Here is a 114,985-nt window from a genome sequence, read left to right as displayed (position 1 = left end):
TAGTCCATAGAATAGAATAAAATGTAATACAACCAAGAAAATGCCTTCTTTAAAAACTCGTTGGACTTGAACGTAAAGTGAAAAGATTTAGCTTTAAAACACAACCAAGACTATGGTAATTATGACAAACAATATAACCGGTGAAGTTAGTTTTAGGTTGGCTATTCGACAGACATTCGCGGACCAGCCATCAGCGTCAGTTTCCCCTGCTGCTGGCTGTATTACGACGGCGAGATCTTCTCCACGAAACTAGGCTTTCAGTTAGGGACCATCAACAAATGACTTTTCAATTACACAAGAACAATGTTCTTTTGAATAAATCGACAGCTTCCCGATCGTGTGAATATGAAACAAATCCACTCTAGAGCATACATTTGTTGAACACACCTATTTGTATTGCATTTGAATACTTTAAATATTTTATATTCATATTTTGATGGAAAAATGTGCTTATTTCTTCAATAACTTCCAGGTCATGTGACATAATCACTCAAAAGCAGGGCCTGGTCAAATAACTACACTTGCTGCTTAGGACAAACCTATTTTAATTGCATTGTAATACTCTAAATATTTTTATTTTAATAATTTTATGGGGAAATTAGCATATTGCTTCAATAGAGGCCTACATGTATGTTTTGCCAGTTACCCAACTCTTTTGTGGGTTATCCACCGGGTATCCGAGGAAACCCGACCCGGTGCAGGACTCTGCTCTGGGGCTCATCAAAGTTATTTTTTAACAGTACCTGCTTGATGCACCTCAGCCCGGACTGCACGTCGGTCTTCACCCCAGATGACCCTCAACCACTTAAGATGATCTTTGTTATTACTTTTAAACACCGTAAGTGTAACTGAGGACCACTGCTCAGGTGTAACATTAACTTCACTAAAACCATGAGAAATGAAAGACCTGGTGATGAAATCTCTACCCCCTGCTTCTTGCCAGAGGTCTAAAGCTTTATTTTTCTTGCCTTTTTTGAAGCGCACCATTTTTAGATCAAACTATGTGATCTGGTTTCGAAAATGGCTTCTATGTCACATGACAGAGAAGCTGTTAAAACAAAATTCAGTGTGACATTAGGTCACATGAACGTGAAGCCATTGAAAAAATAAACTGAATATTCCATAAAAATATTAATATATAATAGAGGAAGTACTAGAATCCAATATAAAGAGGTGTGTCTATTGTGTACAGACTAGTATTCAATCCAGAAAGTGATTTGAAGACATTCGGTCACATGACAGAGAAGCTATTGAAAAGATAGAGGAAGTACTAGAATCCAATCTAAAGAGCTGTGTAGTATACAATTCAAAAAGTGATTTGAAGACATTCGGTCACATGACAGAGAAGCCATTGAAAAAAGAAACGGAATATTCCATACAAATATTAATATTAAAGGTCCCATGTCATGGCCATTTCTACTGATCATAATTCCATTGTTGAGGTATACTAGAATAGATTTATACTGCACAATTTTCCACACTCACATTGGTTTCTCATACAGCATCTCTGTATAGTATGTGTATTCACTCTCTGTCCTAAACGGCTTGTTGGAGCTCCTGCCCCCCCCCCCCCCCCCCCCCCCCCCCCCTCCCTGTGAGCCCAGTGTGCTCCGATTGGTCAGCTCGGCCACTCTGTTCTGATTAGTTAACCACCAGAGAGGCTCCGCCCATGTCTAACACAGTGCTTTTTCCGGCTCTGAGCGGAACATCAGTTTTACAATGGCGTCGGTACAGCCGTATATGTTATACGCTAACTAACCGAACTGTACCTACAACTGTTGTTATTTAGGTGCACTTGTGGAAACTGCGCCATGATGCCTACCGAAGTGGAAAACGTCTGTTGCAAAGAAATTAGAAAGGTAGCCTAGCTGACAGTTACAACATTATGTAGCCAGCTAGCTGAAAACACCAACAGTAGCACACAACATTATATATACACCATACATACCCCACACCCTGCAGAACCTCCATAACATGTACAGATTCGATTATAGACCTTTGAGGCGTAGAACGGAGGAAGAGTAAGTTATATTTACCTGTAATAAACTACTACTGTGTTTGATGAAAAATCAAATCATGGTTTGCTATATATGTATGATATGTTATAGGAGCAAATAATTCAGGGAAGAAAGGCTACTAAGTATTTCCATCAAACTTTATTTTTAGAAATGTACAAAATGAACATGTGTAAATATACATATATACACTGTATATCATCCATTCCTCCCCTTATAGGCGTTTTTGGCATCTTGCCTATCGCAGCTTTGTAAGCTGGTGCTGGGGCTTTTTAAGACGAGGCATCAGAGTGGTCATCCCGTCATGTGTTGCCACGGCCGATTCAACATGTTGAATCGGCCGTGCGTCGGCCATGAAAAGCCAAATAAGGCGTGTCACGGCCGACGGTGCGGGACACACCAAATTGAGTTTGGGCGACAGGGCACGCTTCGTCGTCCGACTAACGAAAACGGCCGATTTCGGCCTGGTGTGTCAGGGCCTTAAGGCCATCTGCTGACATTGGAGTTGATGTATGGAAACGCTAGCAACTTAGTTAGCCCAGTTAGCACTGTGTCAATGGCTTAGCAGCCCGAAAAACGTTTACCCATTTAAACAGTCGTGTAGATACCTTGTTTGTTTTAAACATCATAAATACACAAACAACAATGAATACTTACAGGTTGTGTACCCGAATCCCCCGCTGGTCCAAACAAAGTAGGAACAGCATCGTCCTTCAGTGTCCTACGCTGTGCATATCCGGCATGAATCGCTGCAATGTTTGCGAAAGCTTTGGTCCGTGAAATGCCGCGCACACAGTACAATACCGGCTCGAACATCTGAAGGAACAGTGTTAACAAGAAATGTCAACCACTGACTTCGTCGTGGTTCTGCCCTCGATAAGGCATACATTGAAGATTTCCCCTCACAAGACAGGAAACAGACCCTCGTTGGCATGACTGGATACAGTTTTGAACTGAACCTGAGCTTCCAACAGTATATATGTTCGGCTGGCAGAGGGTGCGGCCATAGCTCTGGGCGTGGCTACTGGATCCTACGTCACGATACCCAGGAAGAAAACATTGGAAAATGAGAAATCTCGAACGAGGCGTTTTGGGGAGGTCATAACTCTGTGTTAGAGTTTTACTCGCTACAGGGTGTACTTTGAGGGTTTTTGACTCTGCAGACCGTTTACATGCATAAAAACCTTCATAACACACAAGGGGACGGGTAATAACCGCATGAAAAAAAGCATGACATGGGACCTTTAAATAGAGGAAGTACTAGAATCCAATATAAAGAGGTGTGTCAATAGAGTGGTACAGGGATGACGTATTTTTGTAGGCAGAAATAAACTGCGCATGGGTTCCCTCGACAAAAAAGGAATGGGATTTCTCCATAGGATTTTGGAAAATACTTCGAAATAAGGTCTGTGGAAAACAAACCTGTTTGATAAATGCACGTTTTGTTCAGCCGGATAATATCCACATGTCTACCCTACTTTTATAATTTTCTAATCATAAATCTAATCGCCAGAAGCAAAATGCTAACGTTATGCTATAAACGAACTACAGCAGGGTCGCACAACTTCAACATCACGCCAACTTAAAAGTCCCATGTCATGGCCATTTCTACTGATCATAATTCCATTGTTGAGGTATACTAAAATAGATTTATACTGTGCAATTTTCCAAACTCACATTGGTTTCTCATACAGCATCTCTGTAAAGTATGTGTATTCACCGGTATTCACTCTGTCCTAAATGGCTTGTTGGAGCTCCTGCCCCCCCCCCTCCCTGTGAGCCCAGTGTGCTCTGATTGGTCGGGACGTTGAGAGGCTCGTTGCTGCTCGCAGCTGCTGCGAGCTGCTGCGAGGAGCAGACAGGCTTCCGTGTCGGCGATACAGCGAGAACAAGCAAAACTCATCCTGAGCACACAAAAACACTCACAGCCGAAGTAAAAACAATAAGTGTGGCTTGATATTGAGTAAGAAAAAGGTTTATAACGCGGAGAGCATTTCTCCGCGATCCCAACGTAGTAGCCCGAAAAACGTTTACCCATTTAAACAGTCGTGGTAGATACCTTGTTTGTTTTAAACATCATAAATACACAAACAACAATGAATACTTACAGGTTGTGTACCCGAATCTCCCGCTGGTCCAAACAAAGTAGGAACAGCATCATTCTTCAGTGCCCTACGCTGTACATATCCGGCATGAATCGCTAAAAGGTTTGGGAAGCTTTGTTTCGTGAAAGGCTGGCAGAGGGTGTGGCCTCTGGGTATCCCCACGTCAGAGTACCCAGGAAGTAAACAATGGAAAATGAGAAATCTCCAACGAGGCGTTTTGGGGCAGCATAGACTGTGTTAAGGCCCTGACACACCAGGCAGTCACCAGAGAACTCGCCGACACCGACACTGACAGTTCCATCGACGAGTTCTCCTGCGTCTTGGCCATGTGTCGCACTGGAAATCACCGCAAAGACTTCAGCCGAGCACGTACGAACTGCGCATGCGTGAGTGGCAATAACTCTCCTTACCAGCAGGCGGCGGTAGTGTGTATTCGTCATTCAAAATAGGCAACAACCGGAAGACAGAGAAGAAGAACAGACTGATATAAACAAACAAATAGCGTGTGCGTTCCATTTTCACTCTCGTCCATCGAAAACATGTTTTAGAATATAAAAATACATGAATGATGAAATGAGCACATAAAGTGCAGACATACTATAAAATCACATTTAATAGATCTGCATCTGATGATCGCAGTGTTCTGGCGGGTGTGTAGTTTATTGAGTCAGCAATGTAATAATGGCCACTTCTTGCTAAATTTACGATGAGATGAAAAACCGGACTTGACCAAACAAATCACGGAGCTCTCAGCAGAGGACAGCCGGGGACGCTCCCGCTGATATCAGAGATGTCCCTGCTATGTGTGGGAGGTAAGAGAGGACATTTAAGGGCTATGTTTGATGTCTTTTAAGTATCACCTGCTGGGGTTTAGCTGCTGACCTGTGCCTTTTTAAATCGTTTGTTTACGTCCCTCACTTCCATTTCGCTTCTCATTTGCTAGCTGAACAGCTGATCAGAGTGGTTTCTTCGCCCAATAGCTTGTGGCCGTATGTTGGCCGATTCAACATGTTGAATCGGCCATGTGTCGACCGTGAAAGGCACACCAAATTGACTTTGGGCGACAAGGAACGCGTTGTCGCCAGACAATGCAAGACGGCCGAATACGGCCTGGTGTGTCAGGGCCTTTAGAGTTTTACTCGCTACAGGGTGTACTTTGAGGGTTTTTAACTCTGCAGACCGTTTACATGCATAAAAACCTTCATAACACACAAGGGGACGGGTAATAACCGGAAAAGCATGACATGGGACCTTTAAGATGGATTTTCAAAAATACAGATTCAAAATTGTACAAGTTGAAGCGTTTGTTTGAACAGTTTGCAAGAGCACAGGTACTTGCTTTCAAGCAGAACAGGGCAAACAAACTTAGCGGGAGTGTTTACGTGTTCGGCGTAATGACGTACAGCGTCCTCGACAACTTCTGTAGTCCTATTCATCCACTTGTTAACAACCATCGTTTTTCAGACACGAAAACTCTTCAAACATCACCAGTGGGGTCACTGCTGATGTATTTAATGTCGTAGAACAAACCGTGATCTGTCTCTTAAATTTGTGTCAACCACAGACCTTATTTTCAGATATTTTCCACATTCCTATGGAGAAATCCCATTGACTCTGAGACGAGGGAACCCGTAGTGGTAAAATGCTAACTCACTTCCAGGTTTTAGGACTCGTCGCTACACCACTCTATTGTGTAAAGACTAGTATTCAATTAAGAAAGTGATTTTGAGTGATTGCGTCACATGACCTTGAAGTTATTGAAGAAATATGCAAATGTTTCCATCAAAATATTAATGTAAAATATTTAGAGTATTACAATGCAATAAAAAGAGGTGTGTCCTATGCAGCCAGTGTAGTTATTTGATCCAACACTGATTTTGAGTGATTAGGTCACATGACCTAGAAGTCTTTGAAGAAATATGCTAATTTTCCATTAAATATAAATAAAACATATTTAAAGTATTCAAATGCAATAAAAAGAGGTGTGTTCAACACATGTATGCTCTAGAGTGGATTTGCTTCACATTCACACGATCGGGAAGCTGTCGATTTATTAAAAAGAACATTGTTCTTGTGTAATTGAAAAGTCATTTGTTAATGGTCCCTAAGTGAAAGCCTCGTTTCGCGGAGTAGATCTCGCCGTCGTACAGCCAGCAGCAGGGGAAACTGACGCTGCTGGCTGGTCCGCGAATGTCTGTCAAATATCCAACCTAAAACTAACTTCACCGCGGTGATAAACCGAACTCTTATTACAGTAATGTAATTTGTATACTTGACTTATGTGATAGTAGATTTTTTTAATCATTGGTCAATAAACTAAGTATTTTAAAGAATAATCAGGCTTTTGCCAATTCCTTACAGATTAGTTTTTTGTTTTATTATTTAATAATTTGCTATTTCCTTTATTTATTAATTCGCCTAAAACTGCTTGAAAATGATTCCTCTCTTAGATAGTTATTATACCATGCAAATATGCAAACGTGCACCCGAAGCACCTGCATGCAAATCAGAGTCTATCTCTGTGGAGCATTTTTTGCTTGATTAATGTGATTCCCGATGTTCAACCAGTCTGTGACAGCATAGAAACTACATTATTCCCGTGAGTATTCCCTTGTCATACATGTGGCGTCAAGAAAAGAGCCGAATGCTCTGTGCGCACTGTCACCTGGGACCTGTTGCTCAGCTGCGGCTGTACTGCGGAAAGAGGACGCCTGTTTTGGATTTAAAGGATGCAAGTCTCTATCTTCCATCGCTATGGACATACATGATGTGCTACAGACCTGCCACGTCGTAACCAGACTATAACCATACCGGATGAAAACACTACAACAAAAAGTGGACGCCACAAGTCACTGTGTCTTTAATCTCAATCGGCACTTCATACACTTGTAAGTAAAAAATGTGCTTTTAACCAATGCCTACATTTGTAAAGGTTTCCCAAAAAGTTATGTAAGGCTATATAATTATATAGTAGAATCATTTGACTTGACAAACAAAATTATTGGACGTTTTTGCTGTGTTGTCTATAAAGAAACAGTAGACTAAGGCATTATCAATATTGTGCACGCAATGGGTTAGGGCATTTAGAATATTGGCAAAGGTCTTGTGAAGAAATTGTTTATCAAAGCCCTCTGGATTTTTTTTTAGCGTTGTGTACCCTACTCAACTTTTAGTGCTAAAGAAAGGAGTTTTTCCACTGTTGCGTATTACATGTTCCACACTGTGTCTACAGGGGCTGTGTGGTCGGTAGGCACGGGAGGATGCTCTTGAGTGTGTAGACAGGAGCAGATAATAACCCTCTCTGGACCATCACCAAGGAGACAGAAACACTAGAGGGTTTCCTGCTTTGTTGGCTTTTAGAAAAATCTCTCAAGTACACAAATGCCATCTCAGTGGTCTGTGCTTAGTGATATTTAAATGTTTGCTCTGCTATGATTTAATACAATGTGTTATTGTTTGTGCAGGTGCGTGTCTGATTTGTACATTGGCAATGGGCAGATGCTGCAAATGCTTCCGATGCAACGGGAGACTGCTGTGCATGTGCCTGCTGCCATGCATGATGACCGCCCACCTTCTGCTTTATATCTTGGTGTCCATTTTGGTCACCATCTCCTACAGTCCTCCAAAAATAAACGTCCACTATATTGCCTCTGGGATTTCTGCTAACTCTGGGTTGGCCTCCCACCCACGTGGCCCTTTCTGGAACCTTCGTCTGGAGGACAGTGCACTGTGGAACCAGTTGCAGCATTCTTGGGACCGCCAGCACAACCCAGTACTGCGAGGAATCAAAACGGGGATCATGAGCGCTAAGCTATTAGCAGAAAACGAAGATGAATGTGTTTCTGACTGCATGTCACACAAGTGTTCTGTTCCTCGTACGCACGATTTCAACAGTTTCCCAGAACAAATGAGGGTGTTTGTACAGTCAATGCACTGCAGGGAGTATCCTCTCCTTATCAATCAACCTGGTATCTGTAGGAACAACGATAGCAGCTTTGGACCAATGCTTCTCATGGCCATCAAATCTCAAGTGGGGAACTTTCAAAACAGGCAGGCCATCCGGGAAACCTGGGGACGCAGTGGTCTGGTCAAAGGGGAATCAACGAAGAAGGGCGGATTGGTGCGCACAGTGTTTCTGTTGGGAAGGCAGGACTCGAGTATAGGTCCTCACCCAGACCTCAAAAACCTCCTGGAACTTGAGAACCAGAAATATGGAGATATCCTACAGTGGGATTTCAAAGACACGTTCTTTAACTTGACCCTAAAGGATTTGCTGTTCTGGCAATGGCTCCAGCAACACTGCCGCAGTGCCATGTTCGTGTTCAAAGGGGACGATGATGTCTTTGTTCGAACAGGCGCTCTTCTGGATTACCTGCACAATCAGTGGGAGGAGCACAACCTGTGGAAAGCATATACAAACGAGACTGAAATGAATTTGTTTGTTGGGGAGGTGATCAATTACGCGATGCCAAACCGTGAGCCATCCACTAAGTACTACATACCAGAACGTTTCTACAAAGGTGTATACCCACCGTACGCCGGTGGGGGAGGGGTGGTGTATTCTGGCTCTCTAGCATTAAGATTGAACGAGGTTTCTAAGAAGGTGCGCCTTTTCCCAATAGACGATGTGTATCTGGGCATGTGCATGTACAGACTCGGCCTTTTGCCAAGCCATCACCCGGGTTTTTTGACATTCGACCTCCCTCATAACGAAAGGTGGAATCCCTGCGCTTACAGATCTGTTCTGCTCGTCCACAGACGGAGTCCCAAAGACATGCTGACACTATGGAAGAAGCTCCAGAGACCTCCAGGTCGTTGCTGAGGCTCATTTGCCTGCCAAATGAGACTCATTGAGTACAGGATGGAGGCTGCCACCCCTTGCATTTCCAAAATGTACATGTGACTAAAAGATGGCAGTTCCTAAGGTCACATTCAATGAACCTTTCCTCCTAAGAGTTACGGGGTACTGAGTAGGAGACTGATCTACCTCAAAGGTTACTTTTATTTTATAGAAGTTTCATTCATTAAGAGAGTGATCATGCTACTTTTGCATTATGTATATTTACCAATTTAAAAGTTGTATTTACTACTTAATAAATAAGACATGTAATGTAATGTCCTTACATATTGTTTCATAATGTTTAAAGTGAATACTTGTGACATACTATGTGACATCTTACCCAGTCAACATAAATTCATTTGGTTTTTCTCTTGTTTTTCTTTTACAATGTTTTTAAATTAACATATTATATGTTATGTAACGATGAAAGGCAAGTTAACTTCTGACATGTTGCTGAATATAAAAAGGGGGGGGGGTACTTGTTTTTTTACTTTTGTATTTTAAATTGTGTTTTATTATAATATGACTGACTGTTGATATTTTGTCCAGTTGACTATTTATTTATAGATTAAGTATTTTTTAATTACGATGTTTGAATTTAAGTATATTGTTGTTGCAACAAGATTTAAAATCCTCTGACCATCAACATATATTTAAAAAGGCAGGCATGCAGTCACAATAAAGGCAAAGCTTTTAAGGCACGCATAAGCAGCCTGCATTGCAAACCACATTGAAATTCATATTTACTTAGCAGACTAATGAAATGCACAATTGTGTGTGTAGCTTTTACAAAGATATTGGATGTAATAAAGTTTCAAACTCCAATTCAAGCTTGTTCCCAGATGAGCTGCATTCAACTGATTTGCATGTGGGCTTTTAAACAAAGCTTATGAGATTTTCCTTTGTAATATGTTTTAGGTCATTTGGCTATTCCTACAGGACACACAGGGCGTTGTGCAATGATTGCAAGTAAATTATGTGAAGTCAAATTTAGTTTTGTGATAATAAATGAGACAGTAATGAATGACTTCATTATATTAATACAGGAAGAAAAGAATATCCGGAAGTAAATGTATTTTTTTTTATCTGTTGTGGACAGAAAAACAAGGAAACAAAAAGAAAATTGTCTTTATTTACCCTGCCGGAGGACTTAGAGGAGGAGATAAGAAATGAAACCTCAGATGATGAGTTTCCTCCAGGGAACATGATGGCTGAAAAACACACAACAAACAGAGAAGACAGAAAAAACATTATTTGTGACTGAGGAGGCATTTAACAACTAAGCGACCATCAATCTTTTGTTCTCTTCTCTATTTATTGTATTACAGCTTCTTCCTGTCTGGCCTCTATCATTGATTTTGGTTCTAATAAGCAGACAGTGGTTTCAGAGTAATGTGGTGTCCGATGAAGATAAATGTATCTGAGGACTAGGAGGAAGACTACGGAGTTGCTGAACTCTAATAAGGAAATGGATGTAATAATAATGAAATTAATCCACATTTGTGCTGTTTACAATAATATCCATTCTGGTAGCCGTTCTGCTATTCTACTACTATTAGTTTTTTTGGCTAAATAAGTTGTCTCTTGACAAACTGGACATAAAAACCAAACTAACTTTTATTAAATTGAGAAACCATTTGGAGGTATGCTACGATTACTGCACTTTGGTTAAATACATGTACGTCTAATGGCACGAGTTTGAGGGGCATCTTGTGGTGATCTCTTGCAAATGCAGGAAAGTTCATGAAGACACAGGAAAGACCCATTACGTCGGCACTCCTGGGTAACAGCTCTACCCAGTGGAGAGCTGTGGTAATGTCTCTGGAGCTCCTCCTGTTAGGATATAAAAGCTGAGAGTCCCACTGCAGAGAGAGAAAGAAACACAGAGGAGAAAACCCATGAGGACTGACACCGGCCACGCTCTGAAGATGCTGTGCTCTCCTGGATTCCAGTCTGCCCTCAGTCCATTCACAGACTTCTACTGGCCTGATCTGGGGTCAGAGGTCAACCCTCTGCTTCAGCAGCAGGATCTACTGCGGAGAAACCTACAGGAGCTCCACAGCCTGATGGACAAACTTCAAACTGACATTCTGGAGGAGCCTTTCCAAACCAGTGAGCAACCTGCAGTGTCCTACTATCTGCAGAAAGAGGGGGGGCCTGACTCTGGACACTATTTCGCAAGATCTTTTATTCCTTAGCATAGGAACGTGCTTTCCAGGAATCCATGGGATACAGTCATTTTAGTATGACTAGTTTTCTTTTGTTTCCCAGATGCAAAACAATGTTTTCTTTTATTTCTCAGCATGAGACTGTCCAAACATGTCATGCTCAACACATAACATTCCTCTGTATCTGTCATTTGCATGATGTGTCCATTAGATGGCAGCATTTCCTTCTACATACATTAAACAGGAAAGCTCTCCTCCAAACACCAGCAACTTTCCTGCTATCTCAGCACTTTGCCACTAGTTGTCATCCTAGTTTAACAAAAGACTACATTAATGTACCAACATGTTAAAAAATACCTGGCTTTACATTTTTTTTGGCTCCTCATTAACCCTTTCATGCATGAATTATGAAAACCTCAGTCAGGATTTTTTATTTTTCAGTAATTGCCATTCTATTTGACTTATATGACACATGCTGTTTTTTATTTTTGTTCAAAGGTGAAAAATGTTTCACAACATATTTTTCTATTGTGCATGAAAATGTTCATGATGCACTCATGTTATTATGTCATTATGTGATATATGTCACCTGGATGCATAATAGTGAATTTAACACAAGTAAATGACCACCTGTTTCATGTTTAAACAGACAGGTTTCAATTCAAAAAGGGAACAATTTACTGTGCAGATGATAGCTTGGGTGCCAAATGTGCTGGAATTGTGAGAATTTTTTTTTCTCACACCAGTTAAATGAAGTTCACCTGTCAGCATTTTATTCATCTATCCATTGTACGGAGAAGACTGATACAGAGAACTGCGCAGAGAAGTAGGGCATCAACAACACAGCAGGCAGGATTTAAAACCCACAGTCTTCATTTCAGCATATCTCCAAAAAAAACAAGACGGATGATGAAACCTGGACTGGCAAACACAGCTCTTTGCCCGGGGATATCACGTCAAGGCTGGTGTCGGTATTCCTGACACAAAAAGAGAATATTTGAGATTTCAGGAGGGGGGGGAAAGATGTTTTTTTTGCCAAGAGTTCACCTTTGGATGAACTCCCCGAAGTGAAGGCAGGATAAAAGTGAGGAGGAGGAAAACGAATGGTAACGGAAATAGAGGAAGGATGAGTAAGAGGAGGAGGAGGATGAGGATGAGGAGGAGAAAGCAAGGCTCCATGTAAATCATCCGCATTGTTCTCCTAAAGCTGCTTGTACACACACATACACACACAGATATTGAAGACACAAGAAGAGCATCAAACACACAAACACACACACACACACACACACACACACACACACACACACACACACACACACACACACACACACACACACACACACACACACACACACACACACACACACACACACACACACACACACACACACACACACACACACACAACACACACAAACCTTGGTCCCAAACTTGCACTTCCTTGTTCCTGTCTTAGTTTGTCCCTCATTGAGATGGTTTTTAATGCGCCATAATCCCCCCTCTCTCCCCTGAACCCATAAAAGAGATATCCTTCTACCTGTGTAAGTGGTTCTGATGGCCACCAGCTCATCACAAACACACACACACACACACACACACACACACACACACACACACACACACACACACACACACACACACACACACACACACACACACACACACACACACACACACACACACACACACACACACACACACACACACACACACACACACACACACACACACACACACACACACACACACACACACACACACACACACACACCAGCCAGCTCATCAACATGCAGTTATTCCTTTGGCGCCGGATTGCAGGCTGTTAATTGGCTGCCAGGCAGAATGTGTGTGTGTGTTTCTGTACTGCAGAGCCAGGGTTGCTTAGAAATTCCCGTCACGTCTGCGAGTCTCGATTAAGACGTTGCTCCAGTTTTTTCCAACAGACAGACATGTGGGGAGGAGGGGGGGGGGGGGGGGGGGGAGAGGATGCAGCAGGGGGGAAGAGAAAGATGAGAGAACGCCAGAGGAGTGAGAAGGGAGGAAGAGAGGTGATGAGGCGGGACTCAGCAGAAGAAGAGGAAGAAAAAGTGAAGGGCGAGTGAGGCAGAGTTGGTGAAATGCTGCAGTGGTCCTGTGTGAAGTACCTGGAACTGATAACTCCCCCGCACTGACTTCCTTATCTCTATTATTGAGTCTCAGACGAGGAGCAGTTATTTCAGAGTTCCAGTAAGTCCTGTTCATTTTCTGCAATGTGATAGTGCTGGCTCACCTGCAGAGCTTGGAAAGGTAACTCCGGGATGAATCTTCAGTACTTAAAAGGAGTGTTAGACAATATCTGTTCCATGGATTAAATGTCACAAGTTAAAGAACTGTCAGTCTCACGATAAAGTGTTGATCTTTCGAAAACTGTTTCTCCTCTCCGTGCACCTCGGGAGTTGACTTGGTGCCAGAACCCTACTCTGCTTCAATTTTGGATGATTTCAACCACCGTGGTGCAGTGATTTGTTCCAGATTGCACCATGGAAGCATTATGATTTTGTAATGGCTCTAATTACCGGCAATGACTAGCTGCTTCTGTGTTGCAATGGTGACCCAAGGCCACACACTGATGGGAAGAAGTTGGGGCAGAAGGGTTGGAATTTAGGACATTAAAGGAGACATGTAGTGCTGCATTTAAGGTTCATACTTGCATTTTTGGTTTCCCCGAGAACATGTTTACCCGCTTTAATGTTAAACCTTTTTTTAATTTTTGTCATACTATCTGCCTTAATATTCCTGTATTCAGCAACTGTTTGAAACTCTCTGTTTTAGCGGCTGTCTCTTTAAGACCACTGTGTGCTTTGACTGGTTTTCCGGGTCTTTCCCATCTGCACACTTGGTGTCACTGCACCGGTATTGCAACTGTGAAATGATGGCATCAAAACCTTCAACATATACTCTTCATAGTAGAGTTGTGACATCACAAAGTTACGGGAGTCCTGAAGTATCGTTTTCAAAGGCTTATTTTTCGATGATGAGCTGCTTGCCTTCATGGATTGAGCGTTAGAATACTTTGCTACGGTGGCCCTGAAGTGCAAGTCAAAACAGCATTTCGACAGCGCAACATGTCCCGAAACATCAGCCGTTAGCTGTTAGCACACAGAGCTCACAGCTCCTCATATCTGTTCAGAAACTGGACAAAAGTTGAACATGAACAAACCACAGACTGTCTGTCATGGTGAATGCAGTCGCTGCTTTATTTATGTCTGTGTGCCGTTGTTGTGAGTTTGGACGGAGCAGCTACAGGTTGGTTTATTCTGATCGATCCGGTCTCCATTCAGAAAACTTGCATTTTAAAAGGTTTTTCGCCTGCCGTCTTGTCCGCACACTTGTCACAGCATTAATTCATGGTTTTTACTAACCGGTATCAGTATGTTGTTACTTCGGCATCATTTTGAAAAGTGTATTTCAATTAAATCACGGTAAAATATGTTCATTTTGTTGTAGTCTACCAGGTGTTTTGTGAAATGCTGTGGCGTTTTGTGAAATGCTGTGGCGTTTTGTGAAATGCTGTCGTGTTTTGTGAAATGCTGTGGTGTTTCCTAAAATGCTGTAGTGTTTTGTGTAATGCTGTGGTGTTTTGTGAAATGCTGTGGTGTTTTCTAAAATGCTGTGGTGTTTCCTGAAATGCTGTTTTGACTTGCACTTCAGGGCCACCGTACTTTCCCTTATAATAATAAAGAAAAATGAAACTTAAAATTACATTATTTTATAATAGTAACCAAGTTGTTATTGTGGCTAAACCCGACCAAACCGTTGACATCCTAGATACTTTCAAACAGCATTGTTTTGGAAAGCACTGACTCATTTTTTCATTGTGCTAATGGAGATGACTGACCACAAAATGGCATGCTTATATGTGTATCGCTTTAAGGGCAATTACAATACAAATATTTTGCCGCTTAATTGGGGGTGTCCGACTTAAAAACACCAGCATGCATTGTTTTCTGTAACCTTGCACACTGCCATGGTCTTGAGTCAACTTGAATCAAGATGCATAACCAAATGCATGTGGAGTGACAACACACTCCTACTCTGAAAAAAAGCAGACATCTTATTATAGTCTAACCCCAATTTGGCATATAATCAGCAACTGCACCTTGACAGCTTCTTCTGTCTGTATGCCACGTTTGGTTAGTGCAATAGGTTGTCAAATACATCACTAAAGAAAAAACCTTTTGAAATGAAAATATAGAGGGGAAAAGATACGTTCAGACACAGCTCCTACTTCTTTGCAACCCTATAGGCGAGAATGACAAAGAAAAAAAAGTTAGAGGTAAAAAAGAGAGATGACATGAATAAATAAGGTGGGTATAACATAATATATTCAAACAATAAAAAAAAGTGAGCAAAACAACAGCACTGACACACACACACACACACACACACACACACACACACACACACACACACACACACACACACACACACACACACACACACACACACACACACACACACACACACACACACACACACACACACACACACACACACACACACACACACACACACACACACACACACACACACAGTGAGTGAGTAGGGAAATAATCTGAAGGTTATGGATTCAGTTTATGCCCCTAATGAAGCCATGAGAGACTTTTTCGACGTTTCTAGGTCAAACTCCACACAGACTTGCTTTCAATTGCCTGCGTATACTGTACAAACACAACACAAACAGATTTCACTGCAGATCGCCTCTTATGTAATCATGCCAGAGAGAGAGTGAGAAAGAGGACAGACACTTCTTCACACACTCACACACACACCTCACAGCTGTCTGTCAGACGCTGACGGCGGCCATGTTGCTCTTTCCCAGCTGCAGCTTGTTTTGGTTCGCCGTTGACAAGTCATCATCTGCATAAACATTTTGATTTCAACCAGAATATTTTTGTTATACGACTAGTCAGATTGTGACAGTAGACAATAGCTGCCCAGAAGCTTTGTAACAGACAGAAACAATGATTTGTGCCACACTCTGTGCCATGGTGTCAATGGCAGCACAAGATTTCATTACCCAAACAAATGGAAATTAAAATGGTCATTAGTATAGACTTAAATTAGATAAATCAAACTTTAATCCCACCTAATTGGCCTCATTTGTTACCTTTTTTAAATTCTCAAAGGTCATAGAACAAGGTTAATTAAAGAGCCTGCTATCTTTCTCAATGTATTTGTGTTCTTATCTGCTTTGGTGACCTTGATTCACCTTTATTTTGCATATAAAGTAAAAGTGACCCTTGTGCAATCTCCCTCCCTTACTCCCTGTGTGTGTGTGTTTAAAGGTGTGTGTATCTATGAAGGACCACGATCTAAGTGATCTCAAGGTGCTATCATGTTTGTTTGATGGAGGTTAATTAAACAGGTAATAGAAACCAGCCTTCTCTCATCGCTATCGATTTATTTCCACATGCTCGCGCGCACAGGCTCGATACCCTAAAGCCTCTGGTCTCTAAGAGGAGATGTCTGATACTCCCACATCAGCTATCAACAAGCTTTCATGTTTTAATGGGTCTGTTTAACCTAATCCACATTAGCCCCAAACCTTCAACCCCCCGCCACCACAGAGTCCTTCACTGGAAAGTGTTTGTTTGATGAAAATCAAACCGATGATCCCACAAAAGACACATCCTCCATCAAACACATACGCCATTCTTTAGATGCATGAATCTGAAGCAAAGCCAAAGCCACAGGGGGGATCACAACTGAAAGGAAGGGACAAATATTGAATTAAACGAGGACTTACACAACAAATTAAACGGTGACGATAACTCTATAAAATGAGACTGTTGTTGCCGACAGCAAGAAAACTGATTTTGCATTCTTTTACAAACTGCTCTTGGTGGCTCTGGGGAAAGTCAGTGTGTCTTAGGGAGAGCAGACTAACTAAAAGTAAACCAAAAACAAGTGACCTGCCAGTCATCACTGTGGGGATGGAAGCTGAATCCATGATTGTTTGTGGAGCCACGGACTGTTTATTATTTCAGGACAAAAAGAGAGTAATTTGAGACTAGATACTCATCTGTATTGTTATTATACTCACACAGGAATGTAAATATTCCAATTGAGAGAGAAATCTAAAAAAATGTGACTGTCAATTCCCCCGGATGGCCAACATATACTTTTTCAACTTATTCCTAATGTTATGTTATTATGCAGGTTGGTAAAGTTATCTCTCCCTCATTCACTGAGTCACTACTTCCTATAGGTAATACTCACTTAACTCAATAGGGAGCTTTAGATTGTGTGCACTTACAGTATTTTGGGTCATCTCCAACTTCTGCAGAAGTATGAAATGTAACACAACAGAGATTTAAGCATTTATATAATGTACATGCAATTGTGGGATTGTAAAACTGGAGATAAACTTGCTTTTAACAATTTGCTTGTCACATTCGCATCACGTATGTTAAGCGTTTGCATTACGTGAAATTCTGACAACGTACACAAAGAACTTTCAATATGCACGCAAGACATTTGAGTGGGCACACTATAGCATACTTATCTCCAGACAGGAAAGTAGTGTACATGCTATGGATGTTTGTGGATAGATAGAAACCCTCAATTTGCTAAATAAGGCATTGACCCTTGGTCATCGGGCAGCTATGGTCTTGCAAGACCTTCTGCAAATCTAGGGTTACCAACTACAAGTCCTTTGACATGACTTTTATTGGGAACTATATATCATATATAATATATTGTTAGTATACAGACACAAAAATGTAATGTTGGCCGGTTAACATTCTCTTTTATAGTAAACAGAGTGTGCCTTGGCTATAGTTTTTCCTGCTGATGCTCTGACGGTAATATCGCCACTCGCCAGCCCCAAAAACGGTACTGGGTTGACAAATTGCTATTCAAATTTTAAAGAAATAAATAATATAATGATCTAAGCTGCACTTTGCTCCAGCCATCCTTTGTTTAATATCTTAAAACACATAAAACCAAACTCGTATACACAGCTTGCTTTTTGTGGATTTCTGTGATCTCACCCCAAGTTAACTAAAATCCCTGAACACACAAACAAACGCGTGTACTAGCATTAACATCTACATTTTGCATATGTCATCGATATCATTGCCAAAAATAAAGTGCCTGTTTTTGCCTCTTCAAAGCGCCAGATTGAATTTAACACGAGCGTCATAAACCGCAACATGTTTCTCTTTTCCATGTGCGCCTTTGTTCTCTACTTGTGCGCCTTTGTTCTCCGTAATGTGCTTTGTTTGTCCATGTATCTGTATGACAATGATTAGCTGTGATGGATGATAGTGACCCAATAATTGTGACAAGGACACAACATTAACATTGAAGCGAGGACAATGGCACTGCAGCTGCGTGGCCACTGCATAATTCAGATGGGATGGATGGATGGAGGGAGAAAGAAAGGGGTAGGGGAGAAAATGGGGAGTGGGGACAGGAAGGAAGGATGACACCAGTGAGGGAAAGTGGGGATGGGAGCGAGGGTATACGTATAGAGCGATTTATGGATGGGAATAAAGGGGGTAAGGGAAGGGAGGGCAGATGGATGTACAGTACAGATGAATGCTGGTAATGGAGGCAGAAATGGTGGATAGGGTCATATAAAAAAGAAAGGTGAGTGTCTGCATGGGTGGTGTAGTAGTGGGTGGTATCTGTGTGATTCGGTAGGCTATATCGAGAATACAGAAGATTCATTTTTTAAATATAAAAGGTATGCTTCTGAATTAGAAATGAGTATTGCACTAATAATCATGATATATCAAATACAAAACCAGTACACCATGTGATTTAGCTACATTATTAACCAAACAGAAGGAGACGAAATGCAACTTGTAGTGACGGTATTTGACAGAAAAAAGCATTTTGGTGGTTATTTTATGAAATATAGGGACATTTAAAATGGTACAATACAAATACAGTATATGTTTATTTTATGAACTGTACGATAAGAAATTAACCGTTTTTAGAGTACATTTTCAGAGTACATATTTGCTCCAATTGTGCGTCATTATCAGATAATCAGATTACAATCTACTACCACAGCTACTGTAGCAACTCTTTAATTGACTATATTTATTCATCTATGGTTGGCCACACACACATACACACACAACCCCCGCCACTGGCTGCCATAGGAACTATTAGTGAAGCACTATAGGGACTCATAGATAAAGCCCATCATTTCCAGAGTACTGATCTGTAATCACCGCTGCCTTTTAACAAGGAATAAGACAAACGGGGCCCTGAGGACTGGTTTTTGATGCTCAAGCTGTATCTGTTAGCTCCATCTCCAGCCTGGTCTCACTACGAAGGCGTCAAACACCGACGCTTGGGCACAAAGCACCCTTTAGTGCCTATACAGGGTCATACATGTATGAGGGCTTTCAAGTAACTCTGATGTAAAGCCATCCATGTAATTATTAGACGTTCAATGGATATTGATAAAGAGGGCAAAATTCCCCTAAGGATGGAAGGGAGGAGAGGATGGGTCAAACCAACACAAGCCTTTCACCCAAGGGACCAGGGTTCAATGTTTTTACTGAGGGCGTCACATCTGTACCTCTTATTAACCCAAACCATGATATATTTTTTAAACCTCACCTAGTGAGATTCTCGCCTAAACCTAACAAATAACTTTTGTTTGATAAACCAAACCATCACGTTTCGGCAAAACATGACAAGGGATGAAATCACGTTGCAATCTCTGTGGTTTCAAGAAAAACTTAAAATGTTCTGTATATATTGCTGTCTAGACTAGAGTTTTATGGGTTATTCTCCTTGTGAACAACCATAAAACAGACTATGTTTACTCAATAACTAAAAAAGAATTTCACAATTTGAATAATTAATCAAAAGAAGTGAAACTTGCTTGTTAAATGTTTAAAATGTACTTATTTACCGACACGTTATTGTTGATACAGGAGGAGGTTTGAAGGCTTACGGCCAGGAGGTTCATTATTGGCAGTTCCTATGTTTGGATCTATCTCGACTATTTTAACTTTTTCTCTATGTTAAAATGTGTTTCGTCTTGCCTTTGGTGTCAGCGAGCTGATAAAATATGCATGGGTTGGACTTTTCACCTTTCCGATTTTTATTCCTTGTATAAATCAAAGGAAAATGGAGCCTTTTATGGTTGGAGCTCATCCATGTTTGATGTGCAGCCAGGAGGGAGACCTAGATAATAGAAGCTATCAGAGCCATACAGCACAGTGTGTGTGTGTGTGTGTGTGTGTGTGTGTGTGTGTGTGTGTGTGTGTGTGTGTGTGTGTGTGTGTGTGTGTGTGTGTGTGTGTGTGTGTGTGTGTGTGTGTATGTATGTGTGTGTGTATTCGGTTTAGTTCCCAGCCATTAATGGACTTGAATGTATAACACACACTTTCATAAGGTCTGTCACTGAGCTAAATGGGTTCACACACACATATACATGCTTGTATTTAATAACCACATTAAAAACTTGACTGCAATAAGACAACAACATGAGACGAAATCAACTGATGTGCCAAATGATGTCAAGCAGTCAAGACTTTCTCTTTGCTCTACTTCAGACACATGTTAAAAGCATAAAGACCTTTGACCTTTGAAATATCGTCTTAACCTTATTCGTCAATCATTCAGTCTTTATCAATTCAAACAAATTCATCCATTCAATGTAATTCAAACATTCATTGATTTTCCTGTCTGAGAGAGGACAGAAGAAGAAGAAAATACCTTGAGGGGAATGTCACTAAAGGGAAAAGCACATGGTGATCAAAGAATAGAAATGTTATTCATCATCAGTGGTGGGATGATGACTGATCGTCTGCTGGGATTGTACTTCACTCATACCTCTATCTGTGGATTTAGTTGTGGCCGATGGCGAATCACTCTGCTGTGGGACAAAATCAATAGTAATTTAAGAAACATGACTTAATAATGACTGATTAAACACGGTATTGAGCACTACTTCTGAAGCAAAGGTCAAATTGAGCATATATCTTTCAGAGATGTATGTTCATATTAAACTATTTTGCATTAGCTGAATATATATTTGTTCATATTTGTTCAGATACCTGCAAACTGTAACCAATGAACAGCCATGCTAAAAGGGGAAAATCCACAGATTTGACACACTCAAGGGTACTAGGGAGGCGTGTGATGCAGTGGGTTGTGCGTTGGTGTTAGGATCAGATGGTCACAGGTTCAAACCCCACTGCAGTCAGCATGTCGTTGTGTCCCTGGGCAAGACACTTCACCCCAAATTGCTCCTGTGGGGATTGCCCACAGTATTGAGTATGTAAGTCGCTTCGGACAAAAGCATCTAACATGTGACATGTAATGTAATACTACTGCATATGTAAAATGGAAAAAGACGTGTTAACCCATAATAAATGTTACCATGGTAAACTATAGTATTAACCATGGTATACTGTAGAGGTATCTGTGTTAAGGCTGATAAAAACGTAATGTTATTTGATTCAGCATTGGTTGGGGCTAAAGAGATTGAAGATGACAACAATTTGGGGGTGTATTGAAAGAAGTGAGCTAATCTGACATCTGTAGCACGCTCCTAGTAGCAGCTAAAGCTAACATTAGCGCTACTAGAATAACACGACTAAATCTCTAACCAAAGTGTTAGCGATTGAGTTGCAATGGAGGTTATCTAGGTGTCAAGTTATCACAAGAAAGAAGAATGTGTGAAATAAAAAAGACAAGATATCTCTGGTTCTGCAGATCAGATATTCATCTTTTTGTCAACCTTTCATTGCTAAATCGGTGGGATACAAAGATAATGTCTAGGCACACATTATTTCTTTTTTGGATTCAAAATTGTTTTCTTTACGAGGTTTCCTGCCATCCCAAAGTAATGGAGGTTAATGGAATTTAATTTGTGCTGCTCAAAGACTTATTTGTAGAGTTATTGCACTCATTGACTGGGCTACATGAGTATCACAAAACTCTCTGCATTGGAAAATAATGTGCATTGGCCATAGAATGTAACACACAATTTAAATTAATTGCAAGGAATTCCAAGGAGACAGTGTTGGACTAAGAGTCTCTTCATTACACATATATGATGCATTGCACATATATGATATGATAGAGCAGGTTTCATACAACAGTGCAACATACATACATGAAGACTGACTGAGAAAGAACATTTTAATGAGCTCGGATAAACACATACACATACATCCACACACACTTTTTTTTCATTGAAATACAATATCCAGGTGATGCATTGCAGTCATTATGTTGTCTATGCAGAGCGCAGCGAATATTAAGATAAATGGAGTGTTTGTCACGGTCCCCCAGACACTCATGCAGCTATTAACTCCACTTTATACATATCTGAGGAAAACCACCAATTCTCATATCAAGTATTTCAGAATGGTGCTTCCTGTTTTCTGTATTATTGCATTTTAACATAAAAGGTATAGATTTTCTACCTCATATTATTGTGCTCTATTTAAAGTCAATTTTAATTCGAATTTTAAGTTCAACACTTTCTGGGATCAAAGGCTTTGTTATTTACTGATTGGAACTGATTGAATTTTAATAAACAGAAATTAACCTAATTACTATTCACAGCAATTCACTGAACTTATCTAAACTGGAAAAAATTGGGTTAATTGAACATATTTATGGAGATTTCAAGCTCCCAAAAAGATCAATAGATTTATTACATAAACTGCATAGAATAATTTAATTCTGCATAAGAAAAAAAAGAGATTTTCAGCTTCACAAACCAAAAATGTTGTGACATGTTCAAACTGAGAAACATCTGGCAGTACTCTCTCTCGGGGTGCTTACACAGAGGGTTGCTGCTGCTTTGCATTACTGCATGCGACGTGCTAAACCCAGCCAGAATAATGAGTAGGTGCACTGTGCAAGCATCACTGTGAGGGATAACAAATGTTTGGTAAACAAAGTTGTGGGGCTTTGCATGTGGAAAGTAGCAGTTAATTTGAATGAGAGCAAGAAGATGCTTAAAAGGGACCCTATTGTGCTAATTTTCAGTTTTTATAATTGTAATTTGTGCCTCTACTGTGACATGTTTTCATGCTTTAATGCTTTATTTTTCTCACGCTGCATGAAGCACCTCTTTTCACCCTCTGTCTGAAACCAGAGCCCAATCTGCTCTGATATGTTAGCTGGCCGGCTCGTTTGTGATTGGTCGACCGCTTAGTAATGTCCCGCCCACTAGCCTATAATGCACAATATGTTGGAGCGCTTGCCAATAGAAGCATGCATGTTACATAGTGATGTCAGTATGTTATGGAAGTAAACGAAGGAGTCAAATTGAGGCGATTCAGGCAGGGGGGTGGGGGGCTGTGCGGGAGAGAAACTCCCTCTGGGGTGAACTTTGGGATTTTAGCCTTAGCAGACCATTTAAATGCTCACAAATATATACAACACACTGCAGGAAAGGGAACCCCCCCCCAAAAGCATAAAAGGGCCTCTTTGAAAAACCCTCCAGATTTAAGTGTTGAGTTTCACAATTTCACAAGTAACTGCTATGATTTATTTCAACAAAAAGTAAAGTGATTGTAGTCCATTTGTAACATGCTATTCCCAACACTGCTCCACATGCACACACACTTTGTACTCGTGCACAAATGAACCCATGCATAGCGAGGCTGATTATGTGGAATGTACTGTATGGCAGGCAGACACTGCTGAGGATAATTCCCTTCCAGCTCTCAGTGGGTAATGTCAAAATAATTATCAGACGAGACAGCTCAGTGGGCAGGCAACACCTCTTCATTATGGAGCAAGGTTGAGGGGGCTAACAACCTCCAAATGTGGCACATCATGCAAGCACGGTTTGACAGGTGCTTTCCACCTTTATTCTCAGTTTTTGCTGATTTTTTGTTTCTTTTGCATTTTTCTTGATCATAAAATAGAAAAATATATATATATATCACCATAACATGACCAACATTTTTTATTTACAGATCTGACATGTTAGCCATGATTTTTGACATATTCTTCTATGTATTAACTCACATGCATTTTCATTAAGTCATTACACATTATTTCATCACTGGAAATGGGTTTGTGAGCATTCAAGATGCTTGATTTCATGAAGGAAATAGCAACAAAGAGTGTGTGCCCGCCCAAGTCACTTAAAACGTGTGTGTATATATGTGTGTGTGTTTCGGAGTGACAGACCTCATTAAGCCGGAGAAATAGCAACTGTATGAGTGTGTACGCTGTATTGTCGTTGTTATAAATATATTACCCCCCTGTGTTTCAGGTCAAATGCACTTTCATCTCACCTTGACGGACCTTCCACACACATGCATGGGTGCACACACACAAACTTTAACACACCCACACGGCCATTGCACCACAGGGACTTCACATTAGGGACATTTCTGCTCATATGATTGACTACTTCGAATAAAGGACCTTGGAAAAACATCTGGGCAAGTGACAAATACGTCCCTGTGGCTGCCGTCGTATGAAGGAGAAAGATACTGTGTGTGCGAGACAGTGAGAGCAAGCGCCAATGTGTGTGTTGAGTTATCTCCAGCGCTACACAAAGACCTGCCAGACTGCTAGTGTGTGTCTGTGTGTGTATATGTGTGTAAACGTGTGTCCTTGCCAGCCACTTGACATCACACGGCCCTCTCATGGCAGCCTTCTTGGATCAGTAGCAGAATGGATAAGGCTATTTACCAGCAGCTTATTTGGTCTGGGTCATACCCCCTGTTACAGTTTAATGGGTGTAGAGGGTGGCTGCTACGCGGAGGAAAAAGAAAGCGAGCAGTTTTATCTGGCCATATGCACCTTGAGCTCACAAAAGTGATTTAAAACATTACGTTTTGACAGCCAGGAGGCCTGGACCTGGACATAAGGAGAATATAAAGAAAATCTATATTAGCTATTAAAGTGGAAAAGGATAATTTCTATCAATAACAATATCAACTTTGATAGCAACGATCAAACGGAAAGTGGACTTTTACACTCCCAAAATCCATTTATAAGATGATTAAAAAGAGAAAAAACAACAACAAAAACATTGCAATTTCAAAAATATGTATTGTAATTGAGATTTGAATGAAAGGGAATTGCTCTTAAGGGTATGTTTGCAGTAGGAAAGCAGTAATAAATGCAAAGAGAAGCAGTTAATATTTCAACTCAGAGATGATTCCTTCTTGGAAAAAACCCCAACACAATATAAAGGTGAAGCCTGCTTTAAAACAGCACTTCCATTTTAAACAAGCAGCCCACTAAATACTGCATCAGCACCATCTTTTGACTGCAAAGTACTTCCTGCACCCCCTTTCCTGCACAACTCCTACGATAACCTGCATCTCAAGAAATAAAAATAGTATACATGTCATAATCAGCCCACATATAACAAACAAACAAAGCAGACAGGTGTAGATGTGCATAACTACAGACGCATACAGATAGAGAAAAACTCACCCACACAGACACGCCTACATTCTGACATACTTACACAAAGACCCATAGATTCACAGACACCCACACTATCACGCCTAAACTGACAGCTAAGGTTCTGCTGAAGGTCACTCATAATGATTAAAGAGACACCCCTGCAATGAATTTTCAAATGACCCTGGGGACGCCTGGACCACTGACACCTCTTCAATAGAAAATTACTTTATCACGCCCTGGGATACCTGACTTTAGACTGACACAGTGACGGTGGCGTAGACGACGAGACCGTAAAGAGCAGCAGACTTCGACAGAGCACAAAGCCAGACAGGGAGACCTAATAGAGTCACAAAAAGAATGCCATGCAGATATGAAGATGTACAGGCGTGTAGCAGGCGGAGACACTCAACACACAGAGAGGCAAACAAGCAGGCATGTAAGGAAACACACGTCTGTCCATCTATCCAAGAACTATCCCAGTCAGCACCAGTGGGAATATATGGCCCCAGTGCAATCCCGATCCCAATACACTCACACTCACACACACACACACACACACACACACACACACACACACACACACACACACACACACACACACACACACACACACACACACACACACACACACACACACACACACACACACACACACACACACACACACACACACACACACACACACACACACACACACACACACACACACACACACACACCCTGCAGCTCTTTTCCTCATGTCGCTGATACAGAGGTTTTGGTAATAGCCATACTGATGGTGCAATGGCTAATTTCACCTTCATACATGTATGTGTGTGTGAGTGCAATAATCACCTGGAGCCATGCAGGCAGCGGATTCCCCCAGAGATCAGCCAGGCTTGATTTGACATCATAAAAACACACACACACTTGGTGCTGATATTTACATATAAACTACTGTAGCACTGTAAGAACCTTCACAAATGATTCAAGGTTAACGCTTAAATCATGAAACGTGTGATTTTGAGATTTTCTTTCTCGCAAAGGCCATTAAGCGGTTATTTTCTATTGTAAAACCTGCCAAAAGAAATCCTACATAGTGGCAATAAACCACACGGTATGAATTTGTATGCAAAATCTGATATACCAGTGTTGTATAGTATGCTAATTGTTAGCAAGGCTTTCACCCTTGAGCGAGCACACAACCTGAGTTGCTGACAGCAGCAGCTAATGCATCTGACAGACACATCATTGCCGGGTCTTGCATCATCAGGTTTAAAACATCATGCATTTTATAATACTTCACTGCTTATAATCACTGTAACCCCACCATGAACTGTATTCTACTCGATTGTGTTGTCAGCTATGAAGCACCGTTGACAATACATTTCACCAAATAGCTCAGCACATAGATGGGGACGATGTTATTGAGGCTAGCCTTCTTTACTTTACCAGGGCAGTATTGGATTTGCTTGGTGGATCAACAACTGCCTCTGGGTTTTATTCTCCATTTGTCTCCCTCTATCCCGCTCTCCCTCCTCCCCTTTCAGTCTCAATTTAGACAAAGAAAAAGAGTGCTAACTAGCTCCCTTGTTACCCTGACAATTTGGTATTTCGATCAATACACCATGCCTAATTGCATTGCCGGGAAACGTCTTTCCGGAATTATGTTGTTTAGCTGAATAGCTCATTACATAGTAACGAACAAGGGATATAAACACAGATGAAACACAAATCCCAACAAAGTATGTTAGGCTTCGAAACAGTTCACATTATGTAGTTTGGTCTATTAACTGGTTAAAATGAACAGTCGGAACAGTAACAGGGATACGATTTGCACTCAGCTGCATCCACATCAGCGACGTGCAGTCAGTGGAGGCAGGGGAGGCAGAGCCTCACCTGTCATACTCCAATGTAACGGAAAAACAACTAAAGAAAAACGAAATAGTAATAATAATAAAATGTCTCCACTGATCTGTGTTGTAAGTGTGATTTCTGTATGATTCTAATCGCTTTTTATAGTCAAAATCAGCAAATTTGCCGAACTCCGCTACGGGAGCGATGACAAGTGAGGCAGGCACGTGCTCTGCCTCTCGTAAGCCCACAGTAACTTGCTGGAGCACGGGCACTAATTTAGCGCGGGCACTTATTTTGTGAGCGCGCTCAAGCCAGTTACTGTGGGGTGAGGTGAGGCACAGATGAGATCTGCCTCACCTCAGAATGCGTCACCCCACAGAAACTGGCTGGAAAGCGGGCCCTAAGCGCATGCCTGTTCCCATCTCACCAATGTAATGTATGTAGATCCCTTTATTACATTTATCCTCGCCATCCATAGTCTCTAAATAACTTATTTCACGTATATATGATATTTAGGCTCGCTGGTCTCAACGGCAATGAAAATGCACCAGGGGAGGCAGCCATAACCTCTGCCGCACTGAAGGGAGCGCACGTGAGCCCACAGGTTATTGTTGTTACTGTTATTCTACGCAGAGACGGTAGACGTAACAACAAACTAGACTTTTGAAACTACAGGAAGATAAGGAGGACTTTTACAAAAAAGTAATAGAGATTGTTGTCCAGAAGGATAGCATGGACTTCATCTTCAAGTCAAGGTAAGACCACATTTGTAATGAAAATGGGATCTTACTAAGAAAGAACAATCCAATATTTAGATTTTGGGTATCCTTTTGTTGAACGGTCTGTTTAAAATGAATCGAAGCATCAGACTAAAAAAGCTTTTGAAAATAACCGAATATTTCGATTAAGGTCAAAATATAATATTTGTAAATCTGCCTCAGTGAGTCAGTGCCTCACCAGCCATGAACCTCACCGCACGTCACTGATCCACATATATAACATTACATGGAAAAAAACATGACCTTACTATCACCTCACCATTTACTAATTAGCACCAAATAAATAACTATTGAGGTTGAAGAGAATGCTCTAAAAATATTTGGTCATAAAACAAAGTATTGGGAATATTTAAATTTGGACCTGATGTTGGCACTAAATTGGAAGTGAAGGGATCACCAAAGTTATCACATTTAATGATACAATTATATAAATGATATGAATGTCTGAACAAAATCCTAGGGGGATCCATCCAATTGTTCCAAGAAGATATTTTACTGGATAGGTACACAAATTGAACTTCTGGTGACACTAGATGATAAGTCAATGGGCCACCAAAGTCAGTTGGATTCAGCCAATGGAGACCATGAATGGCTGTACCCAATTTGAGCAAAATCTATCCATCAGATGTTAAAATATTTCAATCTGCTCCAAAGTTATGGACCATTGTCAGACAGAGCCAAGCTGCTAGAATGACTTGTTGTCAAGTGGCCGTATCTGTGTGTTTAATAGCTATTAGTACAACTTCAGAGCTAGGATGGTTCCATATGCATAGATGAAAACAATATCTAATGAAACCCCTGTTGTGTATATCATGCAGGGACCCTAACTGTCAGGTTATAAGACAATAACAGCTACCTGAACAGTTGATGTTTTAAAAGTTTTATTGCAAAAATATAGAATTTTATAACACACTACAAAAACATCAACACAAACATAATACATGACAGTCTCAAAGACAAACCAATAGCACACCAATATTATCTTTACTGTGCTTTCAAAGAATCACAAAACAGTTATTCATAAAACCTTATGAGTGAATTACTGATAAATTGATTGTTGTCTTTGACCTGGGGAAAACCTAATAACCGCAAACCTGCTTTAGCATGTTGATATTTTGAGTGAAAGCTGAACATGTTCCACTTTGACCACATTTCCATGAGATAATAAATGTACCCATTTTTAACGTTTTTTTAAAGATACCAACACTATTATTTTAAAATCCAGTCAGATGTCAGTGCAACCTTTTATGGTTGTTAAATTGCCATGCACTTGTGTGTGCATATATGTTTTTTGAAAGATAAGAAATGAAGTATTGCTTTTGTACATTTGCTAGAATCCAGTCAAACCTCCTATTCAACGGTTTATGCAGTGCTTTCAATCAAAAATGTCAATTAGTACACCTGCAAGTACTTGTTCTGGAAATGTCTGTTTATATTGGTGTGAATAAATTAGATTACCCTCTTCTGAAAGTCATATTCAAACTACAAAGTTGTTGAATCAGATGTAACATTAAACATGTTGGTAATGTAATTTGACACTAAAAACGGGCTCCTGCATAACACCTTACTGCATGTTTGATGAGAGATACAGCTGGAAGTCATTGTAGAGAAACAACACACCAACAATCTTTACAGTCTTACAGCTGGTTGGCTGTGCTTTGTTTCTTCCAGTTGTTTAACAAAGAGACGACCAGAATAAAATCATGTTGTTGCAAAAGTGCTGACAGTAAATCACTTGAATTAATGAAGATGTTTCACGCAGCAACAACTATCAACTAAGCTGTATTGTTTCCAGTGACACATCAACACCTGCTTTTTACAAGTGGTAATGCAAAAAATGCCACAAACACCACAGTTTGTTGACATCGAGGGCTAGTGCTATTGACGCTTGTACAAAGTCATATCGTTCGTTCACCGTCCTTTAAGATTCCTATCCGACCCTGTGCTTACGTTCTGAAGGTGTATCGTTGTGCCGTACACAAGAAAATGGTGCTCGACATCAATAACGCTTTTCCATATATATAGCTCTGATTTGTCTTTAAAAAATATCACCAATGCTTTGTGCTTAACTGTCAAATTTAAAACTATGGGAAGCATTGAGAATATGAAGTGGGAATACTGTAATTATATCTATATATTAAATCATTAAGAACAACTTTGACACTGAAAAGTCAGTCACCTATAGACATTTTTAGTCAAACAAAAAGGGCACAAGATTTCTAATAAAGTGCAAATTAAATTCGTTCCAACATACACATTGTCTGACATTCCTCTTATTGCCTGTAGATATTGTTGGCAAAAAGCAAATTACATAGAAAGTTGGGGCACAATTGGGGCATAGCATTTTGGCAGGGGAGGAAAAAAAATGGTGCTCGTAAGATGAGAGGCACTTATAAGTGTATACTATTCACCAATTGTTCATAACCCAGGTGTGGGCTTTAAGTTGAAAATTAAGTTTGTTGTAAAAAAGCCAATAACATGACATTTGGGAGGGATCAGAACACTGTGAAAACGTCATCAAACGCCTGCGGTATTGATCAGCCAGCACAATTACTTTCTCTGTACATGCCTATCACTGTCTATAAAAGATTCACCATATTGTTGACGCTTCCCCCGCTAAATTAAATATCTGCATAACCATGATACATGTTTGACTGCCAAAAGTAGGACTCACTTTTGAGTCTTAGAATGAAACTTGGTTGAATAAAAATGTACAATTTGGCTTAATAGAGGGACATACCCACATATTTTGATGCTAAACAGCTATTTTGGCGGCCATTTTTCCCAGGATCTAGTACAATCACACACACATTGGCGTCAAACCTCCAAAGTGATACTTCTAGACTAAAATGACTATGCAGATGTTTATCTTTCAAGCAAACTTTCACTTTGGTAGAACATTTTGACTTTTAAAAACCGATGCCCATAAAGAATACGAATTGTGACCATTCCTCACTGACAATCTGTTATAAAACCAGTCAAGAAACATGATCATGACCTTGATCAGGTGGCAAGTACGGTGGCTTTTTTCCACCAATGAGGCCCTCTATTTAACTCCTCAAGGGACATTTCCTCCAAAAAAAGTGAAATACCCCCTTTAAAACCTTACAATCTTCTTCTGTGCTTTTCTATACTCTTCAAACAGTCAGGAGAAACCACTTCTTAAAAAACTAACTTTACAATCTCATTTCGTTTCCACTCTTAAGCCACAGCACTAGCAGTACACTGCGTATTACCAAGAAAAATATTAGTATGTCATCTGCAAAGAAGATAAATATACCGTCAGAACTAATTTGCCGCTCAGGTGAACAAAAGGGGGAAGGGTCAAGTGTTATCAATAAAGCACAGAGTAGCAATGTTTGACATACCAAAGAGAAGTAAAGCAAGGAATTGGTCATTGACATCATTGTATACCTTTAAAACATACCAGAAGTACATATATCCATCCCTGTGCCCACACCTGCAAGTATCTATTGCTGTCTCATTGAGGGCCTCGGGAAATATTTCTAGGTCTTTCACCAAAACTTGAAATGAAACACAATTACCATCAACAAAACATGAATATTTGATAATTCTGCTACCCTTTTGGGCACCCATATATGAAGACAGATGTGCTGGTTGCCCCCACCTCAGAGTGCCAGAGTAGCAGGAATGCTGATTCAGAATAATTGTCACTATTTACTAATGAGATGCTTGATCAATACCAACTTGTCCACAGGATGGTAGACAGAAGAACAATGCTCCCTGCTTTAAATATATAATACATTATATACATGAAAGACATGTAGGCAGAGCTGCTCAGTAGTCCAAGAGAGAGTATAACGATGAAACAAACACCATTTTACTCATTTTTTAAAAACAATTATAAATAAATGATTATCAATATTGCCTCCTTTTTCTTCAGCAGTTCCGTAAGAATGAGGTTTATTGTGGTGTGGCAGACAGGTAGTGGAGAGAGACTACGGCTTGGTGAACTGAACAGATTGCTGAGGGTTTCCTGCTGTACTTGAAGGTTGTCGGTTGTAAGTGAAGGCTCCATAAAATCTGAGTGCACTCTTGAGTGAAGGCTGCATTGGAATCCTAGTATAGATATCATTAAAATCTGAGCGAAGGGTTCCATAAAAATTACAGTAAACAGTACCACCAGAATCGGGGCGATCCTTTCCATGAGAATCTGAATGGAAGTTCCTTAATCAATCACATGAGCAATCGTCCATCTGGATTGATCAAACAGTACTTGAATTTCCATATGAATCTCCCAGCTGAATCCTCCTTGAAGTTCCTTGAAACATGACGTGATATTTCCATTAGAACGTGGCATTTTCAATGTCCATTGTAGAACGTGTATGAAGGTCTATCAGAATCTAGGAGAAGGATCTATCAGTATCAGAGAATTGGTTCCAGTAGATCTCAGTTCTTTCTATACCTCGAGGTGAAGCTGACTGATTTTGGTGATGTTGCTAGAATGAAGGGTTGTCCGGCATCCGAGTGAAATTCCCAATAAAACATGCGTAAAGTATACAGTTAGATGAAGCCATTTTAAATCAGAATCTGTGTGGTTTAGGACTTGATAACTTAATGAGTTTTTCAAAAACCCATCAAGGTCTTTTTGTGAATTTCTACACAGTTTCAGAGCAAAGATGACAGGATGCCAGCTCAATGTCTTCTACAATCATCAGATTCACTCAGAAGCTAGATTTAGGACCAGAATGGTTCTATCCTCACATTCTAGCCCTATTCGATAGCATTTGAATACCAAGTTGATGCTGCAACCAAGCGTAATGTGTTGTGTAGTGCTATACATTCAGCCAGAGGAGTCATTATTCGTAAAGACCTGTATCTTTTCATGGTTTTTCTAACTTTGTTTAGATAAAACCAAAACTTTTCTGGACAAAGCTAGACCAAGACGGGTCACTTGTCAAAGACTGTTCTATTATATATTCAGTCTCTTTCAACAATGAAGTTGTTCATTTTGTAATCTTGTCTTGCTTTAGAAGATAATAGCGTATATGATGCTAAATATGAGTCTGGTCCTTGAATAAGTGGTACAGCTGTGTTCAAAATGAAGTCCTGTCGCATGAAGACCTGCCTGAGCTAATGATCACGTTGCTCTTGATGCATTATTACATTTCCCCCACCTGAGAATGGCGATCAGCTCAATGACTCGTGATGGAACTCCATTTCCAGAGAAAATTGTCAGACAAAATGTTCAGATCCACTGGGTTCAAATCACCTGAAACAGGCTGAGAAAGTTCAGTTTGAGCCTGCTGCGTGAAACTCCCGTATTTGTTATAGAGCCAAAAAGTGCTGGTTGCTCTCAGAGCCAGATCTGCAGGCTAGGATTCATGTTTGATCTGAGAGAATCCAAACAGAGACTTCACAATGCTCAAGATTCACAGAAACTGAATATTTAAAATGAAAAATGTTGCCCCACGCTCTCTTTCCTCGGTGAAGCACCACTCAGTTCAGTTCAGTTCAGTTTGGTTTAACTGCTGCAATGTCAAATCCCCCCGATGACACCACAAGCCAACTCCACACACACCAACCACAAATGTGTGGATTCTCCAGTTTAGATCCATAAACATCGGGTGCCTTTGTCCGTAGAAAGTGCTAAGCTGCTTTAGGTCCAACAGCAAATCTCAGTCTTTTTCGTCACATACTAGGTCCATATACTGTGTGTATTTGTGTGTGTGCGCATGCCTGTACATATGCATCAGATGTTTACAGTAGAGTTGGTGCTGTTCATATGGACTCTCATCTCTTGAATGCTAGTGATGATTTTTTTTTGATGACCGGCAAGGTTCACTCCTACTTTTCGGAGATCCCTGAAAAACAGCACAGAAAAAACAAGGCCCTTATTTATCAAGCAGTCTGCTAACAAATACAAAACAACAGAATGCAAGTGATAAGAAAATCCCTTTACTTACAAAAAAAGTGATGTTATGTTTTATACAATCAGCATTTTGATACTATTTGTATTGATGTTGTAGCACAGAGCAAGAGAATACATGTGTGATTTACTCACAAGGCAAGCTCTCAGATATCGGGATAATAGCAATATAAAATAATGCCATTATTTATAAGTCATACTGAGACTTAGTTATCATAGTTATCAAGTTATTGATAAGTCATTCTGAGTAACTGTAGCTATTTGTATGTATCTGTACATTGTGCATATTGTTTCGACCTTCACAAACCTTTTTTTGACAATGTTTCTACATGAAAAAAAGCAGCAATGATAAATTATTTCAGTTTTTCTAAGTGCTGCATTTGAGTCTGTATCATGCTAATTGACTTCTAAAATCAACTTCCTACCACAAATAAATAGTCCCTATAAAAAATTATGACAAAGAGGTGTATTAACTTATTTTAAAATACATACTAGTGCTTCTTCATGCTTGTTTTTGTATAAGTGGCCTTACTCTGAAGTCATCTGAGCCACTGTCTCCAGTGAAGAGTAACCTCCTTCCATGAAGAGCTCAGTGTAGCGCCCCATCTTGATGGAGTCGAGCCACTCGCCCACCGTCTGACTCCGAGCGCTGCAGCTCCCCTCCACACTGGCATGCTCCACTAACAGGTTGGAAACCCTGAGAAGATGAAGAGCAGAAAAAGAAAGCGTAAGACAGTAATCAAATGTTAGCATGCATTTTTTCAGGGAGTATTCATTGACACAATTTAAAGACTTCATTCGCACCAGCCCTGTTCAACATCATCATATAAATACGAAGGAACGGTGCAATCAAATACATTTTGAGGCCCAGGGCTGAGCTCCGAAGTCCTGACAGCGATGCTTCATTATGCTAGTTATGCACCATCACGCAAAGCTGAAAACGCTGTCCACTGAAAACTCTTTGTGATTCTGCTCACTCTCCACGCTATCAAACAGCATTCTAACAGCATTCTCCACGCTGTAGCTAGGACAGGAGAGAAGTGTGGAACAAGGACAGGCTTCTCTTTAATCTGGCTAACTGTCACATCTTATTGCATGGGCTGTTAGATATGGCATTAAATTATTAACCCTGTTCCTGTGTCTGTTTGTGTGTGTAAGTGGGAAAGAGAACGATTTCACATCATTTCATTATCTGTACAAAGGAAATATAGTAATGAGGCTGTCTGGCTAAATGTCTGCTGCCTAGCGTTTATAGCCGTTTCATGCCATTATACACTAATGTAATGCATGTACATAGTGGGGAAATCCTAATTGAATATTCCACTGTTACGATTATCAGAAGATACCCCACTGAATACAACACACATCCAATTCAAACTAATGTGGAGTTGCTGAGAAATTGAGCAATTTTCATTTATTTCTCTTCTCTTCTTTGCCGGCATGCTGCCGTTAGAGACTATGTCCATCCGATTTTATTATGCAGCCACACAAGTCTTCGATGGAGACTCATTTTACATTTAATTTGAATTGTTACATCTATGAGCTTGCAGACCTGGGTTTAAGAATGAAAAGGTAGCCCTTCTCCTCTCCCATTTGACATCACAGCTTATAAGCCTATAGGCTTTGAGTCTTCCTTCCTGAGGTTCATACAAGACACGACGCCGAAAGACAAAAATGCGCCGGCAGCAAAACGGCGAGACTCTTTCAGACGTGGTTGTTCAGTAAAAGAGAACAACCAGCTGAGAATCTCTCGCAACCGTAGACGCACTCATTCCCCACTGCTGAAGCCCCACGCTATGACTCGAGACTTTACATCTGTCCAAAACTTGAAGTCCATCTTAGATAAAGCCTTGGCGGGGTGTGGGGACCTGGCTATTAAGCAGCTCCAGTATCTGAGACCTGTAGTGGTGCTGGGGAGGCCGGTGTGCAGCACCACCCTGCCGGACATCTTCCCATCAGACACCAACAATTGCGAACTGCTGCTTGGAAGTTAGTTCAACTGAGCACCTTTTTAACATAGCTATGGCAAATTATTTTGTACTTTCACAAGTTGATCAGTATTTCGTTTTTCTCTCAATTATAGTATTATGTTTTTGCTGTTTGTTTTTTAATTTGCCAAACTGAAGAATCATATACAAATAAATTAGCATTGCAATGAAAAAATAAATAAAAATGAAAAGGTTAATTCAAACAATGCATTTTCTAAGATGAAAAAACAAAAATTCATATTTTCTTGAAAGGTTTTTTACTAGAAGTGCGAGTGATAAATAAGTCCTGAAATATTAAAAAATATTCACAAAAAGGCTAAAATTTAAATACATTTATATGTTTTTCAAATATCATATTATATTTGTATATCATATTATTTGTATAATCTTACCTGTGTGAGGAGTTGACCAGTTTTTTTAATGAGCTGGGATTGCGTATGAGTTTGTCTAGTAGACAGACGATTTCATCAAACTTGGGCCGGTTGCTGCGCTCTCGCTGCCAGCAGTCCATCATTAGATGATACAGAGCCTCGGGGCAGTCCATAGGAGCCGGCAACCTATAGCTCTCCTCCACTGCCTTTATTACCTGCGAGAGAAATATGGGATGGAGGAACACAAATAGAGGTTAGGATTTAAAAAGAAAAAGTGGTACAATAAATCAGGAAAGAAGTACTAACAAATGAGTCGTCATTCAAGCTAAGAAGGATAAAGAGTAACACTCAGTTTATAGTTACACTCAGTTGGACATATCCGTGAAACCTCAATTGTCATGTCTCAACCCTCTCCTCCAAACATATTATGTATTTACAAAAAACAATTATACTTCGGATTCCCATTATTTATTACCACATTAACATATATGCTTCCTCGGGTCTACATTAAAAACAACACTTACACACAATATCAACAAACCCAAATGAAATATAAACAATTTTCTCTTACGTCAATAGTTCATAAATAAATCTGATTAAATCTATAATATAAAAAAGGTATTTAATAGTATCTGTAACTGCAAAATACTAATTGTTCACTGTTCAACTTAAACCATCATCATGGAGCAATATTTAGCCATGCAGCTATTACATCTTTAAAATCTGACAAAAGGATTTTAAAGCGTGTTTAAAAATTGGGATTTAAGAGAAGAAGTGTCCCCAAATGTAGTCTGCATTGTGTGTTTTTGAGGGCATACGATGATGCAACATGCACCAGAGAGACCTCCATTATTACCTTTGAAAAGATCAAAGAAAAAGAGTTTGAGAAATCTACTGCATGGAGAGGACCGATCTTGTTTGACGCATAACCATGTAATAACTTTTTCCCAGCAGGACCACAACAAACCTCCAAATCTCCTCTGAATCCGGGTATTTTGCTTCAGGGATGCTCCTGCCTTCTATCTGACCCTACGCTGAAACCTCCGTGAAGTTAAAACCAACTCCCCTGCGAGGATCAACAAAGCATTATTCGTGTATTTGATCCGCTGCATGGCCCAGTTAATCATTTCCGCAAGTAACAAGATGCAGCACTGAATCACAGAAATGTTGTTTTTTTTGGAGGGGGGGGGGCTAAAATTGAGTTTAGATGAATAATAAATAAACCGCGGCTCTCTCTGTTAGACCCCGCATTGGATAGCACGGCTGGAGTTATTTCAGCCTAGTTCTGCCAGAGCAAGACACTGCAGGGAATTGATTTGTCGAGTTCATGACAGCCTTTGCTTGAGTCAAATTCTCACAAAAGACAGACGTGAAAGGACTCTCACACGCACACACACACGGAATGAAAGGGAACGTAAGCTCGAAGGAAAGCGCGCAAGAGAGAGAAGCATCACATCGTGCTGAGAGAGGAGAAGAACTACACATGCTGACTGGCAGGGAGGAAAGATCAGAGGAGGTAAAGAAAAGACAGAGTGGGCGAGAAGGAAGGAAAAGAAAACAGACAGAGATTGCACATTTTAGGAGACAAAAGAGAGGGTGAAGGAGAGGAGGAAAAAGGGGTAGAAATGGGAAACCGAAGGAGAGAGCTTAGGGAAAGAGAGTGTGAGAGCCAGAGACTTTCTGCCGCAGATCAGAGAAAATCCAGCATAACGCTTTCAATTAAACATCAAACGCCTTCTCCTCTGCTCTGCTCTCATCTTCAGCTCCTCTCCTTCCTCCTCTCCAGACTTCTCTGAGACAGACGGCCTAATAACCAGAAGGAGGAGGGAGGGGCCTGAAGGAGGGGATGAGGAGGTCACCGGAGGGGTGTGCGTACATATGTTGCCTGTGTGTGTGTGTGTGTGTGTGTGTGTGTGTGTGTGTGTGTGTGTGTGTGTGTGTGTGTGTGTGTGTGTGTGTGTGTGTGTGTGTGTGTGTGAGAGGGTGGGAAATGCTAGATTCTCACTCATCGGTTAGTGACAGGATGGCAGTTTTCCTCATTAAAATGACCTCAGGGCTGCAAATTGAAGTAGGTGCTACCTGCCACCCCTGTTCGTCTTCATCACCTTCTCTTCTTCATCTTGCTGAGTAACTAACTGCCAGCAGTAGCCACACATTTACATTTTATTCATTTTGCCAAATATTTCTTAAATTGCTGCTTCTTGAAACCTTAGGCTCTAATGTGTTATATAAACCTATTATTTATATATATATTTAACCCACATAAACGAGCATACTGTACACACCTTTAGAGAATGCACAAATGTTGTATAACATAATATGAAAATGACAAAATATTAATATGGTAAAGAATGTATATATTTAAAAACAAAATGTGGGGGATTTTATGAAAAAATATGAAGTTGTGAGAATCTTTTTAGTTTTGACTTTGCATGAATAAAAATCAAGGTAAAAAAACATAACATTCCAAAAGATGTGAGGCGTACAAAAACACAACATGATAAAGAAAAATGAGATATATCTGATACAAGTTATTAACGATGAATGCCATTTCCAAAAATACCTATAAAATCAAAACATAATCAAATGTATGCCCGGGTGTAAACAGCATTCATGTGTGTCTGCTATGCTATAAACAAAGAAAATACCCACTGTGACTATATACACCCCGGGATGAAAGAATGGCATCCTGTTCCTTTTTACCTACAGTTTTACCCATAAGGATAATGTGTATATATAGAAAGCCTGTTATTTCCCCTGCTCATGGTTTTCTGCTTAGCTCTGCACCTCCATGTGTTTTCACCCGTCTCTCTCCTTTTGCTTACGCACACCTTTCCCTACACCCTGCCATGTCTCGCTGTTTGTTTCCATTAAGGTTTTTCCTCCTCATTGTCCACACTTTGCAGTATTATATTTATAATAACAGCTTCCCGCATAGCCCTCCCTATTTCAACCTCCATTCAGCCTTTCTGACAGGAAACACGTTATATTTCACCTTACAGGTATTTTTCTTCCTATGTCTCCGTCGGCAATTCATAAGTTCCCAATAAAACATTGCATGGAGTTTTGCGTCAATTGTTTTTACTTTTATAGAAATAAATCATTTGATGTTGTCAACTGATTTAGTTTTGAATAAGTGATTTATCATTGTATCGCAGATCAAAAAAGACTTAACACAATAACTTGATAATTGTTTGTTGAATAAATATATATTTTCCACTATATAGTTTTTTAAAGTATATTTGGATGTTTTTTGGGATAATATATGAAATTGTAGCCAGGTTTATTGTCACCAGACATTTTCATATGCATCATTATAATATAACTAATTTCACTATAACAGTAACTTAAACATATATTTAATTTAATCATAACTATAGGAACAAATACCAATATACCTGTAATCATGAAAAACAAAGACTTTTGTCTAGTTTTTTTAATTGATTGATGGATTTTTCTTTTTTTCTTTGTAAGTATTACTTATGTTTGTTGTAAATACTTTTTGTTTTCTAGATACTTTTGGTACCCACTGTGAACATTTTTATAATAATAAAAAAAACAATAATGACTCTTGTCTCAACCCCAAGGCTAAAAAGTCGGTCCTAGTTGAGGATCAAAATTCATTTGCTGAAAACAGCAGGTTTTTTTCCTCACCGCCTTTTGAAAGACTCTTCAGGAAAAAGTTTTACATTTCAGGAAATATACTCGTTCGTTTACTGGCGGAGAATTAGATGAGAAGATCAATAGCCACAGCCGGGAGACCGAGTGAAACCGCTAAATTGGCTCCGTCGAATGGTAACAAATGTCTACCAGCACCTCTGAAAGTGACTAATGAGATATACCATATATTTCATTTGCTAATTGCCAGACCATGTCTTCTTGGCTCTGGAAAGGTTGCCAGGCAACTCCAGGAAGTTGTATAGTATAGTCCGGTACATAATCCCCATGTAAAACGTGAAATTGGCAATGCATTTCTAAGGATTAAACTAACAAGATATTGTGTTAATTAGAGGAAAGACAATGCCAATGAAGATCTTGTTGGATTGAAAAGCAACAAAACAGTTACTAAAATGTTTCATGGCTATTGTATAATCCTGCTTTTTTGCATGCACCCCTGGTTGAACACTTACTTTCAATTTTGAATTATGGGGTGAATAGTTCAAACTGAAGAATCATACAGCGAAATCAAATCAAACTTACATCTTGATTGGACATCTCCCAGTATGGCCTCTCTCCATATGACATCACTTCCCACATGACGATCCCGTAACTCCAAACGTCGCTGGCCGAGGTGAACTTCCTGTAAGCAATCGCCTCGGGAGCCGTCCAGCGAATAGGAATCTTCCCACCCTTAGAAAAAATGTAACGAGATGACTTTAAAAAAAAAAAATACTGAAACTGGGTTTAGAAAATGTAACTCTTACGTGTGTTGGTGCTTGAAATGAATAGCTCTGATATGTTTACATCGACATCAACATCAACTCAGTGCTATACAACAAAAACGATCTTTTGGTAAAGACATACAGCTGCAGGCATTGAACATTTTCACATTTTGTTGCACAAAGAACAGACCTTAATTGAGACACTTCTGCTGCATGTGGTCCAACCGACGATTACACTAATGAATACCAATTAAGGAACACATTCATGAAGCAGAGATTCACTTTCAAATTCCCTGTCCCAACTGTCGGGGGGGTGTGACATTCCTCTGCTTCATTATCGCTCTTTCATTGGAAAGATAGAAAAGTTCACAGGATGACTGCTGAGTTTCCAGAAGAAAATGTGTGTTGGGCTGATGAGTGGTGAAATTAGCTTGATGCAGTATTGATGAACACAGCAGCGGGATATTTCAGGGTCTGACGATTTGAAGGGTGTGAATTACGTTATTCGCACTGCTCTGTCAGAGAGTGGGAGAGGAGAAGAAGAGATGTAGCCCGCCACAGTGAGAGGTGAATGACAGGATATTTGGCGCTAAGGCAGCACGACTCGGTGCTAATTGAGTGTTGCAGAGACCGAGCGAGCACTAATTGGCCCGCCTCCTGCAGGAAGCAGCCGGTCTCTGGCTGACAGGACGCCACTAGGCCTGGGACACACAGCTTCATTTAAAACCCGCTGCTGCCGCCTTTGAGTGTGTATGTGTGAATGCAAATATATGTGTGTGTTGGTTGTAGTTTTCAACTTAATCAAAAGTTTGTTATATCGCAATTCACTGTGCACATACAGAGATACACACCAGATTGAATATAAAATGACCTCGAAGACACAACATGGGGTCGTGTAGTTTACCTAGACTTGTTCTCTCTGTAACACTAGTGCTCACAAATGATTGATGTACAGATCTATACATTAGTCTCAAAAATCCACTTTCATGCCAATCAAATTCTTCAACTTAGTGTAAAAGAGCTTGAGTGCGAGTAAAGAAAACAGAAAAAACTAAAATCTCTCTACTGTAATTATCACTTACAACGGTTTGACTTTAGTGGAGCTAATGCTGCAGAAATCAATCTGGTTGGGTTTATAGATAGGAAATGTACCTGCTGGATTCTTGCTTTGAGTTTTAGTCGCTTTGGATAAAAGCAAAATAATGAAATGACATTTTTTTTTTAACACCTGCAAGTTGAGAAAAAGCTATCCTTACTCACAGAAACGTTTCAAAAATGTTTGTCTATACCAAATATAGCTCTTGGAAAGAATCTGTATCTGCAGGTAGGACTTTCAAATCTCAAAAAGGGGAACTGGACCAGAAGATTGCAATTCATGCATCTCTACAATGAATCAACCTTCAGAACTTTGATGTCCTGCTGAATTGGGATCAAACTTGGTCAGAGATTTGTAGGCTGGATTACCTGAAACATCATGTATGGATAAATTGACAATGAAAATAACAAGTAGTTGCAGCCCTATTATACATACACCAACATGCTCAGTCTTACCCGTGTGGTGTACGCAGCCTCTGCGTCATCTTCCAGGACTCGGGACAGGCCGAAATCTGACACTTTAGACACCAGGTTACTGTTGACCAGGATGTTACGGGCCGCGAGATCACGGTGAACGTAGCCCATGTCGGAGAGGTATCTGCATGTATACAGACAAAGGAGAGGTTTAAATCCAAGCACTGTGACCTAAGGATGCATTCAGTAATACATTGTGTGTTTGCGTACCTCATGCCAGAGGCAATTCCCCGCAGCATCCCAACCAGCTGGATTACAGTAAACTGGCCATCGTTTTTCTGAAGGTAAGAACAGAAAGAAAACTGTTTCTTTAGATAAACAACTTTAAACAGTCTATGAAAACAGTTCAAAGTAATAGCCATGTCATGATAATGAGTTCAAAAGGGGTTTGACATCAGAATTGTTTGGAAAACTGCTGGGTAACAATGTGGTTCAATGCAGGTTATTTTCTATAATGTTTCCCATGTTTAGCCTGCAAAGCTCAACTTGCAATATAAAAAGAAAAAAAGATAGAGATCATGTATGACCTCTGGAGAAATGATGGCCAAGCATTCCATTATCGACGTTTAAAAAGTGCCTTCAAGCAAGAAAGCCACACAGCCACAAAGCCAATTACTGTAAGTAATAGTATCGCAACACAGACCTCTGCAAACATCCAACTTCAACTCACAGCTTTATGGGAGTGGAAGATTTTATAGGGGAAGCACATTATTGCATCTTACTCTCCTTGCCTCTCATTCCCAAAAAGTACAAATAATCAAAAATACAGACAAAGGTCGTTGCTGCTCTGCTGTCCAGAGTCACACCATGTTTTATTAAAGCGCCCTGCCCTCGAGCAAGTCGCGGCCACTTTCTCATTCCTTCTTTCCCTCTAGTGGGACCTTCAAATCTCCATACCCCAAGTTAGTAATTAGGGCTTTTTAATAACTAAGCAAAAAATGATTATGGGGCAAAGAACCTTTTGCCAAGGACAGAATGTTCTTTCTCTCTGCCACTATATGCTTGTCAGGAGGTATTTCCTTGAAGGGATGTAAACGAGTTCTCCACTCATTTAGCATTGCACTCTTATAACACTGTTACTCTTTTAAAGAAATTGATGCAGCAGAACGTAAGATTACTTAAGTCTTTTTTATCCCAGACATTCTTCTTTCTTGTCAATACCAACACCCACAATGCAACTGAATGCAACCCGTTTTAGGGTGTTATGCTAGTTACAGCTAATGTAGCTTTGAACCATTAACCTCAAACAGGAAGCCAGGGTAAGCCAACCAGAGGCCCAATAGATCAGGTTATGCCTTCACCATAGCCAGAAAAACGTATTGACGATTATAATATAGCCATTTGCTCACTGCAGGTAGAGTGTACAATTCCGTAACGATGGCCACCTGTTTTCGGGATTACCGGCTGATAATGGACTTTCCTTAAATTGAGACATTTCTTCGACTATTGGGGTTTTGGAATAGCTGGCGGGACCCACTGCCTCAAATAAAATGAGGTTTTTCTGCCCAATAAACAGCTAATAAGAAGGTGTTAGCCTTACAACAAAACATTGATGAAATCACATTTAAATCATGGCAAACACTTGTTCCTCTCCCATTGAAAACCTTTCCACCAGGCTGAATCCAATCAGAGTTTTCTCTCAATGACAGCTCTCTGACTTTTCAAAGCCCAAGCTTCGGCCAATCCAAATGTCAACGATCCAACCTTCCACTCATCCTTTTCCCACATTTCCACAGTAGAAATGTAGCTCTCTTCCCTTCTCATGTTTTCTCTCACTAATGCAACTACTTCTTTCCCCATTCATCCCCAGCAGCAGAGCGTCCCACTAACATGTGAAATGAGATGTTAAGCCAAAGATGTGAGTTATGTTCCTCATACTCCATTGTCCATAGCTGTGACCCTTAATCCGGGAGCCAGTCCAACCACTGGTTCTCTCACGGCTGTGTCATTTGCACCGGCCTCAATATACCAGCCATCCATGTAATTACTTCACAGGGTTGTCCATGCTGCTCCGCCTGCTGGTCTCCCAACTCTTCTGCCTCGCTTTGCCATCCCTGATTACTCCCCATGGCACACAGGGCAGTCACGTCAGCAGTTTTCCAAGAGACCACAGAACATCCTTCCTCTTTTGTCTCGCAGCTTCCTCCCATCTCAGAACATCTTGTTAAGGCTAAGTACTTTCCTCGTTCCAGTCTACATTCTCTTACAAGCACACCCCCATATTATTCTCACCTTTCCTAAGTTTCCATGCTCTGAAATATGCCCTCACCTTCATGCAATCGTACGACCATATTTCTATCATCTCTCCATTAGCCATCTGCTGCCGGGGGTTGACGCTTTTTCCTGCAGGATTTAGCCTTGTCCGCCAACTGAGCATCTTGCAATTGCAACCAGTGAATGGACTTAAGTGCTCTGGAGAGGGATCACTCAATTCAGGTGGATTGCCAGCCTTCATTACCTTCTCCCTCTCAGCGAAGTCCAAATTGTCTAGACAGTGAGGACGTGATTCCAGACCCTGAGTGCTCAGATGTCTTTCATATTTTCTGGCAAAGTGATCCGTCTTGTCGGTGGAGTTGATACACATTTCAAAAAGTGTTTTAAAATCTGAAGCATGTAGACGCAGTGTCTGGGCTCCTCGGATTGTTGGGTAAGATTTAATTCTGTCTTAAATGTTTTAGAGAATGAGGTGCCAACTTGAATGCGAAATGTAACATTGCTTTCCCCTTGAAAGACGTCAACGCAGCACCTGCCAACTTCAGTCCATCTGTGTTGTTTACACAAAAAAATGTGTCTATCCATAACATATTCTTTCCCCGCATATTTCTGCTTGGATGTGTAGAATGATGAGGTATTGAATTGGACTAATGATAGCTTTGGTGGACATATTCTCCCTCCGTGGTGTATCAACTCTACAAACAGCTCTTATAAATATGTTTCCTTTCCAGAGGATTAAACATCTCTTTCACCCCTGTGATTGTTGTCCTCCTAATTTGGCATTTGGTGACTCTCCTCCCTGTGCCACTTACCTCAGTACAGAACACTACTTATCTATGTCGGAGAGCCCACTCCACTTAATTTTCATGTACCACAAATATGCTGCGTAACAATTATTTTTGTATTGATCTTTGAGAATCAATTGTGTCTGTTAACTTTTCTCCTCTGCTTCCCCTTCTGTTTCCCTTTTCTCCCTCTCATCCTTCTCTTTATCAACTGTCTCCTTCATATAAATATTATCGGACTTTTCCTCATAATCCCCACCACCTTTCATCCTATTTCACTCATAACATCCTTCTCCCCACACATATCCTTGTTCCTACCTTGAGAAAAGTGTCCAGTGATCCGTTCTCCATGTATTCAGTGATGATCATCACTGGCTTGCCTAAGAAGACAAATATTCGGAATTAATTTAATCACAAAAACAATAATACATTAAATAAAAACATTTGTAATTGTATTATTTTCTCACTTAGGTATCAGCTATTTATATTATATTGTTGTACATATGCAATTAAATGTGGTACTGTACCACTTGAACACATATGGTATGTACAAGTCAGTAAAAGTTCATTTCAGAAGTACAACTGAGCTTGATAAAGCACAGTCGAAGCTGTCAGAGAAACATGTGAGCCTGACTGATGAAGAGCAGCTGAGTCTGATGGATGTTGAAAAACCGTGACAAAGACCAGCTTATAGACTGAAGTAGAGCTTCAGATTCTTCTACATACACACAGTACAACTGCCACATGAGAAGTCCCAGTAATCTGCAGTGTGACATGTGTTATAAATCTCACAGGGTGAACATTGGGCTCCAAACGAGAAACAGACATGCTGATGACTCACTCTTGGTGACCACGCCCTCCAGACGGATGATGTTCGGATGGTTGAACTGGCCCATGATGGACGCCTCCCACAGGAAGTCGCGCCTCTGCTGTTCCGTGTAGCCTACTTTCAAGGTCTTGATGGCAACCTGGATCTCTCTTTTCCCGGGAAGCCTCAGCGGTCCGCTGCACACCTCACCAAACTCCCCTGAGGCAAAGAGATGGAGCGTGACTTTGGTCTCACACGTCGCAGAAGTGCAGTCCTTCAGTTAAAACCAAAGCTTTCATAGTAACCTAAAACTAATAAGTTGAATTTTAAGGCGGCAAACCTAATCTTGTTTTGGATTTGAAAGTTAAGCTGAAGAGGAAGAGAACACCTCTGGAAGTTTTTGGGGCCGAATTTGAGTTGCTACTGCTGATCAGTTCTCTATAGAATCTCAGAAGAACAAAAACAAAATACATAAACAAACATTTTTGATGTGCTCATTTTCTTATGAGGGCATCTTCAGTTATTTCTAAGCTAATATATATTTAGTTTAACATCTCCATCTATGGCTGTCCATTGTTTATAATGGTTGCTGACAGAGGTTAACGTGCTACCACGGCCCAAAACATTTCCATTAGGAGAAAGGCGCTGCAACTTCAGAATCAATTCAAATATAATCACAAATGTCAACTAGCTTTCCGGTCCCAGCTGTGTGCATCACTTTTAAGTGTCCCCTGATTTCCGTTGTGTTTTGAGCTTCAGGCAGGAAAGGTTTTTCCTGACCTGTCGGCCACCGTAGTTTATGTTGTTTGGCATCAGAATCGCAAAACAACCAAATGTTTGACTTCTGTATAAATACTGGGCAAGCACCACTGAACAAAAATGTCATTATCACTACAGATAGGAGCCTGGAAAGCAAATTAAATGTTTTACTAAGTGGATCTATTTCACTGCTGCTCAGCAAGAAAGCTTAAAGATGTTGCAAATGAAAACGTTTTTCAACAGAGCACAAACACCATTCATAGCCTTACGAGCTGTCACTTTCTTACAGTGCTTAGCTTAATTGAGTGTGTACAAGCCTGCTTCTATACAATGACGCCCAATTATAAATGTGACAGGTTGAAGAATATATGATGCCTTTTTATACAGTATAGGTAATGAGAAAACGGTTGAATTTTGACATGACACAATTAGGCTTAATGAATTACAGTTATAACTGTACATTGAGTGTGTGTAAATATAGCATTGTTTAAAATAAAGATTATAATGTATTTTTTACCTGCTTGACTACACAGATTCAGTTTAAAATGAACAATAATATATTTTGTGATACATTATTCTGGCCAAATCAGCCCCAGACGATGCTCAGGATCAGAAATGTGTAACACACACACACACACACACACACACATACACACACACACACACACACACAGAGGCAGGGACTCACCAGCTCCGATGATCCTCTCTATGGAGATGAATGAGACGTCGATCTCCTGAGCAAATTCATGCACCGCCTGGTTGGGATCTTCGTAGGTGAGCGGGTCAATGTAGGTGCGCACGCCAGGGAACTTTACTGTGAACACACAGGCATCGCTTCATTACCATTTAGATGTGATTTACCATCATTAACATTTATTCAGGCTTGTATTCACATTAGAATACATCACTATTGAATTCAAGAGTAGCTTGATTTGTTATTGCTGGAATGGATTTTGCTAAAAGAATATTTCCTCTTTCCCGTATTTGCCCTTTCTCTCTCTCTTTTATTAAACATCTTTTATGATAAATGATGTAAGAATTGGTGCCTATTCTATATAAATGTAAACATTTTGACAATGATTCATACCTTTTAATCATCCCAACGCTAAACACTATTTCAGTCACTTTTTGTGGCCATGATAAGTAAATAACATTCATTTTCAAATATTTTCTTTCATGACATGAATCAATATGACAGTGTACCACATCCTGGCACTGCTATACACTGATGTACCCGTCACGGTGGCTTCTGATGCCAGCAGATGGATGGCATGCTGCAACGCCAACAATTCAGCCAAATATATTAGGCTGTCACCCCTTATAAATCATCATAGCTTTTGTGTTTCCTCTGCCAACATGGCTGCCATTGGTCTGGCCTGTAGCTGTGTCATTTAAAGAATAGCTCCGAGTACAAAACACTGTCAACTGGACACACACACAGACACGTGCGTAGGCCGACAGGGATGAAACAAAGTAATACAGACATGACCGCTGTCTGAACCCTCTACTGTACATGACCGGTTGTGGAAACTCAGGATGAACTTGCCCACCCGCCAACAAGCCACACACACACACACACACACACACACACACACACACACACACACACACACACACACACACACACACACACACACACACACACACACACACACACACACACACACACACACACACACACACACACACACACACACACACACACACACACACACACACACACACCACACACACACACACACACACACACACACACACACACACACACACACACACACACACACACAACACACACACACACACACACACACACACACACACACACACACACACACACACACACACACACACACACACACACACACACACACACACACACACACACACACACACACACACACACACACACACACCACACACACACACACACACAACACACACACACACACACACACACACACACACACACACACACACACACACACACACACACACACACACACACACACACACACACACACACACACACACACACACACACACACAACCACTTACTGTGACCATTATGGAAGTGCATTTTCTCCTCTTCGGGATCCTGCTTTGCTTTGCTGTAGCCACACCGCCTGAGAGGCAGAACACACAAGTACATCAATCAATGTCAAAAACATTTGTATGTCAAAACTACAGATTATTCTGTCGCCCTTAGTTACAACTCCTTGACTGACACTAGCGTAATATGTAGAGTTCCTCAAGGCTCTATCCTGGGACGTGTGTGGTTTAGTCTTTATATGCTGCCACTGGGAAATATCAAGGGCAAACATAGTATCATTTTCCTAGCTATGACTATGATACACAACTTTACCTCTCCTCATCACCCAATCCCATTAGCCCTATTGATAACCTAGTTCAATGCATATCAACATGTGGATGTTACATAATCTCTTCATTGATGGCCTGCCAATTTGAGAATAGATTTTACGATCCTTTAACGGATTACAAGCTCTAAATGTATGCTAACCCCAGATCACTCAGGTCCTCTAACAACACATTTTCTATTATTCCAAGGGCGAGGACAAAGACATATAGGGAGGTAGTGTTGGAATAGCCTGCCAAAAGGAGCAAATGGCATATAAATCTGTGGATACTTTTTAAAAAAAAGTCCTAAAACATACATTTTTGTTTTGGCATTTTATTAATCACCTGACACATTATAATCTTTATCTACCCTCTCTAACTATAATCATCATATTGTTGTATAGTAGTTTTGTTAAAGCACGTTGTTAAGCCAGAGATGTACTTTTTCTCACACAAATTACCACATTTATAGTATGAAAAAACACAAAATATTGCCTTACATTCTAAGGAGCATATAGTTACATTTTCAGTGAGAGGGAAGAAACAACAACAGGCAGAGATCCCAGTAAAGATACCACAAAATGACCCAGACAATAAAAAGCTAAACCTAGCAAGCACATGGCAAAATCATATTTGGATCCAAGTGCAAACTAAGCATTTTATTTCCTCGTAGGTTGCTGAAAATACTGAAAACCACCAGCCTTTTAGATATTAGCAAAGGAGTGCAGTTTTAAAAAAAAAGCATTTTCTAACAAAAGCCTTGTCAACAGATCAACTCTGACCACTTTGCAGAGGAGGAAGCACCAAAGGAAAGAGCAACATTAAGAGAAATTAAATAAACGTTGTCTGCATCAATGATATCATGCCCATGTCTTTATAACCCCTAAAGCATGGTTACCAATACCTATATTCGTTTACTTTGTTGTACAGATGTGTGTCTGTGGGCCAAAATCTTCTGTATTTCAATATTTAGACAAGCAGCATCCGAGATAAACCACATGACCCAGATTAAACAAGAGCACACACACACACACACACACACACACACACACACACACACACACACACACACACACACACACACACACACAACACACACGACACACACACACACACACACACACACACACACACACACACACACACACACGACACACACACACACACACAACCGTACAACACCACCACACCACGACATCACACACCACACAACACACACCACACACACCACCACACACCACACAACACAACACACACACACACACACACACACACACACACACACACACACACACACACACAACACACACACACACACACACACACACACACACACACACGACACACAACACACTACACAACACACACACACACACACACCTACACACACACACAACACACCACACACACACACACACACACACACACACACACACACACACACACACACACACACACACACACACACACACACACACACCATCCAGGCTCTCTGTAGGATAGCCCAGCTTGGCTAGAGGGGTTCGGTGTGGGCAGCTGTATAGTCTGGGGGAGGGGAGTCTGGATGTGTGTATGCCTGGGGGGGGTTTAGTTAGCTGGATCTGTTGAGTCAAGGGGTTTGATAACACTCATGCCCAGCCAAACCCCTGCTACTTCCTATGTGTGCGTTAACCCATGCGTACGATGCATCTGCGCGTATGTGTGTGTGTGTCTACACATGTGTGCTGGATGTCTATGCATGCGGGTGGAGTCTGGAGGGTCAGGCAAGGGGGGATACAGTGGTTGGAGGGGGGTTGTGGTGCTTGTGTCCCAAATCAATTGCTGGAAAATCTGGCATTCCTCCATGTCTCCTCCCCCACACGAAAACTAGAGCGATCCTCATCCCCCGTTTCGGCTAAACCAAAACCACCACTGGGTATTTCCGATTTCCTTTTTAATCCTCACCAGATCCTCCACTGTCCATCCATCTGGTCATTCTGTCAAATATATTCACTAGCGTATGAATAAATCATCGAATACAGTATGAAATCAATTACTAAAATCATGACCTAAGAGTTAAAGGGGAAGAGTTCAAATTGAAAGAAGTGTAAGCATGGGTGAAAAAAGTGAATGATCAGCCCCATGGATAGATGGCTTGAGGATCAATATTACAAATTAACGAATGGGGAGATGGCAGGATGTTCACCAATCACCCTGAGTTTTTTTAAAGTGCCTTTAGCTTTGTTAGTTATGGTTCACTAAAGGCATTCAGGCATATATCTGGTAATTAACTTGCATATCACAGATAATGCTGTTAAGCAGAATATTCAGGCTAAAAAGTTCAATAGTACAATGAATTTAGGGACTTTATTTAGAGACAAATGATTTCATCTGACGAAAATAGTTTGACTGTCTTCTCAAAACTACAGAGTGATTGCGTTCTTTGCATGTGTTTCTTTTCACAATATACATATTTTGCATTCCTACGGTGGCCGACAGGTGCAAACGTGTTTCAAAGGCCCAAAACACTTCCATTAGGAGAAATGTGCTGCAGTTTCAAAAACGACAACAAATGTGCCAAAACACATGAGAATTAAGAATTATCAACACATAAATCAAAAATAAATAAAACATTGTAAAGTTGGCTAACTGTAACTGTTGGCAGATTAGCTGAGTTAGATCTGGAAGGAAGGAAGGAAGGAAGGAATCTTGTGATTGCACCCGACGGCCACCGTGCATTTCTGAATACTGTCTGTTGATGTTTGGAAATCATATTAAAATATGCTTGTAACAATTACAAAACGAGGTTAATTGAATGTTGTATTAGTCTGGAGGCATGCAAATACAACACGAACGCAGAGTGTAATGTATGGAGCAATGTGAAAGCTACACTTATTTGCGTGAATCTGGCACCTCTTTTAATTATATTATTAGAAGGTGTTATTGCTGTAAAATGAGTATAGCTTAATTAGAGCTTGTTAGACAGAAAGAAAGACAGAATATCCCACAGTTTTTTAGAAAGCCTGGCTATTTCCATTTCCCCCCCTTGTAGCAATCTACACACAGAAGTGAGACGGATGCAAACCGGAGTAAACAGCTGTTTCTACACGCATCCCCCTGCTGATTTCACATGATTATTGTGAATGCTCTGATTAATAAATACATAATAAATAATGCTTTTTGCTTTTTTGTGATGACAGTTATGTTAAGTTTCAACAGCCAGCACTAAGGCATTGTTAAATTTAAGGCACTGTGGATTCATGCATTGCGTGCTTTGTTCCTCTGTGATTCAGGACCTCCTGATTCACAAATCAAGCATTAACCCTGAAGCCACAACCTAAAAAAGCCAACCTTAATCCTAACCTATTACACACAGGCCTCAAGCCAATGCGTTTAATCCCATAATGCTGCTTTTCAACACAGAAATATCTGGGTCACAAAGGAGATTTGATATATCTGGTCATTTTGTTAGTGGTCATATTAGGACAAAGGGATGGCCTCTGACGAAGGACAAATTACTATATATACACATACCACATGAGTCCTTTGCTGCGCGTCTTGAAGAACAAAGAAATTAGGGTTTCACTATGTAAAGACCCCCTTATCTGCTCAAAGATTGTAGGTCTTTCAAGAAACTCTACGCATCACCCTACTATAATTATATATTATGTCAACATTTGAGGCTTGTACTAAAAACAAAGTATCTTCGATGGCAATTTCTCTAGGATTTCATGATAAAAACCCATGAAATGTCTCATCTAGGTAAAATGTTGTCTTACACCGGCACAGAGATTGGATATCATGCTTCCCAGGTTGTGTCTATATTCGTTCTGGTGTGTATTTATGTCCTACCGTCCACTTAGCAGGAATCCAGCGACCACCGCCAGCAGGACCAGAGCCAACGTGATGGCCACCGCCACGATCGAGGCTTGAGCACGCTCACTGGTTGCAGTTACTGCCAAAGAAAAGAGGTGGGATAAGACACAATTAGTACAAACACACAAAAGCACACCTGGGATCTGTTGTTGGTGCAGCCTCCAGAAAGTCTATGGGAGTCGTGTACAAGTTGAAATGATACGCTCAGGCTCTCTCTCTGAGGTGTACTCACAGTAAGGGCTGGTCTGGAATTCAAAACGTCGGCTAAATGCGCCATAGCCTGCCGAGGTCCTGGCTCTCACCTGTAATGCAACAAATATATCACACCATAGTTTTATATACTGTATATTCAAATGTTTTACCCACAGGGATGAACAAATAACTAAAAATCTAATATAAAAGTAGAAATACCATGGTTTAAAAGAACTCTAAAATATTGAAGGTATAGAAATATGATGAGCAAAATATACTTAAAGGGGACATATTATGCAAATGTTCCGGTTAATATTTGCATTTTTTTATTTTACTATGACATGTTTGAATGCTTTAATGTTTAAAAAGGTACCTTTGACACGCAGAGAAACATATATAATACACTAAAGGAAAGGGGAAATACCACATATATGTTTCTGTTGTTGTCAATAGTGAATATAAGCAAGAGTATAAAGTCAAACATGTAATTGTGCTTAAAAACAATACTTGGAAGTATGCTTATTTATATTCCACCACTGGTTATACATGACATTGATTTAAAAATGTCTTTCTAATCGCTTATTCATATCTTCTCCTCTCAGACTACACTAAAGGGCTTTTTTCTGCGCACTGTTATTAATCAATTCCTTTAAAAAAAACATTTTTTAACCCATGTTTGACCTGGAAGATGTAGGCTGAAGAGGGCTTCAGGCCTTCCACCACCATCTCAGTCTCCTTGGATTTTATAATGGTATAACTGGAGTCCTGCTCCTGTAGAAGAAAGCGGAGAAGTTATTATAATACATTCACTTTTGTAACATATTTGTAGATTTTAGAATTGTTTTTTGTTTCAGATTTTGCACATTTTTCTTATGATAGGCACAATTTCCCCTTTTTCTCCCACACATTTTTATGGCTAAGCAACCTGTAGTGTGTGTGTGTGTGTGTGTGTGTGTGTGTGTGTGTGTGTGTGTGTGTGTGTGTGTGTGTGTGTGTGTGTGTGTGTGTGTGTGTGTGTGTGTGTGTGTATGTGGTTGCATGTGTGTCAGGATCAATTTCACGACTGTAACCGCATCAGGTTTAAACACAGCTAAATGCCCCTCCATTAGCCAGAAGCCATTAGCTAACCACTGACCACAAACCCTGCTCTACCCTGTATACATTTATTCTGACCTTCCCAGGAAAGAAGACATTGGAGGACTAAAGCGAGAAAAGAGGAAGGGCACAGGAACAATGACCTGAATAGAAGCATCAAATTGCCGTCTCTGCCTAACTCTTAGTTTTATAAAAGCTTAATCCGAGTGTTTCTTTTCTCTGCCACATGAAAGAGTCTGTATAAGGTCAAGGTTGGCGGAACGGTAAAATAAAAATGAATTCAATGTTTATTCAGATGTATCTCTGAGGGCCAATTTAACTAATCTTAATCAATACCTTTCTGCAAATATATAATGTTTTTGAATTGTGGAGCACAGGGGTGATATAAGCATAAATCCATTCAACAGTGGAGTCTTATTGCCTTTATTTAACTAACTTTAAACCAGATATCTTCATACACAACTGACTATACAGTTGTGTGGTACTGCGCAAAAATGTGCATTCAGTCGAACATAGCATTGACCATAAACACCAAATGAAAAAGTACTTTAAATCTTAATCACATTTATATATTTATATGCAGCATTTATTGTATGGATGTATTTGACGTGGTAGTTAAAAGTTTCCCAAAAGGACAATTATAAAGCTGGATTGGCATATTTCCTGCTTGGTTTACTGTATATTAAATAAACTAAGCTTAGCATAGAGACTTGAGAATATGAGAACGTGAGCCTTAGACCAGAGCAACTTCTTATGCGAACATTTCTTTCAAACTGTTGTTTACCTTTTCAAAATACTTGATCTCATACTCCAGAATGATGCCGTTGGGGCGGTCAGGCTCCGCCCAAGAAATGGCGATGCTGCTCTTCCCCGTCACACCTTTCCTCACCACGCTCACCGGGGACGGCGCTGCACACACACGAGACATAGACATAATACAACTTCAGGCACCAAAATGTATTTGTAGTGCATTATTTTATTCCCATGTATAACATATCTAACATACAATTGCAATGAATAGCGATTAAAACAATAGCAAAGCTTATGAAATATGTAGGGTACCATCAGCATCTAGAAGAAAAACATATTTTAGGGACTTCTCATGCTTTCATGTTTACAAGCGCAGAGCTAATTGTAACTCTTTCTGTGGTTGTTGTACATTATGAAATATTTAACTGGTGATCAAAGAAGAAAATCGCAAAAAAAAGATGGAAAATGACTGTGGGGAAGGAGGGGGCTCACTATGTCACATGATGTGATGTACACGTGTCTTTTATGTTTCTGTCAAACAAGGTGAAGAAAACAACATATTTCCCCCAGAGTTTCTTCTTTGGAATTCATGTTTGTTAGTTACCGAAGTTCCGCCGAGGTTATTTGGCGCAGTCCATTGAGCTGCGACTCAACAACAGAGATTATTTCTGGATCCAAAGCAGCTTCGCCTCCAAAGAAATGTCTGCAATCCAGCAACAAGGTGCACCTGTGCCTAATTAAACTATCCCTTTATATCAGGCTATTCAGTAGAGGCTGGCAGAGGAGCCCATGAAGTCAGCTACGACTCCACACATCTGCCACACGGCTTTTTACAGGACAAATATTGGCAGTATCCAGATTTTAAGACATGTTAGAGTACTTGTTTGCTTTTGGGTCTTTGCAAAGTTTCCATTTTCATTGTAAGATGTTATTACGAAAAGTCTGAAGTCAAGTGAACGCTGTTGTTTGCATCAATCACAGAGCCATCTTTTTGTAACCTGAACTGAGGGCCAATCTCTCAGAGGGACAGTTGGAGAGTCTCTGACACATAAAGAGCTTTTCACTGGGTAAAACGCTCCCTCAGGCAATATCCTGATAATGTGTGTGCGTGTGTGTGTATGCCTCTACTGCAAATGCAAAACAGCGTTTGGGTTTCAATAGCCTCAGCAGAACTCCACAGAGAATAAATCATCGCTACAAACAGAGTAACTGTATCCTGAGTGGATGGTCGCACAGAAGTGTTATCTGCAACATCTTAAAAGCCTGAAACCAGAGACCGAATCAAACACACACACACACACACACTCAATGTTTAAATGGTATAAATGCTAGGGTGCGATGATGAAAGAGGGCTTCTTTTCCTTTCCCAGCAGCTTAACGGGTAACAATACACCAACATCTAAATTGAAATCCTCCAAAAATGGATGCAGTTTGCCATGCTATATTTAATCAAAGCCTTGAGGGTTCATATGTAAGGAATCTGGTCTATAAACTTAGGATTTAGAGTCGTATAAATAAACCTTATGTGGTATTGTACATCTAAAATGTGTTTATATTTTAACAAGTCAAGCTGCAAGTAATATTTTGGTTTAGATAATGGATTTAACTGCTAGTAAATGTCAGAAAAGAATGAAAAATACAAACAATTTCCAAGAACCTGATTTAATGTCTTCAAAATATGTTAAAATCACAAATCCTGACATTTGAGAAGCTAAAAATGACTTGAATGATTACTGTTTAATTTGTCTTTTAGTATTTTTTCATTCTAATTACATTCCAGAAATCCATGCCTATTCCCATTTCTTATTGTGAGAAAATCACAAGAATAGTCATTTTATGAATTTAAATTTATTTTAAGTGTATTAGTTTAATATTTGTTGGTTTTTAATTATTATCATATTTATTTATATATTTCTTCAATTCATGTTTAAAAAAAAGATTATGGATTTAAGACATAGGCCTACCATAAAATAAGGCATATTTTTTTGTCTTGTATTCAAAAACATTATTTTCAAAAAGTTGAAAAAATAAAGTTTTTAGGTTGCATAAGGTGCAAGTTTGAAGCTACCATCATTTTTGATTAAATGCACTTTTACTGTGCTGTTTTCTGTGCATCGAAGACACTTGTACTAAAGTCTATATTTGAAGCACATTAACAAACAAAAGCAAGGGTCTTCAGATCATTTCTGCCTGTTTCTTCTCAGCTATAATCTTGCATTTACCGTACGACGTCCACATATAACACCCAACGCAACGCTTTAGTCAACAGGAGCTTCACAATGTGATAACTTTTACTGCCACGACTTGGCGACTGAGACTAAACAAACAAGTGTTTTAAAACCTGACGAATCTGAGAAACGCAGTGACAGCGAGAGAACGGGAGGCGATGGAGGAGACAGAAGGGTGCTAAAGGAGGGGGAGGACAATGGAAGACAAGCGAGAAGGTTGACAAAAAAGGAAAAAATGTGAGAGATGAGACAAAGAATGGAAGACATGACGAAAGTGTTTAGACAGCGCCCCAGCAACACTTTTATTTTAGCCTCAGGGAAGATAGTGGAATCAAACTCGCTGTTTTAAACACTTCCCGTGCGTGTTACATCTGCTAATGAGCCCCTGCAGTACGGTAATACAGAACACACATTCACTCCTAATGCTTGTGGTGCCATTTTCTGTCTAAAAACGTCCATCCCATGCTGAGAGAGGTTACAAAGAAAAAGGGAGTGCAGCCCTGCAGTGTAACAACCCTGGCCTCAGATAAGAGCAACCGTTATCACCGTGCAGAACATAAGCCTCTCAGACCACAATCTGTCTGAAGCATCCCCAGAATCAATACAGACCTTCAGCTATCGGCTTTATTATCCTTTAACTACCCCCGGAGAATGACAGAAAGAGAGACACAGCTACAGAATGGAAGAGAGATAGGAGACACAGGGATAGAAAGAGATAGCTTTATCAGGGTTGTAAAGTACCAACGCGGCTCTCATATTATTTTCCGTTATACTCACTACCTACCTGCTCACTTTATGGGACTTTCATTCATTGAAACTGTGATTTGACATGTGAACATATTGCATTCTATCATTAGAAATGTTCACAATCAGGAATTCATAAGTTGTAACAGAAAGATAAAGGACATTGACAAACTTTTCTGGCCTATGGGTCAGGGGCATGTCTGAAGGGAAATATAAACTGCACCCCCCTCGAGCCCCCCCACCAACAATCGGCCAGCGTATCAGGGGTAGGGCTGCAAATCCGGATCATTTTCATTGATGATCTTCAGATCATTTCCGAGATGTATCATTTGGTCATTAAAATGTCGAATGTGATGTCTTTGAATGTGTGTTTTGTCAGTCCAAAATCTAAAGTTTTTCAGAGTAATATGGTATAAAACACACACAAGCAGGGAATCTCCATACCTGAGATGCCAAAAACGCAATTTTCTCCCTGCTAATTATAATTGATCAATCGAGTAATCAGTTAGTCGTCTAATTAAACAGCATACCTGTATGTATTTCTGATTCCCCATGATCCTCTTGGTCCCCCGTCCTGTAATCACCACTTGATAGCTGTTTAAGTGGTGGACCATGAACTTTATTGAATGATCGCTCCTTATTTCCCCCCTCATTTCCCGTCATCTCTTCACTGCCCTTATACTATTTAATTTACAATAATGCATTTAAAAAGCATACTAAAACTTAAGCAGGTGGATTTTTAACAGAAGAATATATCAGCAAGTGGAAAGTTATCAAAACACGTTGAATGTTAAAAGTCAAATTGAAGAACACAACGACCATGTGGCCAACAGTCAGCTTCTTTCCAAGACACAATCCTTTCACATATCTTCTCTGCACTGAGCTACAAAATGTCTCATCTATCTTCTTTAACGTCTTGCTCTCAACCAAAACACATTTGAGCTGTCACACCCAAAGTAAAAAATGGCTGAACCACACTGACAATATGAAGAAATCAGACGCCACAAAACAAACTTACTAAAGTTGAGAAAGTATCAAAGTTTAACTTCTTAAAAACAACAAATGACCTCAAATTGTAGACTCCAAAAAACACATGTCTCTAAAGATGATATATTTCCAAAATGATGGTTAAAATAACTCAATAGAAGTTCCATGCTCAATTCATCTCAGTTAAAAGAGAAAAAAAACCCACCACTTTTATATCTAAAAACAAAAGTAAGGCACCAGGCTGTGCACGGCTTTTATTGTATACCTCCCACAGGGTAATGTATCACGATTCATTTGATTAATAGCCAACAACAGCAAACATAACGTATGGGAGCATTTAGTGTGCAGTAACCACACAGCGCTCCCACACTGTGAACACCAAGAGAAACAAACTAAGTAGCTCAGCTACCGCAGGAAGTCATTTGTCACATAAATAATAATCATTCACTAGCAAAGACTGAATTGTCTGTGATTATTGGCGATTAATGGCCAATTAGAGTACATTATTTGTTCTTCTGATTTCCACTGAGAATTGACATTTTCTCATGTATGTTCTCAATATAAAGTGTATTCATTTTAAAGATCTATTCACAAGGCACGACGACATATCTAAAATAAAGAGACTAATGGGAGAATTCTTAAAGGGGCCCTATTTAGCTTTTTCCCTTTCCTGTAGTGTGTTATATAGCTTTTAGTGCATGTAAATGGTCTGCAAAGGCTAAAATCCCAAAGTTCCCTGAAGTGGGAGTTTCTCTCCCACACACTCCCCCCCCCCCCCTCCTCAATCGTAGTCCTTTGTTTACTTCCCCGACATAGTGACATCACGATGTAACACTCGCACTTCAGTTGGCTAGCGCTCCAACACATTATACATGAAACGCTAACGGACAGAGAGTGAAAAGAGGAAATAGAGCTTTTTGAACATTAAAGTATGGAAACATGTCACAGTAGAGGCAAATATACAATTATGAAACCTGAAAATGAGCACAATAGGGCAACTTTAAATAAATTCATGAGCCTAATAGTGGCTGCTAGCTAGCTACCTTATCAAAAATGTATTTTCTGTGTACAAAAACATCAAAGTGGAGCAAAATATATGACTTCCATTATTAAATTGCCAAGCTACACCACACCTCTAAGTGTTTTTTGAACTAACACAAAGCAACTGTGAACCTTATATTTATACCCTGTTACTTTACTGCTTCTTCCCTCACCTTTTATCACAACTTCCCCAACTACTTCTACAGTTTCTAACTCTACCTCCATCCTGTTGTTCTGTCCTTCCCTCCTGCCTTTCACCTCTCCACGAGTACCAACACTTTATTATTCAGCAGGGCTTCGCAGGGACACTGTGAAATCACCTACTTCACGGATCCCTTATGGAATGTGACACTTCCCACACATCAAACGGCAGATCCTCTCGCTCTTTCTCTCCAGTCTCTGTCTGTTTGAGTCCCCCCCCCGCCGCCTCCGTCCCTCCATCTTCTTTCAACTCTTTTACCCTCACAAGCAGAAGCACAGTCACACAACGCAGATGTTTACAGCGCTCATCAAAGCCCTCATTGGGTAATTACATGTGTGACACAGAGACGAGGCAGGGTGTTAAACTGTTCATTACGAGTAATGCTTCAGGATTATTGTTAACAGGATTGTTAGGATTACTTTGGGAAATCATTTGATAGAAAGACCCCCGGTGGTTGAAGTCCTAACCTCGCTACAGTGATTTTTATAAATGCACTCAGGGTGTGAACACCTCGAAATCACGGCTGGGTGGTTAAAAGTGCAGCAGAACTTCTAGCAACATTTTCAGTAAGAATGTATCCATAGATTGACATTTGTCTTGAGCCAGGCATTTCTTGTGAGTTGCGCATGCAGTGTTGCTTTAAAATCGTATTCACCTCCATGCATGATTGAAAAATAAACTATGGTAAATGTCACAAAGACATTTCTTAGAATCGCCCTCCACCGGCTACACTCATTAGTAAATACATTTCGAGCCGTTGATTGATTAACATCTGAAACAGCTTATGGTGAAAAGCTAAACAGCCATTGGATAAAAGCCAGGTTTTAGACGGGTGACTGTCAAAAAGTGGGACAACTGGTCACCCTACATTTACATTATATTGTGACCCTTATATTATATTGTGACCCAATGGATCAGAAAAAATAACTTGAGAAATTGTAATAATTAAAACATTAATTGAATATTCATATAACGTTTCTACTCAAACAGTCTGGACACCATCTGTATCTTCTGGAAACTGAACTGATGGGTAACACCACAGGTGAGAAATGAGAGAGTCTTACAGTTATAATACCTTCTTTTCTTTTTTAACAGCACATATTTTATAGTATTTAGAGTTAAGTGTAAATGACTCGACTGAACCTTCTAAACATTCGCATGTCAGCACATATGTTTGCACACATGTTCTGCAATCTGTATTTTAGACATTTGGAACAGCCTAACATCACTGCTGGCTTAGCTGTTTAAAACCTGTCAGGCTTCCAATGCTTCGGTTTATTATCCAATCAAGTATTTCTCTTTCATCCGTTTGCTTTATTACCCTTCCTAAAATAAAATGATTACCCCAAAAGACAATTGAATCAATTGCTATTATAGTCTCTTAAGAACATTTTTGAAATGATAGCCCATATTGACAGGCATAATTACAAGGACAGTGAAAGAGAGTTAAAATAATATGATGTTAAGTCGTTGGCTAAACATGCTACTATACTATTCTGTAATGGCTTTATAGGTCACTAAATGGAATAAAATCATGGCAAAAACGTTGTTTTCCCAATTTAACGTCAGAGGGTTTGCCGTTATATTTTATTTTATTATAAACATATGTGCAATGCCCTGTTGACATGCTGCTATAACAAAAACAATTCTCAATTTGGGATCAATAAAGTAAATCTGATCTAACCTGACCTCCTTTGTGAGGCTTCATAACTTTTAACCTTACAAACAGGGCTTTTTTTAACTTGTTTACACATAAATGACCAGGTACTCTTCCACTATATTTAGGAACAAATGTTTCTTTTGGCCTTGACAGCACTTCAGTTATGTTTTTGGGAATTCATGTGGATGTTTTTTTTTCAACAGTTCCTGGATGTATGGGATATTTTTGACTATATTTTCAAATGTAAGCTTGTCTATCTGTCTAATATCACTAGAATAAATGCATGCATGTATCACATGCATGCCAAAGGGAAGCCCGGTTTTCCTGTCTGTGACTCTGCCAGCCATGTGTAATCTGTAATCCCTAATCTCCATTGGCCCAGTGACTGGATCACTTTAATCTAGCTGCATCTCTACTAAACTGAATGTGGGTGCTGTTGGGTGTAATCCACTCAGTCTGCTGACAGCCACAATGACAACACAGTTAAAGGGCCGGCAGTACCCTCCACTGTCAGACCACCATCTGCCTGCCCATCCCACTACTCCTTACTACTGTATGACTTGACTGCCAATTAACCATTTGTTAAAAAAACAGGAACAGACACAGTCCTTCAGGAAAACAATTCTACAGATGGAAGCCTTGGGAAGGAAAGCATTAATCTTGTATTTTTCTCATTTCATTCCACCGTGTTACCATTTCATTACGAGCAGATAAAACAACTCCCGTAAACATGAAAATGGTCTCCCAAAGCCTGTGTGAATCTTTATCTCCATTTTAAAAACAGCCAGCCAGCAAACATTCCAATATTTACAGCTATGGGGAGTAGCTGGAGTCTTTCATTGTCTAATATTAGAGTGGTCTTTATGTTTGGCCACTGTGCTGCTCACTTTAGTGTAGTGAGTTTAGTGCCTTGCTCAATTATACTTTATAGCCACACAGATTTTCTAAATCACTCTGGCTTGCAGATAACAGAATATTGCCAGCAGCTTCAACACATTATACCAGCTCAAGTTTTCTTTTTTGCTCAGAGTTGATTACACCTCCCATTCTAAAAATAAAATGTCATCAGCTTGATTAAACTTTGATAGGCATGCAGAATGACACCTGCTACCAAACAACACACCCCACACACCAGCAGCCTGCAAATCAAGCGCTTTCACTACTGCCTAGATTCCTGCAAATCTTGTTGATGAAATGCACCGACTAGTCGAGGGGGGCAAGCTGCTTTTTCAATGACAAATCTGGATGCAAAAGCAAAAACAAAGAAGCTTTCCACTGTGCAATGTTCCCTCATTCACAGCATGGATGGCGCACAAGAAAAAAACAATAATAGAAGCGACGTTTTGCACAAATGCTGTTATAATATGATCATCTGGCGTCTTTGTTCTCAGACCCAGATATTCACGCCAGGAATCTGACACATCAGGTTGGTCTGTGGAAGTCTCAATAAGGAAAAAAAGAGTCAGTTGGAGATATTTGTTGTGAAATTCACTTGCTACAACAGGACAGCTGTGGTGCAGATTGGAGAACTCATGGGGAGGCTGTGATTGGGGGAAAGCAAAAGCAAGTATTGACATATGTGACAAATCGCTTGCAACATACCTGCCTGATTGGTTGTCACATTGAGTGACACATACTGCTTGGCGTGCTCTTTTGCCAGCTCTGACACCCCGTTGATGGCCTCCAGCAGGAAGCTGTAGTTGGTGTGTGACTGCAGGTCGGCCACCATGACCGACGTATTTGACAGGCCGACGCGTCGGGGCAGGAAACGCACGTTTGGGCCGCATTCTTCCAAGCCCCTTCCCTCTGGCAGGACCTGTCTGCACAGGATGTTGTAGCGCACGTCCTTCCTGTTACCCGTTTCCATGGGGACGGACCACTCCAGGAAGACGCTGGTCTCGTTGACGTTGGAGATAGCGTTGCGTGGAGCAGATGGAGGGCCTGAGAGAAGAAGGACCAATCATGTTAATGGTAAATGGACTGCATTTATATAGCACTTATCTAGTCTTTCTTAAAAGTGCTTCAACATATACATGTACAAGGGGCAGCTATGGCTCAGGGGCTTCATGACTGATCTACCAATCAGAGGGTCAGTGGTTCAATCCAAACCCCTGAAAAGAATACGTGGAAATTGGTCTTTGGGAGAGATATCTAAACCTGAACATTGCCATGGCTTTGGATTCCACTTGGACAAATTTAGGGTCATGTATCTTCCACATGTTGGCTGCCGGGTCTGGGGATCAGACCACCTACTTTTCTGATTGTCAACGTCTTGTAAAAGAGTCAAGAAACTTTAAAAACATGATGTTATTTCTGCAACTCTATGTCCAAAAATAAAGGTAAATAAGACTTAAGCATGTGCAAATATAAAAGGGGCTTTATCCTCACGTGTGCAGGCCATATTGGGAGGGTCGGCGTCGATCTTATACCATCCATCCTCACAACTGCAGGCGGTGGCTCCCGTCTGCCTGGCCACACTGTGCGGGGGACATTTACTGCAGGCCGGAGACTCCAGCAGCGAGCGGTAAAACCCCACTTTGCAGACTGATAGAGGAGGAGGGGAGGGGGGCGGGTGGCATGGAGTGTTTGGGGTTGGATAAAGAAGAGATGAGATGATAAGAGGAGACGTACAAATACGAAAGGGAAGAGGGTCATGGGGAGAGAGGTACAAAAAAAAGAAAAGTGGAGGAAGAGAAAAAGCAAGACAGCATGGTTAGTTCCTTTGAAAAAAAAGGAGGTCAGCATCAAAACCAAAAACAATTTGCCTGGATGGTTCTGGTTGTTTTGAGGTTCCTCATCAGAGATACCGGTGTTGAATTTAAAAGAATCATTTGTCACCTAGTTTGTGTCGCATTTGTATTTCCTTCTTTGTTCCTTTTGATGTCTTTGTATCTCCCCTCTAGGGATTATTGCTTTTATCCAACCTGTGAAACCCTGCTCTCGTCTTCAAGTTGTATTATCTTAACAAAAAGAAACATTTTTTGACTTTTCTTTTCCTTTTGTGGAGCATCCCGTCAGTGCTTTTGCTTATTAAAAAGCTAATGCACTCACAGGAATCTTGTTTTTTGTTTTGTTTGATTCTTTGTGTTTGAATGCCCCCTTTTTTTAAGTCCCTTTGGATAAGTTAAATCTAATGTACTGTAACCTTATTGAGAATTTTGTGCATCTGCTGCACAATATTGTCCCCACCGAGCCCCCATATGTGACACATATACAAACAGACACAGACATAATCTCTCTTCCTCCCACACAAACATACACTCAGATCAGACAGATCTAAGTGGAGTAGGTAAACAGCGGGGTGACACACTCACATTGTTAACAAGCATACATAATCAACCTCCGTCTCCATGGTTACGCCCCAAAGCCAATCAATGACTGACTTATCGTCGCATTGTTGTTCCTGCTGATTTTTGCCGTTGCACCCATGCAGTTACAAATCGACACAGAGGATGAATGAATTATGATGCGTTTTGACTTTTTACAAGAAGGGCTGCAAAGATGCCCATAGATTGTCTATAGTCAGAGATAAATGAATGTTTCATAAGGAGAAGACAGGGAGGGAGAGGAGTATAGGACAAAAGAGAGGCGATGTCCTCCAAGGGCTTAAAGGTTAGGAGCTGTTGTTTTATAAATGTGCCTGCTGTAAAGCCCATTCAGGCTGCAACAGGGATTAACAACTACATAATTAAACTACAGGTAAGAAGACAAAGGGATACAAGGGGAGAAAGAAGGGGAAGGTAAAAAGGAAAATGGCGGGAGAGAGGGAAGGAAGAAGGAAGACAAGTTTACGAGCAAGGACGGTGAGAAAAAGAGTAGAGGGGATGAGACAAAGGAGGAATATAAGGGGAGATTTGTGTGTGTCTGTGTGTGTGTGTTTCAGGCGTTTGGCGGCAATGGCTCTGATTCCCCTTGACGGAACCTTGGTCCTTTGTCATGGAACATTAGGCCTGAAAAATTCTCCCTCTGCCCTGAATCGCTCTGTGTCTCACCTCTGCTTCACACACACACTCACACACACACACAGACAAATAAAATAAGTCTTGTGTATTTTCGTATGTGCTTGGCATGTATGTTACCACACAAACCCTAATTACTAAGATGTGGAGGCATTTGTGAAGATGACCTAATTTTGAATGAGCAGATAGTCATACAGCTGATGACATAATTCATGCTCAACAGCACACAGACAGTATCGTATGCCCTGGGGGGTTAGGTTTTTTCAGATGTGAAAAGATCTGGACTTTTTTTTGTTGTTGCCATTACATTTTTCGTAGAATACAGTAAAATGGATCCCAACGCATTTCCATTTACTGCCTTATACTTCCAATGATGAGCCTCATTACATTCTACGTGTGTGTGTGTGTGTGTGTGTGTGTGTGTGTGTGTGTGTGTGTGTGTGTGTGTGTGTGTGTGTGTGAAGGTCTGCAGCATTCAGGGCAGTAGGACACATCAGATCCTTTGTCTGCCTTTGCCCGCCACCACGCGCACATTTATGGTTGCATACATACAGATTTATTGCCATAGTCATTTCATCCTCCAAAACCCCCCATGGTCAAACCAATAAAAATGGGGTGGCAGTTCATTTAAAACACCCACACCCACCCACATTTATTTATCTTTGGTGCTTAGCTCTCACCTGCTGTTTTGTGCCTGTGCTGCACTACCAAATACCTGTCAATCAAACAGCATGCTGTGGGCACAGAAAGGTACTATGGTGGCTCCTTTTTTGGATTTCCTGTTATTGTTTTGGAGTTTTTGTTGATTTTTTGTCTGTTGCAGAGGGTACTTATTATTTATTCCACATACAACAGGAACATATATGAGGCAATATAGTAACTATACAATCCTAGAGAATTAAACGATGGATTAGTACAAATTTAAACTTCATTGTGGCATATGTAAAAACCAAACTGCATTGCTGAATAAAGACACAGCCAGCCTGATAGAAGTAGATATGTAAATAGACAAATACACATTGGCTAATAATGTGGTGTCAAAGATGATATGACAGGTTTTGATTAAATTAATATAATGCATCCATTTCCTCTGGAATCTGCACATGATCATGAGAACGATATAAACATTTGCAATTAAAATGTGCAAATTGGTGTGAAAAAAAAATCCATCGCATGCCACTTTAATGAAAACCAATTCCAGTGCACTAACACGCACCAACAGTGTACATGTTAGGTTATTTATTACCATTAATTCTAGCTCATTTCCATTCAGGCTACATAGATTACACATGCTCTGAAGGAAAAATGAACATGTGTGGTAATCAACTGTAAGCATGTATTGTTGGACATGACTTGACAGCATGAGTGTGAGTGACTACATGGTTATATCAAGCGCCTTTTTGGATGTTTTTTCTCCATTTTAAAGATGTACCACATGCAGGCAAAAGGGGACATGAAGGTCAGGGCAGCCAGCTGAAGGCAGAAACTAGGATAAAGCGATTACAATGCCACAGAGAGTGAAAGAGAACATGTGTGTTCAGTATGGACTCTAAAAAGCTGAAGGGTAGGCCTCAAAGCCAATGGTGTGGCTGTCAGGAGAAGATAGGACAAAAACATTAAATGGCAACTGAATTAATGCACATGTGAATAAGTGATTACAAGAAACTGTACACACCATCCGCCACAGCGAAATAAACAGTTGTTAATAGAAATGATAGACATACATAGTCACATGTGTATGCTTAAATATGAAGAAAACATTTCGTTTTGAGTTCTATTTTTGTGTGGCTCTGTGAATGGTATCTAAAGGCATCATCATAGCAAAAATAATGAAATCACCATAAGCTTCAGCTACTTTGTTCGTCATTAGGAAATCTGTGCATGCTAACACGCTACGTACCAAGAAGTGAGCTAGCTAACATATGCTGATAAACACGCGAGTATAGCATTAAGTAAAAAAAAATATATACATCGTGAATGAAGCTGTTAGCATTAATGTAAACTTAAACAAATATTTAAGAATGAAAGGTTATTTCCCCCAAAAAAAGAACATACTTTGCGCGTCATTAGCAAATGTCCGCATGCTAACACGCTAAACACCCAGAAGGGGGAACGGTAAACAAATGCTAATAAAAATGTTGTCACTGTACAAACAGCATTAAGCTAAAAATACAGTGTTAATTAAGCTGTTAGCATAGCTGTATACTTGTACAAATAAGTTGATTGAGACATTCCCATTTGTTTTTTAGCAAAACCAGGAAATGTATTAAGCCATTTTCAATAATGAATTATATATCTCTATAATAGAGTCTACCATACACTCCAACCTTTAAGCCGATACAATATTAAACATATCTACTTTTGGAAAGCGTTAAAAATAATCTCCTTTTTCAGTGACTACTTTCTTCTTTTAATTGAATAATTTTTTCATTTTTTATTTTAATAGATGTCCTACGATGAAGGCTCTCCAGATGCAAGGACAGTCAGGCTGTTAGATCTTTGGATCAGGTGCTTTACTCGTTAAATAATCTTTAAAAGACACTCCCACTCCCACAGAAATCTTCATATCTGAGCACACACACACACAGACACACACACACAGACACACACCAATTGCTGTGGTGAGATTAGTTATGGTCATGGCTGGCTGACTGAAATGGCTCATTCCTCATTGTGAATGCAAGTGAGTAGACCGCGTTGGTGGTATTGAGTGTGTGTGTGTGTGTGTGTGTGTGTGTGTGCCCTTGGGCAAGCTGTCTTTCTGATGCCACGCAGCACTTAAAGCACAGCACAAAGGGTAATAGGTAATTAATATGCAATACACACTTAATGCTCTTTTATGCATTTGTGTGTGTGTGTGCCCGTTTGTGTGTGTGAGGTTAATACGTAATTAATATGCATCACACACTGGCATCCCAGGCAATTAAGGATCCAGCGGTGTCCATTGATGCTTCTTAACGAGCGTCCTCTTTAATTGGAAACATTTCACTGTAAACATGTTGATTTATATGACTGGCTGTCGTTTGGTGGGATTAGGGGGAGAAAGCGATTAAGGCAGAGGGAGAGGGACATACTCCAAAGGGGGGTGGGGCGTATAAAACAGAAGTTAAGGGCCCCATACTGTGTATCAAGAGAAAAGTGTCATAATTGAAAAATAATGCGTTGAATTATGTTGCCTGTCTTTCAGATCTGCTCCACACCTTTCCCACAAGTTACTTGAATATTTGGCCAGAAGTTTATGTGTTATTCTGCTATCCAGATGCAAAATGCAACCAAAATATTGGTTTGGTTTTTTCATTTGTATTTGCCTGTTTGAAAGCTGGATTTGGGAAAATGATTTGCCTGCTTTTAGAAAGGGCGTAATATGGACCAAGAAAGAATTCACAGGATGGGAACACACATTATTTTTCACTTTTTGAAACAGCCTCTTTGTTTCCCAATGCCCTACTTATGAACTATAAGGTAAGTAGCGTGTTTAAAGTGGTGGTTAAAGTGGAACTTCTAATAATCTCATTTATTATGTTTGGTACTGTTATCAAAAGTAATGCAATTTTTTGCAGGTTTTGAATGATAGTTAGGAGAGTAGAATTATGAAGAAGATACATTGCAACTACCCAAGGAAATGCAGGTACATCAACATTTTCCTAATTAAACTTCCTGAGTAACTACACTTAAACCATTCTTACTGCAGCTACGTTCCACCACAACAAGATTTTACAAAATATGACTAAAAAGCCAAATGGCACATCGTTTTTGCCCTACGTAACATCCACTTATATTTCCTCTTTTCCCGTGACTCTTCCAGCTGTACACAGAATCATAAGGATTGACATGAAAGTAAACTTTGACAGCAGAAACACAACAATGGAACGGTTGCATTTCAATACAATGCCTATTCTGTGAACAGATAGTATTGTGAACCAATAAACCAGGCAAGGAAACACAGTAAATATCCTCTTCCTGTATTTGTCCCACAGCGAGCTACTGGCCTAAAGGAACATAAACACTGAATGTGTGTGTCTGTTTGTGTGTGTGCATGCACGATGGTGTCATGCCTTCATGCATTATTGTTGTATAACTGTGGCCAAGTACGCTCATATTTGTATATGCTTGTATGAGAACACAAACACAGCCAGATGATAATACCATAACAATATACAACCCAGTCAATGGGGTTTTCCTGTCTGATGGGTGGCAGAGGAGGGTCATTGTTCAGCACCCTATTATTCTCAGGCCACAAGCTGACACAAAGAGGTCAAACTGGTCACAATGGCTTTCGAACATAAATCAATTTATCGGCCCGGTCAGAGTCTGGTGGCGGAGGTCAAACATAACCCATACATCATAACGATACATCAAGTGTCAAACTATGCTGAATATCAATGACACGACATAATATATTGCTATTAAATGCATTTTTATTTACTTGATGGATGTACTTTGCAGCATTTGAATAACACATGCAAACACAAATTGCAAAGCACATAAATGAGGTGAAAAAGGGTCAGGATGTCGCGCCATTCAAATACTCGTGAGACATGTGGAGTGTGCATAAAAAGGGTGGTGAATCACATTTCATTTGACCTATTTAAATACAAGAATGAATAAAATAATCTGTTTACGTGTGCACATTTATATTACATTGTTCTATTTCCCTTGCAGATGTGGTTAGTGTATAATTCATGCCTTCAATTCACCAGATGCTCCATAAATAAAGAAATTATGGGGTTATTTACAGGTTTTGAAATACAATTTTCTCTCCGACGTTGGAAAAAATATAGCCAGGATTTAATGGTTTGAGATCATTTTACAGCGGCGATATATTCTTCTAGGGCTGCTATTTATTATAGATTTACTTGCATATTATTTTCACGGTTTATTAATTGATCATAAAATGTCAGGAAATAGTGTAAAATGTCGATCCATGTTTGTCAACAAGGGTCTTTAAATGTCTTGCTTTGTCAGTCCAAAACCCAAATATAGTATCGGTTTAACGTGATGTCAAACAGTGTAAAGCAGGACATTTCCAGAGAGGCTAGCCTATTAAAAGCATTTTCTGTCATGTTTTGTATAAAAACGTACTTCAACGATTAATCTATTATTTGAAATTAGCTAAACAAATTAGTTATTTGTTTTTTTCTGTAAACTGTGCATTGAAGAATATGAATTATACAATATATACAGTTGGCGAACTTTAATTCATACAGATTTTTTTCTAAAGCGAAAAGGGTGCCAGTAAGGGCTATACGACATACAAAAAGAGCTTTTGTTTTTTTAATGTGGTGGGGAATTAGGGGGGTCATAAGATATTTAAATGGTGTACCATTTCCTTCAATCTAATTGGAGATCAGTTTGACAAAAAAAGTCAAGATATTTTTTAAGTGATCAGTTCATGCATGCATTTTGATAATTGATATAGTTAGTGTAAAGTGTAAATGACACAGTACATACCATTTTGCCAATCTCACATTAACACACACAATTCATGCTCCATCTCTAACTATGTCTGCATGAACGCCACCATCTTCTCTTTCCAGACTCCTAGAGAGACTGCAAAGAAAAACATATTGCTGATGTTTGACTGCTGTGAAACTGAATCATTGAGAAACTTGTCACCTGACCTAAATACAACGAAAGGGTCCACAACAACCAGTCTAACCAGTCCTAGCAGCCACCTTTGACTGGGACTCTCGAGACCACCGTGCTTTCATGGAAAGACGCTGGCTGTGCTGAGTGAAGTATTTTATTAATATTTCACAGACTGCAGGAATGTGTGTGTGTGTGTGTATACCTTTGTGAGGGCATTGTGGCTGGCACATATTTCTTCAAAGGGGTGTTTGAGGGGTTGAGGGTTAGGATTAGGTTTGGGCCAAGGTTGGGGCAAATGGGGTTAAGCACCTAAGTATGTTGGTTATGTCTTGAGATGGGGGGGGGGGCTTGGCTGTGTCAAGAACGCCCCTCGCAAGTATAAAAAAAACATGTGAATATGTGTGCACGTTAGCAGGGGGAAGGGTAAAAAGGGAGGAAGCACTTCTGGGAAAGTCAGTTTACCCAACAAGCACTCAGGAAGCACTTTAGTTGTCATGACAGCATCGCCACGTTGAGATGATGGGGTGATGGAGAGGAGGGGTGGGGAGGAAGATGGAGGAGGAGAGAATGTAGTGAAAGAAGTCAGCAGGAGCAGCAGCTTCATATTGAACAGGATCTGGAAAGATGAATGGCGGCTCTTTCGGCAATAGATCCAGTCGATTCATATTTCAGGAGATGACGGAATCAAAAAGGCTTCCTGCCACTTGCAGATTTTGGCGCCATCATTCACCGTGCTGCTCTGTCGCTCGAGCAACTCAGGGATGAGTAAGCCTTTCTGAATACTGATAACTCGAATGATAAAATGCAAGAGGTAGAGGGGAGCAAATATCTGACTGGCGACGTGATTAAAGCTCAGTTAGTTCATATCAAAATCTAGGATAAATCGAATAGGTCTTCATGTATGGCAGCGGGTCAAACATTTATATTGATTTGCTTAAATATATAATCATCAAACATTTATGATGGTTGAATTGGAAAATAAATTAAAAAAGGAAAGTTACATTTGTACTACTGTCATTTTTACTACTGTCATTTTTACAAATTAAGTTTTTAATACATGTTTTGCTCTGACCTCAGAATAATAAAGCCAGGATTAAATGGTTTAATATATTTTACAGCGGCAGTGTCATTTTCTTGTGCTGCTTTTTACGATTGTTTTTATTATGAATTGCATATTATTTTCTTAGTTTATCACTTGCTATTGTTTTTCAACATTAGAGTCTTTAAATATTTAGTTTTTATCACCATTTACTAAGAGATACAATCATTAAAGATATAATGGTAACATTAGAAGAAAACTTAAATAAATACAAATAAAAAGTTACATTTTCTGCTGTCATTTTTACTCAAAATCCCGCCATTCAAGTTTTGAATTAGTTGCTGGGGGATGTCTTCCACTACTGTGTCTTGTAAATCCCCTGAGGAATGGGCCAAATCTTTCACAAAAGGAATACGTTGCTTGTGACATCACAAAGGTGCAATGCTATATTAAAACGGTGTCAATTAAGCAGAAAGATTCTCCATTCTACAGAAGTCTATGAAAACATTTCAAATCTATTTGGATCTCCGTCAAGTCAAAGTCAAATTTCCACACAAAGAAAAATAAATCAAAGAGGTGATAGAACTAAGTGGATCCTTATCAGCAAACACGGGTAATCATTTTGAATTAGCTGATGCTGTCACAATCTCTGTTACGCAAGCTACTGTAAGTCTCTATTCGCCATCCACCACAAGCCCCACATTGCAAGTGTGAGCTGCCTGTTCGCTATCTCATAATTCCCTCGAGGGAGAAGCCAGAAAGCTTCCTCGCATTACGACGCACGCCAGAGAGAGAGTTTGTGATGGCACCACCGGCACTGTGACCAGATCGAGTTTGACATGTGCTGCAGTGACGTCTGACAGGCAGGCAAACAGAGGAACATCGGGGGAGTCCTCCTGACACCCAAACAAAGTATTGCCATGGGAGATGCAGCACTACCCATGACACACTTATGAGACACTCGAGGAACGAAACCCTACGGTGTTATTATCCTACCATTGAGCAGCAGTTCATCATGCCACACAATTCATTTAATTGATGATAACATCAGTCGTCCTCTTCCCATTGTATTCCTCGTCTTCTGTCGTCCTTTTTTCTTCTTCTCTGCCAACCCTCCCCCAACTTCCCCCACTTCTCTTCCCCCTACTTCGCTGCCCATCTTATACCTCCAAGTCTTTTCTTTTGTCACATGAATTCATCTCAGCCTGATTTCTAACATCACAAAGCTGTCAACCCCAGGATTCCATTCAGCCTTTATTTCATCTTCCCAACATGACATTCAGCTCAACTTCCGCACATATAATTTAGTCCTTATTCCATTATTCCCACATTAAATCCAGCCCTTATTCCATCATTCAAGTGTGTCACTTAGCTCCTTTACTATCATACGCCATTATTTAATCACTCAAGAAACCCTTATTGTTCACTCTTCTCGCTTCTTCTTCCATTATAGCAGCACTATTTCCAACTATAGTCTATCATTCAAACAATCATTTACATTCTTATTCTACCTCGTTATAATGTTCTGTATGATGTATGGTTTCGAAGGATTTTTTTAGCAAATGCAAACATACTTTGCTTTCACTTTCAAATATCTTACATTAGTTCTGGCCAACCCTTATTCAACACACTGTGATAGTCTAAGGGGCGGGACATCTCTTAGCAGTTGACCAATCACAACAGAGCAGGCCAGCTAACCAATCAGAGCAAACTGGTCTCTGGTTTCAGACAGAGGGCGAACAAATAAAGACCTTTTTGAACATTAAAGCATGTAAATATGTCACAATAGAGACACAAAATACAAATATGAACCTGAAAATGAGCATTATTTGCCCTCTTTAAGAGAAAATATCCTTAAGTTATAAAGTAGAGTTTTACCTTATAAATGTATGATAAACCAACTTGGATATTCTCTTAGTTCAAAGTCACAAATGTATCACAAGGAATAGTCATAAAGAGTCAAAGAACGACATGACTTCTCTTAAGGTAGGAACAACCTCAACACATCATAGAGGTTTACTTATGGACAACTTATCAAATTATACATTGCATAGCATTCAGCAATAGAACATTACATTTTTAGCTTAGTGATTTCAGCATAAGCATCCGTACTATTCGAAGAAAATTACATACTGATTTGGGTGGGGCAATAGCTTTTGTACATCCTTTTTTTCCCTCGTAGATTTGATGGTTTTTCTCTTAGGTTTACCACTTTTTTCCTCAGGGAATATCAATGTTTTTTCCTCTCAGAAATGTACAACTTCAATCAAGGAATTTCTGTGTCTCTCCGAAGAGAACCCCCATTCCCCTCTGGCTCTTTAATGTATATGAAATGTTTCCTATAATGGCCTGAAAATACTGTCATATTGTACGCTCAAAACTGCTCAGCAAACCTAAATGAGTAGTAAATGGCAGAAAATGTCTCTCATCGATGTACAAAATGTTATAAATAGCCACGTAAGTGCCATGCAAACACCATTCAGATCTTTTTCCTCCACATTCAATTCAAACATTACTCCAATGTTCCTTTCAGCCATTATTCTCACATTCTTTCTAGTAGTCACTCAGCCTAAATCACATCTGCGAGGCTGAACTCAATCTACAGTCTCCCCCCCCCCCCTTCCTTCTCATCCATCTGGCCAATTCTATCCTCAGTTATCCTTTTCTTTATTGCAATCACCACTGAAACAACACTCATCCATCTCTGTGTCTCTCTGCCCTCACACCCTGTGGCGAGAAGCCTTCCATTTATCTCGTGTCCCCTTGTTTTGCCATCACTTCTGCTCTCCGTAATCCTCCAATCTTTCCTTCTCTCCATCCATCTATGTACCCACGGAGGCACTCCCCTCCTCCCCCATGCCTCTCTCTTCACTCTCTCTGTGCTGACAGTGCTGCAGGCTACCACCAATTATCCCAGCTAAAGTTGTGCCTGCGTCTATACATCTCACACAAGCACATACAATATCTTTAGATGTCACCCGACACAAAATCATAAATCTCCGGTGTAACGAGACAGGACAACCACGTGCTTAATATATTCACTTTCCGTCGACGTGACTCTTAACCGTGAACAAATGATATGGAAACAGATCATTTATTTCCTATAATGTCATATAAATAAACAAAAAACTCAAGTTAAGACAAAATACCTAGCAGAACAAAGCAATGAATAACAACACAAATCCAACAATGCATTTCTGTACAGTTGTTGGAAAATGTATTGTTTAGCCTTTTTCCAATATTTCCCCAATGTGACAACATAGTGTGTTTATGGGAGAAGGGAAGGGGGCTAATAAGACAGAATTGTATTGTTGACGGAGAAAGATTGAGGGATCTTTCAGAGACTTAAAGAGGAGAAGAATGAGGCCAGAAGTGTATAAAAGACAGGAGAGTGCTGATGTAGGTGGCAGTAATAAAGAGGAATAGAAAGAAAGAAGGAGGGAGAGGCAATGAATGATAGGCAGTCACTTAAATGAGCAAAGGAAAAGGAGGGGAAAGAGTGAAAAAAAGAGAAAGCAAATCAGACAAAGAACAGGAGATGTACAAATGACGGGAAGAAAAAAGACAAAGAGGGGGAGAAATAGCTGTCCGTAACGAGTTTTGTCCTACATTCACAATGGCTGCGTTAAATCATGCTCTACTAGGCAGCACAAGCAGCCAGGATCCACTGATATAGACGTTTTCTCTCACATTGTAATGTAGTATGACCTGCAACTCACTGTTACAAAATCTACATGCTTAAAACCCCACAACAAAACAGGCCATCAAATAAAATGTGGCTATTAACAATGGAGTCTTTTTAAAAAGAGCTCTACCCTTTAGAAAATCCCACTGACATTCACAGAGAGGGTAAAGTTGACATAATAGAGTGGAAATTAAAAACCTGGTACATGTTCTCACATCCATATTGCTGGATATTTAGTAGCAGAACATCTGACAGCCAAACAAATATCAAAAGCCCCAATACTAGAACTGCTTGGGTATGTATTCCAGGCACGTTTTAAAACGTCTCACAAACAGAATTCAACACTTAATTCCGCCGTTACTGATTGAAATGAACATGAAAAAGTGTTTTCCAAAGCAGCGAGCACGTTTGGTTACAAAGCTGAAGAAAGAGAGGAAGTCCTGCCATGTTTCTCTCTGTAGACACTTCAAAGATCGGTTTCATCTGCATGCAAAATTGGAAAAAAAGAAAAATCTTCATTAATTGCTGGGAGTGTGTTCTACTGAGCTTGTTGACTTCCTTTTAGAGGACCATTATACAAAAAACTCAATCAATCTGTGAGCACTGGAGATGTTTTTTTATTCTAAAACGTTTAACCATTGGATGGGAAATTAGCATATCACACAACTTCATCTTCACCGTATGCACAACAGTCTGAAATTATTTAAATGGAAATCAGTTAACCTCTAACTTTGTTCTGTTGCTACCGGACGGGGAAAACAGTGCTGTTACCTTCTTGAAATACATGCTGGCAGATTTGATCAGTGTCAACAAAATAGCGGTCTCACAGCCCGTGAACAGGAGTACAAAGGGAATGCCACTTTTGTCCCTCTCTTTTATGCTTGGTTGGTCTACACCAGAAAATACTTTGCTGCCTTTTTTTCATGTCTCTTCAAACAAAAAAACAGTTTTAATCTTCGCTGCCGTCTATACAAGAAGCCCTTCTCTCTTTTGTTGTCCATAGATAAGTGGAAACAGATTTCACACAAACTATAAAACCTTGTGAATTCCAATTATTAAGCGTCTTCCCACTTAAAAACAAGGGAAACATGGTTTCTTCCATGATCTTTGACACATATTTGCAGTTTGCAGATGATAATGTTGATAATACATCACATTTTCCCCCAAAAAATATACACTTACTCAAAATACTGTCAATATCCTTGTTAAAATAAATTCATCTTAATTTAATTGCTTGATTTCATAGTTTGTAGAGTTTCTTAAAACACATATTTCTTAAACTGCTTAAAGTGCACACGCTGCTGACATGCTGCTGATGCAATGCAGCTGATGTACGGTAAATAATGTATGAATGTTGGCACCATCAAAGTATGTTCCCTTTACTTCAAAGAATCATACTCTTAAGAACAACCGAGACTAAAAGTCTACAGCCATGCTAGCAGCTCTGGGATGCTGTACTTATAGATATTAGATAAAGCTAATGTCAACTTGACAATATTACCATGCCAAAGTATGAAAGGCATAATGTTAAACACGGCCATTGTGATTCATCCTCTAAGAGAAAGAGAAACTGCAGTCCACATTTTTTATTTTAGCATTAGCATTAACCTTATTGAGATTATGCTAATAGCTAACCTGTTATTGGAGAATTACTGGCAACAAAGTCAGCGACATCTGTAGATTGGTATCTATGTTAACCATGAGCAGTCATGATGTTGTTTAAATTATTATGGAGAAGTTTAATGTGATGACGAAGGGAAGACACGTTGTGAAGAATCGAAAACAAGGGGTGATCCTTTTTTTTTTTTTTAAAGGGGTCAGGTTCTGTCCGTCCAGACTAAAAAGCGAACCTGGAGCTTTCAAACTAAAATAGCAACAATAGTGTTTTTGAATGTTTCTGTCTAAGTAAGGAAACACCAAAAATAATGTGGCTTCTCGGCATAAATGTAGGAAAAGTTCCCATTTTAAAACCAAATCATATTATTGTGGAAGAATGTCCAATAATGTAGTAAGACAAGTCCAATACAGCAAAAAGTCCCAAGATTGCATTATTTTTTAATCAATCCACAGTACCTGTTGTGTTATAAGTAATTCTGAAGTTTACGCTTTTTTATTCTTGGGTATTTACATAATAAGTATATTATTCATCCAGTGGTGCAATACCATGCAGTCTACTGTATGTGCAATACACAACACAGGTCCCTTTCCTAAACTGCACAAATATAGTCATCATTTTTAAATACTTAAGACCAAAACCTGTTGCCATGCAGCGCTGATATACCCAGTACAGAATGAGCTCTTGTGTATTACTGCTGAACACCAGAGTTATATTTTAGCCCTGTCAGCGTCAGATATGTGACCGTCCATGTGACTGTACTGTCGGTGGCAGCATGACTCCGGGCAGGCCACTGGCACACTGGCAGCTACTGCCTAATGATCTCCCCACAGAGACTCCATGTCTGACTAAGTTAAGCTAGATATAGTGCACACTTTGTTACACAGCTTCTATGTTTTACCATGTGATTACAAGTTACTGAGCTAATAAGAGAGGTGCTGTTTTAAAAAGGCAATGATTTCATTCTGCAGGCATTGTGTGACAAATTCTATGGAAAACCACTTCTGCCATGCACGTCACCAACCAGCCTCCTCTCACAGTCAAGTATCCAATGCATGCAATCATACAGGCTTTGTGGCACAGGAATGACATGGCAATATGTACTGTATTAAAGAGGCCCAATTATGATTTTTGGGGTTTTCCCTTTTCTTGTGCGTTTACAGAAAATGGTCTGCAAAGGCTAATACTACCCCCTGCCTGAAATGCCTTGACTGGACACCTTGGTTTACTTCTGCAACATGGTGACACCGCTGCTATGTTCTAGCGGGCCAACACATTGTATATGATAGGGTAAGGGGCGGGACATCTCTAAGCGGTTGACCAATCGTAACAGAGCCGGCCAGCTAACCAATCAGAGTAGACTGGGCTCTGGTTTCAGACTGAGGGGGAAAAGAGGTGCTGCACTTTTTGAACATTAAAGCATGGAAACATGTGACAGTAGAGGCACAAAATACAAATATGAACCTGAAAATGAGCATGATAGGGCCCCTTTAATACTTGAGGCACAGTTTTGAGCTAAAACTAACATTTGGGCTTTGAGTAGAGAAGCCGAAACATAATGTTTTTTTATAATGGAGTATATTTATAGAATTCAGAACAATAGTGCACATACTCATAGACGTGCAAAATTGAAAAGCAAAAGATAATCTCTCTTCATGTACTCTTCAACAGTTTGCTATTTGTGGTTGAGCATCAATCTTTTAGTTCATTGCCTGACGCTCGATTGGTAAGGCACTGTGTGACCAGATGAAACACTGGAGTGCTAGCAAATAATCACACATTTGAAAGTCTCTGGTATTTTTCTGAAATTTCGCCGCGCCACTCAGAGCTTCTCTAGCGTCTAGTGAGTAGTAGAGTCTGAAAATTGAGTAATTTACAGATGGCGCAGAGGAAGATTGGAGAGGAGTGAAGGAGAGGAAAAACAGAGAGGATCTGGGTGCCCGTGGAAATGGCAGTTAAGGTCGGCAGTGTGGATGTTTGGGCTCGAGTCGGAGCAGAACAACGGCTGTGTGAGAGCAGCAAAGTGCTGCAGGGCTCGAGGGAATACCCTCCACTAAGCTAGGGAGAAACACACACACACAGGCAAACACACACACACAGCGAGAAACACTCTAAGTAAAAGAATAAAACAGATCTGTGCGTACACTCAAAACACACAATACTAAAAACAAACATGTTCATGGGTATAAAAATAAACAACTGGAGGAAGATGGCAACCCACAAGCAAACACACAGGCCTGTGCGCCCTCAAACCTAAAGAAAGACCAAAATGCTAACACTGGGTAATGATTTAAGGGGGTCAAAACGAAGCAATTCTCACGTCAAATTATGAATTTGGCTTTTTTGTTGGATAAATGAATAACTGATTATGAAAATTACCATTTTTGTATCAATCATTAACTGACTGTGACTTATTAAGCAGTACTCCACGCTCAAGTTTTTCCCTCTTACCTTGACAGGATCCGTTGATTTCCTCAAATCCCGGCTGGCACACACACTTCCCGATCGGCACCAGCCATTCGCCCTCCGTGCTGCAGTGCATCCTGGGAGGCTCATATAAAGGCAGAGAGTTATTGACGCAGCGGCCCACTACCTCCACCAGCTGCGAGGCTTCTGAGCCCGGGATGGTGTCGGGGAACTCGGCCAAACTCTTCACCAAAAACGGGCAGCGTTTGTAGAAAACACGCACCGAGACCAAAGCGATGCAGGCCCCCAGATCCTGAAACGCCAGGTAGAAGCCTTTCTGGGTCAGGGGGCCTAAATCGCGGACTTCGGTGTTGAGCTTCATCACGCGGTCCCCGAGGTCCAGCTCTGTGAAGCTCTCATCAGCTGCTATGGTGTCCACTTTGAAGTATCTGCTCTCCTTCATCGCCCTGTCCACCTCCTCCGTCATTCCCGTCCCATCGTTCATCTCTCCGTCAATTTCCTCGTCGCCCTCGTCCGTTTCGTAGTAGTACATGTTAAACGTCTCCTTGCAGGTCCCGACCCCCCCGGGCAGGCTGTTGCAGTCTCTCAGGGTGAACTTGAGCTCGATGAAGACCCGCTGGGCGCCCTCCGTCAGGATCCAGTTGGTGTGGAGCCAGTTGTTCTGGTTCTGCTCCATCACCCGGCACACTTGGTAGGTGTGGATGGGAGCGTAGTCTTCGTCTACTTCCCCGATCTCCTCCCACTGAGGCAAAGAACAGAGGGAGATTATTAAGAGAGTGGCAAAATAGGTAATGGTGAAACAAATCTGGATGCCTTCCCTTAGGTAACATAAAGAAGAGCTGGGCTCTGATAAATATGTAAGCAACAAGGTGGAGTTAGCTACTTCATATACACCTAAGTAGTTTAGTACCATGCTTCCTAAACTAGGGATCTTAACATTTTTATATTAATACATGGGGTTACTAAGAAGAAAAACGAAATTCCAATGAATAAAGTTGTATTCATATTTTGGACTCCCTTTTGGCAATTGTAAAATATAGGATACATTGATCGCTTTGTACCTTGGACCTTCATTTAAATTAAAATATTTGAGAAATGTTGTACTCAAAATTGTACTATAGTACTTGAACACATTTTTTTGATTACGTTCCACCACCCCTGACCAAAACATAACATTTGCTATGATGTGAAATCTTCTTTAAATGTTTTCATCAAATCATTTCAGACTATATCATAATTTGGCAGATTTCAGATTGTTCTCTCCGTTTTTGTCAAAAAAAGGATTTAGTTTACTAAAACATGTTTATAGTATTTTTAAATGCAGGTGAGAAAGAGAAAAATGTATACTGAAAGGTATAAATGCGAAGATTTGTCAAATCTGTGCTAGTATTGGAATACTACGAAACACCCTCACGAACAGAGAATTGAGAACCATGGGAAATGACTAAGAATGAGCAACAGTAACCTTGTTGAAAGACTTAACAGTGGCAAGGAAATCAGAAAGCGTGTGTGTGTGTGTGTGTGTGTGTGTGTGTGTGTGTGTGTGTGTGTGTGTGTGTGTGTGTGTGTGTGTGTGTGTGTGTGTGTGTGTGTGTGTGGCTAGGTACAGTATAGATGGCAGAATAATCCACATCCTTTCCACCTTGATTCATCCTATTGCAACAGACAGCATATAATGAGATAGTGTTATAGAATTTATATGCATTTATCATGAATAAGGGGAGGAGTTCTTGTCAGCAAAAAATATAATTAACAGGAACTTAAAGGCGTGTTCATCTCTGGGTACTGTAGCCATACCTTTATAATGTCTGTGTGTGTGTGTGCGTGTTATCAATTCCTGCCTGTGTGTGCATATATGCAAATGATTCCGTCAGTGTTCAAGCTTGTGTGTGTGTGTGTCTGCAACCCTGCCTGTGTGTGTGCGTGTGAATGTGCGTGTGCGTGTGCGTGTGTGTGTGTGTGTGTGTGTGTGTCAGACAGCAGCATTAATTCCCTCTGCAGGTCTCCTGGGACGTGGCTATTATCTGCATCACTAGCACTCTCCCATGGCTAATACAGGCGCTTCATCATGTCACTGTAATACGGCCAGAGGGACCAGACTATGATCTGGTGTTATAGCTTAATAGCCCATATTACTCAATGCTGTAGCCATTGTGTAAAACCTTCGGTCTTGTTCTCCATCTGTCTTTTTCGTACCTCCCTATTTCAGTCTGACTTTTCTTTTTCTGGCTCATAGTTCTTGTTTGTTCTGTCTGTGTTCTTATACTTCAATCTTTTAGCAGTCCAATTTGAAGCCACTTCCACAAACCTTCATACTTTTTAAAGGCTGTTTCAGGGTTGACACCTGGTTTTGAGAGTAGAGGTTAGACATAGCTTAGGGTTAAAGTAAATGCAGTTTGTTAATAAGAGTCCTCACAAGAATACTGTAGATGCACAGACAGACCTGTGTGTGACTTTTTCCTATCTCTCCAAGACTCCAGCCCAGTCAGTCCCAGTGCAGACATTAAGCCTCTTACTGGTTAGATCACACAGATCCACCAGCCTGCTCTGAGCTTTACACAGCTTAACACACACACCACACAACACATACACACACCAATCATTGTTGCTAGCCCAGCAGGGAGTTAAAGAGGCGACCTTCTCCAAGTTTGCCTGGGAGCAAATATTCAGTATGTGTAGAAAGCGTGGTTTCCGTTGTCTGCACTGGGAAGTCCCCTACTGTGCAGCTTTACTGTATTAACACTGTTTGATTGCTAATGTTGATTGACATCACTCTTGCTTAAGCTAACTCATTCAACTGAGTCATCAAACTATGATGGAACTGGTTGTGAATATATAAATACCCTTGGAAAAGAGCACTGAAACACACACTTTTAACTACACTATTAATGTTAGTTTAAGCACGGATTTCACACATTCAAAGCTTTGAAGAGATGAAACAAAATGACATTCCTACTTGATCGTTGTATTTCTTTTTAAAGTAAGGATAAAAAATGACACAAATAAACAACTTTTCCCCCCACCCATCCTTAGCATTTCGAAGCTGTATTATTGTTGGCGCAACGCTCGCAAAGACAACCGGATCCCGTTCCTTTTTTTTCAGAACTTAACAACTATCAGTATCAACACTGGACATGCTGCATTTAGTTTCCCACAGTTATTTGTGTTTGCCACTTGCCATGTTCGCGTCTCATTAACTAGCGATAGCAACTTGGGAAAACAAAACCACCATAACCTTCCTGTTTCGGTTGTGCAAAGGTTGATGCACTTCCTTTGTGCTGTATATCGAGCCTCCATTTTCTCAGGAGATTGTGTCCAGTAGCAGATAGTAAAGATGCTTAGAGGGATCCAATCTAAACCCCAGCGGTGTCTTTATTATATAGCCATTACATTCTGCTATTAATATTCACTCCAGGTTGATAAGTTAAAGCAAACACGTCATTGCCTCCATTCCCGTTTTATGTATTAACCAAAAGTTAATATTTATGGAGAAATGGTCGGATTTGGTACAGAAGACAGGCAGAAAGAAGGGATTGAGATAACTTTGAGCATGGTTTTCCAGGCATGAGCTGCTCCATTGGAAGGGGCCTCCTGAGGTCAAACATAAGGCTCGGTTAAGCGAGTAAAATACTAACACTGTAGGGTCAGGACCACCCTTGCTATCATGAGGCACTGAAGAAGCAAAAGCATGCATTAATAGTCAACATTTTAAACCCTAATAAATGTTTTGGAGTTAATTTTACAGTACGACAAGTTAGGCTTAGCCTCTTTATCTTAATTCACCATCCATTTGTTTCAAAAGAAAAATGATTTCAAAAGCTTCAGTGTGCCCTACTCATTACCATGCAATTCTCACAACCTCTTCATAAGGGTCAGTTCACCCAATTCCAAGAAAACAATATCCCAGTTTCTCAGGATAATGACCAGTTTGCTGAGGGCAGCTCCTATAGAAATGGTTGGGATCACACAGTGTGACGTTTGGGACATTGTTTCCTAGTAGGAATGTTTCGGATATATTTTTTTCAAAGGTTGATCAAGATGTCATTCGCTCACATCACGTTGTACACGATGCAAATATCTCACACATTGACACGGCAAACGAAAACTGCATAGAAAAGAAAAGTAGAACAAATGTTTTGTTGTGATTTGGGTGAATTACTGCTTTTCTCTGATAAAGCAAGAAGCCAACACATTGAACGTTTTCAGTCTCAATCACTGGTAATGAATAGTCTTAATAATTAGAAGTTCTTAGTATCATTCCTTTTAGTCCTGATCCCACAGCCCTAGTGTATATTTACCCTCTGCACCACCTTTTTCTCCACTTCACCTCCAAACTGAACTGTCCCTACAGGCATCCTCCCAGCTACTCATTAGTGTGCATGTTTGTTTTGTTGACTACAATGTCCCACAACTCAGCCGACCCCATGTGGCTTTGCTGAGTGGCCTCCTGGCTCTAAGTCTATAACGCTGTCTCCAACTTATTATTACCGCTCATTACCGCTGACCGTCATGGCACTGTGACAGAACTGTCCCTCTCACTCGTTATCCACGGAAGAACCCTTCCCCCATGTTCTACCCCCAATCCCTGCCTCTATACAATAACTACCAAGATCCCAGTTCTCATGCTTCCTGACTTTGCCTTTTCACATCATCCATGTCTATCATCATTTTTTTGTGTCCTCTATTCTTTTCTTAATGATCTAATCTTAAGTCTAGCCTATCTTCCTTTGGTCCCCCTTTTCCTTTAACCATGTTCAATTGCAGCTCCTAAATTCCTCCTGTCTTCTTCCTTGTCCCCAATTTCTCCTTCTTCCCGCCTTCCTGTCAGAACTTCTAAAGCTAAGTTCCACGTTCTCATATAATCCTCCTCTCCTGTCTCTTTTAGCCTAACCTGTCCTCCTACCTTCATGGTACTGTAAAGTGTAACGAGGGAAAAAGTCAACTAAAAAGCATATAAGCTGCAAAACAACAAATCTCTAACACAAACAGTCTCTTAATCATTAGGGGCAGACAGTTTAGGATCCTGAACCAAAGAAGCCATCATTAGGCCATTGTTGAGTATATGCTTATTTGCTCTATTTAACATGCTGACTCAGCTACGGTAGTCGAAGAAAGACAGCTTTCTTATCGACTCTTAAGACTATCCAATTACACCAATTTCACAATTTTAAGTTTCTCAGTTTTTTTGTTCTATTGCACAAACATTAGCCTGTTGTGAAAGTAGGGCCAAATGATGACCGATTTCAGCCGGTGTTGATTTAATGGAGAGAGACAGACAGCTGGCAGAAAATATTTAATAGTACTTGATATTGTTCTTTGAGCTCATTCAGTCTGAGCAGCTTTAAGTGCAGAAGTGCCACTGTCCACTGTATCACTAGGGCTCTCCAATTTGTTATCTTAATGCTGTCGTCAACCATTCTTGTTTTAGCTTAGTTTTACTATGTCATAAGACAACATATTCAAAGACACACTAGGCCAAACCCAGCAGCATTATCCTTACTAACAAATATGTCAACCACAACTACGACTGGGGTTCAATTATTTAAATTTTTTTAAACTAATCCCAATTAAATTCTCAATATTTGTCGCAGTTACAGCTGCAACAATTAGTCCATTTGTTGTCAGATAATTAACTGTCAACTATTAGGAAAAGTCCTCAGTTAAGTCGTTTTTTAAAAGCAAAAATATAAAGTATTATTTAGCATGTGCCAAGTTGCTGCTTTTATCTGTTTTGTATGATTGTAAACTGACCAACAACTTTGTGTGGTCGAGTGTTGTTGGACAAAACAAGACATTTAAAAGCATTTTAACAGCCATCCTTTATCAGTGGGAGGTTCTTTGAGTTCGGCTTGGTGTGCGTCCTTATAGGCCCAGTGGACTTTTCCTACTAATGCAGGGATAAAGATCGAGCAAAATGGGGGGTCATTGAGATAGATGGACACTAAAATGATCCATATTGTGGGGTCCATCTCTTTAATGGCATCTTTTCATGCTGACTTTTCTTTCTGTATTCTTGTCCCTTGAAGATGCTTGAGGAGGCAGCAGATAAAAGCATCCACCAAATTACATGTGATTGGCAGCTCACACAATCTATTAACAAGCACTCTTTCCAATGCAATTGGAACAGGAAGTAATGGAGTTATTAGATGACAAAGGCTTGACAGCCAAATGGTCCAAAATGGGCAAGGAACCAACATTTCGCTATGTTTTTTTCTTTCACCTTTATTTGTATCCCCTTTGTCCCCTTTCCTTTCCATCACTACATTAATATGAATGATAAGCCTTTCATTAACTAACATACATTCAAATTATTACCAACTCATGAGTCTTCCAACTATAGCTCAAATAAAGACTTGTGTTACGTTCATGAATTTTGTTGGTGGTTTTCGTCCTAACATTTCTGTATCAGCATTCAGCAAAACAACTGGTGAATAATCTACAGCAAATATTCAAGCTGTAATTATTGCATTCAACTCTAGTCTGTACCAGCGACGTGCAGTCAGGGGAGGCAGAGCCTCACCTGTCATACTCCAATGTAATGGAAAAACAACTAAAGAAAAACTAAATAGTAATAATAATAAAATGTCTCCACTGATTTATGTTGTAAGTGTGATTTATGTATGATTCCAATCGCTTTTTATAGTCAAAATCAGCAAATTTGCCGAGCTCCGCTACGGGAGCGATGAGAAGTGAGGCAGGGACGAGCTCTGCCTCTCGTAAGCCCACAGTAACTTGCTGGAGCACGGGCACTAATTTAGCGCGGGCACTTATTTTGTGAGCGCGCTCAAGCCAGTTACTGTGGGGTAAGGTGAGGCACAGATGAGCTCTGCCTCACCTCAGAATGCGTCACCCCACAGAAACTGGCTGGAAAGCGGGCCCTAAGCGCATGCCTGTTCCCATCTCACTGTAGGCCACAAATGTAATGTTTGTAGATCCCTTTATTACATTTATCCTCGCCATCCATAGTCTCTAAATAACTTATTTCACGTATATATGATATTTAGGCTCGCTGGTCTCATCATACAACGGCAATGAAAAAAGCACCAGGGGAGGCAGCCATAACCTCTGCCGCACTGAAGGGGGCGCACGTGAGCCCACAGGTTCTTGTTGCTACTGTTATTCTACGCAGAGACGGTAGACGCAAACAACAAACTAGACTTTTGAAACTACAGGAAGATAAGGAGGACTTTTACAAAAAAGTAATGGAGATTGTTGTCCAGAAGGATAGCATGGACTTCATCTTCAAGTCAAGGTAAGACCACATTTGTAATGAAAATGGGATCTTACTAAGAAAGAACAATCCAATATTTAGATTTTGGGTATCCTTTTGTTGAACGGTCTGTTTAAAATGAATCGAAGCATCAGACTAAAAAAACTTTTGAAAATAACCGAATATTTCGATTAAGGTCAAAATATAATATTTGTAAATCTGACTCAGTGAGTTAGTGCCTCACCAGCCATGAACCTCATCGCACGTCACTGGTCTGTACACAACTATGCCCGACCTCATCAGCCCTAATGCTACCAACAATGAGACAGAACAAATTGCCTCTTCTTTTAACTTGGTACAAAATAAAAAATCTTGTCTCTTTCTCCAGTTCATCAGAAGCTCCTTGCCCATGAGTACTTCTGTTCTAGAGGGGTTACAGCGAGTCTGATTTTCTCCAAGTTCTCTCTGACACTCTTTGTTCGTCTTAAGCTTTTGCTGTCTGACTGCCTGCAGCCCTTTGTCTTTTTCCAATCTCTACCTCTGACACACCTGTCTCCAGATTGTTAAACTAACCTGCTAGGCTTCATAGCCACATTTACCCTGGCCTCCTGCTTGCTATAACTTCAAGACAGACTTCTGAAGTAGACTTAAAAAAGGACCCTTTTTCATTTTGTTTATATTGTTCCAAGGAGCTTGTCATAGACGGGGAGAGAAGTGTTTTCAGTGACAACCTAATCTACAGTCTTCAAGTTCAGCTACTATGTCAGTGTCATGCTGCTCATTGAAATGTGTCATAACATTTCAAGGTCGTCCATCAAATCTGAAACACTCTTTAAAACCCCTTATTTTACTCAATCTGCTATTTGCTTAAAAAGCACACTGAAGCTCTGGGAAAAGAGGAAAAGCAGCAGAAAGGAGATAGTGAGATAAAAAGACAAGGAGATTACAAGAATGAGAAGAAAATGGGGATAAGGAGTAAGATGAATGTTCGATGACAAGGAAGGATGGGAACTGAGCCAGAAAAAAGTGAAGGATGACAGAAGAGATGATGATGGGGACAAAGGGGGGTTGGAGGAGGAGAAAAGGAGGGATGGGAAAAACCATCTGGAACATGAGACAAAAAAAAAATCTGTGCCTCTTCAAGATCTTATTTAGCCACGGAAGACTGCTGCCACCGGGTGTGAATGTCTGTGTGTGTGTGTGTGTGTGTGTGTGTGTGTGTGTGTGTGTGTGTGTGTGTGTGTGTGTGTGTGTGTGTGTGTGTGTGTGTGTGTGTGTGTGTGTGCGAGAGCTTGCTGCAGATTGGGTTCTGTCCAATATATGCTGAATATGATAGGAATTATAATGGCCTTCATTGATAACATCTGTTATTTAAAATGACAAACAGTGATTCAATTATTTATTTTATGGGACATGTTTGTCATTTCATTGTCAGACAGGTTTAATAGAAGGAAGAAAAAACACATTTTAATAACCTTAAGCTGTAGCTGAATAAAAACACAACAGCTAATAAGAGAGGATGTCATAATGAGATCCTTATCACGTCTTTTCTTTCCTATTCGTCCAGCCTGAATGCAGTTATTTATGCACTTGCATTGTGGAAACCACGGGCCATAATCACATCTTCATTAATATGATTGCGCATACAGCTGCTTTTGTCAGCACTATCTCTCAGATCTACATACAGCCACAGAGCAGACTGTGATTTGAATACTCAGAGCCGAGAAAAAACGCCACGGTCAGCACTATTGGTCCGGCGTGTATAGCTGAATGTTTGCCAACAGTTGTGACCACAGTATATGAGAGATTTTCCATGTGGATAAAATAGATGCACAAAACCAACCGTAACACAATCAATCCCCCGGAGGTTGGGGAATTAAATTGTTCCCAGGAAAGGTGGTAGATTACTGTCTCACGAGTGGAGGTGGTGTTGGAACTCCAGAATACATGAATACATTTTCTAAACTAAACACCAGTTCTTTTTTTCTTTAAAATACACTCCATAATTCCAACTATTTCCCAACTCCAGTAAGTCATTCTCCTATTAGCCTTCGCCCTGGGAATACTTGGTAATGGAAACTCAACTCCTGGTTTGAGAATAATATATTCCATCGTGAGTTTCAATATCTTACTCATGAATTCAATTGACCCCGATAATGAACTGAGAGGGATTGGAGATTGAATGAACTATAACCTTGATAAAATAAATGTGCTTAAGTGTGAAATAATAAAGTCATAGGTGTCGTTGGTCATACACATACAGTGAGTTTACAACCTCAACTGTGCTTACCAGCAGTAGCAGATTTTGTAACCCTAACCCTAACCCTGGGCTTATAATTGTATAGTTTAAAATGATTTGGTCACTTCATTTCGATCATTGATGATGGGTTACTGGGTCTTACGGAACTATTGAAAGACTACAACAATATTTGAAAAGCGTTGTTGTGGTTTAATAGCAATGGTATTAGTACTAGCAACCATGTCTAAACAAGACTAACTATGTGTTTCTAAAAAGACAACCAATCAAGAAATAATGACACTATGTTCGCTGACAACATCAACTAAGAAAAAGATAAATGTGTGGTATTTGTCAAATGCAGCCAACAATTGAACCATCTTACAATGGTTGTACTCACCCCATTCTTAGGATAGGCCACCCATCCTAGGTCACCCATCACAGAGCGAGAATCCAGCAGGTTCACTGTTAAAGAAAACAAAGAAATTCTTAAGTTTAGGCAAAAAAACATAAATCAAAACAAAAAAGGACACGTCTCACGAGAGGTTTTCTCGTGATGTAACCAAGTGCAATACCCTGACCAGTGCACTCCTAAGAACATGTTTCCTTCTCATCTTTTCCAGCAATGATGTAGTCTCCTGAGTTTTGTATTATCCGTGTGTCCAAATGCTCCTTTCACAACAAAGTCCCATTGTAAATGTCAAGTGTATCCCACAGGAAACTGTGAGGAGAGTTTTTGGAAAAACTTTAAAAGTGCGTTTTACCACAGATTTTCTGTTCACAAAAATCTTAATTATGACTAAATAACAATTGTTCCAAAGTACGTTTCATCAACTGGATGGTGTTTCTTTCTGCATTTACATGAAAAATATCTCGACAGCATTTTCACAGACAATGAACACAGTCAATCACATGAGGGAACATATGGTGTATCTGTCTTGCAACAGCTTTAAAACCCGTCTGAGTTTGCAACGACATGCACTGTCATAAATGAAACTCGAGTTTTGTCAGGCCGGAGTTCAGTTTTCTTTATCTCATCTGTGATAACGCTTGGTTTGTTCTTAGTCTGTCACAGTGTGCTCAAACAATAAAAGAGAAAGTCAAACTGGTTGCTCCAATGTCAATCTACCCTACTTGTAATTTGAGCAAAACATTGAGCAAACCACCAATAAAAGCATAGTATAGCATATATTTTCAATCTTACAAGGAAACAATCAAGGGGCTTGGAGAACGGCTTCTTAGAAGAACAGACATTTTCCTGCAGTATATGTTGTTTGGGTTTGTCTACAACAGCAACAGCCAACCCTCTTGACACATGTGATGTAGTGCAACTCTGATCAGCAACGGCATGCTTTCATTGGTTCCTCTAATGGTATATCCAGTTAAGGGGCTTGGTACAGGCACTCTTTCTCCTGAAGTTGTGTAAAAGGTTTTTAACCACTGTTCATTTAAAACTGTAGCTGTTTTCATAACTTGGTCCACAAAGCTCTCAAATGCTGGGATAAAAAACTACAAAGAAAAAAAAACATGGCCTACAATCCAAAATATGCAAAGGGGCCTCATTCAAAACATCTTGTATGCAAACATGTGCTCAATAATGTGACTTTATTTCCCTATCAAATCTAAGATGCCTAACCAACGCCTCATCCACGATAACTGGTGTGTATTTCACACTTTTGAAATGTGTTCTGACAAATGAAAAACTGTGAGTGACAGCTAATTACAGAGGACAATGGACTTCACATTATTAGATATCTGTTTTTCATTTTCCCTTGAATGTAATTAAGCATCACAAACAAGGCATATTGGTATAAACCAGTGATCATCTTTCCAACTATAAGCCTTGGAGATGTTCTTGTGTATTTCTGTTTGGAACTGCCAACAAGAAAGTCCTGTGAAACATTAATGAAGAGCAAACAATAATACATAATGGAAGAGATTAAATCAATCGTCCAAAGGTGCAGTATCATAAATGTCTTAAAGCAGCTGTTGAGTACATTATGTCATTGATAAGCCATGTCATGAAAAAGCCAATCCTCATATAAACCTTGACTTGTCAACTAAAGAATAGAACATCCACAGTTGGCAGAACATAATCTGAGGCGGAAGCTAGTTCACTAACTGAGACACAATCGCTGTGTAAACCCCTCCCAACACACAGACACACACACTCCACTAGTCTTACTGTCTCCGCTGCTCTGCAGAGAAAAATAAAAGATGTCCTTAGGAGGCGATTAGACAACTAATTAGGCCATAAAGAAGAGATAAGTGATGCTGAACTAGATCATAAGGGATACGTTACCTCTTTCACTCTCTAGCGCTCTCTCTAAGGATCAAACCACCTAACAAGTTGGAGCTCAGCCGTGACAATGATCTACAGAACTTATTATTAAAAGTCATCACCATAAAATGAAAGGTGACATTACTTCAAGGATACTCTAAATATTACAAGGGTGCTCAAAAGTAAGTGGATTTTTAGCATTGGGAATACAATTCTTTTTTGATTGATAACGGAATATCTGCTCTGAGGCAGCTTTTTTTAATTTGTAAGTACTCTACGGTGATGGGTTTAAGGTCCAACTTGACTTCAGTGACCCCTACAATGTTGTCTGAAGCCATATCTTACCTTCTGGTTTTGAAACCAATGGTTAAATCAAACCACTTGTATTTCCTTAACGCATTTCCATCTTAAGTGTTTGAACGTGCATGGCATTTACATGGATTGTTCCGGGCTTAATGGTCTCTCTAAAACAGACTCACAGGCCAGCGGGCAGATATGCACTTCTTTTCAAAGCGTTTAACTGTATCTACCACCCCTCATTTGATCAACGCCATTACCCACAAAAACAAAAAGTGATGGACTCCCTAAAGTGTCTGCTTACACACCCCTCATTAGCCAGACATTATTATTATTAATCGAACAGAATGACAATCTCTAAAACAGATGTGAGGCACCTGGCTCTGCATCGAGGAGATGTTCGCAGAAATTGATCGATTTAAATAAGAATGGATTAGCCTCAAGAGAGGAAATTAATCAAAGTGGCACAGTGTGTGCAGGTTTCCTCAGTGTCTGCCATTAGCGCAGAAACCGTACTGCAGGTCATTTTAATATAATTAAGGAAGTGTCAGGAGTTTTCTTTGTTCACTTATTTCCCCTTCACTTCAGGAAACACTTATAGTATATCAACGCAAATGAAAGGTACAATTCAACCTGGAACAGTCGTATGAGGTAAGTCTGCAGTGTGATGTGAGGACAGATTATGCAGCATGTAGCCTAAAACAAAATGTGAGATGGGTAAGTGGGAAATGTCCCTAATGATTCCTCCCAAGATGTTTAAGAAGATCCGAAAAATTGTTTAATCCTACTTTTTCAATTACAATAAATTAGTCCAATGAGAGAATATTGGCTGTTTAATTATGGGCTTCACCATACTCTCCAATTATGCATGCAATGTATGATTATCCAATGCAATACAAATATGAAATGAATCTAAAATGTGCGTAAGATTGCAGCCTTTGGCTCTTTAAGCGTCTTAAGAAAGTTGTCTATGCACATGTTTTTTTCAGTTAAATTTAACTGGGAGCACTTTAGAGACAATAGATGTTAAACAAGTGCTGTTGCAGAGCAAACAAAGAATAGGTGTGATAAATAAAGACAGCAGAGGATCATGTGGAGGCGTATATAAAAGACATATCTCTTTTCATCACTGGAGTCAAAACACAAACTTGTGATTCAGTCTGCCATTGATTTTTTCTCACAGCCTCAAGCTTGGCTTTAACAAGGCAGGAATTCAAGTGTTTTAAAGTACGGATATTTCTGCTGCAGACAACAAACCTTATGAGTGTTTAGTTATCGTGGATTTTATGTCAAACACTTTTAAGAAGTTATGTCGACTTTTCACACCTTTTGGGAACCTATATGCCAGTTTGCACCAGTATATTGATGTGCTATATCCCATAAAGCCCAGAATACAAATCCCTAGTGAGGTTACTTAATTCAGAGGACACTGTCCCAAACAGGAACCTATACATCCTGGGTAAACTTTAACTCTTCTACATGTTGCCCCAAGGCTGCCCTGCGAACCGCTCCAGGACCCCTGAGTGGTCACACTTTGGGAAACACTTTTGTGATTGTACATTTGACCAAATAAATCTACGTGAAGAATAAGCAGTTTGATGGATGTAAATGCTGTCTAAATAGCCCTAAACAATGGCACTCATCTTGAGCCATTACAATGCTACCAAGTCTGCGGACAATAGCGTTGGAATATTGTATTTTTTCTTATTTTTAAGCAACACTGTAAATGTCCATATTTTATATTTAGTACAGGTGCATTAGTTCAGACATCAAAATTGATTAAATCCCAATTTGCACCGACCATTATGGAAATGTTGTGCCAAATGAGGGGGTGCCAAATGAAACTGTTAATATGTGACAAGATAAGTAGCTTTACTGCAAGCTACAGTCTGAACTCACTAGCTGTCAGGCATTTCAACAGTATCAGAGGTTAAAAGGATTCAATGCGAATATTTAAAAAGACAGAATGCCAGGCTAGACTGAACCAAAAATAAGCTTTAAAAGGGAATGCAGAGAAATGTCTCAGTGAAACGCTTAAAGTTATATTATTATAAGAGATATTAGAAGCCTGAGGTAAATTAAAACTCATTGCCAAAGCAAGGAAATTGGAATTCCACACGAGAAACCTTATTTTATAACACCACCACAGGGTGCTTCAACGTCAAGTGAGCAGTTTGAGTTGCAACGGAAGATGTTTAAGATGTTCACAGTGAATGTCTGCAGCGCACTGTGCGTCTGTCGGTTCTCCAAGGACCGGTTATCTGGATAGACGCATGTTCTGATCAAAGGTCCTCTTTTTATCTCAGCCTTTACTATTTCGGAACAAACAGTCATTAAACACTTCGGGGACACAGCTGTCATAAACATTCTCTGCTTAAATGTATTGTATAGGAGACCTCCTTTTCGGTCAGACAGCGTCAGAGCCGTGTCAGCCAGGATGGAAGAGATTGGGGGGCTGGAGCACCAGACACGGACCCTTAACCTCCACTCGTGCCTGTCAGTGGCAATTAAAACAAAGACGTGTCACCGAACAACTGTCATCAACCCCAAAGTGTCCGTGCGTGTTTTACCTTCATTTGCGGGGATGCACCACGCTCCGTGCAACGCCAGACTCCAAACCCACGTCCATGCCACCAGCCGAATTCCACAACTCCACCAGCGAGATTGCATGGCGCATCCAAAAATCACAACCGGTCACAGGGCAGGGGGGAGCTTCTATCCTAAACAACAGCAGTTTCGGTCAGCATGAAGCGGGATGCCGCAATGAAACCATCTGTATCGGTGTGCGTCCGCTCAGAGAGAAGGGAGCTCATGTTCTGCGGCGGGTAGAGGAAGCAAGTGAGAGCGGAGTGCGCTCTGGGTTTGGGGAGGCGGGCAGTCCGCCGGGGGGAGGGGGGCGGAGTGAAGCTCAGGTCTCTCCAATCACAGTGTCCACAGGTGAACCCCAAATGATAGTCCAATACTCCTCTTTCGTTCCAAATGTAACGACATTACTTTTTCAAGCTCCACATTGCACTTACGCACGAGTTAGGGTTGTTTCTTACAAACCTTGTTACAAATATGAGACATTTGAACAGCCTTGCACTGACAGGTTCACGCCCCCACCTGACTGGTTGGATGGGGATTGGTCCTTTAAAAATGTTTAAACTTTTGAGTTTATTTGAGTTTTGTTTTTTTACATTTACAATTACATTACCATCAGATTAGGTTAGAAGAGATTAACCAAACAATGAACTGCTACACAGCATTTAATCAGTAATTGGAATATCACTCAGAAAAATGATTCCTTAATGGACCCCTGACGGACAGTCACCTATTGCAGGATAATTATTGCTTGAATGCAGAACTAATTCCCATTGGGAGCAATAACATGTCATCTGGGAGTGGTAAAACTCTGTAAAAAGAGATTAGACATGAGCCGTGAAGTCTTTTAAATAATCATTGACGTAAAGCTGTTATCTGATATTTGGAAAAAAACATCTGAAGCAGCATTTTCTGTCTCCCTTAATCCTTTTCACTGTTTGTTGTTGTCTTTACTTTCAACCGATGTCACCTCAGGAGGCGAATTTGAAGTGTAGTCACGGTAAAATGCTTCATACTGTACTCTTAATTGGATACCCATTGTTTGTTAGAATATACTGAGAAGGCACAATGTAATGACACTGTATAATTTACATTTAAATTATTTGTATGTGTAAAGGTCCTTACACACCAAGCCGATTTTCGGCGTCGATAGATGTCGATAGATGTCTGGCCGTCGATGAGCGTCCTGTCGCCCTACTCAGATTGGTGTGTCCCGCCCATAGACTGTATATATCGTTGTGTCTTTTCGGCTGTGCCGACACCTTCCGCCGTCGATTCAATGTTGAATCGGGAGGCTGTCGGCTACAGGCCGTCGGCCAAAGAAATCACTCTGATTGGCTGTTCAGCTTAGCGAATCAGTGCATGAGAAGCGAAACGGAAGTGAGGGACCCAAACAAACTATTAAGAAGGCAAATCTGAGATTTCATTTAACTCCAGCTCTCGACACAGGTTCGGGAAAGCCCCATGAGCTTCTTGCTGTAGAGTGAAAATGGAACGCACACGCTATTTGTTGTTTGTTTATATCACGCAGTCTGTTATTTTTCTCTCGGTTTATCACGCAGTCTGTCTTCAGGTTGTTGCCTCTTTTGAATGACGAATACACACTACCGCCGCCTGCTGGTAAGGAGAGTTATTGCCACTCACGCATGCACAGTTCGTACGTGCTACTTGGCCGTCGGCTGAAGTCTTTGCGGTGCGTTCCAGTGCGACTGTTGGCCAAGACGACGTGAGGCGACACAACAGTCGTGTTCGGTCGGGACGTGTTCTTTGGTGTCAGTTTGGGGTGTAGGCCCCTTAACAGTCAATCCAACAAAAAAAGGATTATTGTTTTTTCTAACTTACTGCATTGTGAAGTAAGCTTTGAGGCAAACCCCATTTAATTTTGATCCCTACAGTAGATCCCTTTTTCCAAGAGACCTATTAAAAGTGTTGGATTTTGAAACAAAATTGAGGCCAAACCATGGAATTACATCCAGGTCTTCCCTGTGATGCCATTGGACTCAAGAAGACTCTTCACATTGGGACAGAGATACCAGTAAATAAGTGCAAAATAATATAAAAGTGAATAAACTTCTGTATAATTACCTAAATTATTTATTCTCAAATGTTTTAACAGTAAACTAAATGTGCCCACAAAGGCTCCTTTGATAATTTTATATAACAGTGTAGGTGCACGCATCTATGAAGTGTGAATATGAATTAAATATACACCTCCACCCCCGTCCCCAACACACATATACCCTCTGCCAACTCTTCACACCATAACTGTGAATGCCTTCGTCTTCTTTGTCTGCTTTCTTCTTGTACATGTTGAAGTAAAAACACTCTTGCCACTTTAAGTCTCCGTTAGGGAGTGTTTTATCCTCACGTTTCCTCAAAGTGTGTTCAATTAGTTTATATTTATGGCATCATAAATCTGTAAAATGATGTTGGATGATTCTGTGATTGCATCTTGTCTTTGATCTCAATCTCTCTTCAATCTTTCTGTTCTCTCATTTCATACCATCTAACTGAGCCTGTAATTCACATTAAAGTAATTGCACACAGTTATTTTGTCTCTTTTTACGTCTCTCTTTCCTATAGCCTTTCTTTCTGTCTTCCTCTCTATTTGTCTTTATGTCATTCTCCCAGCTTTTCCCCATTTTTCATCCTTCATGGTTCAATTAAGTTGATCACTGAGGGCTCGGGTGATTACCCTGTGCAAATGCAACCTTCCTTGTCAACCTCAATAGATGCTAAAATCCCCATCTCCTCTTTTTTTAAAGCCTTTTTCACAGTACAGTAAATGCTAAACACTTGCTAGCAACCATAAGTGTAGGTGTATTGCCGAGGTGGTGCTGGTGGTGGTGTATTGTAGACATGTAGGGGTCTGATCAGCACTGACAGCGGGTGTGGAGGTGGTTCTGGGATGCCAGAAGCTGTTGTTGTCTCGTGGAGGTGTCGTCGGCTTAATTCTATGAAAATGTCTGCGGAGAAAAAGTGCAATAAAAATTCCACCCCCAAACTTCAAACCACCCCCGACCAAGTCAGATATCTGTGAAGTTTCTTGTTTTTCTGTTTTTCAGGGATGTGTTTTTGTTGTTCTTTTGTATGTTTGGGTTGTTTTAGTTATTTCAAGATTTGCTACAATGAAGTTTGATGGTGTTAGTTTTAAATTGACTTTGAAGGCAGGTGGTAAAGATAGGAACTCACTACGAAATAGGAGATACATGATCAAGGATACATCAGAAAACCATACAGCAAAACCTCTTATCTGACTGCATTCAACATCAAACACCTGATGACCCATGATAACAGTGGTGATACCAATGTTGTAAAAAAATCATATGTCAATATCTGTATTAGTGAAAGCCATTTTGGGCAAGTTACATTCAGTTTTTTGACTGCATTTGGTGACCAAAAACGATATAAGAGCAGTCAACCCAAATATTAAAGAGGCCCTCATGTGATTTTTATTTGTTCCCTTTACTGTAGTGTGTTATACAGTTTTTTTTAATGTAAATGGTTTGCATAGGCTAAATTCCAAATGTTCCCCCCAGAGGGAGTTTCTCTCCCACACACTCTCCCCCCTGCCTGAAGCGCCATCATTGTAGTCCTTTGTTTACTTCTGTAACATAATGACATCACTAAGTAACACTGGCACTTTGGCAAGCGCTTCATCACATTGTACATGATAGGCTAAGGGACGGGACATCTCTTAGCGGTTGACCAATCACAACAGAGCCGGTCAGCTAACCAATCAGAGCAGACTGGGCTCTGGTTTCAGACAGAGGGTGAAAAGACAGTATGAGAAAAATAAAGGCGACCCAGGGTCATATCATGCATTTTTGGGATTTGAACAATTATTATTTCAAATTGAAATCTGCATGCCTTTCAAAATAAATGTTACCCATTATATTTCCCTTTTATTTGCTGCTAAAATGACTGAAGGATTTTATATTTTTCATTATAAGACCCAGCAGCAACATTTCCCCAAACCTAGGGTTTGTGCAATCAGATGAGCTGGTACCTTGAGGGCTGAACAGTCAGCTGTGATTTTGTGTCTGCCCACTCATGACAGTAGGGGAGGAAATGGAAGAGCAAGGTCAGGCAGGGGCAGTGGAGTACACACTCAGCTCCCCCTCTGTCAAACACACACACAAACACACACACACAAACACATACACACACATTTGTACCAGGGAGTACCTTGTTTCTGGCAGTAAGGACATCTATGGCTGTGGCATAAGTATGAAGTCAAAACTGACCCAGTCCCCCAACTGAGAACACTTCGCACACGTACATGATTTTTTTACATTTCTATTGTCATATTCTTGTCTTTTGAGAAATCCAATGTAACATAGCAATACCATGAAATCATGTCTACTGTATGTTGAAATATCTAAGCTTTTACTATGTACTTCAAAAGGTTTTTATTATAAACGCAATAGTATTTTTACGCAATAATTCATTTACATGCATCCACCAAGGAAGCTTTGTTTTTCAGCTTTGTTTGCCTGTCAGCAAACATATGTGATAACTACTAGCCCAATTGTAATGTAGTAAGTTGTAGGGTAAAACAACCCACATAAAGTAAACATAGGCCTTGTTGGAATATTGCACATTTTATTGCCATTTTATTTTTGACTTATTTTTGACTTATGTTACAGATTCCTCTATGAAATAGTAAATGTTGTGGGAGTGTGATAGTGAAGTGATCAATAACTCCTACTCCTTCAGATCAGCCAGCCCTGGGGAGAAATGGGCCTTGAGTTGAGGAATCCCTACACCCCTCTTAACACACACACTTACACACACATACACATAATCACTGCACCCCCATTCCCAAAATAATCAGCTTTGGGGCTTGACCAGCTGGCCTCTGGTGCTAGGAAATCTTGGATTTTCCAGAACGCCAATATGTGTTAAGACATTGCAACATGTTAGGCCTGCAGATAAAAGTCTGCTCTTATTTCTCTGAATCAGATGCTTTAAGATGCTAGTTCCTCTGGGGCCCAGGAGCCATCAGCATGTTAGGGTTTAAACTGTAAAAATACCATTCACTTCACTAACCATACCTGATTCTTTCCCATTATTCCTTCATTTGCTTGATATGACAACTTAATGAAATCAACTGTCAGCGTTCAGAGCTTGCATTTTAATACACAGTTAAACAAGTTAAATGAACTGGAAACAAGTTGGGTCTAACACAGCTTTAACCATTTGAGCCTGAATTAGTTATATTTGGGTGGCACGGCAGAGAACACGTTTACAAACCTGTTTTTTCCAAGAGAGCATGATGGACCTCTTTTATTGGCAGACATGTTGGCATTTCATAGCAGGAAAAGCATGTGTAATTACTAACATGAATAGTGGCAGCTTTCCATTCATTGCAATTGCAGAACCCTGCTATTGTGCATGCTGGCTCACTGGCAGGGTTTATTGGAGCACTTAAAAATAAAAAGAGCCATCATTCATGTTGTAAGCTACACCTGTGCTTTTTGAGAGAAAATACCTTACGTGAAAAGGATGTGATGGCAGTGGGAACTCAGAAAAATATCTTGCAACTCCTGCTGGTTGGTCCTGGCGACGGTTCATTGAGAACACAAGAGATGATCTTGGAGATGACATCATTATCTGACCAGATCTCATTGTGAAAGTCTTTCCTGTCAGTCTAACATGTCTCTGCAGTGAAAAACACCTTCTTTGTAAGATTACACAGCAAGACACCATATGGCGCCATGTAATCTAAAGCCGTATTTCCACTGCATGGTACAGTATGACGCAACTCAACTTTGCTCTTTTTGGTTTTCCATTTACAAAAGTAGTGGATACTAACTGCACTTTAGGTCACCTTGGTTAAAGGTGGGGTAGGTCATTTTGGAGAAACCAGCTCGAGTGCGCTAGAATTTGAAAATACACCCCCTCCTCCAACACACACGAACGCGCACATGACCAATGAGGGCACGAGATAAGTTTGTGCACAGATGGAAGGCTGACAGGCAGGTAGGCCATCCAGTTATTTTAGCCGGGCCGGCTAAAATGATTGGTCATGCTTTTTACAGTACTACGACTTCCACAGATGACATTTTTTTATGGATTTTTTGTCAAAGCACTTAAGATATTCATTGCTATCGGGATGTAAAGAGCATTCCATGGAATATAACAAAAAGTGTATCTTGAGTCGGTTTCTCAAACTTACCTACCCCACCTTTAAGGTTTCAAGAGAGGTAAGCCAATATATCAAGGGTACAAGGCACACCAGGCCAATGATTAGTCAGAGATAACCGTCACAGTATAACTTCAATATTCAAGTTGCGGCCAATAGCAACTGCAATTTCTTTATCTACTTGACCCAGATTTGTTAAAAATGGCAGCCCACAAACTGCACAATTGCATATTGAATAACAGTGCAATTTCCCTGTTTAGTTACCGATTACAGGATTCAGCTGTTTTACATCCTGTCGCTATGGAGATCAGATGAGCAATCTGCCGAAATAGAGAAAAGATACATTAGTTGCATCGAGTCGAGCCAAGGCAAATCATGCACTAGACTCCATAGCAGGTAGAAATTAAGTATTTAACAAGGTCGTCTTCATTTCATCATCTTGCCGTTATTAAAAAAAGTTGCCTCTACAGTGTACTAACTACTTGACGTGTTATCATCCCTCAAACAAAGTTCTACATTTCAGATTCTGGCCTCCATTTGACCCCGAAACATGAAGCTCTTGTTTTGGGCTTATAAAGACGGAAAGCGCCCCAAAAAATTACACACACTCACACATTCACACACTTACACTGGCATGCACGTAGACCCACATACACAACCCCCTGGGCGTCGTTAAGCTCTGCTTAGCAGCTCAGTGAGGCTGGCAGGCAGCGCCGCTGATATTCTCTCTCTCTATTTTTGCTGTTCCCCTCTGCATGCTGCTCCAAATCCTACAGCTCTCTTTTCACACATTTTATCTCCCAACTCAGGACCTACAGAATGTATACTTTAAATGAAAAAGAGGGTGAAGGGGCTGATGGGAAACATATTCTAAATGCAATCCGTGGAGAGGAAAAAAACAACTCCTGAGGGGGCAACAGCCACGGCATGAATACTGGTGGATTCCTTTAATCGGCAATAACGGAAACATTTTCTATTTTTCTTACCATTTTATTTTATGTAATAAATGTCCTATATTGGAAAAAAAGTGCACTATATCTAAATATAACCGTATACCAAATGTGAGTTTAATGTAGGTACTATAGTAAAATGTATAAGATGTCAGGTAAATTCTGCTTGTTGGTTTGATTTTCAAAGAAAATGTGAAGAAAAGACAAAATCCAAACTCTTCTGAGCTGGATTTAAATTGAAATAAAGAAAAAAAGATCTATTGCTCAATCGCTCAACACATTTCATAGACACGTGAGATCAAATTGATCTATTAGAGTTGATACAGACCCCTTAATATTTACCATACAGAAATCCCTCATTGTATAAATGTTGTCAAGCATGCCTTAGTGACAGCATGTGGCGCATAAACACTGATTCTGCTGAGCCTCAGGTTCAGGGGGTTTACACGAGACAGTGTCTGACGTTTGATTAGATGCGAGTCAACTTGTGTTGGGGTGTGTGTGCTCCTGAATACAGAACACTTTAAAATGCAGGGCTGCCATTTTGAAGTTATATAACTCAAATCCTCCCCCTTTCTGTTTCCCCCTAACACTTTGGCATCTTTTTCCATCGATTGCCTCCATTTCCCAAAGGCATGCCCCGCTCTCGCAGCCTTTTTATCTGTTTCATCCTTTTTGTCTCCTCCAATCTAACCCCTCTTCTCCCCCTCTCCTCAACCAGCAACCCCCCCCCCTTCCATCCCTGCACTTTTCTGCCATTTTGCTTCGCTCCCCCTTAGCTTTTTCTAGAAAAAGAAATCGTACAGTACATTTTTAGTTCCTACTGTATGCCAACCTTTCTTATCCACCGTTCTCTTCCTCTTCATTTGTATAATAAAAGTCTCTTTTAATTATATATATGTAAGCACAGCTTGGCTCATGTTCCAATTCAATAATGGGAATTAAGAAATATATACATGGGGTTTTATCATTTTATATCATATTGAGTCCAATGAGATTAAAGCGGTGAAACAGGGGTCATATTCAGATAGAAAGCAAAATCACAATTCATTGTATGGGATTAAAGTGGCATATATAATATACAAGAAGAAAACTCTCACTTTTCAGAAAAAAACAATTGAATCTACTCTGAGCTTAAATATGCTGATAATATATATTTATATTTCCTTATTGTTAAATGTTACTAGTTCATCCTGTGCATATAATACACCATAAGCAGTCTGGGGTGTGATGGTGTGGCAAAGTGCAAACCTTGAAAACTTGACAAATAAGCAGTTTCTTCTTTTTAATTTACCACTTTAATCTCGAAGAATATGCAGTTTTTCTTTATCTTGTAAATGTCGATTTTTTTATCTTGGAAAGTCTGAGCATTTTATTTTAGGCCGCCGTGTAGATTTTACACAATTTGAGCCCTTTGAGAGGACGTTTAGCCCTCATGAGTGCACACATCCACACACAAGCATACACACACACCCTCCCATTCCTATAGACCTGCATTTCCTCTTCCCATTAACCTACAACTTCCACATCATGCTGGCGACGTATACACACCCTGGGGGTCTAGGGCAATCCAATGAAATGTTTGTTCAGTTCAATAGTGTTAGCATAATGTTGGCTTCTCTCTTTATTTTTTTTCCATTTCTGTCCATCTCTGTCTATCTCAGTCTCTAGGCAAAACCTTTTCAACAAAATACCATCTTTTTGGATAATATAACAAACAGATGCATCCCTAGCTTTAGGTGTCCAGGTATGAGGCAGACAGGAAACAGCAGATTTGTACATCGAAGTACATCATAAGATTTTGAGAGGTACCAAGAGAACGTATGGATACACTCCACTACTTTGACAATGTCTCTACAGTTTAATGCTGCCAAACAGATGGAACTCCTTCACTTCACACAGTAAGACTATACGATATACAGGTAAATGTACAAAGGGCTGGAAATCATCCCCAAACAAGCTTCAGAAGGGATGAGGTGGATGCGAAACAAAGCCTTGAATTGACAAGTCAAAACACTTATTAGCCGCCGGCTAGTAACGATAGACATCTTCCCACACAACAAATTGATTTTAAAGATTTTCCTTACAAGCTTATTTGGCTTAGTAGCTTCCTTTATCAATTGATGCCAGCAGGAGTATCTGCATCAAGAGGAACCCCAACAAATAAATACAATCAATAGAGTTTACTGCAGATAAACGTAACCATAATGATGTCTTTATATAGTATAATGTGGCAATACAGTGGTGACATAATAGCACATAAAAGAGCTAAGATTGCTAATGACAAAGTGATATGTATGTTTCCATGTGTTTATAACTGGTGATAGTAGAGTAACTATCTGGATTCATTTTCATATTCAAGCATCAGAAACCTTATTCTATAAAAAACCCTGCATATTCTGTCCAACCAGTCACATCTGTCATTTTTTCACAAACCTCTAACTCCTACAGAATTCACATACATACATTCCCAGTATTTATCTCCCATAGCAACCCCCTGCTAACACATGCAGCTTAATTTGAATGTTACATAAACGTGCGGGCCTTTATAGAGAAGGTGTGATGTGTGTGTGTGTGTGTGTGTGTGTGTGTGTGTGTGTGTGTGTGTGTGTGTGTGTGTGTAGATGAAGGTGGGAGAGTGTGAAAGAGGTTCCCTGGGGAATAAACATATATTATAGTAGCCTTCCAGTCCCACACGAGGGTCTTTTGTATTTCCCACCAGTGCTTGTAGACCTGTGTGCATAATTATAGTCATAAGTTGAGGTGAGGGGAGTTGATGGGAGGAGATGAACAGCTGTTGTTGAGAAGATGACACACGTAAAGCGCCCACATATTACATCTATTTTTGCAATTCACTGACTCGATTCAAATGTATCACCTAATTTCTCCATAAGTAAGCCCCACCTTCCATTATAAAAAGACACCCTCACACCTTCCCCCATTATCATTTCACAGACGCCCAATGTGGAGACTTGGGACAGCTGTTAAAAAAAAGGTTAACACAAATTGCCTCAATTGCATAAGATATAGAAACCTGAAATAAGACTAATTACCTTGTATTGTGATTGTATTATCTTTATGGATTAAAAAGAGCTAACTGGCATCTAAACATGATATGTATTTATTTCAATGCACACAATTTGCAGAAATAAATAAATTGGTGTTCAAGTTATTTAACCATGAATTGATTATTAGGAAGTGGCATGACTCTGACATGCCTATATACTAAGTTTGTAACCCTTGTTGTAAAAAACTGGTGTTTTCTAGCCAAAAATCTGATCACACATTCAAAAAAGAATACTGTGCTACAACCTGGTGCGAGCCGCTAAGACATTGTTGAACTTCTAACCAGTTGCCATAAAAGAATATGTAAAAGCATGTTATCTAAAATTGAATCTTTTGACTGAATCTGATTCCAAACATTTGACTCCCCACTATTTATTGCAAAAAGTGTAGCACTACCTGTTTTTACTTGTATCTCTGCCATATAATCTTTTTTGTGTCATGGGTGCATGCACCTAAATAATTTCCATGTATTATTATTAACATCTTGAGCTTCTTTAAGACCAAACGTTATCAAATCTACAGCGAAAAGAAGAAGGGTTGGGAATATAAAGTAGGGGAAGTCAGAATATTTAAAATCTGCAAAGGTTTTTTTAGGTGTGAGCCAGGAGGCATAATTGGTGGAAAATTGGGCCCATTGGGCAGAAGGGTCAGCAAGTCAAATCGTGAATTTGAAAAGTGAAAGAGACAGGCTTTAGCTCTCTTATAAATTAAACTGTCCCTCAGTGACCAGCCATTTGAACACATATCGACATAAAGTATTCAAAAAAATAAATGCAAGGTGTGAATTCAGACAGCATATCTCATGTTCTTACAATAAATACTGGAAAAATAGAAAGTGGAAATGACTTTAAAACAATGAACCCATGAAATTTCCCTCAAAAGGCACATTTGCTAAGCTAGGTGGACACGCACTGTACGTCATGCAGGGAGCCTCCTGAGTACAACAGACTACAATTTGTCACAGTCTGGGATTTAACTCCAATCTCATATCCAGGATTGTCTGTCATTTCCACATGGGACCCATATTTTCCACACCTTGCAAAATGAATTCATCACGCCTTTGTGTAGCAAAGAGTTCCGGTAATTAAGGCCACTATAGCCAGGTTAGGGGCTATCTTTTTCAGCAGATTACCTCCCAGCATTGCTTTTGAAACATTCCCTTTCTTCTTTCACGTATAATAAAACTGATCTTATTTGCCTTGCAGTTTTATTATTTAAATCCACCTTACATTGCCAGAAATAAGAAGGACGAGGATATTCGTCTCAGCACTTCGGGTTAAAACTGCACTTGATCTGATGATGTAATGTGGAAAATATTAAATGTTCTTGAACCAAAATAGAAAAGACAGAGCCAGTACTTAACTGTTTGACTTTTTAAGCAGCATGAAAAAATGCATTTGTTCTATCTCCCTGGCTGTGGAGGATTAATGGTACCATGCCAGTGTAAAGGCGGACATATATATAGTGCTAGTGTCGCTGCCTGATGCCCGCAGACACAGATGGTTTTGTGACTGTATGCCGCCTGCCAGAAAAGAGCTGTTACAGCTGCTAGACACTTTAGAGGCTCTCTCACAGCAGCTTGTATATGGGCTCACTGGATTCTCATTGCACTCAAAAATTACGGCTGTTGTGCTCAAGAGGTCATTCATTACTTGGCATTCAGCTGCTTTATAGATAGTCGAACAAGCTGCTACAGGGCACATAAAGAAATTTGGTTATTTTAAAGGTGAGAATTGGCTTGGAAAACACTCAACACTACAATAAATAATTAAACTATGCACGGCATTGTTCTCCAGGAGTGTCTTTTCAGCAATGAAATCCATTGCTTCAACTAACCGGTCTATTTGCCATGTCAAGGATTCCTGAAGGTCAACAGGGTGATTTCTCTCATGTTTCTGATATTGTCTTTACACCATATGCCATAACACATGATATTACCCATATATTATTCAAATTAAGCTACTTGGGATGCAAAACACATTTTTACTTTAAAAAGCTCACTGTTACGACGCTATCTGGTCTCATCAGGCCTCATCAGTCCGGTGCCAGGGGAGCAGCGGCACAGCTGGCCACACTGCAGCGGTGCCGGGTGAACAGCTTGCACCCAGACATATAAGACAGCAATGAAAAGAGACATAAAAAGGCATCATGGCTTTATGTTTCTTTCATGTGCTGGGAGACACCCTGGCCCAAAAATGCTGAAACCACTGGTTTCAATTGGAACCTTCATTGACCCAGATGAGATGAATTGGGACTTTCAGGGACAAGTAATACAGCAAAATGGCAAATAGCACATTAAAACTGTATTTACATTGAGAAAAATGAAACTTTTACATTACCTACAGACACTTTAAACCAAGAAAATACAAATAAAATGTTTATTGATCTACTTTTCGCAAAGATAGCTGAGACATTTCCTTACCCTGACTTTGCACAATGGTGTGGTGCAGTGCGGTTTGCAATAAAATCAACATCTAAGCTCCATTATTAACAGAATTAGATACGCACAGGGCCAGGAATAATGTATAAAAGAATAGCGTTTCACAGCTACAACAGTCCACACTCCTCTCTCAGCTTATTCCAATCCCCTCGATGTAACCTCTGCAGGGATCTGTCCTCGCTATCCGAGTATAAAAGAGGTGGCTGATGAGCTCTCCTTCCAATTTACCGTCCAATATGTTCTTAATAAATAACAAAAACAACAAAGAACATTGCAACTGGTTGTGTATGTTTGTGTGTGTGTCCTGAACAGGATATGTGGATTAGAAAATGGACAGATTGATGGTTCTACTTGTTCTAATTAGGGGTGCATGTGGAATTAAACCATGTCCGAGCGTAGAAAAATTAAAAGTCTAAGCATGCCAGATTCTATTATAGATCCTTATATGTAAACCAAATTGGAATGTCATGCTCATTTCCATCATTTTGACAAGAACAGGAGAGAAGAAGATTACATGCCTCATCAACAATTCACATACCAGCTTGGACCCTCTTATGTCGCCCTCCGTTATGTTCTGCACTGCAGCTACCAAACGCTCTCATAAAACGAGTCAGTTATGCAGAAACCGATTTACTATACAGTTCCTGTTGCACAAAGAGTTGTTGAACACCAGGGGAACATTAATCGGTATTACAAACCATGGATCCAATGTGTCAATAACACTAACTAGTCATTATGAGTAGAATCAAATGGAAGTGCCACATTTAGGACTTGAGTCTAACATAAGGCAGTTGAGTCCAAAAGACACACTGTGGCCAGGACATTGATATCAACTTCCTGTTACACTGTTGACTGTTTTGGGGAAAATGTAAGGTAATTATTCGACTTCCCTACTTTTCATATATTATACAACACATGAGTGAGCTTTATTCTTTAGGTTCTGATATTGGAGCCTTGATGACTTGACAGTAGATCATGGGAACTTGTGTGCTGATGTAAGGGGCCGTCTCAAAAAGACATGCAATTGAGCTTTACAGATATTTGTGAGAAGGTTACTTATTAAATTCCTTAGACACTTCAGACAAAACTCTGTGCAAACTCTAATGAGCTTTCTCTTTTTTCAATCATTGTAGGTACTATAGACCAAGAAATAATGCAATATAACCAAATGCATCCTGAACGTATTCCTTTATTCTAACTCACTTTACCCCATTTTGTCTTTTATTTTTGGAAGATGGTGTTCCATATTTTATCCTTTGCCCAATTCTGGTGAATGCGTACAATTTGTTTAACTTTTTATGTTTTGTTAGAGGCCTTTTATGTTCCTGTACAATCACATTCAGTTTCATGACTTTTAGAATAGCTCCACACCTAATTACAAAGGTTATAGATTAATGTTCCGTGTATCGTCCAACATTATATTGAATTACAAAATACAGCATAACATGAGTGGAGCCTGTAACTGTAACAAAATAAAACACACTACATCTAATTTCTCTGTCTGTTTGCTTCCCTTGTTTCCTCTCCCACGTGCACAGCAGCAAACATGAGGAGAGGGAAATTAAAACTTCAAAAGAGTTAATGCAGGGAGAGAGAACCGCCCCATGTGGTCTGATACCCCCACGGTTGTTGCCACATCTAGTTATGCCACTCTGACAGCTTTGTTAGCTGGAGGTGTTTGTTTACGTATGTTTATTTTAGTATAGATTTCACTGTCATAAGTATGTAAATTAAGTCTTGGTGCATATACAGTATACCCATACCTGGATTTATATGCATGAATTTCACTGTCTGTGCCTTTTTGAATATGAGGTTACATTAACAGCAACATAATAATGGGTATGTGTGTTTGCATGTGTCTGACAGCCACACGCTGTTTATCCTGGTGATGCAGCTTTCTCCATTTGGATTGTTGCATTGAGACTTTTTTTTTACCAGAGGATCACAGACAGGGCCTGTCCCGAACAATACACATTCTCATCTCCATAATCCCTCCATTCCTAAAGGGAGGAGAGGCAGAGAGAGTCTGAGCGGCAGGCAGATGGAGAGACTGAGCAAAAAAAGCAAACGATAGACATTGAAAGTGAGGGGTTTTGAGAGGAAGATGATGATGGGGAGAGGAAGGGATGAGATGGATTAGATCAAGTCAGAGATGAGATAACAAACCAAAAGGAAGCAGGAGAGGAGGTACAGTAGATTGACTTGAAAAGAAAAAGGGTAACCCATCTGTAGGTTCAAAGACAAACAGACGACAAGACACGGGACAGAACATTGTTGATCATGCAGAGATGTTGAGCGGGTAAAAGATAAAATATTTTTTGCGAGAGTGAAAAGTCACTGGGTTTGGTGACAGCTTCATTAAGAATGAACACACACACACACACACACACACACACACACACACACACACACACACACACACACACACACACACACACCTGTTAAAACAACCTCAGTCACACAGCCATACTGCACTGTGCATGTGCTTCACACACAGAAGGGGACAGAGTTTTTTTTTCTGACGACTGACTGAGTCATCATTTGAAATGCTACATGAAGTTTCCTCTGAGGGGGTGCCAACCTACTTCTACACAGGGATCAGGGAGGAAATAACTGAAACAGAGGGAAAGAGACAACAAAGACAGAGAAGCCAAGCAGATCATGCAGCAAGAAGAAACACACCATCACTAAAGAGCTGAAAGTGAGAGTGAGGCGACGATTCAACGCAACTGTGCCGTGATATGAAGAAGCTCTGTGTATATCATTTTTTCTACATTTAGAAGTTCATGTCATTAAAGCAAATCCCCTTATACTTCTTTCTTTTTCTCATAATGTGACTATATAGGATATATATAAGACTAGAAACTACCAATTGAGACTATAAACTCATTGTGAAAGTATTTCGTGTTTAGTCCTTTTTCATCGACTTCTTTACACTCAGACTTTGTTCTGCACCAAATGAGTCGCCCCCTGCTGGCTGTCTGAAAGATTGCAACTTAAAACACGCATTTTTCGAAATTAAAAACAAAAGGCCCTCACCTGTATACACGCAAATACACAAAAACACAAGCACACAAACCTCATACTACACACCAATTAGTCCGAGTCCATGTTACATTGTTCGGATGTCTTAGGTGCCAATTGGTATTTCGTAACATTCTCTTTTGTCTGTATTTGTGACCCTGTAGCCTATGTGTCTTCACTGTAATCACTTATTTAAAAAAAACAGTGCAATGTTAACGCACTTCTGCATTTTCACCACTTTTCAAACCTGGAGCTTGACACTTGGTTGCTCAATAAATGAAACTTCAACACTTCTTAATCATGTTTCATATGTTATATGTGTTAGTCAAGCTCTGATACAGCTTTTTGTGTTACTTTGGAGTACTTTTGGAGTACTACGACATTACATTACATGTTACTTGTTAGACGCTTTTATCCAAAACGACTTACATACTCAATACTGTGTGAAGTGTCTTGCCCAGGGACACAACAACATGCTGACTGCAGTGGGGTTTGAACCTGTGACCATCTGATCCCCATACCAAGGCTCTATCCACTGCACCACACGCCTCCCACATACACATACATATACACATCATTTGCACATTTCGCTCCATATCTATGTTAAAATGTGAGTGTTCTTAGTGGTTACATTTACAATCTTCGCTCTAAAGTTCAACCAAGTAAAGCCCTGCAGGAGCCAGCATGGTGTTCGCCATCAGCTCTTTCTCCTGTCCGAGTGTGGATGCACTGATGCAAAGGCAAATCTGTTTAAATGAATCTGATCGAGGTTTAGAGAATATAAACCCCTGTTTTACCTAGCATATTACATTAAAGCTGCGTTCTCACTCCCTATTAAGTGCAAGACATGCCCTGCTGGGGTTAGAGTCTGTAGCAGAGTTTGGAGAGCAGCCAACTCTATTTCAAAGCCAATTACTGTATGTCACATTTTCAATGCATTGGTGGTCATAAAACATGAAATATAGAGTCTAGTATAATGAAAAAAATAAGATGTATATCCCAAACCATACACATCTGCATACATTGAATTAGTTTTCAATTATCATTGGTTGTTATATATTTTCACCTTCAGTCTTTTTTTCTGCAAAAATACAAAAAAGGATGGAGCGCCAAACTTAAAAGAAGACCTCACCAAAAGCCTCCATTAAGTGCCTCTATTGATCTTTAAAGCGGCAGTGTCTCCTGCTATTGATTCCAAATGGGTACGCGGGTAGCCAGAGGATCCTCTAAAGTTTCAGCTGAGTGCAGATCCGAGGGTTTTTAGGTAAATGACGGAAGAAACAGCACTTCTCAAATGACACAAGAGAAATCAAGTGAAGGTTGGAGTTTTGCTCGTGACCTAAGGTGCCTTCTGTCTCTCAATGTGACCTTTTCTAAGGATTAATGACCCACGATGACCCCAAGATCCGCCTCTTTTGGAGATTACCTACTGTAATGAGTGTCCTTGATAATTATTGATGAAAGCATTGTCAAATTATAATTTAATAGCAAGCCCAAAAACACCAACATAAATAATTACAGCCCCCTGGCATATAACCTTAGAATATCATAAGAAAGCTACGATTGCAGATATAATGCAGGATTGCTACATGTTCAAATCTATATGTATATTTTCCTATTTCCCATAGGATTCAAAGACTATTTAATTGTCTTGTAGGATTATTGATCACAGTAATTATTTTTTGCTTTGTTTTAATGGCATTCAGTGAAGCCACCGGAAGTCTGACACTGCTTACTTTCAGCGCTGTTATGTGTAACTTACACTGTAATATGAGCGAAAAACACAGTGCACTTTCCCTAATGCTTCACTGTGTCTCACACACACATTATCATAAACAGAAAATGGAAATATTCAAATGCGGAATAAAGTGTCTTCATATTGCGTAGCACATAGGCGAGGACTTATACTATATGCATGCATTCAAAATACAATATAGGGCATAGAATAATATGTGTATACATGTAAACATATTAAATGGAAAAGAGATGAAGACATGGCAAAACTAAAATATATACCTGTATAAATCAGGAAGCTTTTGCAAACCACAGAGATGTGCTCATGGGATTACAATGCCATGGGCTCTTACTAAGCAGGTCTTGGTGCGGAATAACTAAACCATGACGTATTGACTATGCATTTAGTAAGTATTTTCTGTTTGGCACCCGAGAAACATAACACCAGAATCATGACAACCATGTGTTGATCTGCACGTTGAAAGGTGCAATGCGTTAAAAGATATCGCCAACAGGTCCTGCCCAAATGTCCGTTTGAGACGATTAGGAGGCGATAACATGTTGCAATGTGTCTGGGCAAAACAACATGGAGTCAGACTCAAACATACAGTATGAAGGTACATCTAAGTTGTAATAATCATATGGAGGATGTGATACATAAGTCCACTGTGTCTGTGCTTTACAACACCTCAAGATGGTGGCTGCTATTTTTTTTCAACCTGTTGAAGAGAGCACCTCTTCAAGCTGGATTGTCAGACATGAAAACAAGACGTTTCGAGGACATCTCCAAGCTTTTTTATGCACTTCTTTCCAACACAAAGGCATTGCAATATGGAAGCAGGTGCCAAGATGCTTCGCCTTTTTCCAGCTCTAAACATGGTCACCTTGCTCTGCCCTACACTTGCACTTCTTCCAAGGGTGGTTCGCTGTGTATCAGGGTTGTGTGTCATTGTCGCAATTCAGCATTCTGTATTTTTTTCTCCACTCAGCTCCCAAAGGAATACTGTCCTCCATACGTTAACACGAGCCCGTCCTCCTGCATACAAACAAAGAGACACACATGCACTATCACAAATGCTCCATCTCAGTCCAAAAGTCATTGTTATTCACACCATGCTCTTTGCTTTAGGGTCGTGACTTTCTCCAGTGTACATGGCCCAGAGCTATAAAGCAGGGGAGAAAGTGCACACTCTCTCTGTGATATCTCTCCCTCTTTTTCCGTCTGTCTGTCAGTCCCTCTGCCACCCTTCTCTCTCTATCACTCAGATGCTAAATGATGTTTGAATTCAGATCATTTCGCTCGCAGCATCAGACCAAAGAGAAGCAGTCCAAACTTTTGTCTCGATGTTTCACCTCTCCATCCAGAGAATTACACCTACATATCTCCTCATTTTCATCTTCCCTTCTTGCTGTCTTTCTCTCAGCTTTTGGCAGGTTTGGTCGCACGAAACAGTAACGGTCCGTCCACACACTTTGAATGGGGTGACGTCACTTTTCGCCGAACTGCATTGTGGGATGCAGAGCGGAGCTTTCCTGGCGTTTCAGGCTGCAAAAGTTGAGCAATGTTCAACTTTTGAAGCTTCTGAAGCTTTCGGTGGAAGCGTCAGCCAATCAAATCATATGCCAGTACAAGCTCTAGCCAATCAAACCGCTGCTTGTGTGTCAGGGGCGGGAGATTCATGTGATTGGTTGTTGGTCGAGCTTCAGAAAACGCCCGCCGGCAAGCTTTTTCCAAAGCCGCTGTGTGGACGGGCCGTAAGTGAAATGTTTTATTTATTATCCAAACAGACATTTTGAAACAAGTTTTACAGGCAGCATTTTGGAATACATTTGAGCCGAAAGGTGCCAACGCGCTGCAACGGCCCAAATCACTTCCTTGAGGAGAAATGTGCTGCATTTCTAAAAACTATGCAAATATGAAAACCCAAATGTATTTAAAAACATGCAAATGAAGAAACATGTTCACCAACTTGATGAAACATGTGCAGCGTTTACTAAAAGTGCTGCATAATCGAAAGATAATGAGGATAATAGAGCTTGTACTCTTATTATATTTTCCAAAATGGACTCCCCTTGTAACATCTATTGACAGGAAGCCATTTGTCTCCCCACTAGGAAGCACAGTTACGCTTGAACAAATGTATTCTCCTCTTTCTGTGGTAAGACAAAGGACCAATGATAAACTTCTCTTTTTAGTGCAGACTCCTCCCCCTCCGCCTGATAGAGATGTCACTCTCTCTTCCCTGTCTTAAACTCTCTTTCCCCCCCACCAAAGAGTGAGTGTCTTTCCCTCCTATATTTTTCACCATCTCTCTCCCTCTTTCATCCCCTTAATCTTCCAATTTCCATTTTTTTCTCCGTGAACTTCAACACGCATGTTTCCCCTCATTCAATTGCACTTCTGTAAAACCCAAGTCCTGTAGCCTCTTCTTTTCTCTCACCTCCTCATCCCGACACTCTCTCTGTCTATATCCTTTTCGTCACCCTCTTTCTCACTCAGCCCTCTCATCCTTCCTCCTCTTCCTCTTCCCCCTCCCCCCTTCTCTGCCTGTATCTCACTCTGTCCTAGTTTCCACAGCCTGCGTTATGAATTATGTGCAACTAGCGGCCCTCATGAAAGAATCATCTTGGACGATGAATAATAGATGTTGAGGAGAATAGAAGTGTAGCTT

General features: G+C 40.2%; 2 protein-coding genes across 2 annotated transcripts; one reads left to right on the top strand and one right to left on the bottom strand.

The window, feature by feature from the left end:
* The first annotated feature begins 7,610 nt into the window (after positions 1 to 7,610).
* On the top strand, positions 7,611 to 8,942 carry LOC117478885 (N-acetyllactosaminide beta-1,3-N-acetylglucosaminyltransferase 2). The gene has a single exon (XM_034125819.1). It carries the CDS (start codon positions 7,611 to 7,613, stop codon positions 8,940 to 8,942), a length of 1,332 nt encoding a protein of 443 aa, XP_033981710.1.
* Positions 8,943 to 29,045: 20,103 nt separating this feature from the next.
* Positions 29,046 to 95,099, bottom strand: LOC117479035 (ephrin type-A receptor 5). The gene is made up of 19 exons (XM_034126052.1): positions 94,939 to 95,099; positions 90,191 to 90,255; positions 80,369 to 81,086; positions 64,419 to 64,574; positions 63,633 to 63,971; positions 55,203 to 55,327; positions 54,005 to 54,094; positions 53,364 to 53,433; positions 53,108 to 53,210; positions 48,977 to 49,044; positions 47,610 to 47,735; positions 46,196 to 46,381; positions 45,673 to 45,734; positions 42,566 to 42,633; positions 42,338 to 42,479; positions 40,605 to 40,754; positions 36,426 to 36,619; positions 34,578 to 34,742; positions 29,046 to 33,980 (listed from the first exon to the last, which is right to left on the bottom strand). The coding sequence occupies exons 1-19, from the start codon at positions 95,036 to 95,038 to the stop codon at positions 33,869 to 33,871; spliced, it is 3,039 nt and encodes a 1,012-aa protein (XP_033981943.1). The 5' UTR covers positions 95,039 to 95,099; the 3' UTR covers positions 29,046 to 33,868.
* Positions 95,100 to 114,985: the final 19,886 nt, after the last annotated feature.

This window comes from Trematomus bernacchii, unplaced genomic scaffold (assembly GCF_902827165.1).
Source record: "Trematomus bernacchii unplaced genomic scaffold, fTreBer1.1, whole genome shotgun sequence".
In the NCBI taxonomy this organism is placed as follows: Eukaryota; Metazoa; Chordata; class Actinopteri; order Perciformes; family Nototheniidae; genus Trematomus; species Trematomus bernacchii.
The sequence above is the reverse complement of the archived record's forward strand: the minus strand, read 5'-3'. Positions and strand labels throughout refer to the sequence as shown.

Excerpts from the sequence above, each read along its gene's own strand:
- LOC117478885 (XM_034125819.1), top strand. The coding sequence starts at position 7,611 with ATGGGCAGATGCTGCAAATGCTTCCGATGCAACGGGAGACTGCTGTGC.
- LOC117479035 (XM_034126052.1), bottom strand. The coding sequence starts at position 95,038 with ATGCAATCTCGCTGGTGGAGTTGTGGAATTCGGCTGGTGGCATGGACG. Across the intron at positions 53,211-53,363 it reads ATTCCAGACCAGCCCTTACT|TAACTGCAACCAGTGAGCGT; the intron begins GTGAGTACACCT and ends TTTCTTTGGCAG. Across the intron at positions 34,743-36,425 it reads CTGGTCAACTCCTCACACAG|GGTTTCCAACCTGTTAGTGG; the intron begins GTAAGATTATAC and ends TCATCTTCTCAG.